Source organism: Ylistrum balloti, unplaced genomic scaffold (genome assembly GCF_031769215.1).
Source record: "Ylistrum balloti isolate Yb309-2 unplaced genomic scaffold, AGI_CSIRO_Ybal_v1 Utg369724, whole genome shotgun sequence".
NCBI lineage: Eukaryota > Metazoa > Mollusca > Bivalvia > Pectinida > Pectinidae > Ylistrum > Ylistrum balloti.
The window spans coordinates 477,769-600,996 of NW_026781942.1; the positions used below are offsets into that span (position 1 = coordinate 477,769).

Genomic DNA, 123,228 nt, shown 5'->3' on the forward strand with positions numbered 1-123,228 from the left:
ATCGGCGGGTGTGCGCGTGGGACGAACAGTCCAATTCGGTGACGTCTACTGAGGTAAAGTGATGTTATATATTAAGTCGATCTTGCCACAACGACAAGGATTAAAACAAAATTGATGTTCTGCTTGTAAGTTTTGTTTGTTTATCAGTGCTGTTAGTTGATAATTCAAACCAAGCCCCCAGACTAGCTTATCAACTCGCACGTACAGTGTTCTGTACGCTTACGTCATGTCGAGAATTCCGTAAAATATATTGTTCAAAATTTATCAATAGTTCAACCACACTGTGCTTCTTTTTTGAAATATATAGTAATCGTATTGTTATTAAAAAATAAGCTAATTTTGGATGCTTTTAAAATAGCGATTTGAAAGATCGCGGCATTATTTACGCAGAAAATTGCCGCTAGAGGGCTCTAACTCTTTTCGATATTTCAGCCAATGAGAAGGCCAGAATCGGTAAATTTTGTCTGAAAGGCCGTCGCAATAGGCTACGCGTACTGAGTACGTTTAGCCTAAAACTGTGTTGTAGCTCAAACTTCTTTCATGTCTTCATTTCCATAACTATTAATATGTACGTAGCCTTTTGAATATGATTATTCAGAGCCCGAATCTATTCATGACTTACATATATGTATGTTTGAAGAACATTGCTGATATTACGCATATGCACATGATACGATTGTTGACAAATTGCAAATCATTTATGATCATCTTTAATGCATGCAACTCAATGTTATTATCAAAAGCTTGTATGTAAAACATATTGTTCTGTTTAAAAAATCTTCACTTTCGGAACACATTAAAGACAACTGTAACAATGAGTAAAAGATATGTGTAAATCGGTCCTTACATCGCTGTTCCGTCCTGGTTGCCGATTGTAGAAACATCAATATCACCACTACCATCGTCCAGTGAACAAGAACACAAGTCTTTCTGTGTACAAGTTAGTGCACTTGTATATGTGACCAATACTAGGCTCATAATCGTCACACTTATTGTCCATTTCATCGTCACCAGTATATCTCACAGCTCCTCAATAAATAAAATATCTCAGAATATATGATTAATGATCCAGCCTGAGCAGGAATAGTAGATATGGCAATTAACTGGTTTTCTACTCATATTACATACTATACTATATGTGTTTGAGTGGTACACCGATCTATGATTAGGTGTATGATAACATTATTATCATTATGAATTTTCCAGGTCACATGAATGTTCTACCCGAACTTGCAGATTACAAACATTATCTTCAAAATGTTTACAGTCTAGTGATACACATAATTTCATACAATGACACGTTTCGTTAGGCTTAATACGATCGTGTCAATCATATAATAAAGTTATAGAAAGAAATATTTTCACGATTGTGTTAACATTTTCTTGTATGTTTAGTAAATCTTATTTCCAAGGTTTAGAAGAGGGTGCCATTTATGGCACATCTAATATTTACATTTCCGGTGTAACAAATGCAGACTCTTTCCGTGCAAGAAGCCGCCAAATCGTAACAAAGGGTTTCAAAAGGTTTGTGAAAATTATGCGGACATTTTATGGCCGTCACAGAGACCTCACTGAGAATATTTTTTAGCGATATGAAGCTGGACGTGTTTGATGCACGTTAAGTAGCTTGTTAGTTCCGTTTGTGTACACCTTGTTATCATTTGAGAACGTGACATTACTTACTTGGATTGACATCGACACTGGGGTTTATTTTCATTTTTCAGGAGTCTGCCTGTGAATATTTCTGATGTTCATATTTCGACTCCGTTTTAATGAATCTGAGTTCGCCTTATGTCGATTTTTTCCTTGTTTTTTTTTTGTAGTTGTTTTTTTTAATGAAATTTTGAATCATTAATTGTTTTTACTGTCGGCTAGGAATTCGGATTGTCTTATATGGTCACAATCACGTACATTTTCATTTTGAGTTCAGCTTCTTATCTCTTCTTAAGTGTGTGTTTGTATGGCTGTGCGGATAAAATTTTTCGTGACGACTTCGAGTTTATTTCTTGTAATAGTGTGTTGAATAAATAGTATGTTTTCTGTTGGTTTTAAATTTTCTGTTGACGGTGTTGTAGAGTTTGAGTCGGGTTGAAATATGAATTTGTCCTTCTGTACCGAGACGTTGTGGTATGTTTTGTGTTGGATTGAGATATGAATTTTGCCCATTTTGTTGACGTTTTGGTACGTTTGGATTTAAGATCTTTGCTTGTGTGTTGTCAATGCGGTATGTTTGTTGCTGAGTTGAGATAAGTATGTTTTGCGTTTACGTTTTGTAAGTGTGTGTTGACGTTGTGTTGTGTTCTTTTGTGTTGGCGTTGTGGTTTGATGCTAAATTTGAGAAAAAATACTCGACTCAAACAGACATCGTTATCAACAAACTTTTAAAAGAATCATAATTTTCATTATAGATTGATTTGATATAAAGTTAAAGAGACTGTACAAAACATACACAAGTGGGTAGCACCGTTTCATAATTTAGAGGTACAGTTGAGCCAAACATTGAATTAAACTTTATCATACAGTTGTTTCGTCCTTCTAGGACTCGTCAGTGATGCCAAGGGCCTAAACTTTGAAGACTCGGGTGCGACTAAGGAAAATCCAAAGTGATCAAAGGAAAATTCAGATTTACACATGGAGGTGCAGCAGTCTCATAATCAGATCACTTTCGTTATTTTCATACATCAGACAATTTTACAATAGCGTCAACTACATGTATATTTTCTGAAACGTGCACTCTTCGAGTGAAAGCAGGTTACAGCAAACCTCGGTAACTTCAGTCCACTAGCAGTGTCTACTAACTGCTATCTTAATGATTATACAAAAGACATACAAGTTAATATCACCTCCTCTAATTTATATTGAGATACAGTAGAGACAAAAATCAATTAAACTGCATCTTACAGCTGTTTCGTCCTTCAAATGTATACACTGAACTGTATCAATACTCCAATGCATTTAAACGCAGCACACAGATCACGGCAAACGGGGCTTTTAATTAGGAACAATTTGAAAATGGTATTAAGACCATATTTGATTGAACCATATAGTGATTAAATACTACATTAACAAGATGAGAGGACACATTCGATACACCTGATAAATGGCGCTTCTTTCAATACTTCAATATATATTTTATCTGGGTAAGAACCATGGCATGACGTATACATGTGTGAGGAAGTATTACGTCAAACCTGTTGATCGACTGCAATATTCACACGCCTTCATTGTTAATTTGACAAATCGGGTAGTGCATTGAATGTTTTATTCAAAATGTACATTATATATACGTAATTATAAACAGATATCCGGGTGATGTAAGTTCTTTCATATGGTAGTATATCATGCGAAATACCGTGAACGTTATTTATTTAAACATTTTATTGTGTATAACGTGACAATTTCCGTTATATGACGTCAAACCACCGAATGATTTTTTGGAATGGTCATTTAAGACATGAAGTGTAGACAGAAAATAGGTACATAAATTTGTGCGTATTCACTGCATTAAAAATTGTATACAGCTTAGTTTATGTCTCGTAAAAAGAATACTATTTTTGGGTAAATCGGTGTCAGTATTTCTATAACATTTAACGCTTGATTCTTAATGGCAAACGTAATATTATCTTGTGTGTCTTTTGTACAATCTTATTCCCTTGTGTGTCTTTTGTACAGTCTTATTCCATTGTGTGTCTTTTGTACAATCTTATTCCCTTGTGTGTCTTTTGTACAATCTTATTCCCTTGTGTGTCTTTTGTACAATCTTATTCCCTTGTGTGTCTTTTGTACAGTCTTATTCCATTGTGTGTCTTTTGTACAGTCTTATTCCCTTGTGTGTCTTTTGTACAATCTTATTCCCTTGTGTGTCTTTTGTACAATCTTATTCCCTTGTGTGTCTTTTGTACAGTCTTATTCCATTGTGTGTCTTTTGTACAGTCTTATTCCCTTGTGTGTCTTTTGTACAATCTTATTCCCTTGTGTGTCTTTTGTACAATCTTTGTATAGACATGTGCTATTTAGGTGTTTTGTTCAATATTTACATTGAAACATACTTTTAACTGATGTCCTTACATTGTCATGTGCTATTCACTTGTGTGTTTTATGTACAATCTTTATATTGAAAGGTGATATATTTGCATATTTCAACAATCCTTTTCTTTGAAAAATATTCATTTCAAATGTGTTATTCATTTGTGCGTCATTTGTACAATATTAACATTGAAATGTGTTATTCATTAATGCGTCATTTGTACAATATTAACATTGACATGTGTTATTCATTAATGCTTCATTTGTACAATATTAACATTGAAAGGTGTTATTCATTTGTGCGTCATTTGTACAATATTAACATTGAAATGTGTTATTCATTAATGCTTCATTTGTACAATATTAACATTGAAAGGTGTTATTCATTTGTGCGTCATTTGTACAATATTAACATTGAAATGTGTTATTCATTAATGCTTCATTTGTACAATATTAACATTGAAAGGTGTTATTCATTTGTGCGTCATTTGTACAATATTAACATTGAAATGTGTTATTCATTAATGCGTCATTTGAAACATATTTACATTGAAATGTGTTATTCATTTGTGCGTCGTTTGTACAATATTAACGTTGAAAGGTGTTATTCGCGTTATGGTTTTTGTACAATCGTGATAACTTTGACGTGGTATGAAAGTTACAGCAAACATCGTTCACTGAAATGAAACTGTCCATATAACACCAACTCGCTGAGTACAAATTAAAGTCATATGATAATCTCAACAGTTGTTACTGAGAGAAGCAGATTCGGTATGATATTGGTGTCATGTGTTTCATCATGTACTCTTTGGCACCAAAACAGCTGGAGCTACTCAATATCAGAAGTTATTGATGACGTACCAGTATTACGGGACATATTACTATCCAGACACCTGTAACATTTGTTTTTACACCTCGACTCTGCTTGTTCACATTTACTTCAGAAAAAAAATTATATCCCTCTGGTATTTGTCATTGATCTGGTACTTGACAACAACAAGAGTTTGCGGACAGCATCAGTCAAGATAAAATCACCATAGCCTATGTATTCTATATCCATGAATCTTGTCTCACCATATAAATCGGTGGTATTTTGAAGAAATACACATTAAAACAACTCATTTATAACGTATTAAAAATACAGCATTTCAATATATTTACCATAAAGACGTGGTGTACTAAGTAAAAACAATACTGCTGGAGCAACTGATCAGTCAATGACGCTACCTGTACATAATATGTTTATTTCCAACTGCCAAAATTCAATAGTGACCGTGTGCAGGCAACAACCTGTAAAATACTGTTCTGTTGCGGTATGACCATAGTGGATTAGAGTATAAACGGAGATTTAACCCTCAATGGTAGTAGTGGCAATTTACATACTTTAGATTAGTTTTTTATCATGTTTTTGACAGTTTTCGTACATTCCTTCTTGTTTCTACATATTCAAGTAATCAGAAATCTACTTGAGCGAAATTCAATAAGTCATTGACAAAATGTACATACAATAAAAATACCGATGTGTCATGAAATCCAAATCAAAGTAGTTGAAATCAGTGCAAAATATCACCAAAAGGCAAATACCCAAGTAGTCCTGTGCATGTATTCCAAAGGGGCGTGCGTCTTCTGCTTCCTGGACAGTATCTGACATGTAAAAGTATGCTATATCTACATGTATATATATTGATAGTTCCCACATACGATTCCCCGTCATCCAAAAGAGCTGTGGAGACACCATACAGTTGATCTGTCATAGGTTGTAGTTTCTTCTCCGATAAAGACATATTGTAAACATAAAACCGTCCTACAAACGAAACAATAATTAGATTAGCTACCCATGCACAATGCTTCATAAATACTTACACTGAAAGAAAGGATTGCAGTATACATTATGCTACAAACACTGTCATTTGGTTTTTAAAAACTTATATTTGTTATCATTTAAAACAAAAACAACATACACATGATAGAACCTGGTACACTCATGTATCCTAACCATTATTTATACAGAATAACCATGCCCTCTTATTGTGTTTATAAATCACAGGGAAACTATTGTTACCCTTAAAATATCTAGGATTATGGAATTTTCCAATTATGAGTGGTTTTAATTTTTCGGATCCGTCCATATTACTGCCGAATGGAAGGCTCATCCTTTCTTTTTACCCACCATGGAATTGTTCACCTACATTGATCGACTTGTCTTTGGGCTCGATTTTCAATATGATATCCGGCTGTCATTTACTGTTTCTTTATTCACTGCGGCACTTTCGCCGCACACAGATTTATACACAATATCCTGGCGAGACTTAAATATGAAGGTTGACGTGTTCGATGCTCGTTAGTATGCCCATTGGTTCAGTTGCTGTATAACTTATTCTCATTTGATAACGTTTCATTACTTACTTGGATTGACCAATATTTATATGGCGAGAGTCGTCGATGATGGTGACTTCAGGAGTTAGTTTAAACATATTTTATTGCCAAAATAAATTTGAACAAGGGAATTGGGCACAAGTTATTACAACTTATTGGAGCCCTCTCCCAACATACATTTTCAAATACATGTTTATAAAGAGATAGGCTTAAACATAAATTATACATATTAAGCATTCACACACAGACATAAATACGTCATCGTATAAGAATCTTTTAAACCCTTTTGCTGGATTTAATGAAATTTTGCACATGTGTTAAGACAAAATAGTTTAGGTCCTCAGAAAGATCGTTATTACCAAATAAAAGAAGCTCTAAATTCAAATCTAATTCTAACTTAGCCAAATTTTGAAACAAAATGTGTCTTTCATTTCTGAAAGCTTGACACTCGAAGAAGAAGTGAAAGGCATTCTCACAAGGATGTCCACAGGAGCACACTGGATTTTCAGCAAGATTTACTCGATAAAGATCGTATTTAAGGGAACTACAACTGTGTCTAAGTTTAGTATGTATTATGTTTAACTTCCGTTCACCATAACTAAAATAGATAGGTGGGGATTGTTGTGTATTTAAAGTAAGAGAGGTTTTAAACAAATTTATGGAAGGCAGTGACCGTACAGAGAAATCTAACAAATTCCAGCTACGAAGTGTAGAAGGTATAAAAGAGAGGTTTGTAAGAGAAAGCCCAAATAGAGGAACTCTATAATCATTGTTATTTCTAAGATTGTATCGGTTATTATCTGCAACAATAGGTGGCAAGAGATCGTTTAAATAATCTGGAGTTAGCTTGTTATGCATTTTAAATAAAAGTTGAAGTTTTCTTCGTTTTCGACGATTCGAAAGTGTATCTAAACCAGTTTCAAAGTGTAAATCTTCTATACGTGCATAAGAAGGAAGGCCAGTTATAATACGAGCAGCTTCTCTTTTGGCTTTCTCTAATTTATCTGATTCAGTATTAGTGCAGCCGTCCCACAATTCACACGCATACTCTAAAATTGGTAAAATAAAAGCTTTGTAAATTTTTAGGAGACTATTTCTATTTAACAAATATTTCAACCTTCTTAAAACATTGATTTTCTTCATAACAGACATATATGTAGCAATGATATGATCCCCCCATTTTGCGCTAGAATTAAAAATTACCCCCAAATGCCTATGATGATCAGTAAAATTCAAATCTTTCCCATCTAACTTCAGGTCTAAATCATCATCTATGTCAATCGAATTAGAAACAAATATTACCTCAGTTTTATCTGGATTGAAAGTAACCAACCAAGTTTTAGCCCAAACGTTTAAAGAATCAAGATCCCTATTTAAGACAGTTTGGATTTCAAGACATGATGAGGAAGACTTTAATAAAGAAGTGTCGTCTGCAAAAAGGCGAGCAGATGATTCAAGCACATCGGCAATATCATTTATGTATATAAGAAACAAAAGTGGTCCAAGAATGGAACCTTGAGGAACCCCTGCTGAGTTTGAACCTAATTGAGAACAAACACTATTTAGGAAAACTTTCTGCTGCCTATTAAATACATAGTTTTCTAGCCACGTAAATAGCTCACCACAAAGTCCGTGCGATTTTAGTTTTACCATCAAACCGTTATGCCAAACATGATCGAATGCTTTAGAAATATCACAGAAAACCATACATACATGTTTTTTCTCTTCAAGAGCAATACAAAAATTGTGATAAATTTCAAAAAGCTGATATACAGTAGAATGCGCATGCATAAAGCCAGACTGGTGTTTATAAAACAATGAATTTTCAACGAAATAATTATGTAGATGTTTGAAAATAACACGCTCAAAGACTTTTCCAACAGTAGATAGAAGAGAAATCGGTCTATAGTTAGAGGGAGAATGCCTGTCACCTTTTTTTAAACAGTGCCATAACTTTTGCTACTTTCCAATTGGCTGGAAATATGCCTGACGATAAAGACATGTTAAAAATAATTTCAAGTGGAATACAAACAGTTTGTGATGTATTTCTTAACATATGATAACTTATTCCATCCTCACCCGAGGCCTTTCCGAGCTTCAATATCTGTAAAAACATCACGGATTTCATTTCTATTTACTCTTACAGAACTAAACGTTTTGTTGGTTTTAGACTCAACTACGGGAACTGCAGTGTTTCTATCATTTGCTTGTGTAATATTACAAAAATATTCATTTAATAAGTTAGCTTTGTCTTCATCATTAGTAACAACATTATTAGTATGAGGATCTACAAGAGAAGGAATAGATTGTGAAGTTCCAGTTGAATTCATTAACCTTTTAATAAGTCTCCAATAAGATTTTGGATCAGACGACACAAATTCTTCAATTATACCATGAACATTCTCATAAAATAATAAACGGGCGTGTTTTTTCATGTTGTTAACCTTATTTCGTTGAGACTTAAATTTATTAACATCCGAAAGGCGCTTGGTTGACCTCGCGATTTTATGTAACCTATCACGAATTCTCAAATTTTTCCTTAATTCAGAGGTCATCCAAGGTTTATCATTAGGTCTAATAGTGACCACTTTAGATGGAATGCATGAATTCGCAAAATCTAAAAAAATATCAGTAAAACGTTCACAAGCAATATCAATTGTGTTACAATTAAGGAAAAGATCATTCCAATTATAATTAGAAATAAGATTATTAAACGTTCGGAAATCAGCCCTTTTATACATCCAGATTTTACGCTTATAAATAGATCTAAAAGCACATGGAAGATTAATGCAAGCAGTACAGCTATCATGATCACTGAAGGATTTATCAACTGGTATTATAGAAGAATCAATACAAGAAATAGACTGAGTTAAGAGAATGGGATCCAGAAGGCTGGATCGAGTTGGTCCAGTACGAGTTGGTTCGTTTATGACATTAATCATACTAAAAGAACTTATAATTTCGAAAAGATAATGGTTAGGAGATGCAGTTAATAAGTGGACATTTAAATCACCAGTTACTGTTATATTTGGTGTTATGTCTAAAGCATTACTAATAGATGTACGCAGATTGTCCCAAAAGGGTAACACAGAATTTTCTGGTCTATATGCTGTACCTATGATGAAAGACGAAGTGGTTAGTGTGATTTTAATCCAAATTACCTCATCCCCAGGAAATTCTAACTCCGGTAAGCGGTTAACTTTTAGAAGATCGTTTATGTAGACCAGAACACCTCCACCAGCAAAATTCCTATCAAGTCGAAAAGGTTCATGAAATCCAGCTATAAGTAAATCATCTGTAGGTATCTGATCATCTAAATGGGTTTCTGTTAGACATACAATATCATACTCACCTGCTATATCTTCTACATAATCAAGTTTATTCCTAACACTTCTGATATTAAGGTGAAAAATCGAAAGCTCGTTAAGCCCCGGGCCAGGATTGGATTCAATGTCCATATGTTGCAATAAAAGTAGCAACAAGATTACTGAAAATTCAAAATTTTGAAAACAGGAGAGCAATAATTTATTTAAACTATAGATTGACCAAGAAAGATAAAGACGACCACAGTCGAACATGCTTAAAATTAACCTGAGATTTAATGATAAAAATAGAAGTGATTTCATAACGCATTTACCGTAGACCTTTGAATAGAAGATACCGATCGCTATTCTGTGACACATGTAAGAATCACCCATTATCAAATAAACCGAGACGTAAGTTTACAAAATAGCGAAACGGTATCATACATAGTAGACAGTGTGCAAACCAGCAAAAGGTTTTGTTTATCTGCGTAAATGAGAGGAAATGAGCAAAAAAACAAAAACAAAAAAAGCCCTGATGTGAGCATACAAAAATGAAAAATTACATGTAAAAAAGGCAATAAGCCGGATAATCAAAGTCACGTGAAGTAATGAGTTAATCGACATATCGACATGTAGACACAGGCAGACAGTCATACAGTGGTTAACATAATAAAACATAACATATGTACAATAATGATAGTAACTTGTAGTACGAGTCATGACAGAACGATGTGGTACATAGTGATTCTGTGAGAACATCAAAGAAAATGAGAGATTACGATACTATTGTAAATTGAAACGAAATTGGATACTAAAAGATTGGTAAGGTATGCTGACATTGATTATTTGTTCATGTACTTGAGAAGACGATGTTCAGGCAGGTATGAATTATATACATGTATTCAGTAATATATGAATAAGATCCAATATTTTTACTCTCAACGACCTTCCTCATGCAATATATACTTGCAGTCATATAAATTTGAAAAGTGTTTACATATAAGCACAGAGATATATACAAACATTCACACATGTGTGTGTATAATTGCACACATACACGATACCCGTTTATGCTGTAAAGTGCTTTAATTATGCGGTGTCAAAAAAACTTGACCCGTGAACACAATTTCGCCGGAGATTTGAAATTCGCGCACTGATAGAAAATCACGCATATACATGTAGTGAAATGTAACGTCCGCGAAATAAAAACGCTTTACGGTATACACACACACACCTTCTCTCGCTCACACACATACATCCATCACACTCACACACACCCTCACACACACGTGCACGCATATATACACATGTTCACGCGCACAGACATACGTGACAACTCACGCACGCACTAACGTAGACACCTGCGAATGCACATGTGTACGTTTACAAACGCACAGACATACCACCACCACCACACGCACACACCTCAAGAACACGTACGCACACACACACTCACACACCCACCCTCACACATCATCACACACACCATCACACGCACGTGTACACACACAGGCAAATACAATACTATAAGGTTTTACAATATATACATATAACCACATATATATACATAATTATCACCAATGTATGTACAAATAGCACGCACGCGCAAACCTCTTTAATATAGTTGTATACACATGCACTTATACTAATTTATCCGCTCGCTCATCGAAACATCACCTGTCCATCCATGCGTGAATGCGCACGTATTCACACAATCATGCACGCACATAGTGCACAAACATGTACAAAGCAGATATAACAGTTGCTTGTATGTTGCTAGATGTCAGCATATTGTTATATTTACAATTATTACAAATCCGTATACATTTTTGTGTATTCTGTTTCAACTTACACACAACACGTTTCATATCAAGTTGGTAAATATACATAGTTGCAAAACATTGTTTTCATTTGTAATGGACACATTGAGCATGAAAATATCTACATGCATAAGTTTTGTACAAGTTTACGATAAATGATCTACAGTAGAACAGTGAAACCGACATGGAACTTTCAGGAACACTGACGGCTGTATCAGTGATAGAAAACAATGATTACAAGGGTAAGTACGCAGGAACATGTACACAGATCTCAAGCATGTAACTAAAGTATATGATTTAGTACAATCGAAACTCACTAAGGTAAAATGTCAATGTTGTGAGCTTCAATTGATTTAAGTATTTTATTCAAACATTTTTAACATACTATATATGTCATCGTTTATAGGTGCGTACATACAACTTCTAGGGGGGAAAAAACCCAATATCTATTAAACAGAGTATTGAATGATCAATGTCATCAACGGAAGTTGATGTTCACTCTAGGCGAGATACATCGGCACTGGTTTTGATCAGAATTTTCGCGTCGTTACCATGTACTTTTGCGAAGATTCGCCCATCTGTGGTCCAGAATGAACTGATTTTGCCGGTTTTACGTAGGATGTTCAGCCGGTTCACGAGACTTTGTCTTTTGCTTGTAAAACTTTCGGTAATGAAAATGCTGTCTTTATTACCTTTCAAATTCTTTTTGTTTGAGTAGACTCGTTGCCGGCAAGAATAACGGACGAAACGGGCTATAATAGTACATTTACCATTCCTGGATTTCCCGATGATGTGAGTACGAGACAGATCATCGGGGAGGACTTTGGCATGAACTCCACTGTTACATATGTCTAATACAGCTTTGGTCGTGTCAAACCCTTTCGCTCCTTCGGAGTCCTCGGGGAGGGGTACATTAACAAATTTCAGACACGTTCTTCGCGAATATTGTTCTTGCTCTTCAATTGCATCTTTGGAGACCGAGTCTGATACTTGGAGATCTGTAATTCGTTTTTCGAGCTCGTAAATTTTGTGTTCGTGTGGTTTGACTATGTGTTCAACTTTGTTGTTGACCATACTATTAAAAAGTACATCATCTTTTAACCTGTTTTCAATAACTTGTTGTATCTGTGGTACTATTTGCTCCATTATGGTAGTCTGTAGTGCATTTGATACAAGGGCTGCCACTGGTTGGACAATTGCGCTTATCATTTGGTTCATGAAAGTTTGGTTGGACAGTATATTGGAAAGATCCACGGTAACCCCTGAACCTATACTGGTTTGGAGTCCCGGCATAGTTGGTAGTTGGGGGATCGAGTAAGCAACAGAAGGACCGGTTAGGACTTTTTTGGGGGCATGCAGGGAATCAGTTACACTAGGCGATTCAGGACTGCAGAAAGTTTTACGTTTGTCAGAAACATTCACAATAGGTGATGCATACTGTTCAGCCTGTTCTTTAGTGAAGGGACATGGGTTTGTTGTCAATGTTCCACCTGGCTGACCACTATTATTTGGTATTACCTGTTGTACCTGTTGTACGTGTACCTGGTGACCACTGTCCGTGGAATGTAGAGTAGCCATTGTACATGAAAGGTGAAGACACAAACACAAATAACACTCCAAAAAGTCAATGTAGGATGGAAGCACACAGACAGTTCGTATCAATGGTACATACACTAATGTATGGCAAAGTTTGGTTATCGATCTCAACACAGAAATTGATTAAAAGGTATACAGTTCTCACAGCTCACATTACACAACCTGTCCTTAGCTCATCACGTGACCATACCAGGAACATCTGGTCTTATTCTCCTTGTACCTTTTTTTTCAGGAGTCTCCGTGTAAATCTTTCTTTTGTTCATATGTTACCCTAGTTTTATTGAATTTGATTTTGGATAATGATTGTGTTGACGTGTTGGTTTTTTTCTTGGTATTTTGTTTTTGGTGTATGCAAGTTGCTTGTTTAAAAAAGAATTTATTTTTATAATAGCCAGAATTAACAGATCTTACAACAAATGTGCACAATCGTTTCCAAGAAACATTTGAAATTATTCTGCAATGAATCCGTCTGAACTTTATTATTTTCTATTTTAGTTTAATGTATCCCTGCTTCCTCCAATGTCATACTATTGTCTAACTTTTTGAATCCGTAAGATCTAATTTTTGGAACATAACAAAAGGATAAAAACCCAGGTGAATTGATATCGTCTGTAGCATCCAAATCATCTTAAAACATTGATACATCAATATCTAATTTAATTCAATTTGTCACTAATGATGTTTATAGAAAACTAAATACATTAAGTATTTATTAGTACAATAATATATTGATCTACTAATAGTTTTCATTTGTTATACCTCACTAATAATGCTAACATGTTTGTATTATGTGTTCACACGATTGTAGTGTTGTATAAAATATGTTTGTGCAATATTGCCTTTATACACTTGATAAAAGAATACTTCGCCAATATCTGGTAAACTTCCCCAGAACGAGGCATTAGGTACAACCTCTCTACCCTGGGCGTGATGGACCATCTTCTTATAGAACATACCTCTAATAACCGGTGACTACTTACCTTGACAAGACCAGGTAAACTTCCCCAGAACGATAAATTGGGTATAATCTCTTTCCCATTAGTGTGGCGTATCATCTTCATATATAAAATACCTCCAACCATGTAAGAAAAGCCCAGCGACAGAGCACTAGAAGAAAAATGTGATCTTTTCCGTTTTGCCTTTTTAACGTATATCTCTACCATGATTTATATAAGATTAGAAAATGACAGTTACTTGAATATTTTCAGGTGAAACGATTTGTATTTATATGGATTCGACGGTTTTTCAATAGGGTCTGCATTTTTGTAATGTTAAAAAAATCCAATATAAACGAGGAAGGTCCGTATTATTTTTATTAATGAGCGATCAGATTTGTTAAATATAGAAACGTGATAGACATATAACGTACTTACACAATGATAATTGTGGTTCCAACACTGAGAACCCCTGTTGACCTGTTTGGTGGTTGCGATTTGGTGTCACATTGCCCCGCACAGCCACATTTTGAGTATAAGATGAACTCCTTTTCGCAAAAAAGGCAAAATATGGAGAATACTGTAGTGTATTGTATATATCATATGATATATTAGATCGCCTATTATCCATTGTAATCGGATTACTCTGATTTACATAATATTAGTTATTATTTCTTGAACATTAATTTACCGAAACAAACGATGCAAAATATGCTGCTATTTTCTGTGTATGGAAGGGGTACTTGTATCATAATTATGTTATTGACCAGCTGCTTTCTAGCGTGATCACAAAAATTACATTTAACGCGCGGCATCTGTAGATATACGGAATCGTCTTACATAGATCAGGGACCCCTTTAAGGTCTCCCCATTGGTGGTAACTATAGGTGGGTCGGCCGAGGGACTACATATCATCGTCACGTCGGTGATCCTGTGGATGTTTCGTCAGAAGAAAAATTAGATTGAAGAAATGATCAAACCGACACTGTACCTCCTTGTCAAATACCATGGTACCAATCTTGTGTTCTGCTTTTAACAAACACACAAAATGCCAAAGGTAACTAACTGATAATGATTTTAATCCTGCGCCGGTTTTAAAGAAATGTTTCATATGTATTTATTTTACAATATAGAGGATATCACGTGAATGATGATGTAATATGGAATTTTAACGAGATCAGTTATTTATATTAAAAAGATTCTATTTATAATTTAACCCATAATTCCCAATTATTTCCCCACTTAACAGACATTTTTCAGCGTCTTTCACAACCGAGACAATTTTATGACATAATCAACACGTTACTTATTTATGACGTCACAATAGTGTTGTTACCCATGCTCCTTATGATAAGTTATGTAATGTGAAACCAGCCATAGAATAAAGCCAAAAACAATACCAGTGAGAACCTTAGCTTACACTATATATTTAGATAAGGCTGTTTCTATCAGGTCCTAGGGTCGTTTTTGCTCGATATTGAACCCTCAACTTCCGGTTTATTAGTCAACTGATTGAACTAAAGGGTACCACGACTGTATAGAACTTGTATAATCAATTCATAGACTATTTTGGGTTGTAAAAAAGCTTGTTTATATTTTGTGTTCAATATTTAAAATTGTATTGGAATTTGCAGTCGAACATTAAAACTAGCTCGACACTTTTTATCGTCACAAGTAGTCATCTAGAATTATGTAACCTATCAATCCCTAAATCCAAGAATGTTACATTACCTTACGACACCATTTCCATCTGTATTGGTGTATTTGATGTGGACCTGGTTCAAAGTGTCCATGGAGAACTTGACGTTTGCGGAGTCCCCTATAGCGAAACCGCTTGTTCCGTTAGTGGTAATTTGGCACGCCTGTATATACCAATCATCTCAATCTTAACGTCAAAATAGCCTCAGTAAAAGAATAGCAAGCAAAAGACATGTTCACGTGCGAAACAGACTCCTGAGATTTGTCAATGAATTTGGTAAATGCTGTAGAATCGTTCATTTACGTGAGGGTTTTATTTTCCTGAATGTTGTTGGTACTCTAAAGCCATGAATCAGTCCAGTGATATGTTAATAATTAACAGTTTGATATACACATTATTTTAACCAGGATGTACTTTGTTGCTTTACGTCCTATCAACAGCCGGGGTCATTTATGAATTGTCAGGCCACAGTTTCAAGAATCTGCCTTGGTTAAGGAAAAACTTGAATTTAAGGAAAATTCCTTAACTTATGTAATGCTTTCCTACTGGGAATTTTAATTTAAGAAAAATTCCTTAAGTCAAGGAAGATTCGTAAAACTGGGGCCAGACTTGAATAGTGTAGGAAGTCGGAATAAAATCAAAGTACTGAAATACTGAGAGGCTAAACGTATTGAAAAAATGTTCACAAATAACCTCAAAGCTATATTACTTTCCCCATACTCCTACACTTTGGAATTAAAAAATTACTAAAATAAGAGAACCAGAGGCTATTTTTCTTAATTTTAAGCGATTATATATCTTCTTTAATTCTTATTTCAAATTTGACGACAATAATGTGAACAAATCAAAATAGGTAAAAAAAAATAACAAAATACACACAACCATATATTTATCGCCAACAAGCCAAATGATAAATAGCTCTATGATGAAGTTGACTAAATAAAACCTTTGAAATACCCAAGATGTTGCAATTACTATCCTATCAATATGAGGATTTAAACAAATCGAAAGGACTTTATACCTTCTTCTTTATTTTGAATATATTGCAAAGTAATAGTCCTTACTTATGATTATATTTGTACTTGAGGAAAGTAGATAAGGTGTACACAGCATTTCAGATAGATTAAAGTGTGCCGTAAATTTGCGGGTATAGTGCGCACTCTGGTATAGTGCGCAGGTACTTTTTGGGGGTCAGATTAAAAAAAAAGTTTTCTACAGAAAGATTAATTGATTACTGGTTACCGCGATGAAACAGTTGTGGTTTGATCCATTGACAATTAGGAAACCACAATCATCGTGACCCTAACATAATTAATTACCTTACGTAAACAAATTCACTCAGGTACCTGATTTAACAAGCATGAAAGGCTTGGCTTATTGGATAATTAACGGTTCTTAACAGGTAACAAGCACATCGAGTATGAGGTAAGTAATTACATTAAATGTATTTACATGGCTATCTTCCTTGAAGTTTCATGGTTAGAGTTTTCTTCCAGTAATTATGTCTATAAAGACATAGTTCTTTGAGATTAAACCAGACTTCCATATATATACAAAATTTACAATATTTTCACTATTACTACTACTATTTCTGATCTCCAATGCATTAGATAATGTCACCATGACACGCTAAATGAATAAATATGTTATGGAAATATTTCGTTCTAGTTAATTGATAATTATAAACATGAATATTTTGGGGTTTTTTATACGCGCTTTGTTTGAAGGAATATTTTCATTTCAAGGAACTTTGATACACATTAACAAACCTTGAGAAATCAGCACAATCAACCTTCATCAAATAAAACTAAAAGACAAAAAGTATAAGTTATAACAGAGTCAACATCATGATCAGTACAGTATTAAACATATATTATTCATAAATCATGAGCACCAAATGTACCTTGCCTACGAAGCGCAAACTTTTTATCTTCAAAAACTTGAAAAAGTGTCATGGCGGTGGGTGTGAAAAACCTGAAAAAATTGTCATATCGGCGGGTGTGCGCGTGGGACGAACAGTCCAATTCGGTGACGTCTACTGAGGTAAAGTGATGTTATATATTAAGACGATCTTGCCACAAAGACAAGGATTAAAACAAAATTGATGTTCTGTTTGTAAGTTTTGTTTGTTTATATGTGCTGTTCGTTGATAATTCAAACCAAGCTCCCAGACTAGCTTATCAACTCGCACGTACAGTGTTCTGTACGCTTACGTCATGTCGAGAATTCCGTAAAATATATTGTTCAAAATTTATCAATAGTTCAACCACACTGCTTCTTTTTTGAAATATATAGTAATCCTATTGTTATTAAAAAAATAACAAATTTTGGATGCTTTTAAAATAGCGATTTGAAAGATCGCGGCATTATTTACGCAGAAAATTGCCGCTAGAGGGCTCTAACTCTTTTCGATATTTCAGCCAATGAGAAGGCCAGGATCGATAAATTTTGTCTGAAAGGCCGTCGCAATAGGCTACGCGTACGCAGGCCGTCGCAATAGGCTAGGCGTACTGAGTACGTTTAGCCTAAAAACGACCTTTGGCCAGAACCTGGCGACTGCCAGGACCAGTGATATGGACTGTCGGGCAGCGTGGCCTTCGTCTTAGCACTAGTGTGTTTATTGAAAACTATTTATCCACGAAATCAAATGTCAATGAAAATGTGACTTTACAGTAATACAACAGAATAGTTTCATCGTCGTCATCTTTTGTTCATAAATAACATAATGCATGATACTCACGGAAGTGTTTGTACATGATATCTCATTAAATGGGTAGCATAGATTGAGAGAGTATTGAAACCCGTCCGCAGCAATCATATCTTTGAACCTAGGCAAAGAAAAATCAAAACAGACTTTTGTTTGTAACAATAACAAGTCATTTTCTGTTTAAGATGTAACCAATAAAACTATGCTGAAAAGAAACTATCTAAATGTGTGAATAAAAAAATTCATAGTTTTAAATAAAACGCAGAATATAATACTTAGTCCCGATAGAAATATTTTAATTGTTTAAACACATTCTTAAAAAAACATTACAAATCTTATACCCTTCCAATATATCTATAAATAGTTTGATCTTAGAGATGAAAAAAAGTGAGCTTGTTGTGAATATGAACCAAATTTGTTAAAGGACTCATGTTATGTCTGGCCCAGAAGACTGGAAGGGGCGGACGCACACACGCACGGACGGACAGACATAGTGATTAAGTCCTACTTTCTCATCATGTAAATAGGGATATAACAATAGGTTATACAGCAGATTAGACAGCAGTTAAAAGCTTCAGATCCTCTCCTTAAAGAACACACGGTGTACAAACAACATAGCTTATCATACACCCAGACACTCGCACAAACACTTACAATTCATACATACCAAAATTATTATACTTACATTATGATAAAATCAATAGCTTTGCAGTAACCTAACACTAATTCTATGTTTACGAGGGTGTATTATTTTGAAATCAATAAAGGAATAGCTAAATTTTAGTGAGAATTTACTTGTATTAACATTTAGTGTTACAGGCTAATAAATCCATAGCCACCGTCAACAGGAGCCATTCATTGTTCATGTTTAAGAATATAGATATATTCTGTCATACTAGCTAATGATTATATATGAAATGGGAGACCATTCAATGTTCTTATGAAATTTTAAAGGAAAACTAAAGGCCGATCCAAATATAAAAAAGCGGTGTTTAGGAAAGTTCCGGATATATTTGCACGTTCTTTGACGCGTTACGTAGGCGCTTCAAAACAAGACTATTAGCTATAACCTGTTTACAACCGTTTACAAAATTATAAATCACAAAATCAGAGAAAACAGAAGTATTAAGGAAAATTATTGGATTAAAAACCAATTTATTCTACCTTCGCTTCATTTTACGGGAAGTCTTCTTTTCGTAACATCTTGAAAAGGAAAAAATGAAGAAAAAACAAAATATTGCAGTGTTAAAAAAGTTTGAGAAATATTAGAGCGATCTTTGACGTCAAACAGTTTGACATTACACTTGACAACAAGACGACGCCATTCAAAATAGGCGGTTTTACTTTGTATACCACCATGTTATACTGTTAATTGAAAAGAATCGCTCACCAAGCTGTTTCTATATATAAAAAGTGAATTTTATTAGTTTTAAACTGGATTTTTTAAAGGCAGAACTGTTTAGGAAGTGTTTTAACATCAACTTGTGTGTTTTCTGGACGTTTTAAATGCACATGAAGACGAGAAAGTTCGATTTTTAAATTTGAATATCAACACCTGAGGGGTGAGTAGAATTCGATGACTCGTGAGAAGACTGGTGTGAATTAGCTCTCATCATAATCTTAAATTGACTTAAAAACTGTTATCGGATTGAAGTTAGTAGCTTCGGAAATATGATGGACTCCAACATGTTTGAGATACTTCAATGTGACGAGATAAATAGCGAAACTTTATCTCAACAAAGTGTTAGTGACATCGAGTCAGCAACGGCGACAACGATGACAGTCAGTGAAGCGGACAGTGACAGAGTGGTCAGCACTGTTGCGCTCGTGCATAAACCTGTACAGGTGAGTGGCACACAGAGAAAACGTAAAAAGGCCAACGATACCGATCAGTGTTGTACTCCAAAAACTAAGAAATGTAAGACTCAACCGAAATTAAAACAATTATCGAAACGTAAGGGTAAAAAACAACACGACCCGGAATCTGACCCTACCCCTGACCCCCCCGTCACCAATCCCACCTCATCCCAACGGTCTGATCAAACGGACATCGCACATATCAAAGACCTAATATCTTCACTAACAGACAACATGTCCAGCATGCATTATTTATTCACGAAAAGAATGGACAATCTTGAAAACAAAATAACTGATTCTTTACAAATCAAAATTAAAACTGAAGTTGAAAATGCGAAAAAGGAAGCTAAAAGTGATATTGAAAAAGAAATCCAAAATATGAGAATGGAGGTGGACAGAAAACTGAAAGGCTTGCGTGATTCGCTCAGGGATGAACTTAACCAAGGGACAAGGGGAAATACGAGTGTCAATGACCGACATTGCTTAGACATCTCAAACAACAAACACAGGAACATTGTAATTAAAAATTTGGAAATGTCAAAACAAGAAAAGAGTGACAATGGTAAAGACTTTACCAAACAAAACGTAAAAAAACTCCTACATGAAGGCCTAAACATGAACATCACCCTAGAAAACGTGGAGCGTAAACAATCTAGGAACACATACCCAGGTGTGATAATTGTAACATTAGACACAACAGAAAATAAGCAAAAAATAATGAGCACAAAGTCAAAACTAAGAAGCAACAGTAAATACAAAGACGTGTACATCGACAACGACAAAAGTAACATTGAACTGAAGGCCGACCGAGCTCTCAGACTAGCACAGAAAGGACCACGAGAACAAAATACGGCCGTGCACAAACGTACCCGGGGTGATCGCACGGGTAACAACAACTGGGGTGAACGAAGTACATCCTCGTATTCTGGATCACTCCACCGTGACGGGCAGCGTGACGGACAACGGGGCCCACGAAGGGACTCGACACCCTATAAACAACGCCGCAGCAGTTTCCAGGAGGATAGAGACGGATTTCAGGACAGACATAGGTACAACCAGAGAGGACGTAATAACAGGAGAGATCAAACTTCTAGATGGTCGGACTCGAAACGAAACGCATGGAGGTAGGAAGCACAGGAGTCGCGGGGTAAGGCACATATAGGTTTCCTCAATGTAGGTGGATGGGCTATGAGACAAGATGTTAAAGGTTCTCAAAATTCTTTTTTCAGAGAAACAGTTGTGAAATCCCTCAATTTTGATATATTTTGTTGTGCCGAAACATTTTGGAGAGATAAACATCACTTCAATATGACAGGTTACAAGTGTTTATATAAAAACAGAAAAACTAATTCTAGCGCCAAAAGAGGCAGTGGTGGTGTATGTATTTTCATAAAAGAGGATTTTTACCAAAAATATAAGTGTGTCACACTTGACGATTCAACTGAAGATTGTCTATGGGTTAAACTCGATGATGGTGATGGTGAAGTTTTTGTAATATGCGTATGTTACCTCCCTCCTAAAGATTCCTCACGAGCTTCTGACGCGGAAAGTGTCTTTAGTAGCTTGATAGAAAAAGTTTATCTGTACCAAAACTTAGGACATGTCTATGTGATTGGGGACTTCAACGCAAGATGTGGTGACCTTACTGATTATGTTGAAGGTGTCGATGACATAACAGACCGTATCGTTATCGACAGTACCATAAATGATCATGGTTATCAGCTGATCGATTTCCTCTCTGATACCAATTTTAGTATTGTTAACGGCAGGTTAGGTAACCAAAATTTTACCCAGGTGTCATCAAAGGGGAAGTCGGTTGTAGACTACTTACTAGTATCTCATGAAGGATTGAGCAGCGTTAAAGATTTTAATGTTCAGCTCATGTCTGATATTAGTGAACGCTTGTCATTAAATCATATTGACCGTATTCCTGATCATTCCTTGCTAGAATTCAAAATCAATTTATGTAGTGTAGAAAATGAAACAGATGTCACGAAAACAAAGTGTAATGGACCTAAACGATACGACACCAAATATATTCCTGAAAATTTCATGAATGATGATGATGCAATGAGGAAAATTTTAACGGCAATTGACGAAATAGAGCATGATTTAGAGGTTTCCTCCGATGTTAACCAAGCGTACAGCGACTTTACTAAGTTAATAGAAAGCGAAATGGAGGCTAAGTTACCAACACTAAAGGTTAGAGATAGTATGGGGAGAATAAACTCTACTCTGCGACGGAAACCTTATTGGACGGAAGAGTTACATAACTTAGTTCACGAGCGTAATGAAAGTGAGAGAAAATGGCTTAAGTGTAAGGGTCATGCAAATTTAAAGCGATTACTAAAAATTCAATATATAAATGACCGTAAACTTTTTAATAAAACACTTAGACAAGAAAAGCACCGATACCAAAAACTTAAACAAGATGAATTGCTCGACATGTGTAATAATTCCCCTACCGATTTCTGGAAGAAAATAGGTCAGCTTGGTATGCAAAGAGAGAGATCATATACCATACCAAATACAATGAGAGATGCAAGTGGTAACATTACGAAAAACTGTGATGAATCTTTAAAAGTTTGGTACGATTCTTTCCAGAATCTTCAAGGCGCTGACACTTCAGACGCTACAGTTGTAACAGAAGACATAGAAAGTATATTGGGGCCTAAGCTCGACACCGACAGTACTATATTGAACCTACCTATAACCCGTCAAGAAGTTGAAGATTCTGTTTATCGCGCTAAGTTAAATAAAGCGGCCGGTATCGACAATATTCAGAGCAATGTCCTCAGAAACCCAGTTTGTGTTGATCTTTTATATACAATTATTGTTCATTGTTTTAATAATGGCATAGTACCAGACAAATGGACACAGAGTATTATTAACCCCATTTTAAAAGCAGGAAAGGATCCATTGAATCCTCAAAGCTACAGAGGAATCGCACTTATATCTATCCCATGTAAAATTTACGCCGATGTTTTAAATATTCGGTTGTCAAAATGGTTAGAAACGAATGAATTACTGGTAGATGAACAAAACGGTTTTAGAAAGAATAGAAGTTGTTTAGATCACCAGTATTTATTGTACTCTATCATAAATAACCGAAAAATCCAGAAAAAATCTACTTTTGTATGTTTTGTTGACATGAAGAAAGCATTTGATTGTGTAAACAGAGATCTTTTGTGGGCTAAGCTAGAACATTATGGTTTAAATGGATATTTCTTGGATGCTATTAAATCTTTATATTTTAATTATGAATGTAGAATTAGAATAAACCGTGTTCTTACTCAACCTGTAACTATGAAGCAAGGTTTAAAACAAGGCTGTAACGCATCACCGACACTTTTTTCCATGTACATAAATGACTTAGCTAAAGACATTAATGATTTAAAATGTGGAGTAGATATAGAATCATGTGTCATCTCCATTCTTCTCTATGCTGATGATATTGCTCTCATTGGACCCGACGAAAAGTCAATGAAAAAGATGTTGAATGTATTAAATATGTGGTGTAAAAAGTGGAAAATCGAAATAAATCAAGATAAAACTAATGTAGTACACTTTAGAAATAATTCCATGCCTGTTACTGATCACACGTTTTCATGTGGTGATATAGTTATCGCCTTAAATACTAAGTACAAGTACTTGGGGCTATGGTTTGAGGAGCACATGGATTTGCATTTCACTGTAAAAGAACTCTGTAAATCTGCGAGCAGAGCACTAACATCGTTGTATGTAAAATATTCTCATGCCGGTGAAATGACATATGATGTGTTTAACAAGTTATATCAAACTTTAGTTCAACCGGTTCTTTTTTATGGCTGTGGAATATGGGGTATAAATAAATACCGTGAGGTGTCCACTGTACTCCACAAAGCGTGTAGATACTTTTTAGGCGCCTCCCGTCGATCAAGTAACTTAGCCCTCCGAGGTGATATGGGATGGCATTCTTGTAATGTTAATCAGGTTTTAGAAACGGTGCGCCTGTTTTTAAGAATAAAGTGTTGTAACGACAGCCGTCTTATGAAAAAAGTACACCTATGGTCTGTAAGGTTGAAAAAATCCTGGGATTCTAGAGTTATTACAGTCATAGAAGAGAAAAAATTAAGTGAAATTGTAAACTCGACATTTTCTATTAGAAACAAGATAAGAAATATTAAAGAAAAGTTAATTACTATAGATACAGAGGAATGGTACAACAGCTTGTGGAATGACAATAATAGTGTAAACGGTAACAAGTTGAGAACATACAGAACCTTTAAATCTGAGTTAGCGCCAGATTCTTATGTCAAACTCGTGACACAAAAAAAATAAACGGAGGGTAATTTTTAATTTAAGATGTGGTTCTCTACCTCTTGCAGTCGAAACCGGCAGATTTACCAAACCTGAGATTCCATTAGAGAACCGTGTTTGCAAAATATGTACAAATGTAAATAATTCGATAGAGGATGAGATACACTTTTTAATTGAATGTAATGTATATAATGATATTAGATCATCCTTATTTAGAGCAGGAATCGAAATAAGAAATGATTTTTTAAGCCTTAACGATTTAGAAAAATTTGATTTTATAATGTCTTGCAGGGAATTACAAATTCCACTTGCTAATAATTTATACAATATGTTCCGGAGACGTAGCACTTTAAGTGAGTAATCAATGTTTTAACAGTGTCTTGTAAGCCATTTCTGGCTGAATATCACGTATGATTACATTTTTAGAATATATGCTTTAATTGATTCGTTGGGTAAATCAGGAACTTTTTTATATCGATTGATCATCTATTATTAATTATAATTAATTATTGTAGGTAGCGTAAGTTTGGCAAACCTCGATGGTAGGGTTCTCCCCAACCCTTGGAATGCCAAATTTCACTACTGATGAATGTATCATAAATAATTTTTGCCATGTGTATTGTTTTATTATTTCATATATAACATGTAGCTACAGTATGGATGAGACCTATTTTAGTATTACAATATATATTATAATTTATATATTTCGTATATAATCCAGAGAGCTTGTTAGGTAGGGGCTGTCCCAATCACCTGTTCTCTGGATTACGATCTGTGATAAGTAAGTTTTAATTCATGATATTGGATTTACCTGGTTTAGTTTAATATGATTGATCCCAACGGTCTCACTATGGTTTTATATTGTGTACTTACATATGATGTAATTGTGATATATGACACTTTAATAAACAAATTTTGTATTGTGTATTGTATAAAATAAGAGGAAAAAAAGTACACGGAAAACCTATTTAGCACACGCTGCATTTGCGTCCGAACAGGAAAATCGGGGAATTCCAAAGCAGTGACCAGCAATCACAACTCTGGTCGGCCAAATGTGCGAAAATTAAGTCATCACTAGTGACTGATATAAAAGTTTTATATGGGTTTTATCAAGTTGGTAAATTCCTACATGAAACTGGCAAAATTGTAATAAAAAGGATTTCATTTCGGATTCATTGCTGAATATTTTTACAGACCTAGTCCCAGATTCACGCATCTTCCAGGGGCTATGGTAGTTTAAATTTATGACACTACCATAGAAAAGCATTACGTCAGTTAAGGAAAACCTGAATCAAAGGACGTTTCCTACACTTATCTAATGCTTTTCTAAGGGGAATTTTAGTTAAGTGAAATATATATAATAGCTGTAAATGGGTTGGTTAAAATGGTACATGGTTCCAGGGGTGTAGAGAGTGAAAGTTACTGTAACCCCTGAAGTATCGAGGATGGTTCCAGGGGTGTAGAGAGTGAAAGTGACTGTAACCCCTGAAGTATCGAGGATGGTTCCAGGGGTGTAGAGAGGGAAAGTGACTGTGACCCCTGAAGTATCGAGGATGGTTCCAGGGGTGTAGAGAGTGAAAGTGACTGTAACCCCTGAAGCATCGAGGATGGTTCCAGGGGTGCAGAGAGGTAAAGTGACTGTAACCCCTGGAGTATCGAGGATGGTTCCAGGGGTGTAGAGAGTGAAAGTTACTGTAACCCCTGAAGTATCGAGGATGGTTCCAGGGGTGTAGAGAGTGAAAGTTACTGTAACCCCTGAAGTATCGAGGATGGTTCCAGGGGTGTAGAGAGGGAAAGTGACTGTGACCCCTGAAGTATCGAGGATGGTTCCAGGGGTGTAGAGAGTGAAAGTGACTGTGACCCCTGAAGTATCGAGGATGGTTCCAGGGGTGCAGAGAGGTAAAGTGACTGTAACCCCTGGAGTATCGAGGATGGTTCCAGGGGTGTAGAGAGTGAAAGTTACTGTAACCCCAGAAGTATCGAGGATGGTTCCAGGGGTGTAGAGAGTGAAAGTGACTGTGACCCCTGAAGTATCGAGGATGGTTCCAGGGGTGTAGAGAGGGAAAGTGACTGTAACCCCTGAAGTATCGAGGATGGTTCCAGGGGTGTAGAGAGTGAAAGTGACTGTGACCCCTGAAGTATCGAGGATGGTTCCAGGGGTGCAGAGAGGTAAAGTGGCTGTAACCCCTGGAGTATCGAGGATGGTTCCAGGGGTGTAGAGAGTGAAAGTTACTGTAACCCCTGAAGTATCGAGGATGGTTCCAGGGGTGTAGAGAGTGAAAGTGACTGTGACCCCTGAAGTATCGAGGATGGTTCCAGGGGTGTAGAGAGTGAAAGTGACTGTAACCCCTTGAATATCAAAGATGCAATTAATGACACGATTCTCTCGTACATACCGTATAGAAATGAGTTTACCTGATAAGATAATCAATTTGATGGTTTTAGCAATTTTCAATTGAAATTTGCCTGTCTTAGAGGAAATTAGCTAGATTGTTTTAGCTTATTCTCTGATCGAAATTCGCTTGCCTTTTGAGTTGATTAATAAGAAGAAATAAACCGATTTCCGAACATCGATAAGAGAGATTAAAATTTACTGATAACAAACTATTTCAGTGAATTGTTACGCTCACGTGCTTACAGGGACGTGCATCACATTTTGAATTCTGTATATATCTGTATATTTACATAGGGCTTCCGTCCTGGTTGCCGAGTGTAGAAACATCAACATCACCGCTGCCATCGTCCATTGAACAGGAACACAAATCTCTCTGTGTGCACGAGAGTGCACGTGTCCCCGAGAAAATAGTAAAACACAAAACTATAACATTTGTCCAATACATGATAAACCGCGAATTTCACGGCGCTACAAAATTACACAAATCCCACATGAAACACAAGAGCACGAATCAACGTCTTAGTCCATACATTGACTTTATAACGCTGGAGCATTTGTACTGTGTACCTATGTATAAGTTGTATGTAGATAAAGCTTGTTATCTTACTCAGTTTTATCTCGTAGATTTGTTCTTCAAGAAAAAAGAAGGCTGATTTTGTGTTTAAGAGAGGACACACACTTACTACCAGGGACGTACTGTATAATACATACTGTCATACTAATTAACAAGCATTTAAGATGTAGTATTAGGGGATGGTGTAGAAACATTTTGCAAAATAAGAATATATGGTCAGTACAAAAACAGACAGACTGACAGACAGACAGCTAGACAGACAGACAAATAGACAGACAGAGAACTAGACAGACAGATAGACGGGTGGACAGCTAGACAGACAGATAGACGGACAGAAAGCTCGACAGACAGCTAGACAGACAGACGGACCATTCCACTGTTAATTACATTTAGTTATTACATACAGTTGTTTACGTGTACATCTTCCGATCAATCATTCAGTCGTTCCCCAGTAAAACTTTTATAAGACAAAATAGGCTTAAGACGGGAATTCTTGTTTATCACGAACATCCACTGATTGGACTTCCTTTTGTAAGTTATTTCTACTACCATTGTGAACAATGCTTTATTAACAATTTTATACGAAGTAATATATCATAATTTTCTATACAGGAAGAAGCATGCTGTTATGTTTGATTTTACAGGAGGACATATAGAGTGATATATCAATATATAAATATACAATAAAAAAAGTACACCGTATTAAAAAAAGACATATTCGGTCAGTTTATAAACTAATTCATGCAAATGCTACATGGTGTAGTGCCAACACACATCAAACACACGATAACCATGCATTTAAAACGTTAAAATATCCGTACTGAATGTTTTGACACCTCTGCATGGGAGCGATCTTGTCCAGTTTTATACAAGTTGAGATCTTTTTTATTTGTTTATCTTTTAAAGATTTATATATCTATATGAATAGACAATTATAAGATTTGACAAATACTGATGTAAGATTTATTTTTCGTTTTTTGAAACGGTATATTCTTCAGAACTCAGTACAGTATCTGTATGTTCGATCTAGGTCAAAGGTCAAAGCACCTGCATGTGCGCAGCAACAAGTGATGCTGACTGCCTGCTCACGCCTTCATGATTTATCATGCCGCTACAGAATATAATTTGACCGGCGCCAGCGAACCATGTTATTGTTACAGATTGTAATTGGAAACACAGTGATGTAATAAAATAAAAAGTAATCGATATGTATAACGGTTACATTAGCTCCGCGTTACTGTTGGATAACGTAAAGCGGAAATGCATGCGTTGGAATCAATTGCGAACTATTTTCAATGATCGCTAGATTGAGAGGAAAAACTTTCTGAAAAGTTCCAAACTTTGTCAACAACAAGCGGAATTATGAATATATTATGGAAGTCAGAAGAGGATTATTACCTCAAAATAGTGTAGGCCTGGTTATTGAGTATAATGGAGAAACTAGGTGTACATATCGCCATTCTGGTACTTTGTTTATCAACTTGGTGTGCAGGTAAGTTACTCCCAGACTTTCATAGTGTGACAGGAGCAAGTAATACTGCTAGGTGGTCTTTGTTTGTTATCATGGTCACCACTTACTTTACAACTTCTACAGAGCTAGTTAGGTATAGACTAATTTGAAAGTATAGTACTCGTGGTAGTTCATCGGCTACAGAGGCTGGATGACTTGCATAAGTCCCATAGTAAGTAAGGAGTTTGAAAAAAGAATAATTGGAAACAACAATAAATATTTGGCAAAGTAGTTCATTCACATTATTTAGACCTCAAATGACCTTATTTAGTACGTATACGCACATATCTAACTGAAACTAATTTTTTTCATACATATTACATGTATATACAAGGACAAAGTGGAATATTCCAGCTATTTTAGTCAATATTTAAGACTAGAGACACCCCCTTCCACCCCCTTCTTTAAAAAAAAAAGTCCTCAATGAAAACATGTTTGAAAAAGATTGTCTGGCGCTTGTAGCTCTGTCACCTACCGCCAGACAACACGACAAGAAAGAATTTCTTACAATGCATTACATAACGGGAAGAGTTATCTCCCCTACACCAAAGTTAACGCCAATACTGCTATTATATTAGGTGATAACAATCAGTAGAGATCGACACTTTATAATTTAGTCAATTAGTCAGGTTCATTGATATATAAAATTAAAGACACAGTACACAGTAGACAATATACTGGGGTACAGTAGACACACTTGGTACAATAGAGGGATGTATCTTGTACAGCAGCAGGCCTCGACGTTAACTTTTTTCAGTACTTGCCCAGCTGGGCGAGTGCTATTCAATTTCTACTTGCCCATTGCCGAAATTAACTTGCCCTTACAAATGATGTTGAATTATTAGGTTTTTACTCTAGTGTAAACATTACATTTATGTTCCTTTAGATTGTCTTTTATTTACTCTTAAAATGTAATGAAGTAACAAGTTTATGTTTTTATTTAGAATTAGGCCTTAGTGATCTTTCACCAGCTTCTCACCAGTGCTTAATAGCCAAGTTTGGGTCAAATTCTGAGGTACTTGGTCCATTAACTGAAATCCTCATCAAATGGTCAAGGGTGTCTACTCCAAGGCTTGATCTCCAGTCTGTTTTGATACGTTTGACTGCAGAGAATCCTCTTTCCACACAGCGAGTTGAGAGAGGCGTAATAAGTACAAGCTCTAACAGACCTAACAAAACTTGGTGACGATTTTCTAATAGAGAGACCTGTAGCACAAACGACAAAAATGACCAGACACCAGGATCTTGAAATCAGTCCATTCATCTTTCACATCATCAAGCTGAATTTCATTTTTTTCCAGCAAAACTTTCCAATATTCCAACAAGACATCTACCATATCATCACCCAACGTTGACAAATCTTGTTTTGTAGTAGGCCAAAATGTAGTGTCCATCAGATCTGATGCTTTCATCATAGGATTTTCCACCCAGCTTTTAAACCTACAATCCATAAAATCACTCAACAAATCTAAGATTTTGGTTTTTGTCTTTTCCAAATTATGCAAATCATTGGTGTTTTTTTTAAGTTCAATCCCATGAAACTTTGCACCCTCCCCTGTTTCATCAAGAAAATTTTGCAGATTAGGACCTGGTTTATTGTGCATTGCAATGAAAGACAACAAAGCTCTTTCTGCAAAGTCCTTAACATAATTTATTGTTGTGTTGTCTTTTTGGAAAACAAGACTAACTTGTGCCAAAATTTCAAGGAGATCAAGCATGAAACACATAAATGCAACATTTCTGTATTCATCCATAAATGTTGCAACATGCTTTGCCTTACCTTGCATTTTCACAGAACTGGATGATGTAACTAGGGCATTATGGAAGTGAGAGTGAATTATGTGAAAACTTTTCAGGAAAGCTTTAAGAGCCTTTTCCAAATGGGGCAACCATCTTGTGCCAACAACATTGACAGGTTTTATAACCTACTCCTCATAGATCTGAACAATTTCTCTCAATTCTCGTACGGCTCAAGGGGAGTATTTGTAATACTTATAGATATGTTTCAACATTTCTTTCACATCATCAAGAAGCTTTTCTGCTTTAAGTGCATCTAGTGCTGCCAATTCCAAATTGTGCTACACACCAAAAACCTGACATCCATGGAATATCTTTCTTCAACTTAACATGTACACCATTTGCTTTGCCAGTATAAACTGAAGCACCATCTGATCCTAAATGGACTAATTTCTCCTTCCAGTTTTCAATCCCAACTGCACAAAAACCCTTGTCGATAGTCTCAATAACACCATCTGCAGTACCACTGACTAATTCATGAGCTGTCAATTATTCATTGACCAGTACACCTTCATCTAAATACCTAACATACATCAACTCTAGATCTTCTGTACTAGTATCAGTACCCCCATCAAACATTAAAGAAAAATAAGAATTTTTCAAAGATTCTGAAAATTTGTTTTTCATGACTGTACAAGGTGATCCAATAAATTCCTTACATTTCTTTCAGTTTGATAACTTTCACCCATATCTACATTATGTTTGTTCATATTTCTTAGTGCTAACTTTATCCCACCTGTATCTGGATTTTCTTTTGCTTCCCTAGCTTTCAAACAAAGCCAATGCAACTTATTCTTATCATGTGCTTTCACACTTGTGAGATTGAAACTATCATTACCCAAGTAAAACGCACTTGTTTTATCAGCCATGTCGTGAACTTTGTACAAACTGAGCAATACATTTTACCCTCTCACTCAACTAAACATGGATAAATTTCGGCCCAGTGAGGTTTAAATACTCTTATTTTTTCATATGTTTGATCATGTTCTTTTTTATTGTGCGATCTTTGTCGCTTATAGCCATCATCGCGATCAGGTTGCCTTTTGCCAGTGAACCTGAATTTATGTAATGACATACTGCATACTGGCTTCGTAGTCAACAGCAAAATGACAGAAATTTTGCACACGCACCTTCCCACAATTCCATACCGTCAGTAGTCTACTTTCTGTTGAGTGATGTAAGGTTAGTGACAAAACATGCCACTTAAACATATTCTTTCTATTTCTTGACACTAGTAATTTCAATTTGTGCTAATACGAGCTTTGTCTTTATTGATAAAATATGCATGTGCTTGTTTCAAGACTCTATTACCGATATATTTTGTCTCAACCATTTCGCTGACTAGAGCATGTGCAGTGAATGTCAGTGACTGTGAAACCATAAGCTATTTCTAGGCAGTCGGTTCTAGTATTAACGTCTGTCATTTAATTAAAGGAAACAATTGTCAGGAGGTGCTATTTTAGAGTTTACATTTCAGACAGACTTAAGTAAGAAAATGTAGTTATGATTTTCAATACGATATTTCTACCGGTACCGGACATGATTGTTGACAGAAGACTTTGATCACGTATCTGGCTGAATGTTTTTTGCGAGACAGATTGGGCAAATTACTGGTAAAATCATGTTGCCCGACACAAATTGGGCAACTGTTAACTTTGAGCCCTGCAGCAGACGGATAAATCTGGTAAAGTAGACAGGTGTATCTGATACAGTAGACAGATGTATCTGGTAAAGTAGACAGATGTATCTGGTACAGCAGACAGATGTATCTGGTACAGTAGACAGATGTATCTGGTACAGTAGACAGATGTATCTGGTACAGCAGACAGATGTATCTGGTACAGTAGACAGATGTATCTGGTACAGCAGACAGATGTATCTGATACATTAGACAGATGTATCTGGTACAGTAGACAGATGTATCTGGTACAGTAGACAGATGTATCTGGTACAGCAGACAGATGTATCTGGTACAGTAGACAGATGTATCTGGTACAGTAGACAGATGTATCTGGTACAGCAGACAGATGTATCTGATACATTAGACAGATGTATCTGGTACAGTAGACAGATGTATCTGTACAGCAGACAGATGTATCTGGTACAGCAGACAGATGTATCTGGTACAGTAGACAGATGTATCTTGTACAGTAGACAGATGTATCTGGTACAGTAGACAGATGTATCTTGTACAGTAGACAGATGTATCTGGTACAGCAGACATGTATCTGGTACAGCAGACAGATGTATCTGGTAGACAGATGTATCTGGTACAGTAGACAGATGTATCTTGTACAGTAGACAGATGTATCTGGTACAGCAGACAGATGTATCTGGTACAGTAGACAGATGTATCTGGTACAGTAGACAGATGTATCTGGTACATTAGACAGATGTATCTGGTACAGTAGACAGATGTATCTGGTACAGCAGACAGATGTATCTGGTACAGTAGACAGATGTATCTGGTACAGCAGACAGATGTATCTGATACATTAGACAGATGTATCTGGTACAGTAGACAGATGTATCTGTACAGCAGACAGATGTATCTGGTACAGCAGACAGATGTATCTGGTACAGTAGACAGATGTATCTTGTACAGTAGACAGATGTATCTGGTACAGTAGACAGATGTATCTTGTACAGTAGACAGATGTATCTGGTACAGCAGACATGTATCTGGTACAGCAGACAGATGTATCTGGTACAGTAGACAGATGTATCTGGTACAGCAGACAGATGTATCTGGTACAGTAGACTGATGTATCTGGTACAGTAAAACATAATGTAAATGAATATATTATTTGCAGTTTTTCTTTGAGAAATCAAAGGTCCAAAGTAGGGGTTGGGGGTCAGGTATGCAAAACAGAAATAGGAAGGAATTCACTGTTGATTTATGAGCAACAGTTATAAATAAAATAGTTACTGTATATATTAATGTATACTATCTGAGTCAATATCATCCAAATCAGGACAAAGCATTTAAAAATGTTATGACAGGAAACTGCTGTCTGGTAAATATGTTGATTTTAATTTGATTATCTTTTGAAACACTTGCATGGGTTTTAGATGTAGGGAGAGTGAGAGATTTCAAGTTCAGGGTTTTAGATGAAGGGAGAGGGAGATATTTCAAGTTCAGGGTTTTAGATGTAGGGAGAGGGAGATATTTCAAATGCAGGGCTTTAGAGAGGGCGGTACAGGTTTTTAGGTGACCTATTGCAACATGTTATCGGGCATCGTGCCTCAATGTGTCATGCATCTGTTAACTTTTGACATTTTTTATTTCTTTTTATTAAAAACCCTAAACCAATTTCATTGAAATTTTGCAGAAACCTTCCCTAGCATAATATGAAGTAAAATAGTAAATTATACAGTGTCCATTCCACAGGGGCCTCAGGGACAGGGCAGAGTCTCATATAGACTTAAATTTCAAAAATCTTCTTATCAACATCCAGAGATTGGTAAAATCAAATGCTCATCATGGTTGGAAATGTCTTAAGGTGTTTTACTAAAATTGTGAATTTCATGGCTTTAGGGTCTCACATTTCCAATTTCAATTTCAATTGGAAATGTTTTAAACTTTGTTAGAATTGTGAGTGAAAGATGACCGCTTGATGGTATGCCCATATTGATCCTGGCTGACCCCCAGGGGCTGATGAGCAGGGTCAAAAGGGGTCAAATTGACTCAGATTACAAAAATCTTCCTTTCAACATCCAGATATGGTAGAATCAAATGCTCTTGATGGATGGAAGTGCCTTTAGGTGCTTTACCAAAAAAAATCGTAGGTTTATCCTTGGTGAGGAGGTTCACGTTACTAAAATGATTTTAGAAAGTTGTATTTTGGAGCATTTTGTTTATTTCCCATTGGAAATAACTTTTGATGGTATGCATGTCTTGAGACTGGCTTACTGTCATCAATGTCAGAAATTCTTTTTTGTGACACTCAAAATCTATCTTTATATTCAATATCACTTATCTCAGGTGATTCTCAAGGCTGCTAGGTCTCCTGTTTATATTGAATGACTTTCCTTCTTCAACTCGAGATATCAGGGAATGCTGATAATGATGAAATATTCTTATATTTTCAGTTGCCAGTGACAGGAAATGGTACAAAGGCTGTTACAAAGACAATTCTAGACCTGAGGTACCAGTTGGGGACAACACAAAAATATGGGGCTTACCATGGGGGACTCGCAATGAAACTGACCAAGACAACTGTTTAGTTGTAGAATGCTGCAGAAAATGCTTCTTACAAAGGTAAAATAAATATTCATCTACTTCTGTACATATCTTATCTGTAAAGTTTCCAGAACATAACCCTTCAATAATTTGTGATGACCAAAAAACCTTGTCACATTTCCTACACAAGCTGTCAGGGAAGCAAAGTGTGCATTGTCATCTGAGTGACAGAGAAGTGCCATCTTAACAATACACAATGTTGACCTGCTCCTTTATATCAGCATCCTTGTTTTTTCTTGAGTCATTTCAATATATCAAGACAAGATTCTCAATATCACACACTGTGGGATTTGTCAGGTGCCTGTCTAAAAGAACACTGAACACTGTTCCTATTCAATGATCTGACGTGAATGGTTCATTAGGCGAGTGCCAGAGACCATATCTAACACTGAACATTATGTATACGGCATTATTATATTAGGGTAGTGGTATTAATGAATTAGGGTAGAGGTAATACAGTATTAGGGTAGAGGTAATACAGTATTAGGGTAGAGGTAATACTGTATTAGGGTATAGGTAATAGGTAATACTGTATTAGGGTAGAGGTAATACTGTATAGGTAGAGGTAATACTGTATTAGGGTAGAGGTAATACAGTATTAGGGTAGAGGTAATGCTGTATTAGGGTAGAGGTAATACTGTATAGGGTAGAGGTAATGCTGTATAGGGTAGAGGTAATGCTGTATTAGGGTAGAGGTAATACTGTATTAGGGTAGAGGTAATACAGTATTAGGGTAGAGGTAATACAGTATTAGGGTAGAGGTAATACTGTATAGGGTAGAGGTAATGCTGTATTAGGGTAGAGGTAATACTGTATAGGGTAGAGGTAATACTGTATAGGGTAGAGGTAATGCTGTATTAGGGTAGAGGTAATACAGTATTAGGGTAGAGGTAATACTGTATTAGGGTAGAGGTAATACTGTATAGGGTAGAGGTAATACTGTATTAGGGTAGAGGTAATACTGTATTAGGGTAGAGGTAATAGGTAATACTGTATTAGGGTAGAGGTAATAGGTAATACTGTATTAGGGTAGAGGTAATAGGTAATACTGTATTAGGATAGAGGTAATACTGTATTAGGGTAGAGGTAATACTATATTAGGGTAGAGGTAATACTGTATAGGGAAGAGGTAATACTGTATAGGGTAGAGGTAATACTGTATTAGGGTAGAGGTAATAGGTAATACTGTATTAGGGTAGAGGTAATAGGTAATACTATATTAGGGTAGAGGTAATACTGTATAGGGTAGAGGTAATACTGTATTAGGGTAGAGGTAATAGGTAATACTGTATTAGGGTAGAGATAATACTATATTAGGATAGAGGTAATACTGTATTAGGGTAGAGGTAATACTGTATTAGGGTAGAGGTAATACAGTATTAGGGTAGAGGTAATGCTGTATTAGGGTAGAGGTAATACTGTATAGGGTAGAGGTAATGCTGTATAGGGTAGAGGTAATGCTGTATTAGGGTAGAGGTAATACTGTATTAGGGTAGAGGTAATACAGTATTAGGGTAGAGGTAATACAGTATTAGGGTAGAGGTAATACTGTATAGGGTAGAGGTAATGCTGTATTAGGGTAGAGGTAATACTGTATAGGGTAGAGGTAATACTGTATAGGGTAGAGGTAATGCTGTATTAGGGTAGAGGTAATACAGTATTAGGGTAGAGGTAATACTGTATTAGGGTAGAGGTAATACTGTATAGGGTAGAGGTAATACTGTATTAGGGTAGAGGTAATAGGTAATACTGTATTAGGGTAGAGGTAATAGGTAATACTGTATTAGGGTAGAGGTAATAGGTAATACTGTATTAGGGTAGAGGTAATAGGTAATACTGTATTAGGATAGAGGTAATACTGTATTAGGGTAGAGGTAATACTATATTAGGGTAGAGGTAATACTGTATAGCGTAGAGGTAATAGTGTATAGGGTAGAGGTAATACTGTATTAGGGTAGAGGTAATAGGTAATACTGTATTAGGGTAGAGGTAATAGGTAATACTATATTAGGGTAGAGGTAATACTGTATAGGGTAGAGGTAATACTGTATTAGGGTAGAGGTAATAGGTAATACTGTATTAGGGTAGAGGTAATACTATATTAGGATAGAGGTAATACTGTATTAGGGTAGAGGTAATACTGTATTAGGGTATAGCTAATACTGTATTACGGTAGAGGTAATACTGTATTAGGGTAGAGGTAATACTGTATTATGGTAGAGGTAATACTGTATTAGGGTATAGGTAATACTGTATTAGGGTAGAGGTAATACTGTATTAGGGTAGAGGTAATACTGTATTATGGTAGAGGTAATACTGTATTAGGGTATAGGTAATACTGTATTAGGGTAGAGGTAATACTGTATAGGGTAGAGGTAATACTGTATTAGGGTATAGGTAATACTGTATTACGGTAGAGGTAATACTGTATTAGGGTAGAGGTAATACTGTATTATGGTAGAGGTAATACTGTATTAGGGTATAGGTAATACTGTATTAGGGTAGAGGTAATACTGTATTAGGGTATAGGTAATACTGTATTACGGTAGAGGTAATACTGTATTAGGGTAGAGGTAATACTGTATTATGGTAGAGGTAATACTGTATTAGGGTATAGGTAATACTGTATTAGGGTAGAGGTAATACTGTATAGGGTATAGGTAATAGGTAATACAGTATTAGGGTAGAGGTAATACTGTATTAGGGTAGAGGTAATACTGTATTAGGGTAGAGGTAATACTGTATAGGGTAGAGGTAATACTGTATTAGGGTAGAGGTAATAGGTAATACTGTATTAGGGTAGAGGTAATACTGTATTAGGGTAGAGGTAATAGGTAATACTGTATTAGGGTAGAGGTAATACTGTATTAGGGTAGAGGTAATACTGTATTAGGGTAGAGGTAATAGGTAATGCTGTATTAGGGTAGAGGTAATACTGTATTAGGGTAGAGGTAATACTGTATTAGGGTATAGGTAATACTGTATTACGGTAGAGGCAATACTGTATTAGGGTAGAGGTAATACTGTATTATGGTAGAGGTAATACTGTATTAGGGTATAGGTAATACTGTATTAGGGTAGAGGTAATACTGTATAGGGTATAGGTAATAGGTAATACAGTATTAGGGTAGAGGTAATACTGTATTAGGGTAGAGGTAATACTGTATTAGGGTAGAGGTAATACTGTATAGGGTAGAGGTAATACTGTATTAGGGTAGAGGTAATAGGTAATACTGTATTAGGGTAGAGGTAATACTGTATTAGGGTAGAGGTAATAGGTAATACTGTATTAGGGTAGAGGTAATACTGTATTAGGGTAGAGGTAATAGGTAATACTGTATTAGGGTAGAGGTAATACTGTATTAGGGTAGGGGTAATACTGTATTAGGGAAGAGGTAACACTGTATAGGGTAGAGGTAATACTGTATAGGGTAGAGCTAATACTGTATTAGGGTAGAGGTAATACAGTATTAGGGTAGAGGTAATACTGTATTAGGGAAGAGGTAACACTGTATAGGGTAGAGGTAATACTGTATAGGGTAGAGCTAATACTGTATTAGGGTAGAGGTAATACAGTATTAGGGTAGAGGTAATACTGTATAGGGTAGAGGTAATGCTGTATTAGGGTAGAGCTAATACTGTATTAGAGTAGAGCTAATACTATATTAGGGTAGAGGTAATACTGTATAGGGTAGAGGTAATACTGTATAGGGTAGAGGTAATACTGTATTAGGGTAGAGGTAATACGGTATTAGGGTAGAGGTAATAGGTAATACTGTATAGGGTAGAGGTAATACTGTATTAGGGTAGAGGTAATACTGTATTAGGGTAGAGGTAATGCTATATTAGGGTAGAGGTAATACTGTATTAGGGTAGAGGTAATACTGTATTAGGGTAGAGGTAATGCTATATTAGGGTAGAGGTAATACTGTATTAGGGTAGAGGTAATACTGTGTTAGGGTAGAGGTAATAGGTAATGCTGTATTAGGGTAGAGGTAATACTGTATAGGGTAGAGGTAATACTGTATAGGGTAGAGGTAATACTGTATTAGGATAGAGGTAATACGGTATTAGGGTAGAGGTAATAGGTAATACTGTATAGGGTAGAGGTAATACTGTATTAGGGTAGAGGTAATACTGTATTAGGGTAGAGGTAATGCTATATTAGGGTAGAGGTAATACTGTATTAGGGTAGAGGTAATACTGTATTAGGGTAGAGGTAATGCTATATTAGGGTAGAGGTAATACTGTATTAGGGTAGAGGTAATACTGTGTTAGGGTAGAGGTAATAGGTAATGCTGTATTAGGGTAGAGGTAATACTGTATAGGGTAGAGGTAATACTGTATTAGGGTAGAGGTAATACTGTATAGGGTAGAGGTAATGCTGTATTAGGGAAGAGGTAACACTGTTGTAACGTGGGACAGGCCTCTGTGCAGTATATCAGGAAATCAACACAAGAATGCAACAAATGAACATATACACAAATTTATTAACATAGAGAACATGAAAACTACAGACACCCAGTCACACTCACAATCACTCTCCATTCATACACTTTAACAGTAAAGATGGCTACAGTCTCTTCACAGACAAGGTACAAGGTGGTCTCACAATCAACATCTCCAATGTGTCGAATAGTGCACACGGAGGGTGCACGCAAAACAACTTCCGTGGACTGACAAAGTCCGAGTTGTAAAGGAACGACTCGCTCAGTTCCCAACACCAAGACGAATCGCTGACAAAGCAACCGTATCCTGAAAACTCCCTCACTGATAGGGCGGTGACTAGCTTACATATTACAGCCGAGTCGCTACATGACAGCCTGTCCCTGGAGACAATCCTTCTTTGCAGTTGACCTAGACCCTGAGTAACTGAGATATAATATTGGTCGGTCCCGTTACTGCACAGCGAAGACCTGGCACTCCAGCGGTGCTGACCTTCTGTAGGCTCTATGGTGATTTACCCATCATGTGAAGCTTAAAACAAAAACAAAAGACCACTAAACGTTCATCCTTCCACCCATGACTACAATTACATATAACTCACAAAGTTTCTTACAACTAACCAGTAAATTAACATTATTTATAATCAATACTCTATTATTTGTTTGTGTAATACAATGGGAATACACGACTACATTTTACAATTCTACGGTGCGTGATAAAATACACAATATCAAAAGTCAACAAAACAACCATATCGTTACGCGAAACATACACGACGCTAAAGGCCTTCTATAGAATTTATACCGTGACTCTCTCACACCGGTTCATGCGCACACGACTTCCACTCACGGCTTCCATACTTTTTTTAACACAAACGTAACCACATTTCTACGTGTACTTTACGGTTTTACAACGACTAAATAACTGACAAAATAGCCACTCTAGATGTACAATAACAATTTTCAAATGTATCCAGCCTAATTCAACGTTAAATCCTAGAAAATAAACATGCATCGTAAACACTGAAAGCTACGCATGAACGAACATGCACCGACAATAGATAGCTTGACCTATAAGAAGGACATCGTAAATATGGCGATAAACAACCACATAAAACAGCATATTACGAAAGAAAGACAGAATACTTACCCCAGTCAGATGTCTGGGCTTCATTTCCACGACTAAACAAAGTCACTCACGCCATAAAATCGGCAAACAGGTAACGAAAACAGAACAAAGGCGTGCTGGTCACCTGGACAGTCAATGTCCACTGTTCCGCTAACACTCACATACCCGCTCACATGACCAACTCAATAACAATGCACAGGTAAACATACAGGTGTGCGTGACAACTGTATTAGGGTAGAGGTAATACTGTATAGGGTAGAGGTAACACTGTATAGTGTAGAGGTAATACTGTATAGGGTAGAGGTAATACTGTATTAGGGTAGAGGTAATACTGTATTAGGGTAGAGGTAATGCTATATTAGGGTAGAGGTAATACTGTATTAGGATAGAGGTAATACTGTATTAGGGTAGAGGTAATACTGTATTAAAGTAGAGGTAATAGGTAATGCTGTATTAGGGTAGAGGTAATACTGTATAGGGTTGAGGTAATGCTGTATTAGGGTAGAGGTAATACTGTATTAGGATAGAGGTAATACTGTATTAGGGTAGAAGTAATAGGTAATACTGTATTAGGGTAGAGGTAATACTGTATTAGGGTAGAGGTAATAGGTAATACTGTATTAGGGTAGAGGTAATGCTGTATTAGGGTAGAGGTAATACTGTATTAGGGTAGAGGTAATAGGTAATACTGTATTAGGGTAGAGTTAATACTGTATAGGGTAGAGGTAATACTGTATTAGGGTAGAGGTAATACTGTATTAGGGTAGAGGTAATGCTATATTAGGGTAGAGGTAATAGGTAATACTGTATTAGGGTAGAGGTAATACTGTATTAGGGTAGAGGTAATAGGTAATACTGTATTAGGGTAGAGGTAATACTGTATAGGGTAGAGGTAATACTGTATTAGGGTAGAGGTAATGCTATATTAGGGTAGAGGTAATACTGTATTAGGATAGAGGTAATACTGTATTAGGGTAGAGGTAATACTGTATTAGGGTAGAGGTAACAGGTAATGCTGTATTAGGGTAGAGGTAATACTGTATAGGGTAGAGGTAATGCTGTATTAGGGTAGAGGTAATACTGTATTAGGGTAGAGGTAATACTGTATTAGGGTAGAGGTAATACTGTATAGGGTAGAGGTAATACTGTATTAGGGTAGAGGTAATACTGTATTAGGGTAGAGGTAATGCTGTATTAGGATAGAGGTAATACTGTATTAGGGTAGAGGTAATAGGTAATACTGTATTAGGGTAGAGGTAATACTGTATAGGGTAGAGGTAATACTGTATAGGTAATAGGTAATACAGTATTAGGGTAGAGGTAATACTGTATTAGGGTAGAGGTAATACTTTATTAGGGTAGAGGTAATAAATACTGTATTAGGGTAGAGGTAATACTGTATTAGGGTAGAGGTAATGCTGTATTAGGGTAGAGGTAATACTGTATAGGGTAGAGGTAATACTGTATTAGGGTAGAGGTAATACGTAATGCTGTATTAGGGTAGAGGTAATACTGTATTAGGGTAGAGGTAATAGGTAATACTGTATTAGGGTAGAGGTAATACTGTATTAGGGTAGAGGTAATAGGTAATGCTGTATTAGGGTAGAGGTAATACTGTATTAGGATAGAGGTAATACTGTATTAGGGTAGAGGTAATACAGTATTAGGGTAGAGGTAATAGGTAATGCTGTATTAGGGTAGAGGTAATACTGTATAGGGTAGAGGTAATACTGTATTAGGGTAGAGGTAATAGGTAATGCTGTATTAGGGTAGAGGTAATACTGTATAGGGTAGAGGTAATACTGTATAGGGTAGAGGTAATACAGTATTAGGGTAGAGGTAATACTGTATTAGGGTAGAGGTAACACTGTATAGGGTAGAGGTAATACTGTATTAGGGTAGAGGTAATACTGTATTAGGGTAGTGGTAATACTGCATTAGGGTAGAGGTAATACTATATTAGGGTAGAGGTAATACTGTATTAGGGTAGAGGTAATACTGTATTAGGGTAGAGGTAACACTGTATTAGGGTAGAGGTAACACTGTATTAGGGTAGAGGTAATACTGTATTATGATGGAGGTATTACTGAGCTTGCAGTGGTAGCTACATGTATACAGAGGAGTGATAGTAATGAGAGTTGCTTCCCTTCCAATGCTATTTACTATTGTATACTGATGACGATAGTTTACTTATTCAGTGAACTCTAAAGAGTTTTTGATCCTCATCTAACACATTTCCCATGTAAGAATATTAGTGGAGTAAAGTTTACTTATTTTACAAGGTCTTTTTTTAAAACTGGAATTGGTGAAGTGTTACTTGGCTGTTGTTTTTGTTGTCAATAAGATTTCATTGTAAATTTCAACGTCCTGTAATCTGTTGTTCAAAAAAATTTCAATGAATATTTGATAGAAATTTTCATTAACTGTTGGATCTCATAATGGATTCTGCAATGTTGTCACCAAATTGTCATTGGGGCTCAATTTGTAGTGAAACAGCCTAGCTCAGTTTCTCCTATTCCCAATCAAAGTTGGAATTTAGTTACCATGTAGTATGTAGTATGGGCCAACAAGAGTGATTGGTATATTCCAATCAAAGGTGGAATTTAGTTACCAGGTAGTATGGACTACTATTTTGATCAAAGGTGGAATTTGTAAAACCATATTTGTACTAGTATTGTAATAATATCAGATTTCAGTTTTATTTTTTTAAGTAAAAAGGTTTTAGTGAATATTGAGATGTTTTCTGTGAAATTGGCTTGGCTGTCTTATTTACTTAAAAGTAAGTTTTAGATCTCATTTAAATATTTATGTAATTATATGGATATAAAACAATGTATATATATGAGTAACAGAGCTGTATTTTACTTTTCTAGTTCATGTTTATATAGAACTAAGATACTTCATTGTTATGACAATATACAGCAAAACTATAATGCTAGGATATAGAAACTAGATATTGAGAATTCTTAATTGCATTATGTTAATCCTAGACTTAGGTGATTTGTACATAGCGTCACCACTATCGACATCTGTCAGCCTGAATCAGTTGTGATATGATTAGTGTATCAAATTGCACTTTAAGGTTAAACAATTTATTTATGAGAAAGTTAATGTGATAATTTAATTACTTTGTGATAAATTTGATAAGGTGACACTTGTTTAAATTGGTTAAGTCACACATAGGCCAAACCCTAACATTCCAAATTATGGCACTGTATATGTGAAGTTTTTGAAAGTTGAACAGCTCCTATACAAAAACAGAGATAATTTACATAATGCCTTATATTACAACACATTAGGGTAGTGTTTTGGGCATAACATGAAGTATGGGTGTTGCTTTGTCTTTGTACATTTCTTAAGTGAAAAGTTGCATATTAAAAAAATTCAGGCTTGTTTTAGGACTCTGTTTACCTGATGAAGCTGATCATACTTTAGTTACAGCTGTACCAGTCATTTGGCTTTAGCTCAGATTTAATGTGTTCTTCATAAGTAGAATTCACCTTTGTTTTGAATGGAGATGTTTCAAGTTTTAAGGTTTATGTAGTTTTAACAATGTTTTAACCAGAACTGAAGTAGATTGAAGCATTTTCATCACATGTTAAATATATCATAATTTTCAATAACTTTCACCATTCAAAACTATTATGAAAGAAGTGTTTAGCGGCAGACTTTGTTACATATCCAATTTGACATGAACAAACTCAATATACTTGTCAAGTATTAGTATCAAATTTCACATCAGGGTACTTGATATATGTAAATACAAAAAGCATTATATTGAAAATCTGTTACAGTCAGAATTCAAAATGCAGTGACCTACAGAAAATTTTTAATTTCAGCACTTCTGGGACAAGTCACGCTTGGATGAATTTTGATGTGGTGATTAATTAGTTCTGTTACATTTCTTTCCAATTTTAGGTAATATGATGAATTGATTTTAGAATGATTAAATCTATGGTCTATGCCAGATACAGGATGTACTTTAAGTTTTATGTTTTGAAACAAAAATCATTATCCTTGTTGAGCTCTATTCATGTGACAAAAAATCAAACAAATTTTAACAACATAGAAGTGTTCAGGATTTCAAATTTAAATTTATTTATTAGCTTTCTGTCTGATATTTTTATCCATGTCAGTCAGATTTAATCTACTGAGACTTAAAACAAATTATCCATGTTCTGAGGATGTGTGGATGCATACATTAACTCATTTTGATATCGGTTTGCTGTTATTGTGATTAAAAGTAGATTTGTAAGGGTGAAAAGGTCAGATAACTTTCTTGTTGTTTGGATAAGGAAACTATGAAATGTGTAACAATTTTATTGTTACTTTAAAATTCGTGATTATATTTGTATTTGTATTTCCAGAAAAAGAACTTTATCTCATTTATTTGTGAAGGCTGATAAATCAAATTATTGATAATGAAAATGTTAACACTTTAATTACTCCCAAATTATGAATATGAAATAAATTTGAGTGCACGGCTGTATGACAAACTAATGTATATCTAGTACATGTATGTATAATATCTTTGTGATTTTTATGATGAAGCATAACGAAGTCTATCGTCCATAAATCCCATCCCATCTAACAAATGTGCTATTGTAGTTAATTTATATATCACATGTATTGGCCTGTTCAACAGTGCTATGTAAATTTTACTGTCCCAGAATTTGCCCGACGTCTTAAAAAAAATCATGATTGAACATTAGTTATGTGACACTGCATGAATTTGATAAACATAAAATTATGTAGCATTTTCTCTATAAGATCATTACCATAAAAAAATATTGAACTTGTCTGATAAGTAGAGAGGATCTTGAATGAGTGTTGATGTAATTTGGAATTTATTAATTATAAATTATTAATTTAGGCAAGACAAATATGATGCCATCTAGATCTAACTTATTTATGACATCATAATAGTGACATTACACATGTATCAAATTATATTTATGACAATCATATGACTTGACATAACAGGCCAGTTATATAGAATTCAATATGAGACACTATAACTAAATGTTTTCGGTTTTCTTTCAATAAAGAGGAGTGGATGTAATGGTGGAGAGGATGTGTGTGATTCCTGCTTTTCCATTCAGCGTAGACTGTGGGTTTTCATGTCATTTAGGCTGTAAAGTCTCTTGTACTTTAAATGTTGAAAAGATGGCACAAAGCATTGCGTGTACTCCCAATGAAGAAAAAGTTCATAGATACGACTTCTGTAAACTTGCCAAATTATTATAAAATTAAATATCAGAACCTTGGTTCTCAAAGATTTGTTAGCTAAACTGTAATTGCTATATTGAGCACTACTAGATCTATTGTTTTAGAATTTATATTTTTGTAGTTTTATGTTTTGTTTGAATTATAGTCTTAGAATATACAGTTAAAATGATAAATTCATTAATCTTAAAAATACTTTCTTATGTTGTTCTTTTGTACATTTATTTGTAGCCAAGTTGATCAGCCTTTTAACTGTGTGATACAGAAATAAAAGAAAAAGTTAATCTTTTTCCTATTTTCTAAATTGGGTGGAGTTACAAATTATATTTCAAGACCCTGTAGCTTATCAAGATGTTGATGTGAATGGGCATAGTTTCATGTACACCACACAGACTGACTAAACCTAGTACACATTGTGTAATATCACTGTAATGTTTGTACCAAACATCTGACATCTCTATTGACGATATTGGGTGTGACCATCATAGATTTTATTTAAAAGTCGCTAGGTGTATGTATTAATGTAACCTTCCTATTTGCCTGTAGTTAATCTAAATGTGGGTGATTTTAGATTTTTCATTGCACCTGTTTGCAATTTTATCGTAATGGTTAAATTTCCTTGATTTATCTTAGCCTGTATACATCAATTTAAATACTGTGTTAGGTATATGTTACCTTAAGTTTGGTTTATTATGTAATAAGATATATCTCCTTATAAGTAATCCTGTTTACTTTCCAAATTTGAAAATCAGAAGTAATCAATCTATGACTTTTTTCCAAACCCACCTCCTATCTAGAAAATCTGACATGATAGAAACAGTGGTTGGATTGAATTGGTCAATTCAGTACATTTATTTAATTTCAATACGGTAACAAGTTAAGAATTTTTTATAGATATTATAAAATGTCAGAGGTATAAAACTGAATGTTACAATTTATCAGGGACACCTGCATATTATGAGTTATTGTTTGTACTTTCAAATTAGTAATTCATTATTTCAACCTCAGCACGATAATGATACCAGGTTACTGTAAACAATGCTTACTATAAAAATGGAGTTACGTAATTCCATTTGCAGTATCTCAGTATGAAGTGTCTGAAATTACATTAAGAAAACCTTTCATAATTAGGATTAAATTTTGAAAGGTCTGCCAAATTGGAGGTTGGGGATGGGGGTTTGAAGTATGTATAGGAAGGAGATCTTAAAGGGAAAATCTTATTGTTATTCTGTGAACCACTGTCACATCAATATGAAGCAATGAGAAGAACTAGTTAATTCTTTGATATAAACTCTGAATATGAACAGAATAAAAAACTCGGAAAATGATTCAAGAATGTTTGATGTTGGATTTGTTTGTGTGAAGTAGTCTTTGATGCAGTTTTATTTTATACCCATGCAGCCAAATATAGTGCACATCAGTAGATGGAACAGCCATCACAAAACTTATCATTCAATAAATAATTCAGGTAATAGATATTGACGGAGACCTACCGCAGTGTTCAATGTTGCATTGATGTTCTCCCAGTACAGAAATGGACTTTCAGTGGCTTAGGGTAACAGGCAGGTAATACAAATGCAGGAGTTACAGAAATTATACACTGTCTCCATCAAGAGCTCACTACATTGTAATTAAGCTATTGTATAATTAATTGGCTTGATTAAAGAATTTGTAAGCCTAATAATTAAACAGAGAGCTAACAGTAATTAAGCTAAATTATTTTGTAGAGCACTGATATGAAAATAGTGTTAGAGTCGGGTGGCACGTTGCATAGTGCACTCTCCTGTTATCAATTCAGCAACCGGAGTCAATTTCATTTCATGTTAATTACACCAAGTCTATTGGTTTCCTTTGGCATTGAGACATTCCGGACTTTAGTGTTTTACCTGTGTTTTTTGATGCATTGATATCGTGATTTCTACCGGTTTGCACAATTAGAGTTTCTGGATGATTTCAGCCTTTGAGAACAAAATTTCTTTTCAGCAAAGTACAATTTTTCTGTAGAAAGGACTTAGAAATCTATACGTTTCAACCTTTTTGTTTAAAGGGCCATTTTCATCTCAATCTTTTTTATCCAACCATTATACCACCAAAATATATCAAGAAAATACCAACATGGCAACTTAATCATAATTCTAACTCAAATTCTATGAAGCCAGGGCAAAATATGAACAAAAGAAAGATTTACATGGAGACTCCTGAATAAGTACAAGGAGATTAAGACAAGGTGTTTTGGAAGAGTAAGCATCGTTTGCTTCAGACATTTGAATGCAATTGATGAAGGAAGGACATTTTTGACTCATACCCTGCCTGGGTCTTGAACTCATGATCTATGATCCCACAAATCACCAAGCAAAGAAATTCCAAACTGCCTTACCATTGCACCAACACATCATCCCCTAAAAAGGATGTTTGGAAGTTGTACTGATAGATAGCTAGAAATTCTTCACATGATCATAATGGCAAATTATCTATAAATACATAATATTGAACACCTGGATTGCAATGTTTATACATACATGGATATGAGTGGCAGTGTACCAGGGCCTGCAACACCTTAGTAACAGAGTTATTGCCCTTTGTTAAAATTTTGTATCCGATGATGTTTTATTGGGGGCATTCATCACTTTCACTGATACTCTTGTTTTGTGATAGTTGCAAAAATGATGAGATACTAATCGTTTCTCCTATGAAAATAAGTGACATTATTAAATGTTGGATTACATAGAATATCTATATGGAAAAAAAGTCAGTGTTTCAAGAAAATATGAAACTCACTAGAAAGTGACATAAAGTGATATAACATTAAGTGGTTTCCACTGTACTGTCTTTTCTACTTGTCAATTCTTGACAAGTTATTGGATGCCTCCATAGCTGTGATCACTGGTGTGTGTGCAATCAAGCATGAATTACAGATCTCTTTCCCCACACTGGAGATAATGTCTGTCGGGAAAGTTGTTTCCCCACCGATGGCATGGTAGTTTTCCCCTCGTGGGTTTTCCTCCAACTTCCGAAACAGGATTTGTTCCCTTAGTGGTGTTGTATTAGTAATAAGCTCTACAGAGCATGTGCTAACACGTGTATGACATTAAATAAAGGTTTGTTTTTCATTTTCAAGAGAGCTTGTATATAAGCCACAATCGCCATGTTGTTTACTGTTGAATGTTTACTACCTTTAATCATGCTACTTGAAAATGGCTATAACATGAGACACAGTAGATGAATGATGTACTATACTGTAGGATAAGTGGTCAGAAAGTGGCAGTCCTATGAGACTGGAGACTGTTAAATATATGTCCTCACATGAAAGGAATGCCAGTCTGAGGTCACATAATCACTTGTACTGTTAGAATTGAGTTTTTATTTGCTAAACAGTACAACAGCTTACTGGCTAGCATTCTGTTCATGATTTGAGAAATGTTGTTTAAATTTATTCCAAGTTTTTATTTTAGGACTTGATTAAATTTTGTTTACAGTTTTATTTCAGTCTGAAACAGACTTCGCTGTATCACCTCATTAAATATAGATGAGTATCTTTTGGTAGTATAGGAGATGTTCCAATGAACAACTGTAGGCAGCTACAATGACAGTATTTTGAGAGATGGCCAGCCGTGCTACAAACTCACTTTATGATCTTATGTTAAGTAACTAACATGCATTTACAGAATTAAAACTGATTTTGTTTATGGACAGATATTAAAGTTTACCCTATGTTATATCCTATAAAAAAGCAGGAATGCCTCTTTTATTTTTTAAAAAAGAAAAACAATCACATATGTTTGGGACCGACTTTCAAAAAACAGCTTTAGTGGTATCATTGTATAGGACATGTATTGAAAGTGGAGCCCTTATAGTCCTCAGAGACAAATAGTGTGATAATTTGTCTGGGAATAAAGAGGTCATGACAGGCCATTAAACTCACCTGAAACACTAGCCATTACAGATAACAGTTTGTGTTGACTATACAAGTATGTTATTTATTGTACAACAGGGAGTAGGAGAGCTGACTCCTCCCTTACCCCCCTATATAATTCATTGTCTTCATGACCTGCTTTGATGTCTTATCGACCCTCAGTTCATGATTCAGACCTCTGCTAAGGTGTGGTATGAAAAATTTGGTGCCGTTATAAATAAAATGTCTAAATTGTCACGTTGCTGTTATAAATAAGATGTCTTAATTGTCATGAAATTTATGAGTTAAACATGACCTGAAAACGATGAAAATTCAACTCTGACCTCTCAGTACACCTGAAAGCTAATCTGTGTAATGAGTGAGTTAAGAGGAAAAAAAGTACATCTTAACTTGCTAAAATTTATTTCTTTTTGGAACTGAAAAAAGAGCAGGGAGGTTTGTGGAAGTCAACATTGTCCCATATTGTATAGCACCCTTGTATGCTCATGCATATACAGAGTATGTATAATATTCAAATACATTGAATGTGGACCTGAAATTCAAATCTCCTTTGTGAGTTAAGTGATATTATAGCATGTAAAATGAGTGCACTATAGAATAAACACCTTAGATATCAGTTATATAATGCCTGTTATCTTATACAGGTAGGCTATGAACCTATATATTTGCTATGCCTTGCTGTTTTATAATTAATGGATTTCTGTAAAAACCTTGATGAAAGGAAACAGAAACAGAGCTTATGTAAATAATTTATCCAGCCAGGGTACTATTTAACAAGAGGCTCAATTGTCCTGTATTGCTCATCTGTTGTGTAGTCTATATACATAATAGGTTTTGTCAGAAGAGTCCATTATGGTCAATATTGAATCCCTTTGACTGAGCAAGCTTGGAGCCAAATATCATGACATGAGGTTTTGAGTATTAAAAGTTGCTTGAGAATTTCAACACATATTTCCCTTGTGGCATATTAAAAACTAGTCATTGTCTTTTGCTGAAACAAACTTGATAGCCATTCATCCAAGGAGCTAATCATTTTTGATTATTTAGAAGAAATTCTTTGAACATTTAACACAAAAGAACACTTGACTTTGAAAGTGCATCCAGGTTATTCATTACAAGCTGTATCAGGAGCCTGGATTACTTCGTAGAATGTTAAATTATAAAAAATGATTCTGAACAGATTCCATATTCCACATCACAGGATAAGTTCAATTGTCCTTTTATTCACTTTTTTAAAGATAAAGTAACACATTTCTTATAAAAGCTATCATTCTTGTCTTAAATTTTTCCACAGTACATCGAAAATTCAATTATATTCTAATCATAACTAGCTATAAAATGATAGACAATGGACCTAAAATTGTAATCTCCTTTGTGAATTAAATTATAGCATATAAAATTAGTTCACCATGGTCAATTAGTAGGAAAATTAATGACAACTTCTCTCTGAAATCGATCATATTAAGCTTGTCATTTTGGTATTACTTTATCATGTTGGAGGTGACACAAACATTTACAAAATTTACGTCAATTTGAGTGTAATTTTGATGTTCATTGTGTATAACAAACATTAGTGTACAGATGTAATCCCAGGCTGTACTAGTGATTGAGATGGTTGTAGTCCTCACAACAACAGATCTAGACTGTACAGGACAGACAGCATGTCAACATTGATAGTAGTTGTTAAGGTGATCTGTAATATTTCCAGCTGTTACTTCTTATACTGCATGGACAGCATGTAATAAAACATAAAATTTGAAAGTGACAAATTTCAATTTTATGATGACAAATAAATTTATGATGTGCATTTTAAACCTTTGACAGTATAAAAAAAGCATGCAGAAAAAAATCTTTTTATGCGACATGTTTTGTTTGAGTGGCATTCATCTATTTGACCTGACACTGAAAACTTTTAAGAAGCTTAGCAACTCAACTTGGCAAATATGTGTTTGTAATCTGTCTCGCTTTCCCTGATGTAATTTGGCATTAGGGGAACATGCCTGCAGTACTGAATTAGAGGCTTATGGCTTTTATTGAATTAAACTGCATGCAAGTTCAAATACAGGGTTTTCAATTTTTTGCCCATTGAGCTTGCCGTATCCTAACATTCTTTAAATGAATTGTTCAGTTGCTATTATACGAGGCTGTAAAAGTGTGAACTGTATACACAGTAGCCTTGTTAGGAGATTTATGGCTCTGCATACATTTTGAACAAACCTCAACACATTGATTAATGATTTGTGAAAAAAAAACATCAGGTTGATTTCTCAATCTGTATTGCATGTTATGTGTCTTTTTCAAGTATAATGTGTCTTTTGTCAAGGTCATGCAGATGTTAAAGTCAATTTGTTCTTTAAATGTATCTGTTGTATCTGAAATTATTCTGTTTTTGTCTTTTGAAACTCAAATGGTGGGTTATTCAAATTACCCTACATTCATAGTCTGTGGTCCATCTCTCCATTTGTTATCACTATTTCTTGAGACGTACTGGATGGATCTTTCTCAAATTTCATACTTAGGTTCCCCTTGGTGACTAGTTGTGCTGGTTTGATTTTTGGACTTTGATCAGAAAACAAAATGGTAGGCAAACATCTTGAACTTTAAAAATGAAAGTTTGTTTTCACTATTTCTTGAGAATTACAGGATGGATTTTACTCTAGTTTTTAATTCTAGCTCTGGTATGAAGAACATGATAGCTAACATCCGACCATCATACAGAAAGTTTGTTATTGTTATTTCTAAAGAAGTACTTGATGGATAGCTTTCTGATGCAAAATAAGTGTACCTACATGTAATTATCATTAAACTTACAGCTGGTAATAAGCCTGCTCAGATTTGTTCCTGTTCAATAGAATTACTAACAAATACTGTATTTCTTTGTTCTGCAATGAACCCACCTTAGCATCTGCCAGGATAAATGAATGTTCAAGCATCTCCTAGGATACATGAACACCTGAGCATCTGCCAGGGTATATAAACCCTCAAGCATCTGCCAGGGTACATACACCCTCAATCATCTGCCAGGGTACATAAAACCTCAAACATCTGCCAGGGTATATAAACCCTCAAACATCTGCCAGGTTATATAAAACCCACAAGCATCTGCCAGGGTACATAAACCCTCAAGCATCTGCCAGGGTGTATAAACCCTCAAACATCTGCCAGGGTACATACACCCTCAAGCATCTGCCAGGGTACATAAAACCTCAAACATCTGCCAGGGTGTATAAACCCTCAAACATCTGCCAGGGTACATAAACTCTCAAGCACCTGCCAGGGTGTATAAACCCTCAAACATCTGCCAGGGTACATACACCCTCAAGCATCTGCCAGGGTATATAAACTCTCAAGCATCTGCCAGGGTGTATAAACCCTCAAACATCTGCCAGGGTACATACACCCTCAAGCATCTGCCAGGGTACATAAAACCTCAAACATCTGCCAGGGTGTATAAACCCTCAAACATCTGCCAGGGTATATAAACTCTCAAGCATTTGCCAGGGTGTATAAACCCTCAAACATCTGCCAGGGAACATAAACCCTCTAGCATCTGTCAAGGTACATAAAACCTCAAACATCTGCCAGGGAACATAAACCCTCTAGCATCTGTCAAGGTACATAAAACCTCAAACATCTGCCAGGGTGTATAAACCCTCAAGCATCTGTCAGGGTACATAAACCCTCTAGCATCTGTCAAGGTACATAAAACCTCAAACATCTGCCAGGGTGTATAAACCCTCAAGCATCTGTCAGGGTACATAAACCCTCTAGCATCTGTCAAGGTACATAAAACCTCAAACATCTGCCAGGGAACATAAACCCTCTAGCATCTGTCAAGGTACATAAAACCTCAAACATCTGCCAGGGTGTATAAACCCTCAAGCATCTGTCAGGGAACATAAACCCTCTAGCATCTGTCAAGGTACATAAAACCTCAAACATCTGCCAGGGTGTATAAACCCTCAAGCATCTGTCAGGGTACATAAAACCTCAAACATCTGCCAGGGTATATAAACCCTCAAGCATCTGCCAGGGTGTATAAACCCTCAAACATCTGCCAGGGTACATAAACCCTGTAGCATCTGCCAGGATACATTAACCCTCAAGCATCTGCCTGGATGTATAAACCCTCAAGCATCTGTCAGGGTACATAAACCCTCTAGCATCTGTCAGGGTACATAAAACCTCAAACATCTGCCAGGGTATATAAACCCTCAAGCATCTGCCAGGGTATATAAACTCTCAAGCATTTGCCAGGGTACATAAACCCTGTAGTATCTGTCAGGGTATATAGACCCTCAAGCATCTGCCAGGGTGTATAAACCCTCAAACATCTGTCAGGGTACATAAAACCTCAAGCATCTGCCTGGATGTATAAACCCTCAAGCATCTGCCAGGGTGTATAAACCCTCAAACATCTGCCAGGGTACATAAACCCTGTAGCATCTGCCAGGATACATTAACCCTCAAGCATCTGCCTGGATGTATAAACCCTCAAGCATCTGTCAGGGTACATAAACCCTCTAGCATCTGTCAGGGTACATAAAACCTCAAACATCTGCCAGGGTATATAAACCCTCAAGCATCTGCCAGGGTATATAAACTCTCAAGCATTTGCCAGGGTACATAAACCCTGTAGTATCTGTCAGGGTATATAGACCCTCAAGCATCTGCCAGGGTGTATAAACCCTCAAACATCTGTCAGGGTACATAAAACCTCAAGCATCTGCCTGGATGTATAAACCCTCAAGCATCTGCCAGGGTGTATAAACCCTCAAACATCTGCCAGGGTACATAAACCCTGTAGTATCTGTCAGGGTATATAGACCCTCAAGCATCTGTTAGGGTACATAAACAAGCATCTGCCAGGGTACATAAACCCTCAAACATCTGTCAGGGTACATAAACTCTCAAGCATCTGCCAGGGTGTATAAACCCTCAAACATCTGCCAGGGTACATAAACCCTGTAGCATCTGCCAGGGTACATAAACCCTCTAGCATCTGCCAGGGTACATAAACCCTCTAGCATCTGCCAGGGTATATAAACCCTCAAACATCTGCCAGGGTACATAAACCCTGTAGTATCTGTCAGGGTATATAGACCCTCAAGCATCTGTTAGGGTACATAAACACTCGAGCATCTGCCAGGGTACATACACCCTCAAACATCTGTCAGGGTACATAAACTCTCAAGCATCTGCCAGGGTGTATAAACCCTCAAACATCTGCCAGGGTACATAAACCCTGTAGCATCTGCCAGGGTACATAAAACCTCAAACATCTGCCAGGGTGTATAAACCCTCAAACATCTGCCAGGGTATATAAACTCTCAAGCATTTGCCAGGGTGTATAAACCCTCAAACATCTGCCAGGGAACATAAACCCTCAAACATCTGCCAGGGAACATAAACCCTCTAGCATCTGCCAGGGTACATAAACCCTCTAGCATCTGTCAGGGTATATAGACCCTCAAGCATCTGCGAGGGTACATAAACACTCGAGCATCTGTCAGGGTATATAGACCCTCAAGCATCTGCGAGGGTACATAAACACTCGAGCATCTGCCAGGGTACATAAACCCTCAAGCATCTGCCAGGGTACATACCCCTTCAAGCATCTTCCAGGGTATATAAACCCTCAAAAGTATGCCAGGTTATATGTGAAACACTCAATTTTATGTTCAGGTATGACAGAAAGCTTATTGCACTTTGTTTTCAGAGAAGGTAATTTCCATTGAAGATCTTTCCATATAATTTTAGATGTGGTGGTTAAAAATCATGGTCATTATGATAACATTGCAATCTAACAAATTGTTTATACAGGTCATAGGCAAAGATCATAGTAAAATGCTCTGTGTTAGGATAATGTGTACCAGTATTTATACCCTGATAGAGAGGTATTTATACCCAGACATATAGGCTGTATAGCCTGACAAATAGGCTGTATATCCTGACAAATAGACTGTATATCCTGACAAATAGACTGTATATCCTGACAAATAGGACAAATAGACTGTATACCCTGACAAATAGACTGTATACCCTGACAAATATACCCTGTATAGCCTGTATACACAAATAGACTGTATATCCTGACAAATAGACTGTATACCCTGACAAATAGGCTGTATACCCTGACAAATAGGCTGTATAGCCTGACAAATAGACTGTATATCCTGACAAATAGACTGTATACCCTGACAAATAGGCTGTATAGCCTGACAAATAGACTGTATATCCTGACAAATAGACTGTATATCCTGACAAATAGACTGTATATCCTGACAAATAGACTGTATACCCTGACAAATAGACTGTATATCCTGACAAATAGACTGTATACCCTGACATATAGGCTGTATAGCCTGACAAATAGGCTGTATACCCTGACAAATAGACTGTATACCCTGACAAATAGGCTGTATACCCTGACAAATAGACTGTATACCCTGACAAATAGACTGTATAGCCTGACAAATAGGCTGTATAGCCTGACAAATAGACTGTATACCCTGACAAATAGGCTGATACCCTGACAAATAGACTGTATATCCTGACAAATAGACTGTATAGCCTGACAAATAGACTGTATACCCTGACAAATAGACTGTATACCCTGACAAATAGACTGTATACCCTGACAAATAGGCTGTATATCCTGACAAATAGGCTGTATACCCTGGAAAATAGACTGTATACCCTGACAAATAGACCGTATAGCCTGACAGAGAAGAATTTCTAACCTAACAAAGATGGTCATATACCCTGTCAAAGAGGGTCATATACCCTGCCAAAGATGGTCATATACCTTGTCAAAGATGGTCATATACCCTGTCAAAGAGGGTCATATACCTGGTCAAAGAGGGTCATATACCCTGTCAAAAAGGGTCATATACCTGGTCAAAGAGGGTCATATACCCTGTCAAAGATGGTCATATACCTTGTCAAAGAGGGTCATATACCTTAACAAAGAGGGCCAAATACCTTATCAAAGAGTGCTGTTTATCCTATCAATGATCTGTATAAATGATATATAATCAAACTTGGTGTTTTGTCATTTCTCCACAATTTCAGTGTATGGAGCTACTTTTTTGTAATCAAACTATTATGATACTTTAAACATCAAGAGATCACCTTCCTTTATGGATCACCAGAAAGTCATGACAGACTACATGCTTTAGTGATTGTCATTATATTTTCAAAGTCAATATGTAAAAGCATCAGTTATAAAAACGACATTGTATTTTGATTACCAAATGAAAAAAAAAAAGAAAATGATTTTGTAATATTTCCGGACGTATTAAAAGGAGAGGAATGAATTTGACCCAGATGAAGAACACCATGGGACTGTTGGATTTGTGATGGTGTATTTTAATACTCATGTTGGATAGTTAATTAGCGTCTGAAAAGCATAGAATATTGATAGGCAGCTGACAGAAACTTAATCACTCCTCGGTGTGTACCGTAATGTGTCTGAAGAGTCGACTGTCTCCAGTGGGGAGTCTGCAGCATGTTGCAACACGGTACATGTAAATAGCTATTATGATCATCTGTTTATTCAGTAAATTGATCTGAATATGTTAATTTTAAATTTGATATTTCTGGAGGGCTAACAATTCTTAAAGATCAAATTAAAATGTAAACATAAATTAAACCCAAGAGTAGAATAAGAATAAGATTTTCCCAAATGACAAACTGCAGGATAGCCTTGTATTAAGAGTACCACGTTTACATATCCCTTCTCCGATACAATCAACGCTGGTGTATTGTTATTGGTTTTGTGGAAGCCTTTGAAGGCCCTGATTTATCAAGTGTATTCTTGTACATAGAATTTACAGATTTTCACTTGTCTTAAATGACACAGTCTTGGATCTTGCTATATATCAAAGGAGTGGATATGAATACAGGGAGAAAGTCCAGCAACCATTTACCTGAAATATTTACCTTAAGAGGAGAAAACGTCTGTCAGACTATTATTACTTCTCGAGCCTTTCTTGCCATAAAAATTCAGTAGCTGTCACTGACCATTGCCATAGATTGTCGCTTGTCTTTAGTCATCAGTCTGTAAACTTTTCTGTCATCTATCTTTAAGGGACTACTTAAACTCCATTGCTGTCTGCTGTTCTTCTTTCATCCTTTGTTTTCTATTTCTTTAACGAGTTCCTGTTGGACCATAGATGAATGATATCAAGGTATCTTAAAGTTGATTATAGAAAAAAGCAAAAATACAGCGGATTGTATCAGGTTTAAACAAGTTACAGGGGATTGTATTAGGTTTAAACAAATTATAGGGGATTGTACCAGGTTTAAACAAGTTACAAAGGATTGTATCAGGTTTAAACAAATTATAGGGGATTGTATCAGGTTTAAACAAGTTACAGGGGATTGTACCAGGTTTAAACAAGTTACAGGGGATTGTATTAGGTTTAAACAAATTATAGGGGATTGTATCAGGTTTAAACAAGTTACAGGGGATTGTATTAGGTTTAAACAAATTATAGGGGATTGTACCAGGTTTAAACAAGTTACAGGGGATTGTATTAGGTTTAAACAAATTATAGGGGATTGTACCAGGTTTAAACAAGTTACAGAGGATAGTATTAGGTGTAAACAAATTATAGGGGATTGTATCAGGTTTAAACAAATTATAGGGGATTGTACCAGGTTTAAACAAGTTACAGGGGATTGTATTAGGTTTAAACAAATTATAGGGGATTGTATCAGGTTTAAACAAGTCACAGAGGATTGTATGGGGTTTAAACAAGTTACAAGAGATTGTATCAGATTGAAACAAATTATAGGGGATTGTATCAGGTTTAAACAAATTACAGGGGATTGTACCAGGTTTAAACAAGTTACAGGGGATTGTATTAGGTTTAAACAAGTTACAGGGGATTGTATCAGATCTAAGCAACACCTGCCATGTAAAAGTCTTATTGAAGTATTAATTTTACTTAAAATCACAAGTGAGAAATCTTACAGAAAGAGAATCATTTGTTAAAATCACTTGTATGAATAGTGACCAATGTGTGGGTTTTATGTTGCTTTACATCCTATTAACAGCCAGAGTTATTTAAGGATGTGCCAGGTTTGGCTGTTGGAGGAAAGCCAAAGAGTCTGAAGAAAAGCCACCAACCTGCTACCAGTACCTGGCAACTACACCACTTACACCTTGAACCTACGACCCAGAGGTGAAAGGCTAGTGATAAAGATGTATCAGAGGCCTTAACCACATGGTCACTGTGGAGCCTTAAAACAGTGACCAAATTTGTTTGTAAATACAGATGGAACCAAGAAAGAGAGTATTGCTTACAGTGCATATGACATGTGTGACACATTTTGTGACATTGTAAAGTGTGCCAAACAGTCTGCAAATAGTCCTGTAGTATTTGTACAACATAAATACTGAATACAGTTCACTTTGGCCCATTTCACCCTTTCACATATCGGGTGAAAATAGAAATATTTGATGTGAAGATTTATACATTTATGTATTCAAGGGTGAATTTAGCAATGGATGAAATTAAAAAAAAATTGTCAAAGAATGAAAATGACCCAGAGCAAATGTTTCCTTTATCAAGTGTATTGTTTCTGTAAATGATTTTTGACACAAATATGGTATCTGGCTTTGTTGTCTGCATGCCATTAAATCGATGTACATGTTATGATAGGTAAACTGTAAGAAAGTCATAACACACATGTATAATATCCATTATTTTCCTCAGCTGGGAAATTATGCACTTCGAAACCTCATTTTCTGTTTCAAGAATTTAATTAAATATTTTTTTTCTATTAAATTTGATACACCATTTAGTGGACATGATATTTGCACATAACATAGTTCACTTGGAAAATCAGCAGTTTGTGGGGTAGGTCATGAATCAGGGAATATTTTTCCTACAAAGGACTTTGCCCAGTTATAATTACATTGTAGGAATGGTAATGTATTGCACCAGATGACTCTTTAAGACCTCCGAGTCATTGAGGTACAGTTTCATAGGATTATGTGAAATACGTAATATTAGAAAGCTTGGTGCATGAACGGCAGAGTGAAGATATATACCATGTATAAAAAAATATTTATACTGAATTCATTGGCTCATGACCTCTTTTACTTGATTCATTATTGCTTTATGTCCAGGGTAATTTAAGGACGTGACAGTACGTTACATTTATATTTCATATAAGTAATACTTACTATAACTTAAGTCTGCATATTCAATGCCTACAACCATCTTTGTATCACCATAACAGGTTTCTTGGATAAGGCTCAACAAAGTTTGGGAAAAGAAATGACCTTGACCAATATTCAAGGTCACAGGTGTCAAATCTGTTAAAACATTTAAACAACTTCTTCTGAATAATATATTACTAATAGATTGCTAGGATGATGCAGAAAAAAATTTGTGAAAAGAAATTACCTTGACCCATACTCAAGGCCACATATTTGACAGGTAGGGGTGGGCAGGTCTGTTGGAAGGTTCCTCAAAGTTTTAGGTTCAAGGATGCTCCTGTACAGCTATACTTTAGTCAAACTAACCAGCCTACAGATGGGTTTGACTGGCATCAACATCCAAGAAGCTATGGGCAGAGCTTTTGATAGGATGTAGAGGGAACGGGTGTATCAGTTTACCTCTGTCCTGCTTGCTTGGTTCTTATTGATAAATGTGTTCTCCACATAACTTTCTCCAGATAACTCTTAGAGAGACTCCTCTTTCAACCAGGGTCACTTTGGGAAGAGTCCTCTTGAGGCCTGGAGAGTTGTATTTGGGATGCATGCCTTAAGCGCTGACATTGCCCTGACTCTTGGCAGGAAATGTTCCCATCACTTTGGTTGTCATTGATCTATGAGTTCACCATGTTTCTTGAGATGTTAGTGGTTCTTCCAAGAACTGTTTGCTCTGACAGGACCTTGCCTGAAGGCACTATTGCATTTGTTTGTCTCTCAACTGGCATTTCATGTGTACAGGCGAAATGTTTTTCAACTATGCATGCATCAGGTTTTAAGTGGTTGCAAGAACTCTCCCGGAGGTAAAAAGAAGTCGTTTGAATTATTTCTGTCAAAAGACAACATGGGTCTTTTCTTTTCCAACTCAAGCTCATGAATCATATAATGTCTGGCTGGAGTTGGACCTGCCAATACTTGATATACTTACAGAGTGGAAGGAGGGTACAGAAGAAGTTTGGTTGCTGTCTCAAGTCAGCCATTCAGGGGTTTCCAAGATTTGAGATCTATTCTCGAATGCTTTTGGTTTGGAAAAAGTCTGTGTTGGCAGCCAATTATCAGTCTCTCTGCTTTCAAAATGAATGTTTATTTTCCTCACTTAAAGATGGAAACACTGCATTGAATGGCTGCTTCAGTATATTAGGTATGTGGAGGACTTAAGTCAAACTGAAGGATGCAAATTTCCATATCACTAACAAGGAGTCAACAAGGAAGTACCTTCACTTCACTTGCCAGGGTCTTCAAATTCATGCTGTCTCCCTGGAGTGTCACCCTCTCAACCAATATGGTTTAGGGCATTGTTAGGCCATTGTAATCCAGGATCTGTGGTCCATGGGACTAATCAGAAAAACAATATGGCTACAAGTGGCCATCTTTGATTTTGACGATACAAGTTTGTTATCAAATTTCTTTAGAAGTACTGCATGGATTTTTCTCGGATTTGGTTTGTAGGTTCCCATTGGTCCCTAGTTGTGCCTGTATGTTTTTGGGATTATTAAAAATGATAATGAGTCGGTTATTTACACTTTATTAGGTATGTCTACCAGTTTTGTCAGGCTTTTTAGCTTCAGGACCATTATAAATCGTTCATTAGAAATATATATAAACACAAAAGTTAATGTTTGAAAAATGCATTCTTTAGATAAATGATAATGAAGAATTGTCAATAGTATTGTAAATATTAAATTTCGATGCATAGTTTAATAATGACACAATCTGATCTCTCCCAAATAGTGTGGGTCCAAGTATTTACATTGCTTCACATTGCTTTGGCTTCTAATGAGAATTATGTGAAAGGTGATCAAAATTTTTACTGAGATTGTAAAGTGTGAAGAATCGATAAATGGTTTAATCATTTGATTTATGTACTTGTGTGGGTGTGTGAGTGAATATCATCATAGTGTGTATGATTAAGTCTGTGTTTAGGTAATTTATTTAGGAATATATTCCATCAGTATGATCAAGGATCAGCCTATATAGCCATAAGGAGCATGGAAATAGCAATTTCCATGGTGATTTACATAAATCCAGGTTAGATATATATGTGTTTACTACATGTATGACAGCTCTGTATGTAATACTGACATTCCAGTGTGACAAGCTCCCTACCCATTCCCTGGCAGTAAGGATTGTCTTTTCTGTTGAAGACTTAGAAGGATATGCACAAGTCAAAGCACGGCCATTGTGAGCCTCTTATAACATAATCCTATTTTAGGTGATTTGTAGTCTCGTCATAAAGACCATTTATAATAACTGTCACCCGCTCTCTTGGCGTTCTATTGCCATGTATCGATTTCAATTTCCTGCTCTAATGCTATATCCGTATCATGCATATTTCCATTGGCCGATCAGAATGCATTGTTTGTATTCGTGAACAGGAAGTGGGGAGGGTTGGCCATGAATTTGTCGTGCCTTTTGGAGTAAAATGGTCTTCTTATACTTCATCCAGGAGGTCGTGTATTGAGGCTTTTTATTTGAAATAGACAGATTGATTTTTCAAAAACTCATAATCACTAAGTGAAGACTTCTGTCAAATCTGAAAGTTAAAGTTCCTTGTGGCAAATCTTTGTAATGATACAATGTAGGTTTATGATGGAAAGTTAGGATATAAACATCACTGAAAATTATTGGGATTCAAATGTCATCTAAACCTTATACCATAAAATACCGCATCATTAGACAGATCAGTTTTAAAGTAGATTCATCACCGCATGGCATCTTGATCCAGAATAAAAGTTTAAGGTTACATACTTTTGTGTCCAAATTGTATGAGGAAGTTAAGCCTGAATTGAGATAAATTTGACTGATTAGGGCCTTTCTAGCCCTTCCTTATCAGATGGTGAAATATTCGAATTGCCCTATGACCATAGTCTGTCATCTGTCTGTATTTCATTTGTCCATGTGTTCATCCATCAGTGAAGAATTTTCTGGTGATTTTCTTGTGAAAGGCTGTATGAATCTGTCTCAGATTTTGAAGGTTGCTCTTGGTCCCTAGTGGTGCCCTTTTGATTTTGGGACTGATCAGAAAAACAAAATGGCTGACAGATGGTCATCTTTGATTTTTGACTTTCAAAGTTTGTTATCATTGTTTTTGGAGAACTAAATGGATCTTTCTGTAACTTCAAATGAATCTTCCTGAGGTCCCTAGTGATGCCATTTTTATTCTGGGATTGATTGGAAAAACAAAATGGCTGACAGGTTTACCATCATGCATTTGACATTGAGATATTATTGCTGCTATTTCTTCACAGGAATTTTCAAATTTTATGTAATTAAGAACACAAAAAGAGTAAGGAAGAGAAAACAAGATAAAATATTCAGCTTTTAAAGAACAAATAAAAATCAAACAATGCTGGGCGCCATAATATCCTTTAGATCTCTTGTTTCTGTTTATCAGAGGTCAACACTGAGATTTGAATTACATGCCATAGTCAACACATGCTGGTTATTTAAATTTTTTTTTTTTTTATTATTTGTTTTAAAGCCGTTTTGTTCTGTCTGTTGTCATGTGCCATCCACTATGCATAACCTTTTATATTTTAAACTTCTCAAGTGTCGCCTGTGGGATTCAGCTCAAACTTGCCTGAAATGATCCTGAGATATTTTTTTAGTTTGTCCAACTTTCAATATGGCTGCAATGGCTAACACCTTAAAAATACTTTAAAAACTTTTCAAGTTCCACTGGTTATATTGAACGGACAAATGGTAGGTATTTGAAGGAAATAAAGCCAAAAACTTGTCATCTAAATCACACTTTAACGGCAGCCATTTTGAAACATGATTGCACAATTATGATTTTGCTGAACTTTAAACTTTTTCTGAAATCCCACAAGAAAGGATTCATCTCGGTTCTTACTTGAAATCAACATGAGGAGGTCCTGATCTAGGCTATCTGGTCATATCTGTCTAAATTCCAATGTGGCGGTTGTGCCTGCTGTCTTCAAAAACACATTTTTCACTTCTTTTCCAGTTCTACTGGTGTCCTTGAACTGATTTTTTTTTGACAGTGTTGTAAACTGAAATGAGCTGCTAAATTGTCATTAAAGGACTGTTCAATATACTATTACTGCTATTATAAGACTCAATAAATGTTTACAGCAAGGTGATTTTGAAGGTCCATTATGCATCTTGTTTTGTATTTGATGTCTCCCAATATTGATGATATAAATTTGTTCTTGTAATATTGTTTACAGTTGTTTTAGATATTTTGAAAATACATCTTTTGATAACACTTGGATGATTCAGAAATATTAATAAGGTGATTTACATTAAAAATAGATAAAACCTAAATGTAAGGGTGATAAATCTTTACAAATACTTAATAAATTAATATCTAACAAAAATACCTAACATCCTTTTATAGAATAATTAACTTGTATGAATATAATATGAATTGAGAGATTTATACTCAAACAGTGTACTTAATAAATAACATTAGGAAAGGCATGGATGGAGTGACTTTTAAGTTAATATTTCCCTGGATATGTCTGTCTACTTTCCTTGTGAGTATTGTGATGCAGTATTGTTTCCTTAAGATATATATATATATGTGTGTGTGTATGTAAATAAAAGGAGAAAAAAATGTGTTTAATGAGTAAAATATTTAATTACTCTTGACATTTACAGATTGTTTGAATATTTGAATTGTGATTACAACATTTGTAGACATACCTACATGTGAGAAATCATGTAATACTAGAACATAGGACAGTAACACTAGACCAGCTTGCCTGCAGGGCTTACTAAGTGGGGTATTTGTTTTAGAGATTTATGCTTGTGAAGTTCGTGATGATCTCTAATCATTTGCTGGGGTTTTCTAGTACATAGATCAAGTGTTTAGGTAGAAACTTGGGTCCATTGAGACCCTTATCTTATTGCACAAGATTGTACCACTAGGTGGCATTCTGTATCTCTTGGTTAGGGAAGGTTGGTACCACTGAGTGTCCTTTTGTTTCCATGGTGATAAGGCACAGCAATTTAAACTTCTTTCAATGGTATGTGACCTTTATGTAATATAACCTGTGTTTCAACAAACTATTTTATTTGGTTGAGATTTGTATTTTATGCAGGCTTTTTTTAGTACATTGTGCTGATAAAGGAAAGCAGTTTGTGTCATTTTAAGAAATTTCTCAAGGATAGATAGCAATAGCTTTGAATGTCAAGGTCAAAAGATCAAAGAGTCATTTTGAGTACACCTGTTTCAAAAATATCTGTTATTGATCTGATTTACTGCAGTTGACCCTAGTGTTTATTTAAGCTGTTTTATTTACCATGTACTCATAGATTTCAAGTTTTCCTGAGGCAAGAAAAAATCAAATCCAGCAATAAGCTATAAGCATTATCTTGTATCTTGTGTCCTGTTTATTACTCAAAACTCTGCAGATTTTATGATTACAGTTACTGAGAAACAATTTTTGGTCAGGATATTTACCTAAAAAAACTATTTGGGCTGTGAAAAGCTAGCACCGATCAATATTTAATGAGACTGTTGTCATTGTTTGACTATATAGACTGTGACATCTGGTTGTCATTGTTTGACTATATAGACTGTGACATCTGGTTGTCATTGTTTGAAAATGGACTGTGACATCTGGTTGTCATTGTTTGAAAATGGACTGTGACATCTGGTTGTCATTGCTTGACTAGAGACTGTGACATCTGGTTGTCAATGTTTGACTATATAGACTGTGACATCTGGTTGTCATTGTTTGACTATATAGACTGTGACATCTGGTTGTCATTGTTTGACTATATAGACTGTGACATCTGGTTGTCATTGTTTGAAAATGGCCTGTGACATCTGGTTGTCATTGTTTGACTATATAGACTGTGACATCTGGTTGTCATTGTTTGACTATATAGACTGTGACATCTGGTTGTCATTGTTTGACTATATAGACTGTGACATCTGGTTGTCATTGTTTGACTATAGACTGTGACATCTGGTTGTCATTGTTTGAAAATGGACTGTGACATCTGGTTGTCATTGTTTGACTATATAGACTGTGACATCTGGTTGTCATTGTTTGACTATATAGACTGTGACATCTGGTTGTCATTGTTTGACTATATAGACTGTGACATCTGGTTGTCATTGTTTGACTATATAGACTGTGACATCTGGTTGTCATTGTTTGACTATATAGACTGTGACATCTGGTTGTCATTGTTTGAAAATGGACTGTGACATCTGGTTGTCATTGTTTGACTATATAGACTGTGACATCTGGTTGTCAATGTTTGACTATATAGACTGTGACATCTGGTTGTCATTGTTTGAAAATGGACTGTGACATCTGGTTGTCATTGTTTGAAAATGGACTGTGACATCTGGTTGTCATTGTTTGAAAATGGACTGTGACATCTGGTTGTCATTGTTTGAAAATGGACTGTGACATCTGGTTGTCATTGTTTGACTATATAGACTGTGACATCTGGTTGTCATTGTTTGACTATATAGACTGTGACATCTGGTTGTCATTGTTTGACTATATACTGTGTCAACTGGTTGTCATCTGGTTGTCATTGTTTGACTATATAGACTGTGACATCTGGTTGTCATTGTTTGACTATATAGACTGTGACATCTGGTTGTCATTGTTTGAAAATGGACTGTGACATCTGGTTGTCATTGTTTGACTATATAGACTGTGACATCTGGTTGTCATTGTTTGACTATATAGACTGTGACATCTGGTTGTCATTGTTTGACTAGAGACTGTGACATCTGGTTGTCATTGTTTGACTATATAGACTGTGACATCTGGTTGTCATTGTTTGACTATATAGACTGTGACATCTGGTTGTCATTGTTTGACTATATAGACTGTGACATCTGGTTGTCATTGTTTGACTAGAGACTGTGACATCTGGTTGTCATTGTTTGACTATATAGACTGTGACATCTGGTTGTCATTGTTTGACTATATAGACTGTGACATCTGGTTGTCATTGTTTGACTATATAGACTGTGACATCTGGTTGTCATTGTTTGAAAATGGACTGTGACATCTGGTTGTTGTTTGACTATATTTGATCATTGTTTGACTATATAGACTGTGACATCTGGTTGTCATTGTTTAACTAGAGACTGTGACATCTGGTTGTCATTGTTTGACTATATAGACTGTGACATCTGGTTGTCAATGTTTGACTATATAGACTGTGACATCTGGTTGTCATTGTTTGACTATATAGACTGTGACATCTGGTTGTCATTGTTTGAAAATGGACTGTGACATCTGGTTGTCATTGTTTGAAAATGGACTGTGACATCTGGTTGTCATTGTTTGACTATATAGACTGTGACATCTGGTTGTCATTGTTTGACTATATAGACTGTGACATCTGGTTGTCATTGTTTGAAAATGGACTGTGACATCTGGTTGTCATTGTTTGACTATATAGACTGTGACATCTGGTTGTCATTGTTTGACTATATAGACTGTGACATCTGGTTGTCATTGTTTGACTATATAGACTGTGACATCTGGTTGTCATTGTTTGAAAATGGACTGTGACATCTGGTTGTCATTGTTTGAAAATGGACTGTTACATATGGTTGTCATTGTTTGAATATATATACTGTGACATCTGGTTGTCATTGTTTGACTATATAGACTGTGACATCTGGTTGTCATTGTTTGACTATATAGACTGTGACATCTGGTTGTCATTGTTTGACTAGAGACTGTGACATCTGGTTGTCATTGTTTGACTATATAGACTGTGACATCTGGTTGTCATTGTTTGACTAGAGACTGTGACATCTGGTTGTCATTGTTTGACTGGAGACTGTGACATCTGGTTGTCAATGTTTGACTGGAGACTGTGACATCTGGTTGTCATTGTTTGACTATATAGACTGTGACATCTGGTTGTCATTGTTTGACTATATAGACTGTGACATCTGGTTGTCATTGTTTGAAAATGGACTGTGACATCTGGTTGTCATTGTTTGACTATATAGACTGTGACATCTGGTTGTCATTGTTTGACTATATAGACTGTGACATCTGGTTGTCATTGTTTGACTATATAGACTGTGACATCTGGTTGTCATTGTTTGACTATATAGACTGTGACATCTGGTTGTATGACATCTGGTTGTCATTGTTTGAAAATGGACTGTGACATCTGGTTGTCATTGTTTGAAAATGGACTGTGACATCTGGTTGTCATTGTTTGACTATATAGACTGTGACATCTGGTTGTCATTGTTTGACTATATAGACTGTGACATCTGGTTGTCAATGTTTGAAAATGGACTGTGACATCTGGTTGTCATTGTTTGACTATATAGACTGTGACATCTGGTTGTCAATGTTTGAAAATGGACTGTGACATCTGGTTGTCATTGTTTGACTATATAGACTGTGACATCTGGTTGTCATTGTTTGACTATATAGACTGTGACATCTGGTTGTCATTGTTTGACTAGAGACTGTGACATCTGGTTGTCATTGTTTGACTATATAGACTGTGACATCTGGTTGTCATTGTTTGACTATATAGACTGTGACATCTGGTTGTCATTGTTTGACTATATAGACTGTGACATCTGGTTGTCATTGTTTGAAAATGGACTGTGACATCTGGTTGTCAATGTTTGACTATATAGACTGTGACATCTGGTTGTCATTGTTTGACTATATAGACTGTGACATCTGGTTGTCATTGTTTGACTATATAGACTGTGACATCTGGTTGTCAATGTTTGACTATATAGACTGTGACATCTGGTTGTCATTGTTTGACTATATAGACTGTGACATCTGGTTGTCATTGTTTGAAAATGGACTGTGACATCTGGTTGTCATTGTTTGAAAATGGACTGTGACATCTGGTTGTCATTGTTTGACTATATAGACTGTGACATCTGGTTGTCATTGTTTGACTATATAGACTGTGACATCTGGTTGTCATTGTTTGAAAATGGACTGTGACATCTGGTTGTCATTGTTTGACTATATAGACTGTGACATCTGGTTGTCATTGTTTGACTAGAGACTGTGACATCTGGTTGTCATTGTTTGACTATATAGACTGTGACATCTGGTTGTCATTGTTTGAAAATGGACATCTGGTTGTCATTGTTTGAAAATGGACTGTGACATCTGGTTGTCATTGTTTGACTCTATAGACTGTGACATCTGGTTGTCATTGTTTAACTATATAGACTGTGACATCTGGTTGTCCTTGTTTGACTATATAGACTGTGACATCTGGTTGTCATTGTTTGACTAGAGACTGTGACATCTGGTTGTCATTGTTTGACTATATAGACTGTGACATCTGGTTGTCTTTGTTTGACTATATAGACTGTGACATCTGGTTGTCATTGTTTGACTATATAGACTGTGACATCTGGTTGGCATTGTTTGACTAGAGACTGTGACATCTGGTTGTCATTGTTTGACTATATAGACTGTGACATCTGGTTGTCATTGTTTGACTATATAGACTGTGACATCTGGTTGTCATTGTTTAACTAGAGACTGTGACATCTGGTTGTCATTGTTTGAAAATGGACTGTGACATCTGGTTGTCATTGTTTGACTGGAGACTGTGACATCTGGTTGTCATTGTTTGACTATATAGACTGTGACATCTGGTTGTCATTGTTTGACTATATAGACTGTGACATCTGGTTGTCATTGTTTGAAAATGGACTGTGACATCTGGTTGTCAGTGTTTGACTATATAGACTGTGACATCTGGTTGTCATTGTTTGACTATATAGACTGTGACATCTGGTTGTCATTGTTTGAAAATGGACTGTGACATCTGGTTGTCATTGTTTGACTTTATGGACTGTGACATCTGGTTGTCATTGTTTGAAAATGGACTGTGACATCTGGTTGTCATTGTTTGACTATATAGACTGTGACATCTGGTTGTCATCGTTTGACTATATAGACTGTGACATCTGGTTGTCATTGTTTGACTATATAGACTGTGACATCTGGTTGTCATTGTTTGACTATATAGACTGTGACATCTGGTTGTCATTGTTTGAAAATGGACTGTGACATCTGGTTGTCAATGTTTGACTATATAGACTGTGACATCTGGTTGTCATTGTTTGACTATATAGACTGTGACATCTGGTTGTCATTGTTTAACTAGAGACTGTGACATCTGGTTGTCATTGTTTGACTATATAGACTGTGACATCTGGTTGTCAATGTTTGACTATATAGACTGTGACATCTGGTTGTCATTGTTTGACTATACAGACTGTGACATCTGGTTGTCATTGTTTGAAAATGGACTGTGACATCTGGTTGTCATTGTTTGAAAATGGACTGTGACATCTGGTTGTCATTGTTTGACTATATAGACTGTGACATCTGGTTGTCATTGTTTGACTATATAGACTGTGACATCTGGTTGTCATTGTTTGAAAATGGACTGTGACATCTGGTTGTCATTGTTTGACTATATAGACTGTGACATCTGGTTGTCATTGTTTGACTATATAGACTGTGACATCTGGTTGTCATTGTTTGACTATATAGACTGTGACATCTGGTTGTCATTGTTTGAAAATGGACTGTGACATCTGGTTGTCATTGTTTGAAAATGGACTGTGACATCTGGTTGTCATTGTTTGACTATATAGACTGTGACATCTGGTTGTCAGTGTTTAACTATATAGACTGTGACATCTGGTTGTCATTGTTTGACTATATAGACTGTGACATCTGGTTGTCATTGTTTGACTAGAGACTGTGACATCTGGTTGTCATTGTTTAACTATATAGACTGTGACATCTGGTTTTCATTGTTTGACTATATAGAATGTGACATCTGGTTGTCATTGTTTGACTATATAGACTGTGACATCTGGTTGGCATTGTTTGACTAGAGACTGTGACATCTGGTTGTCATTGTTTGACTATATAGACTGTGACATCTGGTTGTCATTGTTTGACTATATAGACTGTGACATCTGGTTGTCATTGTTTAACTAGAGACTGTGACATCTGGTTGTCAATGTTTGACTGGAGACTGTGACATCTGGTTGTCAATGTTTGACTGGAGACTGTGACATCTGGTTGTCATTGTTTGACTATATAGACTGTGACATCTGGTTGTCATTGTTTGACTATATAGACTGTGACATCTGGTTGTCATTGTTTGAAAATGGACTGTGACATCTGGTTGTCAGTGTTTGACTATATAGACTGTGACATCTGGTTGTCATTGTTTGACTATATATACTGTGACATCTGGTTGTCATTGTTTGACTATATAGACTGTGACATCTGGTTGTCATTGTTTGAAAATGGACTGTGACATCTGGTTATCATTGTTTGACTATATAGACTGTGACATCTGGTTGTCAATGTTTGACTATATAGACTGTGACATCTGGTTGTCATTGTTTGACTATATAGACTGTGACATCTAGTTGTCAATGTTTGAAAATGGACTGTGACATCTGGTTGTCATTGTTTGAAAATGGACTGTGACATCTGGTTGTCATTGTTTGAAAATGGACTGTGACATCTGGTTGTCATTGTTTGACTATATAGACTGTGACATCTGGTTGTCAGTGTTTGACTATATAGACTGTGACATCTGGTTGTCCTTGTTTGACTATATAGACTGTGACATCTGGTTGTCATTGTTTGACTAGAGACTGTGACATCTGGTTGTCATTGTTTGACTGGAGACTGTGACATCTGGTTGTCAATGTTTGAAAATGGACTGTGACATCTGGTTGTCATTGTTTGAAAATGGACTGTGACATCTGGTTGTCATTGTTTGAAAATGGACTGTGACATCTGGTTGTCATTGTTTGACTATATAGACTGTGACATCTGGTTGTCATTGTTTGACTATATAGACTGTGACATCTGGTTGTCATTGTTTGACTAGAGACTGTGACATCTGGTTGTCATTGTTTGACTATATAGACTGTGACATCTGGTTGTCATTGTTTGACTATATAGACTGTGACATCTGGTTGTCATTGTTTGACTATATAGACTGTGACATCTGGTTGTCATTGTTTGACTAGAGACTGTGACATCTGGTTGTCATTGTTTGACTATATAGACTGTGACATCTGGTTGTCATTGTTTGACTATATAGACTGTGACATCTGGTTGTCATTGTTTGACTATATAGACTGTGACATCTGGTTGTCATTGTTTGAAAATGGACTGTGACATCTGGTTGTCAATGTTTGACTATATAGACTGTGACATCTGGTTATCATTGTTTGACTATATAGACTGTGACATCTGGTTGTCATTGTTTAACTAGAGACTGTGACATCTGGTTGTCATTGTTTGACTATATAGACTGTGACATCTGGTTGTCAATGTTTGACTATATAGACTGTGACATCTGGTTGTCATTGTTTGACTATACAGACTGTGACATCTGGTTGTCATTGTTTGAAAATGGACTGACATCTGGTTGTCATTGTTTGAAAATGGACTGTGACATCTGGTTGTCATTGTTTGACTATATAGACTGTGACATCTGGTTGTCATTGTTTGACTATATAGAATGTGACATCTGGTTGTCATTGTTTGACTATATAGACTGTGACATCTGGTTGTCATTGTTTGACTAGAGACTGTGACATCTGGTTGTCATTGTTTGACTATATAGACTGTGACATCTGGTTGTCATTGTTTGACTATATAGACTGTGACATCTGGTTGTCATTGTTTAACTAGAGACTGTCACATCTGGTTGTCAATGTTTGACTGGAGACTGTGACATCTGGTTGTCAATGTTTGACTGGAGACTGTGACATCTGGTTGTCATTGTTTGACTATATAGACTGTGACATCTGGTTGTCATTGTTTGACTATATAGACTGTGACATCTGGTTGTCATTGTTTGAAAATGGACTGTGACATCTGGTTGTCAGTGTTTGACTATATAGACTGTGACATCTGGTTGTCATTGTTTGACTATATAGACTGTGACATCTGGTTGTCATTGTTTGAAAATGGACTGTGACATCTGGTTGTCATTGTTTGACTATATAGACTGTGACATCTGGTTGTCAATGTTTGACTATATAGACTGTGACATCTGGTTGTCATTGTTTGACTATATAGACTGTGACATCTGGTTGTCAATGTTTGAAAATGGACTGTGACATCTGGTTGTCATTGTTTGACTATATAGACTGTGACATCTGGTTGTCAATGTTTGAAAATGGACTGTGACATCTGGTTGTCATTGTTTGAAAATGGACTGTGACATCTGGTTGTCATTGTTTGAAAATGGACTGTGACATCTGGTTGTCATTGTTTGACTATATAGACTGTGACATCTGGTTGTCAGTGTTTGACTATATAGACTGTGACATCTGGTTGTCAATGTTTGAAAATGGACTGTGACATCTGGTTGTCATTGTTTGACTATATAGACTGTGACATCTGGTTGTCAATGTTTGAAAATGGACTGTGACATCTGGTTGTCATTGTTTGACTATATAGACTGTGACATCTGGTTGTCATTGTTTGACTATATAGACTGTGACATCTGGTTGTCATTGTTTGACTAGAGACTGTGACATCTGGTTGTCATTGTTTGACTATATAGACTGTGACATCTGGTTGTCATTGTTTGACTATATAGACTGTGACATCTGGTTGTCATTGTTTGACTATATAGACTGTGACATCTGGTTGTCATTGTTTGAAAATGGACTGTGACATCTGGTTGTCATTGTTTGAATATGGACTGTGACATCTGGTTGTCATTGTTTGACTATATAGACTGTGACATCTGGTTGTCATTGTTTAACTAGAGACTGTGACATCTGGTTGTCATTGTTTGACTATATAGACTGTGACATCTGGTTGTCAATGTTTGACTATATAGACTGTGACATCTGGTTGTCATTGTTTGACTATACAGACTGTGACATCTGGTTGTCATTGTTTGAAAATGGACTGTGACATCTGGTTGTCATTGTTTGAAAATGGACTGTGACATCTGGTTGTCATTGTTTGACTATATAGACTGTGACATCTGGTTGTCATTGTTTGACTATATAGACTGTGACATCTGGTTGTCATTGTTTGAAAATGGACTGTGACATCTGGTTGTCATTGTTTGACTCTATAGACTGTGACATCTGGTTGTCATTGTTTGACTAGAGACTGTGACATCTGGTTGTCATTGTTTGACTATATAGACTGTGACATCTGGTTGTCATTGTTTGAAAATGGACTGTGACATCTGGTTGTCATTGTTTGAAAATGGACTGTGACATCTGGTTGTCATTGTTTGACTATATAGACTGTGACATCTGGTTGTCAGTGTTTAACTATATAGACTGTGACATCTGGTTGTCATTGTTTGACTATATAGACTGTGACATCTGGTTGTCATTGTTTGACTAGAGACTGTGACATCTGGTTGTCATTGTTTAACTATATAGACTGTGACATCTGGTTTTCATTGTTTGACTATATAGAATGTGACATCTGGTTGTCATTGTTTGACTATATAGACTGTGACATCTGGTTGGCATTGTTTGACTAGAGACTGTGACATCTGGTTGTCATTGTTTGACTATATAGACTGTGACATCTGGTTGTCATTGTTTGACTATATAGACTGTGACATCTGGTTGTCATTGTTTAACTAGAGACTGTGACATCTGGTTGTCATTGTTTGAAAATGGACTGTGACATCTGGTTGTCATTGTTTGACTGGAGACTGTGACATCTGGTTGTCATTGTTTGACTATATAGACTGTGACATCTGGTTGTCATTGTTTGACTATATAGACTGTGACATCTGGTTGTCATTGTTTGAAAATGGACTGTGACATCTGGTTGTCAGTGTTTGACTATATAGACTGTGACATCTGGTTGTCATTGTTTGACTATATAGACTGTGACATCTGGTTGTCATTGTTTGAAAATGGACTGTGACATCTGGTTGTCATTGTTTGACTATATAGACTGTGACATCTGGTTGTCATTGTTTGAAAATGGACTGTGACATCTGGTTGTCATTGTTTGACTATATAGACTGTGACATCTGGTTGTCATCGTTTGACTATATAGACTGTGACATCTGGTTGTCATTGTTTGACTATATAGACTGTGACATCTGGTTGTCATTGTTTGACTATATAGACTGTGACATCTGGTTGTCATTGTTTGAAAATGGACTGTGACATCTGGTTGTCAATGTTTGACTATATAGACTGTGACATCTGGTTGTCATTGTTTGACTATATAGACTGTGACATCTGGTTGTCATTGTTTAACTAGAGACTGTGACATCTGGTTGTCATTGTTTGACTATATAGACTGTGACATCTGGTTGTCAATGTTTGACTATATAGACTGTGACATCTGGTTGTCATTGTTTGACTATACAGACTGTGACATCTGGTTGTCATTGTTTGAAAATGGACTGTGACATCTGGTTGTCATTGTTTGAAAATGGACTGTGACATCTGGTTGTCATTGTTTGACTATATAGACTGTGACATCTGGTTGTCATTGTTTGACTATATAGACTGTGACATCTGGTTGTCATTGTTTGACTATATAGACTGTGACATCTGGTTGTCATTGTTTGAAAATGGACTGTGACATCTGGTTGTCATTGTTTGAAAATGGACTGTGACATCTGGTTGTCATTGTTTGACTATATAGACTGTGACATCTGGTTGTCAGTGTTTAACTATATAGACTGTGACATCTGGTTGTCATTGTTTGACTATATAGACTGTGACATCTGGTTGTCATTGTTTGACTAGAGACTGTGACATCTGGTTGTCATTGTTTAACTATATAGACTGTGACATCTGGTTTTCATTGTTTGACTATATAGAATGTGACATCTGGTTGTCATTGTTTGACTATATAGACTGTGACATCTGGTTGGCATTGTTTGACTAGAGACTGTGACATCTGGTTGTCATTGTTTGACTATATAGACTGTGACATCTGGTTGTCATTGTTTGACTATATAGACTGTGACATCTGGTTGTCATTGTTTAACTAGAGACTGTGACATCTGGTTGTCAATGTTTGACTGGAGACTGTGACATCTGGTTGTCAATGTTTGACTGGAGACTGTGACATCTGGTTGTCATTGTTTGACTATATAGACTGTGACATCTGGTTGTCATTGTTTGACTATATAGACTGTGACATCTGGTTGTCATTGTTTGAAAATGGACTGTGACATCTGGTTGTCAGTGTTTGACTATATAGACTGTGACATCTGGTTGTCATTGTTTGACTATATAGACTGTGACATCTGGTTGTCATTGTTTGAAAATGGACTGTGACATCTGGTTGTCATTGTTTGACTATATAGACTGTGACATCTGGTTGTCATTGTTTGAAAATGGACTGTGACATCTGGTTGTCATTGTTTGACTATATAGACTGTGACATCTGGTTGTCATCGTTTGACTATATAGACTGTGACATCTGGTTGTCATTGTTTGACTATATAGACTGTGACATCTGGTTGTCATTGTTTAACTAGAGACTGTGACATCTGGTTGTCAATGTTTGACTGGAGACTGTGACATCTGGTTGTCAATGTTTGACTGGAGACTGTGACATCTGGTTGTCATTGTTTGACTAGAGACTGTGACATCTGGTTGTCAATGTTTGACTGGAGACTGTGACATCTGGTTGTCAATGTTTGACTATATAGACTGTGACATCTGGTTGTCATTGTTTGAAAATGGACTGTGACATCTGGTTGTCATTGCTTGACTATATAGACTGTGACATCTGGTTGTCATTGCTTGACTAGAGACTGTGACATCTGGTTGTCATTGTTTGACTATATAGACTGTGACATCTGGTTGTCATTGTTTGACTATATAGACTGTGACATCTGGTTGTCATTGTTTAACTAGAGACTGTGACATCTGGTTGTCAATGTTTGACTGGAGACTGTGACATCTGGTTGTCAATGTTTGACTGGAGACTGTGACATCTGGTTGTCATTGTTTGACTATATAGACTGTGACATCTGGTTGTCAGTGTTTGACTATATAGTCTGTGACATCTGGTTGTCATTGTTTAACTAGAGACTGTGACATCTGGTTGTCATTGTTTGACTGGAGACTGTGACATCTGGTTGTCATTGTTTGACTGGAGACTGTGACATCTGGTTGTCATTGTTTGACTATATAGACTGTGACATCTGGTTGTCATTGTTTGACTGGAGACTGTGACATCTGGTTGTCATTGTTTGACTATATAGACTGTGACATCTGGTTGTCAGTGTTTGACTATATAGACTGTGACATCTGGTTGTCATTGTTTAACTAGAGACTGTGACATCTGGTTGTCAATGTTTGACTGGAGACTGTGACATCTGGTTGTCAATGTTTGACTGGAGACTGTGACATCTGGTTGTCATTGTTTGACTAGAGACTGTGACATCTGGTTGTCATTGTTTGACTATATAGACTGTGACATGTGGTTGTCATTGTTTGACTATATAGACTCTGACATCTGGTTGTCAATGTTTGACTATATAGACTGTGACATCTGGTTGTCAATGTTTGACTAGAGACTGTGACATCTGGTTGTCATTGTTTGACTAGAGACTGTGACATTTGGTTGTCATTGTTTGACTAGAGACTGTGACATCTGGTTGTCATTGTTTGACTATATAGACTGTGACATGTGGTTGTCATTGTTTGACTATATAGACTGTGACATCTGGTTGTCATTGTTTGACTATATAGACTGTGACATCTGGTTGTCATTGTTTGACTATATAGACTGTGACATGTGGTTGTCATTGTTTGACTATATAGACTCTGACATCTGGTTGTCATTGTTTGAAAATGGACTGTGACATCTGGTTGTCATTGTTTGATTAATGTCAGTGACACTTGCTTGGCAATGTTTAATTACATACCTTGACATCAGTTTGTCATTGTTTGACTTGAAACTGTGACATTAAGTTGTCAATGTTTGACTTGAAACTGTGACATTTGGTTCTCAACATTCAACTAGAGACTGTGACATCTGATATTCCTTATCTAACTGGTGACTGTGACATCTGATATTCCTTATCTAACTAGTGACTGTGACATCTGATATTCATTATCTAACTAGTGACTGTGACATCTGATATTCATTATCTAACTAGTGACTGTGACATCTGATATTCATTATCTAACTAGAGACTGTGACATCTGATATTCATTATCTAACTAGTGACTGTGACATCTGATATTCATTATCTAACTAGTGACTGTGACATCTGATATTCATTATCTAACTAGTGACTGTGACATCTGATATTCATTATCTAACTGGAGACTGTGACATCTGGTTGTCATTGTTTGACTATATAGACTGTGACATCTGGTTGTCAGTATTTGACTATATAGTCTGTGACATCTGGTTGTCATTGTTTAACTAGAGACTGTGACATCTGGTTGTCATTGTTTGACTGGAGACTGTGACATCTGGTTGTCATTGTTTGACTGGAGACTGTGACATCTGGTTGTCATTGTTTGACTATATAGACTGTGACATCTGGTTGTCATTGTTTGACTGGAGACTGTGACATCTGGTTGTCATTGTTTGACTATATAGACTGTGACATCTGGTTGTCAGTGTTTGACTATATAGACTGTGACATCTGGTTGTCATTGTTTAACTAGAGACTGTGACATCTGGTTGTCAATGTTTGACTGGAGACTGTGACATCTGGTTGTCAATGTTTGACTGGAGACTGTGACATCTGGTTGTCATTGTTTGACTAGAGACTGTGACATCTGGTTGTCATTGTTTGACTATATAGACTGTGACATGTGGTTGTCATTGTTTGACTATATAGACTCTGACATCTGGTTGTCAATGTTTGACTATATAGACTGTGACATCTGGTTGTCAATGTTTGACTAGAGACTGTGACATCTGGTTGTCATTGTTTGACTAGAGACTGTGACATTTGGTTGTCATTGTTTGACTAGAGACTGTGACATCTGGTTGTCATTGTTTGACTATATAGACTGTGACATGTGGTTGTCATTGTTTGACTATATAGACTGTGACATCTGGTTGTCATTGTTTGACTATATAGACTGTGACATCTGGTTGTCATTGTTTGACTATATAGACTGTGACATGTGGTTGTCATTGTTTGACTATATAGACTCTGACATCTGGTTGTCATTGTTTGAAAATGGACTGTGACATCTGGTTGTCATACATTGATTAGTGTCACTGACACTTGCTTGGCAATGTTTAATTACATACCTTGACATCAGTTTGTCATTGTTTGACTTGAAACTGTGACATTAAGTTGTCAATGTTTGACTTGAAACTGTGACATTTGGTTATCAACATTCAACTAGAGACTGTGACATCTGATATTCCTTATCTAACTGATATTCCTTATCTAACTAGTGACTGTGACATCTGATATTCATTATCTAACTAGTGACTGTGACATCTGATATTCATTATCTAACTAGTGACTGTGACATCTGATATTCATTATCTAACTAGAGACTGTGACATCTGATATTCATTATCTAACTAGTGACTGTGACATCTGATATTCATTATCTAACTAGTGACTGTGACATCTGATATTCATTATCTAACTAGTGACTGTGACATCTGATATTCATTATCTAACTAGAGACTGTGACATCTGATATTCATTATCTAACTAGAGGCTGTGACATCTGATATTCATTATCTAACTAGAGACTGTGACACTTGGTTGCAAGTGTTTGACTAGAGACTAAAATCTGGTTGTCATTGTTTAACTAGAGATAGTGACATCTGGTTGTCCTTGTTTGACTAGTGACTGTGACACCTGGTTGCCAGTGTTTGACTAGTGACTAAAATCTGGTTGTCATTGTTTAACTAGAGATAGTGACATCTGGTTGTCATTGTTTGACTAGTGACTGTGACACTTGGTTGCCAGTGTTTGACTAGAGACTGTGACATCTGGTTGTCATTGTTTAACTAGAGATAGTGACCTCTGGTTGTCATTGTTTGACTAGAGATAGTGACATCTGGTTGTCGTTGTTTTACTAGTGACTGTGACACTTGGTTGCCAGTGTTTGACTAGAGACTAAAATTTGGTTGTCATTGTTTAATAAGAGATAGTGACATCTGGTTGTCATTGTTTGACTAGAGATAGTGACATCTGGTTGTCATTGTTTGACTAGAGACTGTGACATCTGGTTGTCAGTGTTTGACTAGAGACTGAAATCTGGTTGTCATTGCTTGACTAGAGACTGTGACATCTGGTTGTCATTGCTTGACTAGAGACTGTGACATCTGGTTGTCATTGTTTGACTAGAGATAGTGACATCTGGTTGTCATTGTTTGACTAGAGACTGTGACATCTGGTTGTCATTGTTTGACTGAAGACTGTGACATCTGGTTGTCATTGTTTAACTAGAGATTGTGACATCTGGTTGTCATTGTTTGACTGGAGACTGTGACATCTGGTTGTCATTGTTTGACTGGAGACTGTGACATCTGGTTGTCATTGTTTGACTGGAGACTGTGACATCTGGTTGTCATTGTTTGACTGGAGACTGTGACATCTGGTTGTCATTGTTTGACTGAAGACTGTGACATCTGGTTTTCAATGCTTGATTAGAGACTATAACCCCTAGTTATCGATGTTTGTCTGGGGGCTGTAACATGTTGAAGTTAATGTTTTGCAAGAGCTTGTTGAGGTTTGAAGTGAGGTTATGTTGCCTTGTTATCTAGGTTTAATTAGAGGTTGTCTAATCTATTTCTCTATGTTTATATCAAAGATTTCATTATCTATGAAACCTATGACAACTTTATTGTCATTAATTTTCTTTGAGACATTTTGGAGTCTTAAATTTGATATTTGGCGTTCATATCTGTCGTATTAAAATGTTTAACTGCCCTATATATCAGCCAGTAAAACAAGAATCAGAGATATCTTCAGTAACTTCAGGATAAGATTAAGTAAATTTACTGTCGATTGTCGATAGGCAGATTATATAATATCAGTAGCTTTACACTGCTGTAGAGGCAATTTGAAAGCAAAGAGCTACATAAAATAAACTTGTATGCTTTCTGATGGCAGGCTTAGGCAATACAGAGCCACAACTTAATGCCTGACGCTCTAAGTGGAATGTCCACATTCGTCAATTTAGAGCTTTGTGATTTGGCTTTATTTTTCTTGATTGTACTTTTTCACAATGTTATATCTTTTAAGCGACTTAAGTAAGACTATTTAGAATTTGTTTTATCTGCGATGATGTTATTGACATGAAATGAAAAGTTGAGTTTAGGCAGTATACTGGGTCATCAACTGAACCCAATGCCAATTTCAAGATGTCTGCCAAAGCCCCAAAGCAAAAATCTTTTTAGATGTTGCTCCTTCTGATTGGGAAGTTTAAGAGAATACATAGTCGATATTTCAAAATATAAGCTGTATAAGATGAAGAAAGACAAAAATGGCGAGCCTTTGGCAAGTCACTTGGTCTGTCCTTCAACACTGATTGAAAATCAGACTAAACTCTTGAGTTGTGTTGTTCAATCTTGTTACGAGAGAGTGACATTGCACTGAATTTTATCTGGTTTTGTGAGCCAAATCAATTACTCCGATCGGAAATATAGTTCCAAACTTCAACAGATATGACGGCGACTCTGAATTTTCATAGATAAACTTGTTCATTACAGTGTAAAATTGCTTATTTCAAACTATTTATTTTTCTTAAGGTAATGTTTAAGTAACTTCATGAAGTAAATCTGTCAAAGTAACATGCATACTAAAACACAACTGTCTGCTGTCACTGCCAAATACAGCAAAAATATACATATGACGCAGGTGTAGTCCAACAATATACTGCCAAATACAGCAAAAATATACATGTGACGCAGGTGTAGTCCAACAATATGGCAGTGCCAATTGGAGGATAAAAGTTGGTACTGGACGATATATATTGATATAAGATTTTCACAAGGTTTTGATACAGCCTTTCACTAATGATTTCCCTAGTCAACATATTGTCTAAACTTAAATGTCATTCTGGAAAATCTTCCTATTGGTAATCCATCTACATGGATAACAGAGATTGGCCTCCATGAATGAGTATAGGACATGGTTAATAATGTGGTAACAAAATCAAGATTCTTGTGTGTTTGAAGATGACTGTTATGATACATGTGTGCTATCTTGAAAATTTCATTAATGCTATTCTTCCAGAATGAATTCTGATACCGAGACCCATCACCAGTATGGAAGACATTCAGGATGGCTATGGATCAAGGCCATAAATAAATAAAAAAAAAGAGCTCTTAGCATAGAGTTATGAAAATATTTCTGAAATTGCTGAAAGACCTCAGGCAGTTATTGAAGGTTCTGGTTCTGATACAAGAATGGTCATAGGGTGATGGTTAGTGCAATGGTAACAAACTTGCCCTTCACCAAGATTTCCAAGGATTTGGGGGTCACCTGCCTAACCACACAAGTTTTCCTTCAACAGTAAGACATCTCTCTTGCAGCCAGGGCAAGAAGAATGGTTAATATAAGCTGATAGCTGGTTTCATGATTGTTGTAAAATAAAATAACATTCAAATTTAATTACTTATTATGTGTATGTCATATTTTGGGAACTAGTCTGTAGGCAGAAGTGTATCATATCAGAAAAAAATTTTTTTTGCAAAATTTGTATATTACTAACTTCCCATATCAGGCTAATGAAATCAGATATTGTGAGTTAAATCTTCAATTATTTTGGAAGAAGGATGAGGAATTTTGAAGATTTGTCAACCATGTAATAATAAATTAATGAGGATGGAAATCTAGTTTGAGGTTTTGATTAATAGATATTGCATGGCTAAGTGGCCAAGTGAATTATGCACTACTTTGGCGCACAGGATTTGATTCCTAAATTGCACAGTGAAAGGTATGGAGTTACCTACACAACCATTTGGGATTTTCCCAGGGTCTTTTTTTTTTTGGCATAGAAAGATACATATAACCATCCAGGTCAACAAGAGTGCCTAATTAAAATTTATTCATGAAGATTGTTATACAATTTCTGTTAAAAAACATTAGATTATTATAATGATCTTTATTTCAATACTTATTATCAATTGTAATAGTTTAAATAGTCTTTGCGAAAGGCGTCGGACCGCCGGTCATGTCCGGCAAAATTCCCTCCAGTCTGGCACTTTTGTCAAGTCATCGGTCCGGTCGACCGGCAAGTTTTTTTTGCACAAATATCCATTTTCGCCGGCGTTTTTTGTACGAAAGAGCCGAGTTTCTAATCTAATAACTTTGTAATGTATCGACGTTTTTGATTGGTTAAACAATGCCAGCCTATCCAATCAATTTGCTTGTATCATAGCCGATTTGTAAATGCTGTTAGCAAAGTTCCCTGATGAAAACAAGAAGAAAATTTTGATTATTGGAAACATTTTCAATACATTTCGGCTTTTGAACATCATGTAATGTATTAACATATTGTTATTACAAGTGTTATGTCGTTTCTAAGGTATTATGAAGATGCAAAACCTGGCCAGAAACGAAAACAAACAGAAAGTGAAAAAAAAACAAAAAGCCAAAGAATATGAATCTAAAAGACCACCACGCTCGTTTCAAGAAAGTTGGAAGACCGAAAGAGATTGACTAGAGTATGACACAGAACAAAATAAAATGTTAAGTAAAGTGTGTAGGGCTGTGACACCAGAAACACTTTTGTTAAAGGTACTAACAATTTCCGCATGTTAACAATTACGGATCACCAAAAGTCCACACCACACCAGCATGCTTCCTTTATGGGGCAATATTAATATGCAAGCAGAAATGTATCTTTGTATGATTGTGTTGCATGAATAAAGTTAAATATTCTTGGTCTTTTTTTGGAGAATATTGGTGTTTATTTATCGGTCTGGCAGATTTTTTTCTGGTCTGGCAGAAAAATATTTTCACCAGTCCAGATGATTGGCAATTTTTCATCCCTTTCGTGAAAACTGGTTAAAATACCACACTTACTGATTTTTTTGTTTTGTGTTTCTTTCAGGTTTGAATTTGCTGCAATACAGGAAGATCGATGCCATTGCCATAGTAACAAGGATGACCTTAGAATGCTTAACAACGATTTCTGTCTATCTGAGTAAGTTTACATAAACATGTGACTATAAGAACAACAAAAATAAAAGCAGAAATCCATCAGTAAATAACAGTAATTAAAGATATGCAGATTTTTTTAATCTATCAAAAACAAAAAAAATATTGATTGAAAATGATGATTTGAGAATATATGGTAATACTGGAATGAGAAAATTGACTTTGGTTGTGCTGATACAATGCTACGCACTGTTTATTGTTGAATACATATTATTGTCATTGGCAAAGGTTAAAAAAAAGAAAAGGAAAGCTATTTTTCACAAATGTCACTAATTGAATCCAATGTGCCTTGAAGCGATATTGTCATACAGAAGTAAAGAAAATCATAAAAGTGTTGATGTTCCTATATTGGTTTGATTAATTGCATCATGTTGAAGAAAATCAACACTGCTACAATGTGTTTGTAGAGATAAAACCAGCTCCACTGGAACTTAGTGCCGTTGTTACCATTGTCAGGCTAGGGTTTCAAGCCGAATGTCTGGTGGTGTTGAGTGATAGGTTTCTCTCTACCAGACAGACAAATCGACCAATCCTTTACTACCTTCATGCAAACTCTCGGGAAGAGTTTCCATTTGATAGTGACCTCCAATTGGTATTGGGCCATAGGACAATGACGCACCAACAATGCACACCATGTATGTGCACATCAAAGAAAGACGAATGCCAATTCCCTGTCGTTGTTAGAACCAATTCAAATTTGTTTTCCAATCTGAAAAACAAATTCAAACGTACTCCAATCCTGATTTAGGATCGGCGTGTTGCCATGGCAGTCCCATTATGTGACCTAATTTGGAGGAAATTACTTGGGTTTCTTTAATGTTAGCTACCATCTAAACGCCTCATATAAGATTTAGTCGTATGTAGGTATTGACTTACCAGGTAGCTGATCAAGTATTCAATAACGAAAAACACTTTTTAAGATTCCTGGAAAGAATTCTTCCAGCCACAGTTTGATATAGCTTTGTATCTCTTCAGCATGTGGTAATATACATAAAAACACATGGTGACGATAATTTGTTCGTAGTTTCACTATGAATGAGGCTGCATGTCCAAAGTAAGGTAAATAACTGCTAGAAACATTACCTTAGACTTCATATTGATTGTCCTGTAGTCATATGGCTCTCCAAATAGGTACTTTAAGTTATTAAAATTTTGAAACAATTTTTAAGAAAAAAAAGCCCAATATGCAAATCTTATCTGATGTATTCATTAGTCAATGTACCTACTTGTTTGCACTGCTGGCCATGAACCGTCCTACACATTGGTCGAGGTACTTCCTCGTGTTTAGTATTTGTCAGTATGTACTTATGATTAATAATGATGTAAGTTGTCAGAGATGAACCTGGTGTATATTGGTCACAGACAATTTAGTTTAAGGCTGTAGGAGATATAGTTTTTAGTGTTGCTGCAATTTTATTTTGGATGTGGTGAGGGGTTGGAAGGGAGCATAGTGATGGTGTCATCCTTGTCTGTCCATCCTGTCTATCCTGTTTTATTGTCTCATTCCCAATCCATGTCCTATCTCAAAACAGGTTTGGTGGATATTTATCCAGTTTTATCTTAAAATAAAGATCTACACATTATTAACTCACCTGGTTCAAAGGACTGGTGAGCTTATATCAAACCATGGCGCTCTGCGATCTGTCAATTTTTTTCCTAAAAATCTCCAGAAGTCATGAACGACTAAAATGTTTTGATAAAATTTGGTCAGAAGTATCCTTGGGAGAAGCGGAATTAGTTTTGATAAATGGTTGGTCTCAGCCCCCTGGGTTTGCAGAGATTGGAGGGATGGGGACCAATAGGTGAAATTTGGCAAATTTTTTAAAATCCTTTTTTCTGTAGGAATACGTGCCTGGATTTGATTCAGTTTTGGTCTGAAACATGCTTATATTAAAGGGAATCATTTTTTGTATGGAAAGTGGGAGGGCACAATAAGGGAAATAGAGCAAATCCTTTAAAATTCCTCTTCTATACGAGGATATAGTCCAAGTTTGGACCGAATCATTCCTTGGAGAAAGGGACTTAATTTTGTATAAACAGTGGATCTGACTTCAATTTTATCCTATGGCAAGGGCCCAAGAGGGAAATTATTTCAGTAATTGTTTTTCATTTTTGACATTCTTTGTTAAGTGAATGAATTTCCTTAGGTGAATGATACAGGCCCCATGGGCCTTTTATTACACTAAGTGGTCATCAGTCAAAATTTAAGATCTTTTTTGACAACAATGCATGAGAGCATCGGCATTCTGAGTTCTATTTTTTTTTTTTAATTTCACTTGAGAAGTGGAAGTCACTAATGGGAGCCATATAGATTGGGCAGATTTCATTACAATATTCTATTACAGATACAGCTTTGTTGACCTTGCATATCATAAGGTAAAGGAGGTTGCAGAAGGGATAAGTATAAAACTGAGTTAGTTCATGTCATCTTATCAGCTTTAACTGTTTGAATTTTTCCCTTTACTTTAGTGGTCTGGCATCAGTTTAGAGAACAAAAGATTAATAGTTCAAGCGCAAGCCCTATTTTAGGCAAAACATTACTTTTTCCTTCTACCAATTCTTGCTTTGATTTCAAAGTTTAATCACCATAGTGTGCTAGATGGAAATTTTAACAGCAAATTTACTGTTTTTCAGAGGAAACTTTGGAGATGTTGTTTGGAGTTTTGAATTTTCCCTTAGGTGGTTGTATAATGATAAGCAGGCCATTTTCTGTTTTTGGATATTCTATTAACCAAGAACATCTGATCAATGGTGGGTCAACTTCCTCACATTAGTCTAAACATGGAGCACTAAGTGCCCAGACAGGATCAATAAATTAATTTGGCCTTTTATTCTCCCTCTAGGAATAGGACAGAACACAGTTATCTGCCCTTACATTGTGGGCAGACAAATGTGTCATGGAGCGTGTTCCGATCATCAGGGCCTTACATCGTCAATATCTCTGTCACCATGGATACCCCCTGGGTGGTCACTGGCAGGCCTGTTGTGATTGAAGTAGTGACAAATTTGGCCAGCTTTGTTAATATATCTGATGGTAAGTTTTCCTTTAATCGAAAAAAGTGTGACTGCCATCATTTCTCATGTGACTTCTCAGACATGCAAGAAACGAAGACAGCATTTTCAAACTTTGCTGGAAACACTGATTACAGTTGACGATGAAGTTGTTAAGAATTAGCCAATCCTGGACTTTGAATCCTGGGAGACATTCAAATAAAAAAAATCACAGACTTAATTACTGGCATATGACAAGATTGCAGATATTTTTTGTGAAATAATCTACTGCTGCGGCAAATGAGCTTCAGAAGATTTGAATGCTTTGAATAAATTTAACCTTAAGAAACAAATACAATAAGTTAAAAAATGAGAATAGAGAGATGTTAAATATATGGTAGTGGTGAGGTAGGGGTATGGGGTCTGAATCTTGTGGATTCATGTGTTTGTCTTGAGTAAATGGTACTCATTAATTATGATACCATGCACAAGTTGATTATAAACTTGAGGTCTACGTATATTAGATGATGTTGTTCTAAATTAATGAGTTATGTCCCTTTCATGATTTCCATGTATAAATTTCGTCAAGGGTATCATGCTCCTTTAGCCAATAATTATAAAACATGTCCTTCCTATCTACACAGCCTTGATGTGTAGCTGTTTTCTGCCATTGGTGTATCAAACTTGATGGTAGATAAAAATATCTATCAAGTTATATTTTCCAAATGGCAATTAAACCTTTTTTTATACCAGATAATTGAATATAAATCCCAGTTTATTTTTAATTTTTAAATTAATATTTAATTGCTCAAAGTATGCAATCAGATTAAAACATTTTATATTTAAGTTGTGAAATTCTAATTAGATATAGAATTATTTCCCAAAATGCTTTCCACATCCAACTGTTACTGGATTGGCTGATGTTTGAAATTACTTGATGTTGCTGGTATGTTCAGATTGTCATGGATTGCAGTTTGTTATATGATAATACAACATGATGTAACAGGTAATATACAGTTTCAGCCATCAGTAATGTGGAGTCACTAGTAACAATCTTTTATGATCACATTGATACACTGATATGGTTAATCAATATGTAGGATTCTACCAGGCATCGACCAGAATCTAAAAATGGGACATTTCAGATTCATCCTAAAACGGCTACATAATTGATGATTTTGTAACATGGAAGATGACATGTGGAATTGTATCAATTAATTGGGAAAAAATTCTCCCCAAAATTGATTTTACAATACCTTGATTGAACGGTGGTCATATCTCTCTAGTCAGTTCAAATTGCATTTAAATAGCCTGGTCTTCAATTCAATAATTCATTGACCTCTTTTCATACAAATCAAAAATGTTTACCACAAAAATGATAATAATTTGGTGTACGACTGGCAGTGACTGTTTTTTATTACTAGAATGTTAGCTTTATAACGATGATGCTAAGTCATAGCTACAGTTTTCAGAGTTTTCAGAATATATTACCAAATGTGTACAACATTAGGAAGACTTTCACTAATGATTTATCTGATGTTGGGAATTTGTCCCGAGTATGACTGATTTTCAGGAAAGTTGTATATTTATAGAGATTTGCAGTGTTGGGCATATGGGGTGAGTTTCTGTTTCCACAAACACATCTCTATTTCTATGCCAGTATTGATCTATTTATGGTAGTAAAAAAATTAGTGAGGATTTTCATCTGATATTCTTGTTTCAAGCAGTATCAACATATCACTGTTTTTATGTTATTTGGGTAAATAATTACATGTACTTGAAGATGACATTTCTTTTTCATGCTCTCTGAAGGGAGTGCATTTAATCACGGCTTTGTCCGTCCCTCATAATTTTTTTCCGGAGCATACCACAAAAACTATAAGAGGTATCAACATAAAACGTCATTGGTAGATAGATCTCAACAAGGGGAGGTGCAGTGCACTAGAACCATGTCTCTCTTTTTGATAATTTAGAAGTTATTATTACCCTTTGTTATTTTTCATACTTAAATTTTGTCCCATTCGAGGAGCATGACTGGTCTCTGACAGTGCCTTGTTAACAGGTACTTTACCTGGCTGAATTTCCTTTTAAGAAGTTATGGATTATCTTTAGTTACTTTTATGCATATATACCTTGTTTTCTATGCCTAATTTTGTTTAGAGACAGATCAGAATTACAAATTGGCTGATTTTTGATCGTTAAAGATTGTTATCACTGTGTCAGAAAACACTTTGGGATCATGCACTTTCAAACATTAAAGGTCTTAATTTCTTCTTATTGAATATTTCAAGCCATAGGAACAAAACTGAGTTAGGAAGAAATGAAGTTGTGGTTAGATCATAATAACCCCTAAAATGTATGTCATGGTGTATGTGCAGATATCCTTCTGTGATCTCTTGTGATATTTTAGTCTTAGCAACCTTTAACCACTTTCACTGACACAAGAATTAAAAAGGTTGTATATGTGAAGTGATGTGTTATATAAATTTTTCATTTCTTTCATATTTCAACTTTGAATTTCTTGCCCAGAGATTCCATCATCGTTGGATGTGTCTGAGATGCTGATGGAGTGGTCTTTTGATGATCTACTTACACCTGGTTCACTCAGATTAAAGGCAGAAGGGAGAGAGGTGTATGGCAGAATCTCCCACACATTTAACACTGCAGGCAACAACTCATTTAGTAAGTACTAGCAATTTTTTTTTCATTAACTGGTGTGCATCAGTGTATCTACTGAAGTGTTTTTGTTGCCAAGACCAGATAGCTGAATTGGAGGAGTGGTAAATGGTGGTCAGAGGAGTTAAAGAGAGACAGAAATAAGATATTTCCTGTATGTTTTAACCTTCTCTCATTGCATGGGTGTCAAATGAATGCTATCCACATCCAGAGTGTCTGTATGTAATGTTGCCTGCTGTCCTGACATACTGAATCCTGAATCAGGTGTCATTGGGATAGCTAATTCATCTCTTTTAAAAAAGATTTTAACAGAACTTCATGCAAAGGTCAACTACTCCAACACCAAGGTCAAGTTACTATTTATAGAAAACTTGTTCAGAGATATTTCTCAAGGGATGTAATTGCTGAAGATATTTTGATATTATATGTGGAGTTGATTTATGTCGACACCTGATATGAGATTGTGTTTCAGAGTTTCAAGGTGTTTCTTATCTATAGAAAACTGACAACTAATTTGAGACAGCATTCTAGCATCTCAATTTCCAAATGGATTCACTACTCTTTGACTGTGCATCAAAATAGTTCATATTTTAGGGTTGGAGATCACCATATGAGTTGAATAATGGTCTGATTTATATTGAAACAGGTGCATTTATGCCTTAATAGATGTCGTTCAGCTGCTGTACAGGTTTTACGTGTTAGCCTTTGAAAGCTAGCAGAATGTTTAGAGACATGTTCTTAGTGCTGAAAGGTTCTATGTCATATGTTAATAAAAGATTCCTGTGTAAAACAAGAGTTCCCCCTACGGTTTTATATTGTAAGGAAAAAGTGCATGTTATGGTGACAGTAATTCCATATGTCTGTATATGTCAAATATAATTGTAACAAAACTATTGTCAGATAAGGGTTATGTAGCCCTTGTGTGTAATAAAAGTGCTCCACATCCCCATCATAGCCACTATCACTCCGGTCTGTGCATATTATACAAACAAATCTGTGATGTAAGGGAACTCTTCATACTGATAGCTATAGAAAATATAGAATACAAAAACCATCAAACCCTTGCAGATTGGTATTGGTTACAGACATTATTTAGATAGAGGAAAGTTGGGTGTTGATTAGTAGTGATGAATAACCACTTCCATCAGGTACCACTGTGGCTGCTGTCACAACTGGGTGTATTAAGATTACTTTCAGGTGTCTAATTGACCATTGAATATTAATTCATATTATTGTTTGGAAGATGACAAGGTTATAAAATTTGGTGTTATAAAAGATATAAAGAGATATTGAGATTTGTATACACAAATAATCTCACGAATATGTTGGAATAAAATATAAATCAGAAAACAGAGATATCTATGATGACATTTAGAAATTATCATTAGAAGTTATAAGAGGTAATCACACAGGCCATAAGTGCCTTTTAAAGGTATGTATGGGGGAAATAGGTCAGATTGTTTTGAAATCCTACTCCTTTTCTAGGAATGATTAGATTTTGTCCCTATGTGGTCTGAAGCATCCTTGGGTGTAGGGGAATCACTCTTGTATCAATGATTGGTCTTGACCCACTGGGTCATCAGTTATGAGGCCCAATGTGGGAAATAGAGCAAATTCTTTTAAATCCTATTTAGTAGGAATATCAGGATTCTGTTTAAATTTGATCTGAAGCATTCTTGGGTAAAGGAGACTTTTGAATAAATGGTTCTGATGACTCTCTGTTGACAGAGGGGTTGGACCCAAGTGAGAAATCAATATAATTTGGATTAAACAAACAAAGTCATGTGTGTGATACAAGCCCCATTGGCCTCTTGTTTGAGAATTGTATGTTACTGGTATGAAATTTCCCTTAGGAACTGCGTTTATTTTACAATGAGGAAATAATTGATAATGAGAACATTGGATCAGATTTTCTTGTTTCCTCTCACCGTACCTGTCATTTTATCAATGAATTAATTTCATTGTTTTAATTAAATTGATTAACTGGAATTCTGTCAGGTTTGCTAAAGTGAATAATTTTAAATTGCCATGTGCTCATTTCACGCATATAGCTATCAATTACAGGTTAGCAGTGGCACAAATTTGATTTTTATACCCTGGATAGGAGAAAAGTCATTTACAGTGGTGCAGATTGGCGTTGATGAGTGCTAAATGGGGTCTTACCTAGCAAATCCAATGCTTTAAGTGAGGTATGGACCAGAGTATTAATCACAACTTGGGACCCAATATATTGTCTTCATTAGGCTATGTGAATGTTTGGTGAGTTTCTCATTACTGCCTTGAGATTCCCATCTCCGTCACTGTAGCATAGAGCGAAATTGTCAAATTATGTGACTGATGTTTTTTTCATCAACTTTTCTGATGTTGATTAGATAACACAATTGTTATTCACCCAGATTTCATTTGGAAAATTCAACATAAGGATGAATAACTTAGATATTGTAGACTAAGAATGATAGACTCAGCATGGAACTTTTTATAATGAGAGATTATACAGGTGTTCACACAGGTGTTTATAATGCCAGATGGCACAACGGTTAAAATGGGAGATAACATACTGTTTATAAAGAGAGAGGCTCAACAGGTGTTTACAGAGCTGTTTAAAATTGGAAAGGACACTAGTGTATATAATGGTAGAAGACACATGTGTTTTTAAAGATGAAAGAAACAAGTGTTTATAATGAAAGAAGACACAAGTGTTTATAATGATAAAAAAAGTGTTTATAATGATAAAAGACAAACATGTTTATAATGGTAAAAGAAACAAGAGTTTCTAATGATAAAAGACACGTGTTTATAATGAGAGATGCCACAGGTGTTTGTTATGAGAGATGACACAGGTGGTTATTATGAGAGATGACACAGGTGTTTATTATGAAATATGACACAGGTGTTTATTATGAGAGATGACACAGGTGTTTATTATGAGAGATGACATGTGTTTATTATGAAAGATGACACATGTGTTTATTATGAAAGATGACTTATGTTTATTCTATTAGATGACAAAGGTGTTTATTCTGAGAGATGACACAAGTGTTTATTCTGAGAGATGACTCTGATGTTTATTATGAAATATGACACAGGTGTTTATTATGAGAGATGGCACAGGTGTTTATTATGAGATATGACACAGGTGTTTTTTCTGGGAGATGAATCCAGTGTTTATTCTGAGAGATGACACTGGTGTTTATTATGAGAGATGACACAGGTGTTTATTATGATAAATGACACAGGTGTTTATTATGAGAGATGACACAGGTGTTGATTATGAGAGATGGCACAGGTGTTTATTATGAGAGATGACTCCAGTGTTTATTTTGAGAGATGACACAGGTGTTTATTATGAGAGATGACACAGATGTTTATCAAGAGAGATGACACATGTTTATTATGAGAGATGACATAGGTGTTTATCAAGAGAGATGACACATGTTTATTATGAGAGATGACATAGGTGTTTATTATGAGAGATGACACAGGTGTTTATTATGAGAGATGACACAGGTGTTTATTATGAGAGATGACATAGGTGTTTATTATGAGAAATGACACAGGTGTTTATTATGAGAGATGACACAGGTGTTTTTTCTGGGAGATGACTCCAGTGTTTATTCTGAGAGATGACTCTGATGTTTATTATGAAATATGACACAGGTGTTTTTTATGAGAGATGACACAGGTGTTAATTATATGAGAGAGGACACAGGTGTTTATTATGAGAGATGACACAGGTGATTATTATGAGAGATGACACTGGTGTTTATTATGAGAGAGGACACAGGTGTTTATTATGATAATTGACACAGGTGTTTATTATGAGAGATGACAGAGGTGTTTATCATGAGAGATGAGACAGGTGTTAATTATATGAGAGAGGACACAGGTGTTTATTATGAGAGATGACACTGGTGTTTATTATGAGAGAGGACACAGGTGTTTATTATGAGAATTGACACAGGTGTTTATTATGAGAGATGACAGAGGTGTTTATTATGAGAGATGACACAGGTGTTTATTATGAGAGATGACACAGGTGTTTATTATGAGAGATGACACAGGTGTTTATTATGAGAAATGACACAGGTGTTTATTATGAGAGAGGACACAGGTGTTTATTATGAGAATTGACACAGGTGTTTATTATGAGAGATGACACAGGTGTTTATTATGAGAGATGGCACAGGTGTTTATTATGAGAGATGACACAGGTGTTTATTATGAGAATTGACACAGGTGATTATTATGAGAGATGACACAGGTGTTTATTATGAGAGAGGACACAGGTGTTTATTATGAGAATTGACACAGGTGTTTATTATGAGAGATGACACAGGTGTTTTTTCTGGGAGATGACTCCAGTGTTTATTCTGAGAGATGACTCTGATGTTTATTATGAAATATGACACAGGTGTTTTTTATGAGAGATGACTCTGATGTTTATTATGAAATATGACACAGGTGTTTTTTATGAGAGATGACACAGGTGTTAATTATATGAGAGAGGACACAGGTGTTTATTATGAGAGATGACACAGGTGATTATTATGAGAGATGACACTGGTGTTTATTATGAGAGAGGACACAGGTGTTTATTATGAGAATTGACACAGGTGTTTATTATGAGAGATGACACAGGTGTTTATTATGAGAATTGACACAGGTGTTTATTATGAGAGAGGACACAGGTGTTTATTATGAGAGATGACACAGGTGTTTTTTTCTGGGAGATGACTTCAGTGTTTATTCTGAGAGATGACACAGGTGTTTATTATGAGAATTGACACAGGTGTTTATTATGAGAGAGGACACAGGTGTTTATTATGAGAGATGACACAGGTGTTAATTATATGAGAGAGGACACAGGTGTTTATTATGAGAGATGACACAGGTGATTATTATGAGAGATGACACAGATGTTTTTTCAGGGAGATGACTCCAGTGTTTATTCTGAGAGATGACACAGGTGTTTATTCTGAGAATTAACACAGGTGTTTATCATGAGAAAAGACACATGTTTATTCTGAGAGATGGCACTGGTGTTTGTTATGAGAGATGACACAAGTGTTTATTATGAGAGATGACACAGGTGTTTATTATGAGAGATGACACAGGTGTTTATTATGAGAAATGACACAGGTGCTTATTATGAGAGAGGACACAGATGTTTTTTCAGGGAGATGACTCCAGTGTTTATTCTGAGAGATGACTCTGATGTTTATTATGAGAGATGACACAGGTGTTATTTTATGAGAGATGACACAGGTGTTTATTATGAGAGATGACACAGGTGTTTATTATGAGAGATGACACAGGTGTTTATTATGAGAGATGACACAGGTGTTTGTTATGATAGATGACACAGGTGTTTATTATGAGAGATGACACAGGTGTTTATTATGAGAGATGACACAGGTGTTTATTATGAGAGATGACACAGGTGTTTATTATGAGAGATGACACAGGTGTTTATTATGAGAGATGACACAGGTGTTTGTTATGATAGATGACACAGGTGTTTATTATGAGAGATGACACAGGTGTTTATTATGAGAGATGACACAGGTGTTTATTATGAGAGATGACACAGGTGTTTGTTATGATAGATGACACAGGTGTTTATTATGAGAGGTGACACAGGTGTTTATTATGAGAGATGAAACATGTGTTTATTATAAGAGATGACACAGGTGTTTATTATGAAGTATCACATGTCTGTATAGTGTCAACCTGAAAATGTTATTGACATTGGAAGCAATTGAGATATATGCATCATCAACACACAGCTAACTGATATTGCCCTGGTGTCCAATCTGCATAATCCCTGTAGGGTGTTATCCCTGGCAGGCTTCAGCTCTACTTAATAAGATTGATGCAGGAAATGCTATCATTTATCCAGTCAGATTCACAGGCCCAGTATCCGTAATCTCTGCATCCCTTTGTCCTTAAACACAACTTCAGTTTCTATGCAAAGTACTGTCACTGATCACTGTCCCTTCTGTCCTGGTAAGTGGTGTGTCACTGATCACTGTCCCTTCTGTCCTGGTGAGTGGTGTGTCACTGATCACTGTCCCTTCTGTCCTGGTGAGTGGTGTGTCACTGATCACTGTCCCTTCTGTCCTGGTGTGTCACTGATCACTGTCCCTTCTGTCCTGGTGAGTGGTGTGTCACTGATCACTGTCCCTTCTGTCCTGGTGAGTGGTGTGTCACTGATCGCTGTCCCTTCTGTCCCTTCTGTCCTGGTGAGTGGTGTGTCACTGATCACTGTCCCTTCTGTCCTGGTGTGTCACTGATCACTGTCCCTTCCGTCCTGGTGAGTGGTGTGTCACTGATCACTGTCCCTTCTGTCCTGGTGTGTCACTGATCACTGTCCCTTCTGTTCTGGTGTGTCACTGATCACTGTCCCTTCCGTCCTGGTGAGTGGTGTGTCACTGATCACTGTCCCTTCTGTCCTGGTGTGTCACTGATCACTGTCCCTTCTGTTCTGGTGTGTCACTGATCACTGTCCCTTCTGTCCTGGTGTGTCACTGATCACTGTCCCTTCTGTCCTGGTAAGTGGTGTGTCACTGATCACTGTCTCTTCTGTCCTGGTATGTCTTTGATCACTGTCCCTTCTGTCCTGGTGAGTGGTGTGTCACTGATCACTGTCCCTTCTGTCCTGGTGTGTCACTGATCACTGTCCCTTCTGTCCTGGTAAGTGGTGTGTCACTGATCACTGTCTCTTCTGTCCTGTTGTGTCACTGATCACTGTCCCTTCTGTCCTGGTGAGTGGTGTGTCACTGATCACTGTCCCTTCTGTCCTGGTGTGTCACTAATCACTGTCCCTTCTGTCCTGGTGTGTCACTGATCACTGTCCCTTCTGTCCTGGTGAGTGGTGTGTCACTGATCACTGTCCCTTCTGTCCTGGTGAGTGGTGTGTCACTGATCACTGTCCCTTCTGTCCTGGTGAGTGGTGTGTCACTGTGGTGTGTCACTGTCCCTTCTGTCCTGGTGTGTCACTGATCACTGTCCCTTCTGTCCTGGTGAGTGGTGTGTCACTGATCACTGTCCCTTCTGTCCTGGTGTGTCACTGATCACTGTCCCTTCTGTCCTGGTGAGTGGTGTGTCACTGATCACTGTCCCTTCTGTCCTGGTGTGTCACTACTGATCACTGTCCCTTCCGTCCTGGTAAGTGGTGTGTCACTGATTACCGTCTCTTCTGTCCTGGTGTGTCACTGATCAATGTCCCTTCTGTCCTGGTGTGTCACTGATCACTGTCCCTTCTGTCCTGGTAAGTGGTGTGTCACTGATCACTGTCCCTTCCATCCTGGTAATTGGTGTGTCACTGATCACTGTCTCTTCTGTCCTGGTGTGTCACTGATCAATGTCCCTTCTGTCCTGGTGTGTCACTGATCACTGTCCCTTTCATCCTGGTAAGTGGTGTGTCACTGATCACTTTTCTTCTGTCCTTGTAAATGGTTTGACACTTATAACTGTCCCTTTTTTACCTTGATAATGCTGCCATTATCTAGTTTTTAGTTTGGATTTTGTAGAAATATGATAAATATTTGATATCAGTGATGTGCTATTGCGGTATAATGATTTACAGAACCATCAGTGATTCATATGATAGAGAGTAATACCAATCCATCATTTGTACTTCAACTTGCTGTTATTGGCATTAGAAATAACATTGTATATAACACAAAAGATTTCCTATTTTTCACAATTAATGGTATGTATAGCACATAAGAAATGGACATATTGACAAATGTGAAGGAAGAAGATATCTTATTGACAAACATCAGAAGTGGACATCATGTTGACAGGTGCCTGAAGTTGATACATTATAGACAGATTTTATAAGAGAAAAGTTGACAGATAACTGGAATCTGTGTGTCCTTGTTAAACTTGGAAATGATTTTGGATGTAGATTTTACCGTCTACTTAGATATAATGCATTCCATGGCCTGCTGTTCACCAAACAGGAAAGTAACATGCACTGCACAACCCTCGTAGAAAATTTCATCAGAAGTGGATGAAGTTTTGACAGAGTGTTACTGTTAAATTACAGTGAAAGCTTACACACATTTACATGTACATAGAACATTTAAACAGGAATCACAGCGAAGGAGAGATGGGGACAATTGAGAGAGAGTGACAGTTTTCCTTGACAAACATTTAATTCCCACCTTCTATCAGCCATGTGGTGTAATCAGATCAGGTTTAATGTTAGTCTACACAGCCAAATCTTACTGCAATAATAACCCCTTGTCAATCCTTAAGTCAGCTTGTCTTCCTGTTTTCTACCTGTCACAAGTAAATTACCTGTAGAATTTGTAATCTTTCCCACAGTGTTGTGCCTTTCCTGTTACCTGTAAACCAGCACCATGACAGGACTTACATGGAAACATAGTTTTGTCATTCCCCATACTGACAGAAAAAGGAAAAGATTAAAGAAAATGAAAGCTTGTATCTATTGAAGCTAGAGTTCACTAAAGCTTGCTGTCCATGTTGTGTTTGTTTTGTCCACATGAAATACACCCCTGTCTGTCTGTCCATCATCAGCCTGGCTGGTATTAATTGTGATCAGTTAAAGTATAGAGAAATAGTTGTACTGTACACAGTGGCTTTTGTGTAGCTCTACGCACATATAAACAGCCACACAGGATTTCATGGCTATGCAGTCTCCAAGTAAAGTTGTGACAATGATAGTAGGAAGCTGTGATGCGTTAGGAAGGAGTCTCCGTCTAAAATCATACCCATATCCATCATTTTTTTGATAAAACAAAAAATTGCACAAACCCACCAATGTGATGAGCAAAATGTCCACATAGTTGATATGTGTTTACTGCAAATTTCTGAGTGAAAGAGTGATTTTTTTTATGTTTTATCAGGAATATGTAGCCATTCTTCTTTGTTCAGAACATTTTCATTATTGTGAAGATCTTTTACATAAAAATTTTAAAAACAAAAAGCAGAAACCTCAAAAATTGTTTTGAGTAGTTAGGTACAGTGTACATATTGATTGGAAGTTGTAATCACACCACTCGGCTTCAACCTAGACTTTATCTAATTGTACCCAGTGCCAGCCATCGTCCAAAGCCAGCATCCACAGCCAACTGTTTATTGGTCGATTGCTCAATCATGTGATCAGAGGCAACTGATGCTGGTGTAAGTAGAGATGTCAGATTTAAATATTTATATTCTCTTAATTAGTCTCCACAACAGTCTGTCTATACACACAAAAAACAGTGTTCTCAACAAAAAGTGTGTACCCAGCCCTGCTGCCAGTGTGTGATGCTCACTTTAGGAACAAATTAATTTGTCGATAACATTAATTATAAAGTAGCAGCTTTTTGCATGTGAACTTCCAATCAGATGGTGCTTTAGCCCTAGTACAAATCACTTACAGGTTTTCTAAATCAATCTCCAATTGACATCTAAATCATTAATAAATTAGACAGCTAGCTGATATTTGTGTTTCTCTAAAGTCGGCCATCTAGGAGATAACGTTTGTGGATAGCTTCATTTTTTTTAATTTTCACTAAATAAATGTAAATAACATCAGTTCTGAAAAAAAGCTCTTTATTACAATATGACCTTGACAATGTGACCTTTGATTTGACTTTCTTGATAATGTAAATTAACTTATGGTGAACCTAATACTGACTAGCATTAATGGAGAATTCCTGACATCAGCTTTATGCTAGGGATTAGGGTATTTTATCAAATTAACGTTGACACAAATTGTTTGAAATGACCATTACTGTCACTGAAATGATTGTTGTAGACATTTTAGTGTAGTCAGTCATCATACAAGAATTAAGATACATTTATTATAGAAACTACAATTTTGTTTCGATCTGTAAAAATATAAATGGAAATATATGTTAATTTGTGTAGAATGGGTATGTCTGTATAGCTTGCGGTAGTTTACGATACTGTGATTAGGTAGAGATTGGCAGATAATATTCTCTCTAGTGATATTGGATACTTAACCAAATATGTTTTCATTTTTCCATTTCTCATTTGAACGCCTTTGGCAGCTGATTAAGCTCGGAGGTTTTTAGCCCACCATCTAATAGATGGTGGGTTATTCAAATCGCTCTGCGTCCGTGGTCCATAGTCCGTCCGTCCATCCGTCCGTCTGTAAACAATTCTTGTTACCGCTATTTCTGGAAAAGTACTGGATGGATCTTTCTCAAATTTCATATGCAGGTTCCCCTTGGTCCCTAGTTGTGCATTGTACCTTTTTTGAACTGATTAGCATTCAAGATGGCCGACAGGTGGCCATCTTGGATTTTGGAAGTAAAAGTTTGTTACCACTATTTCTGGAAAAGTACTAGATGGATCTTTCTCAAATTTTATATGCAGTTTCCCCTTGGTCCCTAGTTGTGCATTGTACATTTTTTGGACTGATTCGAATTCAAGATGGCCGACAGGCAGCCATCTTGGATTTTGAAAGTAAAAGTTTGTTACTGCTATTTCTTGGAAAGTACTAGATGGATCTTTCTCAAATTTCATATGCAGTTTCCCCATAGTCCCTAGTTGTGCATTGTAGCTTTTTTGGACTGATTCAAATTCAAGATGTCAGACAGGTGGCCATCTTGGATTTTGGATGTAAAAGTTTGTTACCGCTATTTCTTGGAAAGGACTGGATGGATCTTTCTCAAATTCCATATGCAGTTTCCCCTTGGTCCCTAGTTGTGCATTGTACCTTTATTGGACTGATTCGAATTCAAGATGGCCGACAGGCAGCCATCTTGGATTTTGAAAGTAAAAGTTTGTTACTGCTATTTCTTGGAAAGTACTGGATGGATCTTTCTCAAATTTCATATGCAGTTTTCCCATAGTCCCTTGTTGTGCATTGTGGCTTTTTTGGACTGATTCAAATTCAAGATGGCTGACAGGCAGCCATCTTGGATTTTGAATGTAAACGTTTGTTACTGCTATTTCTTGAAAAGTACTAGATGGATCTTTCTCAAATTTCATATGCAGTTTCCCCATAGTCCCTAGTTGTGCATTGTAGCTTTTTTGGACTGATTCAAATTCAAGATGTCAGACAGGTGGCCATCTTGGATTTTGGATGTAAAAGTTTGTTACCGCTATTTCTTGGAAAGGACTGGATGGATCTTTCTCAAATTCCATATGCAGTTTCCCCTTGGTTAGTTGTGCATTGTACCTTTATTGGACTGATTCGAATTCAAGATGGCCGACAGGCAGCCATCTTGGATTTTGGAAGTAAAAGTTTGTTACTGCTATTTCTTGGAAAGTACTGGATGGATCTTTCTCAAATTTCATATGCAGTTTCCCCTTGGTCCCTAGTTGTGCATTGTACCTTTTTTGGACTGATTCGAATTCAAGATGGCAGACAGGTGGCCATCTTGGATTTTGAATGTAAAAGTTTGTTACTGCTATTTCTTGGAAAGTACTAGATGGATCTTTCTCAAATTTGATATGCAGGTTCCCTTTGGTTCCAAGTTGTGCATTATACCTTTTTGGACTGATCCGAAATCAAGATGGCTGACAGGCAGCCATCTTGGATTTTGAGAATAAAATCTTGTGACTGCTATATCTGAGGAAGTACTGGATGGATCCTTCTGATATTTCATAGATATTTGTTTTCCTTGGTCCCTAGTTGTGCATTGTACCTTTTTTGGACTGATTTGAAATCAAGATGGCCCACAGGCAGCCATCTTGGATGTCGACAGTAATACAGCACAAGCATATTGTCCATTATCCACCTGTAACTGACTGCTATCTAATAATACTTTGGGATCTTTTTCAAATGATATTTGCTAATAGGTGCTTAATAAAAATATCTTGTGCCATCATTGAGTACATTCAATGAAGACCAGGTCATGAACATTTACAACACCTGTAACAAACAAAAAAAATAAACAAATCTTCAAGAACTGAAAACAGATCCTCAAATGGTGGGCACCAAGATCCCTCTGGGATCTCTTGTATTATATAGAGATACTGATGTTCAACACCCACTGATCTTTAAGTTATTATTATGACATTCTTAACGGCCCGTCAACACATAAAAGGTCATAAGGGCCTTTAAGACATTTGGGTTAATGAAGAATGGGTATGGAGATCTAGAGCTGTTTTTAGCTGGGCCAAAGATTTAAATGGTCTTTTGCTATGGTGCATTGTCCATCCTCTGTCTTTGTTCAGTCTATAAATCTTTTTCTTCAGTCATTTTCTTGTAATTAACCAAAAGGTCTAGAATCATGATTTTTTGGTTCCAAGAATTAAGCCCAACAAAGTCAGCATGAAGAAAAGAACCTGTCTAATATTCACAGTAATAGGAATCAAATGTGCTGAAGCTCTTTTCATTCAACAAAATGCCTAGAACCATATATTTGGATAGTAGCTTTCTGGATTGAAATCCAACAAAGTATATAAAAAGAAGTGACCTCCATGGTCCTTATTCAACACTTTAGTACCAGAAAACACAGCGCTGTTGGGTACCAGTAGTTGGTTGTTCTGGTATCAATGGAAGCTGAAGAATGATTGGTGATGCAGAATTTACATCAACCTATCTGAAAAACAGCACTTCTCCTGTTTTCAATATCATTTTTTCCATTTTGAACTAATTCATCATGAATTCAAAATTTTAAATAGTTGTCTGGGACTACATAACTACATTGACCAGAAGGTATCTTCTATACATTTTATTGGACAAGATAAGTTTTTCAGATCTGAGTTTGACTATTGCATTAAAGATAATTATGAAACATTAAGTTCTGTCAGGAAACTATCTGTATATGTAACTTCTGTGTATAGATATGGTTACCTAACAAGGATTTTTTGGGGAAATTTTGGATAAAGGAATTTTGATGCATCAGATGGGTTTTCTTTTTTCACTTTCCCCAAAATGTTTGAGAGAGCTTAAAGTTACAAAACTTTGCCCAAAATTAAGCAAACATTGGTCATACTTATTAATTATTAGTTATTGTCCTTTTTAAAATTTCAAGTCTGGAGTATAACTTTGCGCGCATTTCTAGGTTAATGAAAACTTGGTGTACACATTTGTCATACTAAGAAAATGTGTACCTAAGTCAGGGTCTGCAACCCCTAAATAACAGAGTTAGTGCCCATTGTTCAAATTTTGAGTCTGGAGCATCACCTTGCTTACATTTAAACTAGGACCTGTAACCCCATAGTTACAGAATTATTGTGTGCTCTTTGTTAACATTTAGTATGCAGAGCACAACACATTAATGGGAGTATTAAGGAAACTTAGAGTTGGTTAAAGCATTATTGCCCTTTGTTTTTTGTGGAGCATTCATTAGTTTCACTGATATTATCCTTTATTAAGTACACATTGGAGTAAAATTTTGAAAAATATAATATATAATATATGTATAATATAATACATGAAAAATCAACAGAAAGGCAGGATGTTTTTGTTCTATAATTACCAGATTGCGAAGGGAAGTAACCCTGAACAAAAATAATAACAAATTTAACAGACAAGCAAAAAAACTTTTACCAGGTATGTTGCTTATTGCCTTCAATGTACAAATTTAACATTAAAGCAAATATGACCTCTGTATTCATTTCCACAACCTTGCTGATTTGTACTGATTGTTTGGCAACTTGTTGAAACTTGATTAGTATGATGAATTCAATAGTCACTATAAAGGTTGCCTGTAATATAGAGGTGTTGAATATTGGTCACTATGTAGAGATGGTCATTATATGCAGTTGTCTGTAATATAGAGGTGTTGAATATTGGTCACTATGTAGAGATGGTCATTATATACAGTTGTCTGTAATATAGAGATGTTGTATATTGGTCACTATGTAGAGATGGTCATTATATACAGGTGTCTATAATATAGAGGTGTTGAATATTGGTCACTATGTAGAGATGGTCATTATATGCAGTTGTCTGTAATATAGAGGTGTTGAATATTGGTCACTATGTAGAGATGGTCATTATATACAGGTGTCTGTAACATATAGAGATGTTGAATATTGGTCACTATGTAGAGATGGTCATTATATGCACCAAATTGGTCACTGTAGAGATGGTCATTATATACAGTTGTCTGTAATATAGAGGTGTTGAATATTGGTCACTATGTAGAGATGGTCATTATATACAGTTGTCTGTAATATAGAGTCGTTGAATATTGGTCACTGTAGAGATGGTCATTATATACAGGTGTCTGTAACATATAGAGATGTTGAATATTGGTCACTATGTAGAGATGGTCATTATATACAATTGTCTGTAATATAGAGGTGTTGTATATTGGTCACTATGTAGTGATGGTCATTATATACAGGTGTCTATAATATAGAGGTATTGTATAATGGTCACTATGTAGAGATGGTCATTATATGCAGTTGTCTATAATATAGAGGTGTTGAATATTGGTCACTATGTAGAGATGGTTATTATATACAGGTGTCTATAATATAGAGGTGTTGTATATTGGTCATTATGTAGAGATGGTCATTATATACAGGTGTCTATAATATAGAGGTATTGTATAATGGTCACTATGTAGAGATGGTCATTATATACAGGTGTCTATAATATAGAGGTGTTGAATATTGGTCACTATGTAGAGATGGTCATTATATACAGGTGTCTATAATATAGAGGTATTGTATAATGGTCACTATGTAGAGATGGTTATTAGATGTAGTTGTCTGTAATATAGAGGTGTTGAATATTGGTCACTATGTAGAGATGGTCATTATATGCAGTTGTCTATAATATAGAGGTGTTGAATATTGGTCACTATGTAGAGATGGTTATTATATACAGGTGTCTATAATATAGAGGTGTTGTATATTGGTCATTATGTAGTGATGGTCATTATATACAGGTGTCTATAATATAGAGGTGTTGAATATTGGTCACTATGTAGAGATGGTCATTATATACAGGTGTCTATAATATAGAGGGTGTATATTGTCACTATAGAGATGGTCATTATATATGTCTATAATATAGAGATGGTTATGGTTATTAGATGTAGTTGTCTGTAATATAGAGGTGTTGTATATTGGTCACTATGTAGAGATGGTCATTATATACAGGTGTCTATAATATAGAGGTGTTGTATATTGGTCACTATGTAGAGATGGTTATTATATGTAGTTGTCTGTAATATAGAGGTGTTGAATATTGGTCACTATGTAGAGATGGTCATTATATACAGGTGTCTATAATATAGAGGTGTTGTATATTGGTCACTATGTAGAGATGGTCATTATATACAGGTGTCTATAATATAGAGGTGTTGTATATTGGTCATTATGTAGAGATGGTTATTATATACAGGTGTCTATAATATAGAGGTGTTGTATATTGGTCACTATGTAGAGATGGTTATTAGATGTAGTTGTCTGTAATATAGAGGTGTTGTATATTGGTCACTATGTAGAGATGGTTATTATATACAGGTGTCTATAATATAGAGGTATTGTATAATGGTCACTATGTAGAGATGGTCATTATATACAGGTGTCTATAATATAGAGGTGTTGTATATTGGTCACTATGTAGAGATGGTTATTATATACAGGTGTCTATAATATAGAGGTGTTGTATATTGGTCACTATGTAGAGATGGTCATTATATACATGTGTCTGTAATATAGAGGTGTTGTATATTGGTCACTATGTAGAGATGGTCATTATATACAGGTATCTATAATATAGAGGTGTTGTATATTGGTCACTATGTAGAGATGGTCATTAGATGTAGTTGTCTATAATATAGAGGTGTTGTATATTGGTGTATAATATGTGTTGTATATTGGTCACTATGTAGAGATGGTTATTAGATGTAGTTGTCTGTAATATAGAGGTGTTGTATATTGGTCACTATGTAGAGATGGTTATTAGATGTAGTTGTCTGTAATATAGAGGTGTTGTATATTGGTCACTATGTAGAGATGGTTATTAGATGTAGTTGTCTGTAATATAGAGGTGTTGTATATTGGTCACTATGTAGAGATGGTTATTAGATGTAGTTGTCTATAATATAGAGGTGTTGTATATTGGTCACTATGTAGAGATGGTTATTAGATGTAGTTGTCTGTAATATAGAGGTGTTGAATATTGGTCACTATGTAGAGATGGTTATTAGATGTAGTTGTCTATAATATAGAGGTGTTGTATATTGGTCACTATGTAGAGATGGTTATTAGATGTAGTTGTCTGTAATATAGAGGTGTTGAATATTGGTCACTATGTAGAGATGGTTATTAGATGTAGTTGTCTATAATATAGAGGTGTTGTATATTGGTCACTATGTAGAGATGTATGTAGAGATGGTTATTAGATAGTTGTCTGTAATATAGAGGTGTTGTATATTGGTCACTATGTAGAGATGGTTATTAGATGTAGTTGTCTATAATATAGAGGTGTTGTATATTGGTCACTATGTAGAGATGGTTATTAGATGTAGTTGTCTATAATATAGAGGTGTTGTATATTGGTCATTATGTAGAGATGGTCATTATATACAGGTGTCTATAATATAGAGGTGTTGTATATTGGTCACTATGTAGAGATGGTTATTAGATGTAGTTGTCTATAATATAGAGGTGTTGTATATTGGTCACTATGTAGAGATGGTTATTAGATGTAGTTGTCTATAATATAGAGGTGTTGTATATTGGTCACTATGTAGAGATGGTTATTAGATGTAGTTGTCTGTAATATAGAGGTGTTGTATATTGGTCACTATGTAGAGATGGTTATTAGATGTAGTTGTCTGTAATATAGAGGTGTTGTATATTGGTCACTATGTAGAGATGGTTATTAGATGTAGTTGTCTGTAATATAGAGGTGTTGTATATTGGTCACTATGTAGAGATGGTTATTAGATGTAGTTGTCTATAATATAGAGGTGTTGTATATTGGTCACTATGTAGAGATGGTTATTAGATGTAGTTGTCTGTAATATAGAGGTGTTGTATATTGGTCACTATGTAGAGATGGTTATTAGATGTAGTTGTCTATAATATAGAGGTGTTGTATATTGGTCACTATGTAGAGATGGTTATTAGATGTAGTTGTCTGTAATATAGAGGTGTTGAATATTGGTCACTTTGTAGAGATGGTTATTAGATGTAGTTGTCTATAATATAGAGGTGTTGTATATTGGTCACTATGTAGAGATGGTTATTAGATGTAGTTGTCTGTAATATAGAGGTGTTGTATATTGGTCACTATGTAGAGATGGTCATTATATACAGGTGTCTATAATATAGAGGTGTTGTATATTGGTCACTATGTAGAGATGGTTATTAGATGTAGTTGTCTGTAATATAGAGGTGTTGTATATTGGTCACTATGTAGAGATGGTTATTAGATGTAGTTGTCTGTAATATAGAGGTGTTGTATATTGGTCACTATGTAGAGATGGTTATTAGATGTAGTTGTCTGTAATATAGAGGTGTTGTATATTGGTCACTATGTAGAGATGGTTATTAGATGTAGTTGTCTGTAATATAGAGGTGTTGTATATTGGTCACTATGTAGAGATGGTTATTAGATGTAGTTGTCTGTAATATAGAGGTGTTGTATATTGGTCACTATGTAGAGATGGTTATTAGATGTAGTTGTCTGTAATATAGAGGTGTTGTATATTGGTCACTATGTAGAGATGGTTATTATATACAGGTGTCTGTAATATAGAGGTGTTGTATATTGGTCACTATGTAGAGATGGTCATTATATACAGGTGTCTGTAATATAGAGGTGTTAGACAATGGATCATTATTTAGAGGTGATCATTATATACAATTGTCTTTAGAATTACTGTTCCACAGCTGCTGAATTAAACTGAAAATTGTTTTTGATTTAACCCGGATGTGATGTTAGACTGGCTAGATAAATTTGGAAATCTTAGCTTTTATAACAGATCACTTATGGTACTTAATCTGTAAATGAGGTTGTTTTATACAGGAAATGACAAGCTGGTCATATTTAACTTGTGTGAAAAAACGAAATAAACAGGAAACACAACATCGTATTGAGAAACTCAAATGCCACTTGTATAAAGTATGACAAACCTGATGGCAGATTTTGTTTGAGTTTTTAGCAGGAGATAAATCCATCTACAACAGGAAGTAATTTTACTTGTTCTCAAATTTTTTTATTTAAAACATGCATTCAGTTTGTCGGCTGGCTAATTCAGAGACTTGATGTTTGGTTTTTGAGGTATGTATGCAATCTTGATGCTGTTATACATGAGACATGGTTTACCATTCACAAAGTATGTATGTGAATGTACTTGATTTTTTTTTTTTTGTGTGTGTGAGACTTCATTTGCCATTCACAAAGTTGCGAGGGTTGTATAGATTGTACGAAGGTGACCTCTGCTACAGACATGGTCATGTGTATTATATGTGATGTGTAAATTCTCTGTGATGTAATGCCAGTACATATGTTATACACAGAATCATAACACTGTATCTTACCACTGATAATAATGATAAGGGTGTATTGTTCTTCATGGTATGAAACCTTTTCTTTTATACATGATGATGTACATGTGTTTCAAACTAACAACTGTTTAGCCATCTTTATCAATTTGATTAAAAGTAGATGTTAGTCCTATTGCTCTAAAATTTCTATAATTCAATAACACTGTATTGTGATATAGTACTGTAATGTCAGACAGGAGAATGAAATAAGTGGTCTAAAACACCAAAAATCAAAAAGAAATTTATCTTTCAAAGATAAAAACAAACTGATTAAGTTTCAACAGTTTCTGCAAAAATTGCAACAAAGTTAGTGGCAGGACGACCTAGGGTGGCCAATAACAACACTATTTTAGAATAAGCTGGTCTGTTTGCCCCTCATCAGTATTTGTATATCTTACAAGGTACTGAAATGTTTTGTTCTAAATTGGACATGATATATTTAATTCATACATTTTTTGTGCTGGCATTTCTTAAAATTTGAAAGATTGCCTTTTTCGTTCATGTGACTTTTATAGTAAGAAATACCTGTCATATGTGTGACTGCAGCATTGTGTCAGGTTTATCTCATGAAGAAGGAAATAAAAGCTGAACCTGGGTGTAGTATGTCCCTGTTAGAACCCATGAGATAACATTCAGCAGTTTTGTGTTTGTAAGATGTCTGTTTAGTTTTGTTTTTTATTTTTATTTTTGGGGGTAAGGTGGAAGGGGGAGAGGGGGAAGTGTTACTGTATAATTCATTCATATTTTCAAAGTTCACAAAAAAATTACAAATAACAGCGTACATGTAATTAAACTGAACTGAGTACGTATGTCAAATTTCCTGATATTTAACCATCAGATGGTTAGCTAATCCATTTTGGGTCTGATCAAAATAACAAGATGGCTGAGTTGAGTTTTAGAAGCTATTTGTTGCACAAGTTGGTTAAAATTGATTGGATGTGCCCAGTTTGAATGCCATAGTGTCTATGTTAATGTATTTGTGATAAATACCGATTTGACGAACTTTGAATACCAGGTGAGTGATGCAGGCCCATTGGGCCTCATATTACAATGAAAAATTGTTATCACTATTTCTTGAGAAGTAGATGGATCACCCTCAAACTTCATGTGTAGGTTTCGTTTAGTCCCCAGTTGTGCTCGTTTGATATTAAGACTGATCAGAAAAACAAAATGGCAAGCAGGTGGCCATTTTTGATTTCAAGGATGAAAGTTTATTATCACTATTTGTTGAGTAGTACTGATGGATCTCTCTCAAACTTCATATGGAGAATTATCTTCCATAGTTCCCTTGTTGTGCCTGTTTGATTTTAGGACTGATCAGATAAAATGTCAGAGAGACAGCCATCTTGGACTTCAGCAAAGAAGGTTTGTTATTGCTAATTCTTTAAAGAGAAGTACTCTATGGATCTCAAATTTCCCTTGTAGGTTGGATTTTGGGACTGATCAGAATCACAACAAAATGGCTGACAGGTTGGCAGGTAGCCATCTTTGATTTGCATTCTAAGATTTTTAGGTCATCTGACCCGAAGGGTCCGATGACCTATAGTCATCATGCTTCGTCCGTCGTCGTCCGCCGTGCGCCGTGCGCCGTCCGCCGTGCGCCGTCCGTAAACTTTTCATTCAAACGACTTCTTCTCAAATACTAGAAGGTCTAGGGGGCTAATACTTGGCACAGAGGATACTGGCATGGAGCTCTACCAAGTTTGTTCAAATGAATGACCTTGACCCACTTTAAAGGTCACAGGGGTCAAATATGTTAAAATCTTTAAACAACTTCTTCTCATTAACCAAAAGGCTCAGAGTGTAGATATTGGGCCTGTGACATGCTGGGATGAAGGACTACCAAGTTTGTTCAAATGAATGACCTTGACCCACTTTAAAGGTCACAGGGGTCAAATATGTTAAAATCTTTAAACAACTTCTTCTCAATAACCAAAAGGCTCAGATTGCTGATATTGTGCCTGTGGCATGCTGGGATGAAGGGCTATCAAGTTTGTTTAAATGAATGACCTTGAACAACTTTCAAGGTCACAGGGGTCAAATATGTCAAAATCTTTAAATAACTTCTTCTCAAATACTAGAAGGCCTAGGGGGCTAATACTTGGCCCATAGCATGCTGGCATGGAGCCCTACAGTTTGTTCAAATGAATGACCTTGGCCCACTTTCAAGGTCACAGGGGTCAAATATGTTAAAATATACAAAGGACTTCATCTCAATAAGCAAAAGTCTATGAGTGCCGATATTGGGTCTGTAGCATGCTTGGAGGAGAGGCTACCAAGTTTGTTCAAATGAATGACCTCAACCCACTTTCTAGGTTTGGCTTGCTTTTTGTCAGATGACCGTTAAGGCCCATGGGCCTCTTGTTATCATTATATCTTGAAGTGCCAGATTGGTTGTTCTCAAATTTCATGTGAACACACCCTTCTTGGTCACTAGTTATTCACTTTTGATTTTGGGATGGATCAAATAAACAAAATGGCTAACAGGCAACCATCTTGGATTTTGACAGTGAAGATTTTGAATGCTATTTCTTGAGAAATGCAGGATTGATCTTTCTCAAATTTCAAATGTTATTGCTCTATGATCCCTTTTTGATTTTTTGACTATTCAGAAAAATTAAATGGATGCCATCTTAGATTTGACAATTTAAGATAACTGTTACTATTTCATGAAATAATGGATGCAATTTTCTCAAATTACAGAAAAACAAAATGGCTGACAGGTGACTATCTTTGATTTGGCAGTTTAGTGTGATTATCACTATTTCTGTAGAGGAATTATTAGATTCCATATAATCAATAGTAAAATCAGACGAAAGAAGGGAAATGTAGAAGGAAAGAACAGATAAAGATCAAATTGTGGTGGTTGCAAATTAAAGATCCGTCTGGGATCTCTTGTTGACCAACTATGTGTGAGAATATTTCCTTTGACGGTATAATATTTTCTTGAACTGCCTGCTTACTCGACATTTGACCAAACTTAGCTCATCTATGAATCATAAAGAATGGCAGAGTACATAATAAACTCGACCCAATAGTAGTGTTTATTTGTTAATTTCAAAATAACCTAGAAATGACCTTTGATAAACTCAAAATTGTATTTGCACTATGATCAATTGAAATAGGAGAAAATGGCAGCAAAGTTTATAGGGGAGAATTTGGACTTAAAATTCCAAACCTTGTCCTCATTAGCTGGTTGATGTCATACTTAAGGCATATCTCATTCAGCAATATATGGAGTTATTGTCCCTTGTTCAATGTACATACTTTACCTGAGAATTATTTAGAACCTTGCTACAGTTGCCAGCTTTTTATGTGTCAGTAGATATTTGGATTGAAGAGAAACCATATAAATACAGATAGTGAGTCAAGAATCCTGATTTACATGTATATACACTTTATATAGAACTTGCCTAGATGAATCCAGTGATAAAGAGATATAAACTATAAGCTGTCCTTAACAGATATTGGAGTTATTAGTTTGCCTAGCCTTAACTAACGATTCTTCTTCCCCTACAAAAATGTTCTTTAATTAATTAATTTTAGAAGAAAGAATTATTGTAGGGCAATAATCAGTAATTTTTTTCATACTTCAAGTTTGTATTCTGCCAAATTGTCATGATACCAAAGAATATCAGTTCCGCCTGGATTAACAACAATTAAGAAACATATTTAATCAATTGTTAAAATTTGTCCTTAAGGCAAATTACTTTTGGGCTACTGCACTTGAAACGTTTCATTGGTGATGAATAACATCTGATATTGCAAAAAAAAAAAAAAAAGTAATTAGTTTGAAATTCCATAAATTGAATCACAATCTCTCATCATCCCTTGGAAATGAAAGATTTAAGCATCACGTCAGGCAAAACGGAAATTGATGTGAAAGTGGTTTTTGTGATTTTTGTACATTGAGATGTTATATATGTAGGCTTGACAATAACAAAGAGCTGTGTTCGGAAATTGTAATGATTTAGCATCTGTTGCCTTAATATTCAATTCAAAGCTGTTGTGTCACTGTTTAATATAAACTATACTGATGTGTTTGTGTTGAGGCAACTATTGTAGTTGTATCTGCTTATTTTTTGTTCACACTTGCAGACTGATTTTTATCCTTTATCAAAGTCACACTCAGCTATCTGACCAAAGAAGCAGTATCCCTGGATTATAAGTTAATTTATTAATCTATTCTTTGGATCAGTAAAGAAAGACTTTCACTAGAATTAAAGATAATTTAATTGACACATTAATATGTGATGGCTTCGCATTAGTTTGGTTTAAACATTCTGTCAACAGCCAGGGTCATTGAACTTTATAGTGCTGCCTCACTGAACTATATTACCCAAGCCCCCAGCGGGACACCTCAAATAGTCACATTACAGACAATAGGAAAACCTATTATTACACAATCACAATACTGAACATTAAGCAGAAAGACTCTGGTGTGAGTTGTATGTGATGTTGGAGATATCATGTGATAAATCTTTCTAGAAATGTCAGTGGATCTGGTTATAACATTGTATAAGGAAGTGATCAGATGAAGTTTTTCTTTTAAGGATCAGAAACAAAAATTACATGATTAGGTAGTTCAGGGTAGTACAAGCTTTACAATATCTTAAATATTTCATTTTTCATGCCCATTGAAGTTATTGATTGTTAATATTTGATATTTGACGTTTATTTCTGCTTTTTTTCTCTTTAAGGTTTTGATGAAAATGAAATCAATATAAAATCTATAAAAAGGTGATAAGAAACATGAACATTCACTTTCAAGGAAGACTGCTGCTTTTTCTAAAAAAAATAACTTTCATTTGGCCAAATGAATTAAATTTTTTTGGGGTAAGATAATCTTGATAAGTGGTACTGAAGTTTGTTTGAGGTTTAAAAATCAAACATTAGCAATAGCACTGGTCCTGTGATGCTCTTTCAAAATGCATTTGTGTATAAGCAATCTGCTTTTCTTTCTACTTGAGAGTAGGAGAGGTGGGAAACCATTAATCGTTTGGTAGTTTACAGATAGCTGACAACATGTAGCAGACGGCCAGTGTCTGCACAAAGATACAATAGCTTGTGAAATCTTTTGTTTCTTAGTTTCCAGATACTCTGGCTCTATAAATTTGGTCAAAATGACTGAAAAAGTTTGTGTTGCTGAGATAAGTGGAAAACGTGTTTCTCTGTTATCTGAGGACGGAAAGGGGATGTAGGAGGATAGTGTTGAAGACATTGTTCAGAGGTCATCTACTGTATGGAGGGTGGGGTTTTCCTGCTTTTAGTGGCAAGCAGGATTGATGTGCTGGGTTTTATCTATAACAGGTTTGTCCTGGACAATGTAGAAGATTCATTGTTAGGGTCAAATACAAGGTTAGGTTGCCAGACTGGTAAAATAAATGAAAGAAAAAATTGTGGAAAGTTTTCTAATTTCTATGTAGGAACTTTGAATTTTTCTGGACAAATATGAAAAAGGAAAGGAGTTAGATGTATGAAATATTCTATTAATTTCATTAATTTTCATGGTTTTAATTTTCATTTTCATAGGTATATGTAATAAATCCACAGATTTTTCTGTCCAGTAATTAAAGAACTCAGAGAGAAATATTACATGATTTTTTAGTAGATTTGTCCATATGAAATACCCATGAAAACAAACTGTAAGCAAAGTGGTTTTTCATTGAAAAATCCCAAAAGAAACAAAAGCATTTTACAGTATACCTCACTTAAACATTACATACAAGTTCTACATCTTAAATTGTATAAGATACAGGTCCAAGGAAACACGTCTTTCTTGATGTTTGTATTTTTTGGACACAACACTAACTAGGATAGTTGTACAGATACACTAGAAACAACAAGGTCAAAAGGTTGGAGACAACACCAATTATGACACTTTCTGTTGTACAAATGTCACAAGAACAAGGTCAAAAGGTTGGACACACCTCCAATTATGACAGTTTTTGTTGTACAAATGTCACATGAACAAAGTCAAAAGGTTGGACACACCTCAAATTATGACACTTTCTCTTGTACAAATGTCACATGAACAAAGTCAAAAGGTTGGACACACCTCCAAATATAACAGTTTTTGTTGTACAAATGTCAAATGAACAAGGTCAAAAGGTCGGACACACCTCCAACTATGACAGTTTTTGTTGTACAATTGTCACATGAACAAAGTCTAAAGGTTGGACACACCTCCAAATATAACAGTTTTTGTTGTACAAATGTCAAATGAACAAGGTCAAAAGGTCGGACACACCTCCAACTATGACAGTTTTTGTTGTACAATTGTCACATGAACAAAGTCTAAAGGTTGGACACACCTCCAATTATGACAGTTTTTGTTGTACAAAGGTCACATGAACAAGGTCAGAAGGTTGGACACACCTCCAATTATGACAGTTTTTGTTGTACAAATGTCACATGAACAAAGTCAAAAGGTTGGACACATCTCCAATTATGACACTTTCTGTTGTACAAAGGTCACATGAACAAGGTCAAAAGGTTGGACACACCTCCAACTGTGACACTTTCTGTTGTACAAAGGTCACATGAACAAGGTCAAAAGGTTGGACACACCTCCAACTATGACACTTTCTGTTGTACAAATGTCACATGAACAAGGTCAAAAGGTTGGACACACCTCCAATTATGACAGTTTTTGTTGTACAAAGGTCACTTGAACAAGGTCAAAAGGTTGGAGATAACACCAATTATAACACTTTCTGTTGTACAAATGTATAAAGGAATGAAGATTAGAAGATTGGGGGTTTTAATACAATTTCACTGTTGACATTTTGTGTTGTACAAATGTAACCGGACCTAAAGGATTGCAGTGTTAGTGACAAAAAAACTTTGATGGTGTTAGTGACAAAAAAACTATGATGATGAAGTATCTGTTGACAAGAAACAATAGATAAAAAGTTGCGAGTTTAGAAATGCAATGGTAATTTTGATATCAAGAGTTGAACTAGGAATAATATTAAGGGCTTTAGACAAATCAAAAGCGAATTGTTATTGACTAGGAATAGACTGAATGATTGAGTAATGTGAGAGTACCTGAAGTCTATACCATGTCTGCTAGTATTTAGCTCAGCCATGTGGTCCAGTGCTTCTGAAGGATCCATTCCTTTATGTGGGGTATAAAACTCTACCATGCATTAACAGGGACCTGCTTTATATCCCCACCAGACCTTCTCCAATGGAGTTGTTAATTCATCTGAGATTCAGTCTCCTCATAAACTTTTTACATTGTAAAAGGAAATGTAATTGTCTAGTCGGTCCACAGAGGCAAAACCATTTAGACATATTGGTTTATCTATTGTGTAGCATGAAAATCGGTAAGCAATCAAAAATAAAACAACTTAATAAATAAAGCAAGCAATTTTTATCTATTCTAAGCTTTCCTAATTTAAATGAACAGCAGACACATACACCTTTGGATTCATTCATTATATTAATAAATTCATTTCAAATGTTTATAGATATCATTCAAGAACTGAGAAAATTTTAATCTTTATGATGATTTATTGTAGTTGAATTCATTGGTACTCTTTATCCATGAATGTCTATGTCTGTTTTAATAAGTAGATTTATTTAGCTAGATTTGTGTAGATGGGTGTAGGTACTGCATTTGCATACTAAAGTTATGGTAATTATTACTGAAATGAACAAGTAAATTTATTTAGCTAGATTTGTTGAGTTCTGTTTACCTACACAACCAAGTATCAGTGAAATAGTTACTTTTTGAAAAATATGTTTTTCAGATGTTTTTTGTCCCAGGTGTAAGTCAAACCCAGAGTCTATCACAGACCATGTGATACTTTTCAGTTTGACTTCTGCCAGATCTCGTGATTCGGCTTTAAATTACGTAGTTTCTTTCTCTGTTTAACCCTTTTTTGATTCTTATGTGCAGAAATGACGATGTTCTGGGGTTCTATAGTAATAGTAGCATTTTATAAGTACTGTCAAAGAATGCTGAATCTGTGACTGTGGTAAACCGGAAATACACAGTGGAAATATCATATCCGTGATGCAATACATGGCGGGATTTTCATTCATATTATGATTCATGGTGGCCATGATGTTTGCAATCAGTTGTACATGTAAACAAACAAATTACATGAAAAGACATCATGTATAAACATTTTCCCGTTTCGCTGATCATGATGGTCGAGCAGCTGAAAAGAGTGACTGGGAATGGTTTGTTGGAGAAGAAATGATATTCTCTAGATGTCATGACAAGGAATTTATTCTCTTGTCAAACTGCATCTGGTTCTGGTCTCCGCTACATATACCAGTGGTGTCATCCTACCTCAAAATTTGAAATCATTGGAGGTAAGTTTTTGAAGTGTTTGGAATAATAAATGCAGTAATCATTAAAGAGTATTGATCACTCTAAATCTTACATAGAAATGATATAAGTGGCCAAGAAGTGAACACAATTTCAATTTCGTAATAATTACCATAACTTTAGTATGCATAAATGGTACCTACACCCATATTTGTATCCCAAAAACAAAATTTAATTGCAATGAAAATTTACTATTTTTGCTATTTTTCTTGTTCTTGGAATTCACTTTTTTGCATCAAAAGAACTTTTTTAATGCTTTTGTATCATATTACTGCATAAGAATGAATCTTTTCTCTCCTCAGAATTTTCATAGAGAATTGCGTTAAAAGTATTTTGAACTGTCATGTCTTGAATTTCCATGCCCCCTTCTTTGACTGTTGATATATATCATGTCCAGCATTCATTTTCATTTAGCATAGTATCATATCATTACCCAAGTATTAGGATTTTATCTAAAAAAAAATCTTCAAAATGAAAAAGAAATCCACTTAAAGAATCCTTACTGAAATAAGTGATTGTTTCATAATTGTCAGATGACGGAGAAAGTGGAATGGACCCTTTGAATTGTTCAAATGTTGATGGCAATAACTTATCTGTATGTTTTCTTTTTTACAGGAGGCCATTTCAGTGGTTTCTTGAAACAGGATGTGAAGTCTATGCCAAGAAATCTGAAAAATCCAGTCATCATCAACCAGAGGGCATTCTGTAGCATATTATTATATCAAGATGGACCACTCTGAAAATGATAACAGCCTAAAGTGACATGTGAAATGATTTTGACAACCTAGATATTAGGAAATCCATGTCAATGCTATTTCCATGCAACTGATCAATCTGTTTTGTTGTATTGAATTAAAATCATTGTTGGAAAATAAATAAAAAAAAACTAGATTTGACATGGTAGTCAAACGGTGAAATATGCTTTGTACAAAATAACATTATATATAAATACAAGGGTACCATTTAGTCTTTGATAAAACTTGTTATATCATCCAATAAAATAGCTCTGAATTACAACGAAAAAATGATTACTGTACTCTGTTTCTACTCCTTCATTATCTAGACGAGATAAACCTATTTAATGTTGATAACCCTGGTTTAAATGTTAAATGTTTCACTTGGAAACAGAAATATCGCCTCAGAGTAATGTACTTATCTGGCTTATTCATCCTTTCATAATATTTTAGTCCTGGTTCCAATCTAGCATTAAAAGTTATAACTTTTTAGTACTGACCATTTCACACAGTTGACAGCTGTCCATTTCACACAGTAAACAACTGACCATTTCACACAGTAGACAGCTGACCATTTCACACAGTTGACAACTGACCATTTTACACAGTTGACAGCTGACCATTTCACACAGTAGGCAACTGTCCATTTCACACAGTAAACAACTGACCATTTCACACAGTAGACAGCTGACCATTTCACACAGTTGACAGCTGTCCATTTCACACAGTAGACAACTGACCATTTCACACAGTTGACAGCTGACCATTTCACACAGTAGACAACTGAGCATTTCACACAGCAGACAACTGACCATTTCACACATTAGACAGCTGACCATTTCACACAGTTAACAACTGTCCATTTCACACAGTAGACAACTGTCCATTTCACACAGTAGACAACTTACCATTTCAAACAGTAGACAACTTCCATTTCACACAGTAGACAACTGACCATTTCACACAGTAGACAACTATTTCACACAGTACGCAACTATTTCACACAGTAGACAACTGACCATTTCACACAGTAGACAACTATTTCACACAGTAGGCAACTGTCCATTTCACACAGAAGACAACTTACCATTTCACACAGTAGACAACTGACCATTTCACACAGTTGACAGCTGACCATTTCACACAATAGACAACTGTCCATTTCACACAATAGACTACTGACTATTTCACACAGTAGGCAACTGTCCATTTCACATAGTAGACAACTGAGCATTTCACACAGTTGACAACTGTCCATTTCACACAGTAGACAACTGACCATTTCACACAGTAGACAACTTACCGTTTCACACAACAGACAACTGAGCATTTCACACAGTATGCAACTGAGCATTTCACACAGTAGACAACTGACTATTTTACACAGAAGACAACTGACCATTTTACACAGCAGACAATTGACCATTTCACACAGTAGACAACTATTTCCCACAGAAGACAACTGAGCATTTCACACAGTAGACAACTGACCATTTCACACAGTAGACAACTGTCTATTTTACACAGTAGACAACTGACCATTTCACACAGTCGACAACTATTTCCCACAGAAGACAACTGAGCATTTCACACAATAGACAACTGACCATTTCACACAGTAGACAACTGTCTGTTTTACACAGTAGACAACTGACCATTTCACACAGTAGACATCTGAGCATTTCACACAGTAGACAACTATTTCACACAGTAGGCAACTGAGCATTTCACACAGTAGACAACTGACCATTTCACACAGTTGACAACTGACCATTTTACACAATAGACAACTGACCATTTCACACAGTAGACAACTGTCCATTTCACATGATAGGAATCTAGTAATTCCAATACAATACAATAGTCAACTGACAATTCCATGTGATGAGTATTTTAGACCCTAATTAAGATGTGTACAGTAATAATATTGCAGTTGACTCATGTCTAGCTTTAATCTCACCTATACTTACTTCCATTCCTTAGTCCATAGATTTACCAACTTATGTTATTGTAATTAATTAGTCCTTTGTCTCTGAACTTTTATTCAGACACATCTTACTATATGATCAACACGAGATCCTATGTATGGAGTTTAGCTGAAATTTGAACCTACACATAATATGATTTATAATCACTTAAAATCCTAGATTGAATCCTTGCCTTAAGTAGAGGTTGTCATGTGACTGTTTTGATAACACTCCTTTTATAAATTTGTGGACCTGATAGAAGTGTAAGGCCTGAAAGCATGAGGGATATCACCAAAGGCTGGTAATGGGTGTGCTATCAATATATTCATATTATAATCTTTTAACCACACACTTTTGAAACAAAACAAAAATATAATTTAACAAGTTAATAATTTCATATTATCAACATTATGAGTTATGAAAAAAACATGGTACATTGCTGTTTTAAAATCAAGGAACATAATTAAAACACAATCTCGCACGATTACCCTTACTCTTTTGGTTTTTTTTCTTAATGCTTTCTACAAATGTGTTGTTTCTTTCACATTAAGTTCTTAAATTTTTTTCTTTCTTCCTTTTTGATGTTTTCGCCTGTCGCCTTTATCCAAACAGCAAACAAATTTAAAATTCGTTTTACGGTTTGCAAACTGCTAGTCTTTGTCTCTCTGTTGTTCTGTGGTGCTGTCTTGTGCAAAATTAAGTGTTTGATGATGTCATTTTTTATCCTGATGACGAAATATCGTCATGGCAATCAAGATATCGGCATGGGTTGGCATTGAAACTGTTTATGAGCCAGATCTCGGATAAGACCATACAAATAACATTTGTTTCACTTGAAGGAAAATGTGTATTATCAGAGACAATTGTGATAAAGTATGTTATTTCACTACTTTTGTATTCCAACTCGTCATGATATCGGAGACAAGTGTGATAAAGTATATTATTTAACCTTTTTTGTATTCCTACTCATCATTATATCGGAAACAAGTGTGATAAAGTATATTACCTAGTACTTCACCACTCTTTTTTTCTTGCGCATCATTAAAAGTTATGTTTTTAACAGACCTTTCTTGACAGACCTTTTAAGCAGATATGGGGATCATTTTGAAATCAAGAAAAAAATAACAACATGAATTATTAGTCAACAAGTTGATAAGTCCACAAGTCATGGTATACCAAAACAAAATAAACATGTTTCTGTAATTGATATCAATTTGTTTTAGTACATTAGCTACTTTGATGTAAGAAAAATGGAAAATGGAGAATGTTATTGCCTGTGTTTCTGTTGTTATTTTAAGAGACAGTGACCTTGTAAAACACACACACAGACAACATTCTAAGGATGAAATAAATTAACTACTCAGCAGTACTATATCGCTTAAAACCTTGTCCAGTTGTTTTTCTAGCTCATTAACTTTACACGCTTATATGACTGTATGTTTGGTCTTTACAAACAGTATTGTTCCTCTAGGTATACACGCATGCTTTGAAGTCTGCCTGTTTCTCTTAAGTAGCTGTCATTTCACTGTGTTTTGCTCTCATTTACATGGCCGCCAATCTGATCATGTGACCACATCATCAGATTTGTTATTTGTGTTATTGACCCTCAGGCTGGGAAGTTGGTGGGAAGCAGGTAAAACATTTACCTGTAGGTTGTATGGTGTGTGTTAGGACAATAGATGGTCAGGTGAGAATTTTAGACTCAAGGTGTAACGTTGTCATGGATGAAAGTAAGTGACAACTAAAATGACTGTGATCATCATTCACATGTTAATTAATGTATCTACATCTTAAAAAGCAGTAGGAGTGTAGAACTTTGTAAAATTTGTAGACATAATACTAAAGAAAAATCAGAGTTCACAACATATCTATTTAGCTTTTGTACTTGATTGACTGAGAATGACCAAGAATCATTATCACCATATGAGGTAGCATTCTTTGTGTTCAAAGCTGTATCTCTTTTACTGTGATGTTGTCCTTTTGTATAAAATATGAAAGAAGATCAAAGATTTTTTGTGTGTTGATGTTGATAGGCTGACACTAACTTTAGAAATCATACCATATGATTTTTCTGTAGAAATGATATGTTATTGTTGGCCACTATATATGGATAAACAGTCTGGTTGCTTTTAAATCAAAGATACACTTTATATAGACTTTACTGGGGTACAGTCAATTGAAATGTCACCTCCTAAGTTGGTGAATTAAAAAGTATAAACTTCATGTGTTTTACAACCATTGCAGAAACAAGCTAATTAGTTATGGTATATTATCATTGGAACATTGGAGAGACTCTACGTTGGGAAGAAACCGGAGTACCCAGTGAAAACTCATTTAGTTGGGGGCAGATGACCCCCATACCATTCCTCATTTAATTGCCTGAGTGAAAGGAAAGTGCATTACCATTGTACCACACGACAACCCAGTATATTTAAATATGTTCTCAGAAAGCAATATGTTGAAATATGCTCTCATTACACAGTTCTAACTGGTCCTCTGTCCTGTCCTATCCAGTTGCATCCAGTCCAGTCATGTCATGTGTAGGCCTATCCTGTCCTCTGTCCAGCCCACCCAGTTGTGTCCAGTCCAGTCATGTCATTTGTATGCCTATCCTGTCCTCTGTCTAGCCCACCCAGTTGTGTCCAGTCCAGTCATGTCATGTGTAGGCCTATCCTGTCCTCTGTCCTGTCCTATCCAGTTGCATCCAGTCCAGTCATGTCATGTGTAGGCCTATCCTGTCCTCTGTCCAGCCCACCCAGTTGTGTCCAGTCCAGTCATGTCATGTGTATGCCTATCCTGTCCTCTGTCTAGCCCATCCAGTTGTGTCCAGTCCAGTCATGTCATGTGTAGGCCTATCCTGTCCTCTGTCCACCCTACTCCGTTGTGTCCAGTCTAGTCATGTCTTGTGTAATCCTGTCATGTCCTCATTTGTGTTCATTTCAGTCCGGTACTGTGAAGTCCTAACTGATCCATTTAGTCCAGTCCTTGCTGTCCTATTGTTATCTCTGGCATCAATATCATCATTCCAGTAGGTTCCTTTTTGTCAAAGGTGCTATTAAAACTTTGAAGAACACTTTGACAATACTTGACAGTAATAGCATACATGAGTATAGAGGTTTTTATTGAGACAGGACTCCATTACTTGCTGTTTAATATCAAATGGGTAACTGAGCCAATATTCATTTCCTGTCCCTATATGATGAGACAGTTACCTAGCTAATGTTCATCTCCTGTCCCCACTTGGTGTGACAGTTACCTAGCTAGTGTTCATCTCCTGTCCCTATGTGATGAGACAGTTACCTAACCAGCATTCATCTGCTGTCCCTATTTAGAATGACAATTACAAGCCATAATAATTTTGTTGGCTAAATGATCAATTTACGCAAGTGTTTTTACAGTGTAAATTTCTTAATTCGATGTCGTATAACGGAGTCAGATATAAATTATTCAACACAAAACCATTTATTATTATCTAATGTGTATATTGGATGTTCAGGGATGTAGGTACACAAACTTTATATTGTAACCAGCTTTGTTAGCTTCAAAACATCTGTCCAAATAACATTAGCTACATTTCTGTGCTAAAATTGAATATCAAATTATTTCTGACCTATGTAATTTGTAAGAATTAAAAAACATTTTCTTCATAAAATTCTTTTAAATTGAAATCTATTTTTGAAAAATATTTTTTTAAAAATCATTTAAGTTGGTCCTTTCTAGAAAGAAAATGTATTTATAAATCATGATTTGTTGTATAATAGGTGAGCATTGTAATACAGTTGTAAGACTCCGAAACTCATAATGTGTTGAATGAGTATGTAGTTATAAATAGCATCGTCATTATATTTGTGTGC

At 35.8% G+C, this 123,228-nt stretch overlaps 3 protein-coding genes across 3 annotated transcripts in view; 1 reads left to right on the forward strand and 2 right to left on the reverse strand.

Moving 5' to 3' along the window:
• The window catches only part of LOC132565574 (uncharacterized), an 8,074-nt gene extending 7,069 nt beyond the window's left edge, over positions 1 to 1,005 (reverse strand). Inside the window, exon 1 of the mRNA XM_060230220.1 lies at positions 848 to 1,005. Coding sequence (XP_060086203.1) covers positions 848 to 1,005 — 158 coding nt within the window. The remainder of the gene's footprint in view (positions 1 to 847) is intronic.
• Positions 1,006 to 13,657: 12,652 nt separating this feature from the next.
• On the reverse strand, positions 13,658 to 27,460 carry LOC132565488 (uncharacterized). The gene is made up of 7 exons (XM_060230139.1): positions 27,306 to 27,460; positions 18,498 to 18,585; positions 15,790 to 15,920; positions 14,899 to 14,989; positions 14,497 to 14,606; positions 14,104 to 14,230; positions 13,658 to 13,732 (listed from the first exon to the last, which is right to left on the reverse strand). The coding sequence occupies exons 1-7, from the start codon at positions 27,458 to 27,460 to the stop codon at positions 13,658 to 13,660; spliced, it is 777 nt and encodes a 258-aa protein (XP_060086122.1).
• A 1,451-nt stretch (positions 27,461 to 28,911) lies between these two features.
• Positions 28,912 to 117,682, forward strand: LOC132565563 (uncharacterized). The gene is made up of 6 exons (XM_060230211.1): positions 28,912 to 29,081; positions 34,989 to 35,157; positions 84,103 to 84,195; positions 87,053 to 87,243; positions 89,730 to 89,882; positions 117,289 to 117,682. The coding sequence occupies exons 1-6, from the start codon at positions 29,021 to 29,023 to the stop codon at positions 117,411 to 117,413; spliced, it is 792 nt and encodes a 263-aa protein (XP_060086194.1). The 5' UTR covers positions 28,912 to 29,020; the 3' UTR covers positions 117,414 to 117,682.
• Positions 117,683 to 123,228: the final 5,546 nt, after the last annotated feature.

Excerpts from the sequence above, each read along its gene's own strand:
- LOC132565563 (XM_060230211.1), top strand. The coding sequence starts at position 29,021 with ATGGAGAAACTAGGTGTACATATCGCCATTCTGGTACTTTGTTTATCA. Across the intron at positions 29,082-34,988 it reads TTTATCAACTTGGTGTGCAG|TTGCCAGTGACAGGAAATGG; the intron begins GTAAGTTACTCC and ends TTATATTTTCAG. Across the intron at positions 35,158-84,102 it reads AGAAAATGCTTCTTACAAAG|GTTTGAATTTGCTGCAATAC; the intron begins GTAAAATAAATA and ends TGTTTCTTTCAG.
- LOC132565488 (XM_060230139.1), bottom strand. The coding sequence starts at position 27,460 with ATGTATTGGACAAATGTTATAGTTTTGTGTTTTACTATTTTCTCGGGG. Across the intron at positions 14,607-14,898 it reads TAAAGGGGTCCCTGATCTAT|GAGTTCATCTTATACTCAAA; the intron begins GTAAGACGATTC and ends TTTTGCGAAAAG. Across the intron at positions 13,733-14,103 it reads GTTTACCTGGTCTTGTCAAG|ACGATATCAATTCACCTGGG; the intron begins GTAAGTAGTCAC and ends TGGATGCTACAG.